The following is a 144179-nucleotide window of genomic DNA, read 5'->3' on the forward strand; positions in this document are numbered from 1 at the left end:
CAGGAAAAAGAAAACAAGAAATACACAGTTCTTGATGAAAACACTGAAAAAGTAAAGGTGCTTGAAAATAATAATAATCAACAACAGCAACCGCCGCAACAACAACAGGCACCCTAAACACCTGAAAGTGGTGTTAGAAGATCTACCAGGATAACTAGACCCCCTGAACGATACTCTCCTTCATTATATTATTTATTGTTGATTGATTCTGGTGAACCTGAATGTTATGAAGAAGCAATGCAGGTTTAAAGCAGGAAGAAGTGAGAGGTAGCCATGGAAGAAGAGATGGACTCCTTAATGCATAACCAGACTTGGGACTTAGTCAGGTTTCCTGCAGGAAAGGCTACATTGAAGAATAAATGGGTTTATAGGCTGAAGGAAGAAGATGGAGGAAAACAGAGGTACAAAGCTAGACTTGTGGTGAAGGGGTTTGCACAGAAGAAAGGTATTGATTTTGATGAAATATTTTCTCCTGTTGTTAAGATGACTTCAATTAGAACTATTTTAAGTCTAGTAGCAGCTGAAGATTTGCATCTTGAGCAATTAGATGTAAATACAGCCTTTCTCCATGGGGATTTGGAGGAAGAGATATATATGTAGCAGCCACAAGGATACGAGGTAAAATGGAAGGAGAAACTAGTGTGCAAGTTGAAGAAGAGCTTGTATGGCTTAAAACAGGCTCCAAGGTAGTGGTATCTAAAATTTAACAAGTTTATGTCTGAACAAGGTTATACTAGATGCCACTCTAATTATTGTGTTTATCTTAAAAAGAAAAATGATGGCAGTTATATTATATTGTTATTGTATGTAGATGACATGCTTATTGCAGGGTCTAACATGCAGGAAATAAATTTTCTCAAAAGAAAATTGGAAAATTCATTTGCAATGAAGGATTTGGGAGTTGCAAAACAAATCCTTGGTATGAGAATCACTAGAGACAGGAAAAATCGCAAATTAACATTGTCTCAGAATGAGTACATACAAAAGGTGTTGAAAAGATTTAACATGCACAATGCAAAACCAGTTAGTACACCTTTTGCTAGCCATTTCAAACTTAATAAGGAAATTTGCCCGAAGACCCAAGAAGACATGGATTATTTGTCTAAAGTTCCATATGCATCAATAGTTGGAAGCTTAATGTATGCAATGGTCTGCACAAGGCCTGATATTGCACATGCAGTGGGAGTTGTAAGTAGGTACATGAACAATCCAAGAAAGGAACATTGGATGGCAGTGAAATGGATTCTCAAATATTTGAAAGGTACCACAAATCAAGCATTATGCTTTGGTGGTGAAAATATTTCTCTACAGGGATATGTTGATGCAGATATGGTAGGTGACAAAGATAACAGGAGGAGCACTACAGGATATGTATTTACTGTTGGTGGAATAGCTGTCAGTTGGGTTTCAAAAATTCAAAGTGTTGTTGCACTTTCAACAATAGAAGCGGAGTATGTTGCTGCTACAGAGGCTAGTAAAGAAATAATTTGGTTACAAAGATTTATGGGTGAATTGGGTAAGGAGCATAATATGGGCACATTATACAGTGATAGCCAAAGTGCCATTCATCTTGCAAAGAACTCAGCATTTCATTCTAGGGCTAAACACATACAGCTCAAGTACCATTTCATACGATCAGTGTTGGAAGATGGAGAGTTGAAGCTGGAAAAGATACACACTACCTAGAATCTTGTAGATATGCTAACAAAAGTTGTAACCAGGGAGAAACTGAGAGTATGTTCAGTTTCAATTGGTCTTCAAGGATTACGATGAAGATGAGAAACAGCCAGGTCCAAAGAGGAGTCATTGTCCAGCAAATGAAGTAGTGGTGGAGTTGCTACAATCATTCTCCAAGTGAGAGATTGTTGTGTGTGGAGCATGATTGTTTAGATGTCTTTGTTTCAGCCGGATGTATACCCCAGGAATTTTATACACCCGTCCTGGGGGCCAATGGGAGCTCAGGGGCAGCACCCTCGAAGCTAAAAATAGATGTAAAATTGCCTTGTAAAAGTATAGTAATTTCTAGTCAATCTGGGCCGTTCATTAGGCGGATGATCTGACAGTAGAACTTATGTTTAGTTTAGGGTTTTTTTCCCTAGAAGGCAACCCTCTCTTTGTATGAGGGCATTGTATTTGAGGCTATGTAATAGATGTGTATTCTGTGAGCAAGAAACAGAGAGGTGAGACTGTGAGAGAAAACAGAGGATATTACAACGGATCTGTTGTAGTTGTGTCTCTTCATTTTGCTGGATAATAGAAAGGAAGTACTGGCTGTTCAGGGTGGACGTAGCCCAAACTGGGTGAACCACGTATATCTGTGTCTCTCTTGTTTTATGCATTTTTTTCTGTGTTTATATTTCTGCAATATTTTATGTGTTCCATTGCTCCGTAATATATAATTTTATAACAATTTTTGGGATACTTATCAAAATATAAGAGATACAAGTGTTATAATAAATGACTGCACAAGATTGTGGACTATATAGATGTAAATTTTGATGAAGAACATCCTGACAAGAGAAAAAAAACAAGTTTTATCAATCCTTCAGATCATCACCATGATAGTGAAGAAAATGAAGTACATGAGGAAGAATCAGAAAGGAAAAAAATCATTGAAAGGGACCCTCAAGGAATGTACAAAATAATCGTATTGATAGTCAGATTATAGGAGATAAAAGTGGAGTTCAAATAAGGAGGCAACCTGTAAAAAAAATAGATTAGTCTCAAATTGTCATGTTGTCAAACATTGAATCAAGAAATTTTGATGGAGTAAAAAAATAAAAACACTAGAGAGATGTTATGAATGAGGAGCTAAATCAAATTGAAAAAGAACAATGCCTAGGAACTGACACCAAGACTAGCAAGCAAGAATATCATAGGTAGAAAATGGGTATTCAAAAATAAGGTGAATGAAAAAGCACATATTGTAAGAAATAAAGCAAGACTGGTACGTAAAAGTTACTTACAAGTAGAAGGTCTTGACAATGAAGAAAATTTTGCACCATTGGCACGATTAGAGGTAATCATAATGCTTCTTGCATTTATGTGTTATAAATATTTAAAAGTGTACCAAATGGATGTTAAGTATGTTTTTCTAAATGGAGAACATGAGGAGGAAGTATATAGAACAACATAATGGCTTCTTACTATCATGTAACCCTAATGATGTATACAAATTAAAGAAGGCATTATATGGACTTAAACGAGCACCACAGGCTTGATACTCTAGATTGGACAAGTACCTTCAAAAGCATGGTTTTAAGAGAGTTGTAGTTGATAGTAACATATACATAAAGGCCAATAAATATGAAATCCTAATTGTGGTTGTGTATGTGGATAATATTATGTTTGGAAGCAACAAATATTATCTAATAAAATGGTTTGCTAAAGAGATGAAGTTTGAGCTCTAGATGTCAATGATTGGAGAACTCACTTTTTACTTAGGGTTGTAAATCCTACAAACGTGAGGCATATTCATTGCTCGAGATAAATACCTAAAATATGAAATCCTACAAAAGTAAGTAGGCATATTCATTGCTCGAGATAAATACCTAAAATATGCTGAAAAAGTTCCAAATGGAAGACTGTAAACTTGTCTCAATCCCCATGCTCATTGGATGCAAGTTATGTGCAGATGATGAAACACATGAATCTTGATTAGAATATTTACAAATCTATGATAAGAAATTTGTTATATCTAACACCCTCTAGACCAGATATAATGTTGGAAGTTAAATTAGCGGCAATATATTAATCAACGCCTAAATAAATTCATCTACTAGAAACACAAAGGATATTCATATACTTGAAAGGAGCTACACTATAGACTATGGTACCCGAAAGGGAAGAAATTTACATTGACAACATACACAGATGCAGACTGGACAATTTGTGTGGATGACAATAAACGTATGAGTGGTGGTGCATTCTACTTAGGAGAATCACTAGTTTCATGGTTAAGAAAAAAGAAATCCATAATATGTTTGTCTTCAGCAAAAGTTGAATACATAGTAGTTGTTTCTCATTGCACACGAGTGTTGTGGATGAAACACACTCTACAATATATGAAGGTAACTTTTAGTGACACTATATCTATTACATGTGATCATTCAAGTGAAATAAGAATTCCAAAAAATCTAGTGCTTCATTCAAAGACTGGACATGTCCCTATAAAGTACCACTTCCTTAAAGAACAAGTGGCTGAGTAGATAGTGAAGTTGGAATACATACCAACAAAAGAACAGATAGTAGATATATTTACTAAGCTACTTATTAAAGAACCATTTGAATATTTTGAGGAACAAATTATGGATAGTCCATACACACTCTTCTCACTAGTTTAACTTCAGAAGAAGAGCCTCAAATACTATAGATAATATGAAAAGGAATGCACTGTCTAAGGGGAAGACCATATAGGAGAAGCAAGGAGTAAAGAAGAGCAGCAATAATCATGTATCAAGGTTCTAAGGAAGTTAAGAAGCATCGGGAACAAAGGACTAGTCTATAATTGTAGTATTAAGTCATCTTCTTTATGAAAAGACAACATCAATCAAGTTTATCATTAAAATATTCATTCTTTGGTACAACAATTTTATGCAACAATGTGCATACATACAGATATGTGTGCGTGTAAATAAGAATTCTCAAATGTACATAATCTAGTTTAAAAAGTGTGTATCTAGTCTAAACATGTTGAAGATGAGCTTAGCTTAATGTATATTTGCATCATTAAAGTTTCTCAAAATTCTTTAGCCCCTAACAAATTTGAATATGTATGTCATATGAATCAAAGTATATTATGTTAATTCATGCATTCAGTTGATATTGTCTAATCTGTGAAGAAAGTAAATCTAAATATATTTCAAATATGCATAGTGAAATCAAATGTGTTGACACCAAGCCAAGATGAACATATTGTATACATCAAGAAGTGTCATCTATAATTTTTTTAGTCCTTCTAATGCAGAACCAATTTTTGAGCTTGCTTAACCCATAGTGACCAAAGAATCTTCAGTAGGCAAACTTCCTTCATCCTATTTTAATCCTCTTACAGGATATAAACCCCTTTATAAACAAAGTGGGAGGAGACAAAATGGTTATACATATAACCCTTTCTAAAATCATCTATAGGCCCTTCTATATATATCTTCAGACATTTTTTCTTTAGTTTAACCCTTCCTCAATGTTCTAGTGCCAAAATTCCCCTTTTACTCTCCCTTGGATATATCCTCGACCTTTATTGAGCATATAAACCCCAACTCCTTTATACGTGCCACAACTACTCTTAATCTCTTATGCCCTTTCACCTTTCTCATCTCCCATGCCTTGAGACCATGCATAAAACCTTAGACTCAAACGCCAAACATTTTTTATAAGAAATACTCTAAAGCCTCTAGGACAACTCACTTCCTTCATGGCCTCATTAACCAATGTTCTAGTCCCTTGTCCTTATCCTTTGTATTTTATTTTTCCGCCACACTCTCCCACTCATAATATCTTGGCAGGACATAAAGGAGGGTTAATAAAACCTTCAGAATGGCCCACTTTTACTCTATTTTGTTGTGCCACCGATTCCACAGAAGCCAACTTTTCAATTAAAATAGGTATTGGCCTTAACCTTTCAAGTAGGGTCCACACTTGCCATGTGATCTCATTCCTTATTGTCAACCTTTATTCGTCTATCACTTAATGGAAAGCCCAAATCACAAAGCCTCTAGCCCACTTTTTAGAACCCAACCTAATGGAAGAGGCATTTCCAAAAACCCACCAAGATAGAACCCCTGGGCAGGACCCAGTTAACATTACGTCTTTTTGAGGCCACGTAAGCCCAACCAAAATAGCTTGGCTCTTTGGAATGTTAACATTTTAAAACTTTCGGGATGATATCTTTGGCCCATCATTGTTATTTGATGCCTCAATCTCGATGATTTTGTCCCCTAGCACTATTAATTAATGGTTTTTATCAGAACTTTAAAAGATTAAGTATTTGTTCCCTCACCTGTGTATTTGGGCTTCGTTAATGTTTAGCACTCCTCTTCATTTTCATCACCTTTGACTTGCTTAAATGACTTCTAACTCCATTGTGTATTCATAATCATTGATCATATAGTTTATCAATGATAGACAACCCCATTCATTCCATTATAAAAATGAGTTCTCGATTCAACCATAACGAGACATTCAACCCTCTCTGCAATTTACATGCTTCCTCTGTGCTACTCTAACCCTGCAAAAGATATATATATAAAGGAATGAATCCTTCCTGGGCTTAATACATGAAATATCAAATAATCATGCATACATATATATCATACTATCAATTAAATAATTTTAACTCACATTCTAGGTCCATACACTCAAACAGAGTTTCAATATATATAATACTTTATAAGAGTTTGTCAACCTGAAAATACATCATTTGTCCCTCTCGACCTTTGGCCCTACTTGGCCCTTAATTCCTCTTTACTTCTCTCGAATCCCCTCTATGTAGTGGCCACTATTTCATGAAATTGATTACCTAATTATACAAATGGGATTCTAAACTAATTTAGGTTCAGATCCACTATTTTCTCACCTAAACTAGATCCTTTAGATCCACACTTCTCTCAAGAGATCTAACTAATCCCCAAATCTCTCTAGCTCTCTCAATATTCCTGAGACTTCTCCCAAAGAATAGATTTGATTACAATTTTATTTCTAAATACATATTTTTTCTATAACTCTCTTAAACATAGGAAATACAATAATTAAATAATTGCATTCAATTAGGGAACCAACTCCCTTAGTAAATGAAAACACATAGGTCTAACCAAAATATAATTTTACTTGGACATTTGAATGCTCATACATCAAACTCCCAAGGTGAAAAAAATTCATTTTCTCTTAACCATGTGTTAATGAAATTATGCTTTCCTGGGCCCCAAAAGTTGTTTTGCAACTGACCCTTTTCTTTGTTATGTTTTTTCTCTAGTATTTTCTTCTCCATTCCTCCAGGCTTCCAAAATTTGTGTTATAGTTATCCTCCTTCCTTGCTAAAGTATACTCTTTCAACCTTCTGCAATATGTTGTCATTTATTCCCTTTTTTCATACATACCTCTTCTACTGGGGCTTCTTAAATATCATCTTCCTCATTTCCTCTATTTCAAGATCCATATTGTCCTCTAGCTAGAATAAATCATTGGTTCCTTGCTGAAATTTTGTGTTTCCTTGTTGAAATTTGTTGTTATCCTCCATTGACATATCAAGATACCAATTGCTTGGAAATGTTATCACCAATATCTGCATTCTATATTGGAATTCACTATCATTGATGTCCATTTGTTGTTGCATTTCATTCATGTAAAACTTGACCTCATCCTCAATTGGACGATTGCAATCCACTGTCCTCAGATTCTCCAACTAGTCTTCTAAAAATCTCAATTTAGTTGAAATGTTTTCCATGCTGACTCCTCTGTAATCCTACAGTTCCTCTCCCAACAGTTCTTGCAATTAATCAATTGAAGTGTTTTCAATCCATCTCACTAGTTCCTTCACATCTTCATTACCTGCAAATACAAATTAATTATAAGTTTTAAAAATATGAGACCCTAAAGTCTCCTTTGTTGCTTCCAACATATTTCCCTCATGCGGCACTAAAACTTCAAGTTTCGCATCAAATCTACCTTTTCCATAGAAATCATACTTTCTCTTCATCATCCTCAATGTCTACACACATGTTCTCCTCAGTCTCAGGTTGTTCCTCCATATCTTCATTTTGACTAAATTCCAAAGACAATTATGTCTTCTTCTCAACCTGTTCAATAGTATCTAGTGACTATTCTTCTTCTCCAAAAAGAAAAAAAGCAATTTTCTTCCCTCCATCTGCAATAACCCCTACATTCACACACCAATGGTTAAAATTAAAATCAATATGGCCTTTATCTTCTATCAACATTCCATCCATCACCTACTGACTGTCCAAAAATTTTGTGAGATTCTCAAAAGGTTTCATATGAGCATCCTCATTAGTGTCATCTTCTCTTAGGAATGATCCCATTTCCAATGAAAAATTACATTGTGCCTCCTCCTCAAATTTAGATTCTCTGAGCATCCTCAACCATTTTCTGATCAGATGCTTCCTTTGATTCCTTGCGTGCAATTTGTTGGCTGGTCATTGGACCAGTTTTCCAACATAAATTCCATATCTCAATCCCTTCTACAACTGATTCATCTATTTTTGTAGTTTCTTCTTTAGTTGGTTTAGTTCCTCCTTCATCTCCTCTATCTCCTACTCTCTGTCTTTGTCACTCATTCTCCTTTTTCCAGTTGTTTCTACATCCTTCTTTCTCTAATCGTGACCTATCTCTAAACCCACCACATGACTATCTGTAGCCATTTTAACTCCTCCTTATTCTCTTTTGTGAATGCTCATTGTTCACATGTGAGATGAAAAAATCCTAATATTTCTCTCTTTTTTGTTTCTATCTCTGGTAAATTCTACCTACTATCATTGTGGAACTACCCATAGCAACTTCTACCCAACTCTTCCCTTTGGAAGTTGTCATTCTCCTGGTTCTCTGCAATAGAACCTTTACTCCTTCCTCTAGAGCACACATGGTCTTCAAATTCAAAATTTGTTTGGTTATTGAAATTTCACCTCCTCACTCTCTGTTTAGAGAACTTCTTTCATGCTCTCTCTTTCTTCAAAAATCCATCTTTCTATTGGGTTCTGTCACAATCCTCCTTTCTTCTAAGATTCTACTTGCTTTCTTTTCTTTTTCATAGCATTTTTGGTTGTCTGACTAATTTCATCTTCTTCCTACTAGTGTCTTCTCTACCCTGCAAACACATTCTCATTTGGGGTTTTTCCTATCACAAATTCATTTTTTGTATGGTTGTTACATGCAACACAACACTTTATGGCCAGTGTCAATAAAAACATCAATACTTGTCAAGACATTTCCCCAATATCGCATCCTTTCAACAATTTTGTGCACCTTATCTCTTCTTTTGCACGCAATCTACCTTTCAACTAAGGGCACTTCATCATTTTCTACAAACTCTATTGCAATCTCCTAAGACAGATGTCTTCAAGAAAAATCTATCCACAATTAAAGAACATCAGGGTCCTTTCAATAAAACAATTTCAAAACTAATTTTTTGCTTCTTCTATCAAAATATCCAATGCTTTCCCTATGATAAAAAATATTTAATATTGCAAAACAAATAAATTTTACCTTTTCATACTACCTATAAGTATAGCATTTGTATAGCTCGAATTCCTCTTGTCATCCACTCTTATTCTGGGTTCAAAGCTTTGAACGATCTGATACCACTTTATGCAGACCCAAATTTTGAGCCTATTTAACCTAAAGTTCCCTGCTTATCTTCAATAGGCACACTTCCTTCATCATGTTTCAATCCTATTACAGGATATAAATCCATTTATAAACAAAGTGGTAGGATTAAACAAACAGTCGAAGGAGCCGAAAGGGTTATACATACAACCCTTTCCCAAATCATATGTAGGCCCTTTTAAATGTATTTCAACTCCTTTTTTCTTTACCTTAACCCTTCCTCAATGTTTTAGTGCCAAAGTTTGCTTTTTACTCTCCCTCTGGATATATGTCCCGCCTTTGTTGAGCATATAAGCCCCAACTCCTTTATACATGCCACAACTACTCTTAAGCTCTTCTTCCTTTGCACATTTCTCATCTCCCATACCTTGTGACAATGGAATATAACCTTAAACTTGAACCCTAACCATTTTTATATGAGTGATACTTTAAAGCCTCCAAGATAGCTCACTTCTTGCATGGCCTCATTAACCAATGTGTCAGTCCTACATCCTTATCCTTTGTAATTTGGTCAATCGCCATGTCCATCTATTCACAATAGCCTACGGTAACATAAAGGAGGGTGAATAAAACCTTTAGGCTTGCCCACTTTTCCTCACTTCCACTGCACCACCAATTCCACATAAGCCTTCTCATCCATTAAAATAAGTCCCAGCCTTAACCTTCCAGGTAGGGTCCACACTTGCCATGTTAACCTAATCCTTTTTGTCAACTTTTCTTCATCTATGAGTTAATGGAAAGCCTTCAGACCACTTATTAAATCCTGATGAAAAGGAAGAGGCATTCACAAAAACCCTCAGGAAGGACCCATTTAACCTTATGTCTTTTTTAGGCCACACAAGCCTAGATACAATAGCTCAGCTCTTTGCAATGTGACCACTTTAAAACTTCCGGGATGATATCTCCATCTCAGCATTGTTATTTGACACCTCCCTCTTGAAAATTATGTTTCCCATCACTGTTAATTAATGGTTTCCATCACACCTTTAAAAGACTAAGTATATGTTCCCTCGCCCATGTATTTGGGCTTTGCTAGTGTTTAGCACTCATCTACATTCACTCCACCTTTGAATTGATTAGATGGCTTCCAACTCCTTTGCATATCCACAATCATTGATCATATAGTTGATAAATGATTTACAACCCCATTCCTTCCATTATAAAAGGAGTTCTCACTTCAATTGTAACTAGATATTTCACCCTCTTTGCAATATCCATGCTTCCTCTATGCTACTCTGATTATGAAAACATACATATATATATATATATATATATATAGATATATATATATATATATATATATATATATATATATATATATATAATCATGCATACATATATATCAAGCTAGCAATTAAATAACAATAACTTGCATTATGGGTCCATATGCTCCAACAAAGTCTTAATATATATAAAATAATTTACAAAAGTCCATTGGCCTGAAAATACATCATTTTTCCCTCTCGTACTTTTAGCCCTACATGGCCCTTAATACCTATCTACTTCTCTTGAATCTCGTCTATGTCCTGGCCATTATTTCATGAAATTTACTATCTAATTATAAAAATGGGATTCTTAACTAGTTCAAGTTCAGATCCATTATTTTCTCACCTAAATTATATTCTTTAGATCCACACTTCTCTCAAGAGATATAACTACTCCCCAAATCTCTCTAGCTCTCTCAATATTCCCGAGACTTATACCAAAGAATAGATCTCATTACAATTATATTTCCAAATAAATATTTTTTCTAGAACTCTCTAAAACATAGGAAATAAAATAATTGAATAATTGCATTCAATTAGGGAACAAACTCCCATGATAAATGAAAACCCCTAGGTCTAAGAAAAATACAATTTTGAATTGGAAGTTTGAATGCTCTTGCATCACCTTCATTATGAAGTACCATGTGATCAGAAATTGAACCATATTTGCAAAGTCCAAATGAAGACACATATATGCAGGATTTGTATTCATATGAACACATCTATTTCATGTCTATCATCTAAACTATCACATATAAATCAATAAAAATTATAGATAAATCGAAAGCTCAATGTTGAATCAACTTCTATCATGAATAAAACCATCAAATTTTTTCTATGAGTAGTAGTCTATCATTTGATCAAACTATAGTGTTCCGTTGAAAACAAAATCAATGAAAGAAATATGTATTTGATTCATCAACAAAAAGGAGTAAGTGTGTGATTATATATATATTTAAATCATTTCAATGCATAACTATTATTCCTCTAAATCCTTCATATATGCCATTATGATTACAAAGAATCGAATGTTATATCTCTTAATGTTATATTCCTGACTATACTCATATATACGAATGATGAATGTAAAAAGTGTTGAAGTGAATTTTCTATCAAATGAAGAAGACCCTTGAAGATCTTCAACAATATGCTTGGAAAGAATCAAATTTTATTCAAATAAAAGGCCACTGCCTTATAAACTAACAAGCATAACCTCAAAAATTACCTTATGTAAATTACTAAGACAAAGAAAAGAAATTCTTTAGTCAAATCTAAGCACATAGGTAGAAGCATACACATAAATAAAATGCAAGAAATGCAATATCAAATAAGTTGGCATGGAAGATAATTTGCATAGAAATAATTTGTAGATAATTTGTTTCACACCATATCACAACAAAAGAGAATACACACACTGGATGAATGGCTTCAACAACAAATTTGAACGTACACAAGCAGAGACCAATAGATATTGAATAGAATTGATAGAGATATTTCATCACAAGCTTCTAAGACTATGATAAAAGCCTTAGAATGAAGCATTCACATGCATATGGACATACAATAGATAGAGAAAAGAGAAAGTTTGACATCCTAAAGAGAACTAAGGAACCATGAGAAGGCACATATAATATACAAGAAGTATTCACAAGGATGGAATGCAAATAATGAGTTCTAGGTATGAGATTACAAAAGATAGAAGCAACAAAGGTGGGTGCCATGGATTTGAGGTAGAATGAGCAGAGGCAGAGGCATACCAAGTAGAGGGGATAGTGATAGATAGGATAGAGGTAGAGGTAGCAGGTAAAGCCTAAATATCAAATAGAGATTCCTAATGAAATGTAACATTTATATTGTGGTAGGCACTCAGTGATAGAAAGGACGGATAGTAATGTAAGTTCCATATAGACAATAATGTAAGTGCCAGACAGATAGAGAGTGGTAACACATTGTTTGTTATGGTAATAAATCATTGGTTATGGTAATGCTTTTTTGGTTATACATTGGTTATACATTATATGTTGGAGAGAAAGTGGTTTTCAAACTCTCGAACCTAGATTTTGAACCCATATTTCACTTTATTAAATCCCACATCTTTATGGAGCTCACACCAAAACTCATCATATATATAGTAGTAGTATTTAAAGATTTGAATAATTAGCAGTGAATTTGGCTTATGAAATGCATACAATTAGTAGTGAATTGGCATGTGAATAATGACACAATGAATAAATTTGAATATTCAGTCTCTTGTACTTGGTCACAATGTTGTATGAATATAACTTCTTTTGTAGCAAACCTTGTAATCTCCTTACACCCTTGAAGATATATCAGAAGAACAATCATTGTGGTGTGGTTGTTGAGATTCGATTCCACTGATCTGAGGATGAATAATTAACCCTATGAGGATGAACAATGAATATCAAAAACTTTTCTGGTTCAAATGGTATGGGTATGGTTTCAATGCTCTTTTTTAATCCTTTTCGAGAATATTCCATATCAATCTAGAAAATAAATATGGTTGCATTGATATTTCAAGGATATGGTCATTCTCTTTCAAATTGATCCATAGTTTGGTAGAAAAACCTCTTCAAAGATAGTTGGAAAGGTTTCTTTGATGATTCCTACAAGAGGCTTCAATGGTAGTGCAATTTTCACCAAACAAACCCCATTTCCATTTGATGTGATTTGCAATGCATTAAAGTCTGCTTTAAAATGCATTGAAGATAATATCTACAGTGAGTTGATTTGCAGTGCATTGAGGATTGGTTCATAATGTGTTGATTTGCAGTGAATTGAGGACTTATTTATAGAGCATTCAAGACAATATGAGTAGTGTCATTCAATATTATTTTCAGTGTGTTGAGGACAAATTTACATTTGAAGTGATTTCAAATGTGTTGAGGACTTGAGGTATTTTCCTTGCAATACTCGTAGCACATTGATGTTATAACACTTTGTGTTATATGTTGGTGTTACCCAACATTAATACAGTGCATTGTATTATGGAGGATGTTGGTAGGATCATTATATGGTATTTGTTTCTCATGTTGGTTGATATTATCACATGGTTTATATTATTGCATGATGCAACCCCACGGGTTTGAACCTGTGTGGCTTGGCCATCAAATTTTTGTCATAAAATGGTATTTCATTGCACTAAGAAGAATCTGTTGAATATTTCATAAAGCCATAATGTTTATGTAGTGCCAAGAGTTAAATAACTAAATTTTGAAAGTTTTTTCCAAGATTTATACTCAGTCTCTATCAGTACCAACTTCTATTGTGAATTCTTGAGTTTGAGAAGAAAAATGTGAAAAAACCAAAAAAAATATTAAGTCTTAAATCCCCTTTCCATTGATGTCAAAGCGGGTGGTAAGTAGAGGCAGATGGAGGATAATCATTTTATTTTCAAGACAAATAGGAAGAAATACTATGTTGACAATATTGGAATTGATGTCCAATGATCATGTCATTAATGATGATTCATAATTAATGTTAAGGATACTTGATGTCAATAATTTGATTGTGTTGACTAATTATGATGATTTCCAAACCATTATAAGTAATGTGAAGTGAAAAGGTTGATAAGTGATGTGAAGTGAAAAGTTTGATCACCATTGAATTCAAGTGGTTTACTATGTTGTTGGTTATCATGATGTATGGCTTATAATTAAAAATAAAAATGCAACATGAGAATTTGAGACATAAGCTAGAAAATGGATGTTTTTATTAAACATAATCACTTTTGTAGTATAGTATATTACAAGTCATGAGAATATTAAACTCATGAATCATTTTGTTTATGCTATAAACATTATAAAAGAATCCTCAAAGGAATTAACATGTGGCTTATAGAAATATGAAATAGAACTAAAAATGTAGCTAATGCAAATCTAAAAAAAAAAATTCAAGATTTGACTTTTGCAATCATTTTTGTTAGCCTATATTATTTCATCTCTTATTTATATTACTAAAATTCTTGAAGTGGATTTAATATTTGGAAATGAAGAGAAAAATTGTGAACAACTTTAGAACACCAAGAGCAAAATTGTTGAATGAAAATTAAGTTTTTGGAGAGTTGTAAAACTTGCATGAGAGTAATTATGAGTAGCATCCTGGTGAGGAGAAAAAGAGGAAAGTAGTAGAAGAGGAAAAAAATGAAGAAGAGAAGAAGGGAAGATGAGTAGTGGCCATGAGTATAGAAATTAATATCAGGTAACTAGCAAACTTGATCTTATATTGTGATTGGGATATTACAGTCTCCTTTCAAGTTTTACCTTGATAAAGAACAGGATGTAGCCTATTGAGGTAGGGGCCTCCTATGGGTTGTAGCCTACAGATAATTTATCGGAGTTGGAAATTCGTTGAGGTAGGATCCTCTTATAGGTTGGAGCCTACAAAAAATTTGATATAATAGGGGAGTAGGAGATTTCCTTCACATCGCTTTCAACAAAAAAATTGTGGTTTTCTTCGTTTATGGGTTTCCACTTATATCTGGTGTCCTCATGTGTTTCTTTTTGAATGCCCCACCCGTGTGAATTCTCTTAAATTTTTAATATTTACATATTCAATTGTCTCTCTCTGGTAATTGCAAAGTAAACAATCAACAACTGAACATATGCAGAATTCATTACTTGCATAAGAAGATATTTGAAAAAGGAAATTTATAATTTGAGCTAAATAATTTGAAACTTACAATCACTTATTCACTCCCCCTCTTAGTTTTTTTAAAGCATTTATCATGAGATACATACTCCAATACTCTCCCTTAACTAGTTTTTTTAATATCAATCAATTGAGTCCTTCACCAATATGTTCTCCTCTACAACACATGATCCATTATGAATAAAAGCACCACTTGATTAAAAATGTCTATGTTTTCTCCAACCTCGTATTTACATATATTATCAAAATGTTTAAATTTGTGTAAAGGAACAACAATCCACTAGAATGCATTCTTAATCAATCATTACAATTGTTGGTCTGCCAGAATGTGCTTTGCATGGAAAATTTTAAGAAGCTCCCTAAATTTATATGTATAATAAATGGGTGAACCCCATGATACATAGGAAAAATGGAAGGTGGTTTTATTAATAATATAATATGTATATATAATTTTTTTGGTGAATCTCTCACTAGATTATATTATGTTGTAAAATCATGGTGAATCACTAAGAAATCCAATGGTTAGTGCATTCGCTTGGCACCAAGAGGGTATTCAAGAAGAAACTATAAAATAATTTGACTACAATGTTGGCTAATCACAAGAGCTTGACTAGTTACCATTAAACATGTCATTTTAGTGACTAAATCATGCAAATCTGGAACCAATAGTTTTCTCCTAACAATTTTTTTCAAAAGTGATAGTGCAATGATAGTTGAGATACTCTCTAAATTTATAAAGAGTGGACGTTGGAGAAGCATATTTAATGGGTCATTTGAGATGGTTGTATTTTCATGTCTCAAAAGCATAACAAGTCAATCAATAGAATATTGCATTAAGGGGTTGTCACTCTTTCTGGATGTGAGGACCATATTATAAACTAAGGAGGTAACATTGCTACTGTGAATATCAATAGATGGAAGGGGAAGTCTCAATAGTCAATCCAAACATTTCACGGAATGTGATATAACTCCTTCATACTTAGATTTCAGAAAATGCCCTAATAGTTGTATAAAAGTGTCTAACATCACTATTAAATATTAATCACTCTTATCTACTTTTAGTTTTTTCATATCGTTCTCAAGAAGTCTTAGTGAAAACACTGAAATTAGATACCTATTGGGTGTATCTAGCTTATCATCAGTAGGTCCCTTCATTGAATTCTTATATGAGTCCATTGATATTGAAGATGCTAGGCTAGGTTTAATAAATGAAGTAGTCTTCCTATCCATTTTTCTTCCTCCATACCATCCTCAATCAATCCATATACAAAAAAAAATAAAAAATGTATGACTTAATGATGCATTAGCCTGAAGATTGGTTGCTAAATAGTGTAACATGGACTCAATCTTAACTTTTTATTTTGGTGTAATTGTTCTATGAAGATTGCATCTAACAGGTACCAACAATTTACTAGAATGCATAAAGAAAGTAATACTCTAAGAAATTAACTGCAAACTTTCAAAAGATTTGGTACTCCTTGTCTACTTAATTTTGAAGGAAATTTTTTCAACTTTTCTTTTCTTCAGTGACTTCCCCCATGTAGCAGCCTTGGTTAAAAACTCATGTAAATATATAAGGCCACGGTCGATGGGACACGTATTCCAGGATGAATGGTGGGGGGAACATCCTAATGGGTGTTGATTTGGTTTATTATAGCTAAGGAAATTGGTAAAGGAAATGGTTAAGGCTTTAGAAAGGCATGAAGCATTTATTGGCATTTTATTTATGGAAAAAATGGAAATTAGGAGAAAAGGAAGGTGAAAGGTCATAGGTTGCATGTGAGGAGGAAAATGAATGAAAATAATGGCATATTAAGAAAATAGAGGCCTCATTAATAAAAAGGCTTATGAGGATTAGTGGGCAAGACTTGGTTGGTTTAGTATTGGAGCTCTCTCATTATTCTCTCTCTTTCTCATACTCTTGGATACTTAGAGTTTTCTTGGAGAAATCTTGGAGAGTGTGGAATACTTGGATTCTTGGAGCAAGAAGGCAAAGGAAGAGAAGGAAAGTGCAAGAAGGCATCGATATTAGTAGCTACATCAGATTTGCTTGCAGGTATTGAGTTGCATGTATGTTTCCTTCACTAGTTTTGGAATGCATGGCACATGCATGTGGTTTCTTAGTTATGGCATGTCATTGGCATGGTGGAGTGTCTGGATTGATAGTGGATTTTCCTAGCCTTTCCAGTTCCTGAATAGCCATGGTGATTGTGGATTTATTTTCATTGTTGTGTTTTTGGTTGGTTCTCAAGTTTCCTTAGTTTGGGTTGAGTTACTAGTCCTGGAGCCTTGGTTGGACAAATTCTCTGGAGCCCTAGAATAACTTGGGTTGAGTTACTAGTCCTAGAATCTTGGTTGGACAAATGCTCTAGATCCCTTGGTGGGTTCAGTTGCTAGTCCTAGAGCCTTGGTTGGCCAAATACCTTGGAGCCTTGTAAAATCTATGGGTTGAGTTACTAGTCCTGGAGCCTTGGTTGGACAAATGCTCTAGAGCCCTCAAAGGCTTGGATAAAGACTGATATGATGATGGTTTTGTGATGTCTGACCACAAGGTGGAATCACTATTTGATGGGTTGAGATGGATGGCCTTTGGAAGTCCTAGATGGCTTTTTATTGACATGTTCTATGAGATCCCACATTCATGATGGGAATATGGCATGGGGGTGAATGGCTGAAGAGAGATTTGGCTCAACCATTCTACTATCGGGTGGAATTTGGGAGTCCCATCCTGGGTTTGGATTTTGAATCATTAATGAAATTTTATTTCTCAATATATCTCTATGATCATTATAATGGATTATATTTGTTTATATGCATGTGAATTCATTGGTATTTGCGTCCCTATTATGGTGGTTATTTACATGTTTTATGACAGCATCCATGAGTGGCTCTCATCATGTTCTTACTTGTTATTGAATGATAAATGTATCTATGACCTAATGGATGAAATGGAAACTAATGTGATAAGGAAACAATGCTTCATAGTGAATCTCAACTAAGTATGAGGCCCCTATGCTCAGAATTGTTAATTACATATGTAGATTACACATTTGCAATATGTTTGATGAAATTCCTGTCATGGCTAGTAAGGGTCCAATTAATGTCTTCAATAGGTATTTGCTTTGGTACTATCATTTCCATGTTATTTTACTGATCTAAAGAGATGGTTCAATTCTGGGTAGTGACCTGGGCTCTCGGCCTAAAAAACTGGCTAAAATCCTAGAGTTTATGGCATAGCACTGACAAATTGGGTCTCTAGTCATTGGCAGGCAAGCCTGTGAGAGCAACTATAGGGTTACAGTCACATGCATGCCTTGCTATGGGAGCGAATTTGGGTTTAATTCATCTAAATGCTAGGTTAATTGAGGGGTTGGGCACCTGGAGTGGTGGATTAACTCCTGGGGGTCCTAAAACACCTGAGTGAGGTTTGTATGTTGTGTTCCCATCGATTCCATTTCCTTAAGGTTACCTAGGAGGTTGAATCATATCATAGTATCCTCTTGTTGCATGTTTACCCCAATTGGCTGATTGCTTGGGTAGATGTGGGAGGAGGGTGTTACACCCCATGATATCATTTTCTGCAACTTCTAGGAGTTGTTGCATGCAATAATCAATATATCCAACGTCCAGGGAAAATGAAAGTTTTGATAGGACAAGGGGAAAAAATTAATATGTATATATACATATTAATTATATATAATATATACCTTAGCCAATGTCAAATTCATGTTCACCAGGTTTTTTGCTGCCAATATCAATCCAAGGAAAAAATAATTTGTCATTAATTTAAAATTGAAAAACTATGCTCACAAGGCTTTAGATTGATGGTGAGTGGATGCATTGTTAAGAAACTCAGTCACCAATTCAAATCCCCCATAGATGTTTACCTCAAAAACTATATAATAATAAAGAAACATAACTGCCCTAGATAACTAGATTGGTTAAGAGAAGCATCCTCCAAAACAAAAACAAAAAAGGGTCAAATGTGTAAAGCAGAAACAAATTAATCTGCCTATCTATTTGGTTGCAACGGTTCCCTCATACTTAAGGTGAAAACCACACGTAGTGACAAAGTCCTTTAAGACAAAACACATTAAGGTCTGTGCCTTGAGTTTTTTACTTCCTCTCAACACTAAATAGATCCAAAGCTTAAGATGAATCCATGATAAGAAAGAATCTTCCCTTTTTTGTCATTTGGAACATTATGCATACACTCATGCATGGACACACAAATTATTAGACATCTCCTCCATCTAGGTTGTAGAATATAGCTCTTACATCCATTAGGACTAAAACAAATCAAAAAAATTACCTGACATAAATTGAGCAACCCCCAACAGGTTGGGCAGCAGCATGGTATTCATCCATTGGATGAAGACTTTGTATTATAAATATATAATAATCATCTATTGTTCATAGACCTGAAACACAATAAATAAACTTGGAAGTACAGATAATAGATATCTTGTAAGTGACGTTACGTGAAACATATCCCAATCAGGTTGTATAAAATCTCCCAAGAAAATGTTATTGTAGGCTATAGAAGCAATATGAATGGTATGTGATGTAGGATCCTGATGAACTTGTGTGCACTAGGTTTAAGTGAGATTTTATTCCTTTTTTTCTACTCTTTTGAATTGTCTTTTTCCATGAGTGAGTATAGCAGTTACATCTAAGGAATGCTTAGGAAAACTCAGAAATGAAGAATATATATTCCCATCGAGTGCATCTATGTAGCTATGCAACTTGACAACATACATTTCAGGCTTTTGAAACTTGTTCCAGCAAAATACGAGTCCTCTTCTTGGCAGTTGCAGGATTGTCGAACATTTCTTGCAAGGTGTTTATTACCCTATTCCATTTTATGATTAAATTTTACCTAGTATATTGGATCTCTTATTTGGATAGTGTGATATCTTAGTGAATACCTCGCTACAGGAAATTGCAGAAGATATTTTCAGTATTAAATTAAATGATAGCATGATTTTTTATTTCAACTAACATGTTTCTATCATAAGATGTTGATATTTCTTAGCTAAACATTGGAGTTATAAAAGTGATCCATTATAGAGTTTAGCACTTTCTATCCTTGACATAATGAATTTATAGCGAGATGAGTAAATAAAGTTGGTTTTGCAAACGAAACATATAATTATGGATTATCATATACATCTATAATTGTGGATCAACATATACGTACATAATTGTGGATCGGCATATACATAGGGAAATTTTGAGCAATAGAAGCCTCCATTGCTTGATGATACTGGCTGGCCAATTTAACATGACCACCATGTCCTACACCTAATGTATCGATAATATTATGGATGTCCACTTTGACACCATTAATGCCAACACTTGCTAGATATGAGTGGATATCATCATAAAATTGAAAAACAGTTTTGGGATGGACTAAGCCGAGTCCATTTAATTTTATGGATTCTAATGCCTCGTCTGGTTGGTGATGAAGAATCCCATGAGGCTTAATAGGGAACGACAATTTTGAATTATAATTCTCCATTCCAAAAACATCAGGCTTCACTCTGTAATGTCCCCTAATAATAATAAAAATAATATAATATAAGAAAATACATGCTAAACAATAAAGAAAAGATAACAATGGTAAATAAATAATAAAAAATTAAAGAAAAGATAATAATAGTAAATAAATAATAAATAATAAAGAGAATATAATAATAATAATAAATAGAATAGAATAGCAAATAATAATATTAGAGTTCTAAATAAATATATATAAAGGTAAACTATAAAAATAGTAAAAATAAGTAAAGTTAACAAAAAGTAAAAAAGAATAAAAATAAGAAAGAATTAAAGTAAGAGAAATATTAAATTAAGTAAAACTTAAAATAAAGAAATAAAATTTGCATGTTAACGCATGGAATGTGTGCATGCAGACCCCTTTCCATTGTTTGGTCTATTTAATAGATGATAAGGAAGATGAGATTCCCTGACAGTAGTACGTTGATTGAGGGCTCGAGGGTAGCCAGTTGTAGAAATATTATGTGCAACTGAGCCTACGGTTGGGTGGAGAGTCATCCCCAAAATTTTGTTGCGATTAACGAAATTAAAATAATGTTCAACTCTGAAAGCACAAGTAAGGAATATCGTCACTACAAGTAAGTCATATTTGCTCATGTTTTCGAAATTCTATGCTAATTAGTTGAATAATTGTATGTTGATTCTTAATTGCATAAATTAATGTAATTAGTTGTATATCTTAAATCAGGGTTGTTACACACTCCTCCCCAGTAACTGGTGATAGCATATCAAACATAAAAGTACCTAGAATAATACAAATTTAATATAAATTTAGAACAAAGTAGCATGCCGAACAAACTATGGTGGTAAGTAGTCTACATATACAAATGATAGTTTAAATATGTCGACTAGTCACTAAACAAAGAATGTAGCTTATGAATTCATGAAGCAAGTGCTAGAATGTAGGCTTTGGAGCATATAGATAAATAAGGAGTATAATTGATTAATTCGTAATGGACAGTTAAGGTAGATTAATTTAAATTGTGTGTCTTCTCTGCTTCTGTAACAATGCGTCTGAGGTCCAAAGCAAGATCATCTTGTCTCTAACCAATCTTTCCATCTTTTTGAAACTTATAATTATCTTTTATATGTGTCAGCCGATTTGCGAAATTGAATTATGAGCCCATATAATGTTTAGAGCTCCACTAGAAAATTGAGAATCAAAATTAAATTATCTTCAAATTATAAGAACTTTGAGAATAAAAAGGAAAATATATTCATATTGCAAGAAGATTGAGAATCAAAAGGAAATTATCTTCAGATTTCAAAGAGATATGAATTATTGTCTTCAAATGTCATATTTGAAGAAAAAAAGGTCAAACCTACTTTGTTGTATTGCGAACTGGAGGAGGCTTTGCATTAGGGTCCATTTTAGTAGATTGTCAGCCATCATCAAGAAGCCAAAACTTTGGAGGGGTGCCCCCTTTCTCTATATTGTTAAAGAAATACAAAAAAATCACAAACATTTGGAATTGGACCGTTAGGATAAGGTCACTGTGTAACTACACCTCGATAAGAGTTGATATACGATTACAGAACATAAAATGGAGGTGGGAAAATAATGTACCTTTCTAAACCTTATTTTACACCCTCAGTTATGACATCTGTGTAAAATGCGTCCCATGTATACCACCAAAACCAATTCAGTATATCAGGTAACTGCAAGAGACATATTCAAATCATAAGACTACAGAGAACTAGAGAGAACTTATAATGACTTAGTAAAACAATACATGGATGTGTCATTCTCAATTAAAAGTCAAGGTGAGCTAAACTTTTTAGCACATAGAAAAAATTCAGACACCATTGGAAAGAACCAAGATTCAATTCCATGAGAAATTGGTGTCTTTCTTTCACGATGGGAAAAGGTTTTATAATGCCTCTCAACAGCCCTGTGCTATCAATAATTGATATTAATCATATAACATTGATTCTGAAAGCTGAGAAGTTCCAAAAGAGAGGCAATTAAATAAGAAAGGTTTTAGAATGCCTCTCAACATCCCTACGCTATCAATAATTAATGTTAATCATGCAACATTGATACTAAAATCTGAAATTTAGAAAGATATGAAATTAAATAAGAAAGTTGAAACATGAAGGTTCTCACTTTGTTGCACTAGTAATCACTTCATACGGATATGTTCCAGCAAAAAAAAAAAAAAAAAAAAAAAAAAAAAAACCAAAAAACTAAAAAACTAAAAAACTAAAAAACTAAGAACTAAAAACTAAAAACTAAAAACTAAAAACAAAAAACAAAAAACAAAAAACAAAAACAAAAACAAAAACAAAAAAGGAAAACTCCTTGAGTTGTCTCAACTACAAGATCTCTCGGAATTCCAAATACGAAGTAAATTCAAGAGAAAAGAAAAATGCCTATTTTACTCTATGGAATTGAAAAATTAAGTCATATTAAGAATTTTAAACCATTCATAATTCATGCAATTCTTATCGCTTTCCAGACAGATTTTTAGCTCATTGTTTTCATTTCCTTGCAAAGCTACTTTGAAAGATCCTTCCAACAGTGGCAAGAAAATGACATAGATTGTCGGGTCTCCAATTCCATCACCCATGCTAGTGCTTAGAGGTGAACCTTCACTACTCTCAACCAGGAAAAATTAAGTCTCAAATGGGACATCTCTCCCATAGGAGCCGATCCTCCATGTCATCCACCAGAGCTTGAAGTAGAACAAAGACATAAAATGAAGGCCTCTACAAAAATACATATAAAATCATCCATCATAACTCATAGAAAAGAATTGTGATCTTAAAAACCAAAAAATTCCCCAAAAAGTGCACTTCTTGCAGCTATCAAAATGCATTGTAAATTTCCTTCATATTGAAGTTGACATTTTCTAAATACAAGGCGTTCGTAATAAGGATTTCATACACTTAAGAATTCACTTTCATTAAATTAACGAAACCCATTCTTGACAATAAAGAAAACATCCAAATTGAAGACAAAAAAATCTAATATAGTAGTCTCCTACATGAGATTTTATTGCAATATTAAGCATGCAATCTTCAGTATGTCCTTAAAAATTCTCATAAATTATTAAAACTGAGTCCTCATCAAAACATATCAAAATTTAAAAACCAGAAAAGAAGAGATCGAAATATCATTCTGGTGTTTATTATCAGAGATAAACATGTAGTTTCTTCATAAAATAGTGGAACTCATTCTTAACCAAATCATGTTGCAACTAAAAAAATATAAAATAATAGAATCCAATACCCAACATTCTACTACTTCAGGTTTTACATAAGTAGATCATGTAAACTATCAGACTACTAAAAAAAAAATAACAGTCAAAATGACCTTGAAATTAGGATTCTGAATACAAGATCAAGTTACCCCCAAAAAAGTGTAAAACACAAAAGAAAATGTAGCTAGGCTTCTGAATACAAGATCAAATTCTTCCAAAACAAAGTTGTAAAACACAAAAGAAAATGCAATTATTCTTCTTCATACAAGATCAAGTTCCCCGAAAAAGGTGTAAAAAACAAAAGCAAATGAAAAATTATGTTTCTTAAGGTCGTACAGAACCTAAATACATTTTGTTGTCATAGAAAAACTATTAAAATGAATCATATCATTACCCCGAAGAAAGCCACATCAAAAGAGTTAACATCACAAACAATTTTCAAATTAAGCTTGATTTCGAACCCCTAATCTTCACAAACAACAATTTTCCAGGAAAAATTTCATTACAGGCTGTTATGAAACCAGCTCACAAAAAGATAGAAAAGATAGATCAATGCCTTAGAATTTAGCCTCTTCAAGGGGGCAACCTCCTTTACATTACATAAATGAATAATTCTTGGATGATTCAAATAACAAAACCTCCTTTCTATATATAGGAATCTAAGGGGTCACAATATAACCAAGCCGACCTAACAATAATAATATAAGGGCAGAAAAATAATAATAGATGGATTCTATGGGGCACAGTGATAACAATATGGGGACAATATGGGCACAACAATATTAATAATGGATACAACTACAATATTAATGGGGGCATCACTAGTATTATAGGGACCTAACATGCGCCTCTCCTTCAAAAAAGTGTTGTCCTCAACGCTTGGGTAGTTTTGGATGCTTCTGTATAAAATTCTCATCCTCCCATGTGGAATATTCATTGGATAAGTTCTTCCACTTGATGAGATACTCTGAAATGGATCGATTTCGTAGTTGTCAAGTTCTTGTTTCTATGACTGCTTCCATTTCCAATATAATTTTTCCTTCCTCGTCAAGTTCTGGCAATATTGTTTGAACTAGGAGCTTATCGCCTATAACCTTCTTTAAACATGAAACATGGAAAATTGGGTGCACTCGAATACAGGAAGCTCTGATTTGTAAGCCATAGTACCAATCTTTTGCAACACCTTGTATGGACCATATTACTTTGGTGACAATTTGTTATCCTTCTTAGCTTGCTTGAGGGACATTTGTTTATAAGGTTGTAGCCGTAGGAATACCCAATCACCTACATCAAAACTTCTTTCACTGCGATGTTGATCTGCCTATTGTTTCATTCTATTATGCGCCAACATCCTTTAAGAGTTGGAGAACTTGTTGTTGGTGCTCGATGTGATGTTCCACTACTTGAACCTTAGAATTTTCTCTTAAATATGATGTGATGAATGGTGGTTGATATCCGTAAAGTGCCATAAATGGGGTCATTTTTGTTGTAGTATGGAAGGAAGTGTTATACCACCATTCAACCAGAGGAAACCATTTGACCCATTGTGTCTGTTTATCAGATACAAAGCAACGAATATATCCTTCCAAACATTTGCTTACTATCTTCATTTGCCCATCAAATTGAGGATGATAAGATGAGATATGAGCTAACTGAGTACCAAGACAAGAAAATATTTTTTTTCAAAAATTTCCTATAAAAATGGGATCTCTGTCACTTACAATAATTTTTGGGTTTCCATGTAGCTTTTGAATTGTTTCCATAAATGCCGTAGAAATTGTAATGGCTTTAAATTGATGTGATAATGCACAAAAGTGTGCATACCTGGTAAGTCTATCAACTACCACCATGATGACAATATTTCCCTCAGACTTGGGTAAACCTATGATAAAATCCATTGAAACCTCCTCCCAATGTTGGCTTGGAATGGATAAAGGTTGTAATAGACCTAGTGTCTTAATTCTTTCAGCTTTATTTTGTTGGCATACCAAACATTCCGCCACAAACTTTTAAATATCCAATTTAAAGCCATCCCAAAAAAAATTCCTTCTTAACCCTGTGGTAAGTTTTTAAAAATCTTGAGTGCCCTCCTAAGGGAGAAGCGTGCAATTTCAAAACAATCTTTTGTTTGAGTTGGGAATTCTTACAGAGGTATAAGCAATCTTTGTACCATGACAAATCATTTTTCCAGCTAAATGTATCAGATGTACCGGAATCTTATTGTAACTTTTGAATAAGTTCCCACACTTCTTCATAATTCTTCCATTCCTTCTTTGCTTTGTTTATCCAATCTGGTTGGATAATAGAAATGGCACACAACAATGCTTCCACATCCTCATCCTTTCTTGAGAGTGCATCTGCCACAACATTTTGCTTCCCTTTTTTGTATATGATTTCAAAGTCATAACCCAACATCTTTGTGACCCATTTTTGTTGTTCTTCAGAGGATAATCTTTGTTCTAAAAAGTATTTAAGGCTATCATGATCTGTTTTTACCTTGAAGTGTCTTCCCATTAGGTAGGGTCGCCATTTCTTAAGTGCATGTAGTATTGCCAACATTTCCTTCTCATAAATAGCTTTGTGTAAATACTTTCCCTTGATTGGATGACTTTCAAAAGCAATGGGTCTTTCATCTTGCATTAAAACAACACCAATTCCATTTCCAGAAGCATCACATTCCACAATAAAGGTTTTTGTGAAGTCTGGTGTAGCTAAGACCAGTGCCTGGCACATTGCCTCTTTAAGCTCTTCGAAGGCCTTTGTTGCTTTTGGATTCCATGAACATGCATCTTTCTTCAACAATGTTGTTAGAGGTGCTCCTATTTTTCCATAATTATTAACAAACTTGCGATAATACCCTGTCAACCCGAGAAATCCTCGCAAATGCTTTATGGATGTGGGGATTTCCCATTCCTTAATGGCTTTAATTTTGCTAGGGTCTACCTTAACTCCTTCATGAGATACAATATGACACAGATATTCCACCTCTTGTACTCCAAAGAAACATTTGGATCTTTTTGCATATAATTGTTTCTCCTCCAATATTTGTAGCACCCTGTCAACGTGTTCAACATGATCCTTCCACGACTTGCTGTAAATTAGAATAACATCAAAAAATACTAACACAAATTTTCTAAGGACGGGTTTGAAAATGGAATTCATCAAACCTTGAAATGTTGAAGGTGCATTGGTAAGGCCAAAAGGCATGACCAAAAACTCATAGTGACCCTCATGAGTTCTAAATGTTGTTTTCAGAATGTCTTGAGTATTCATTTTGATTTGATGATATCCTGAATGAAGATCTAACTTGGTGAAGTAAATTGATCCATACAATTCATCCAATAATTCATCAATGACAAGAATGGGAAACTTATCTTTAATAGTGAGCTTGTTGAGCTCCCAATAATCCAGACACATGCACCATAATCCATCCTTCTTGTGCACCAATACTACTGGAGCAAAGAAAGAACTTTGGCTAGGTTGAATTATACCAACCTCAAGCATTTATTCAACCATACATTCAATTTCACTCTTTTGGGCATAAGGATATCTGTATGGCCTGATGTTTGGAGGAACACTTCCTGGAATCAAATGAATAGCATGATCATGATCATGAATAGGTGGGAGACCTTTGGGAGTCTCAAATACCTTGGAATGATTGTCCAAGACTTTTTGGAGATCTAGAGTAATAGATGAATTCGATGTGGAAACATCTAGCGAACATAATTGTGCAATTACACCTCGTTGTTACTTTTTTAGAAGATTTTTCATACCGTTAGAGCTTATTATCTTTCCCAATTTCCCTGCAGTACCCCTTAATTCAACTTCCTTTCCTTCCGCATAGAATTTTATGAAATGTTCTTGAAAGTTAAAAGCTATTGTACCCAAGGATTGTAGCCATTGGACTCCTAGTACAACATCAGCACCTCCCATTGGAATTGAAAGCATTGGGCTTTTCAATACATATTCTCCCATGGATAGCTTGAGATTATGGCACTTTCCAGAGCAATTTATCGTTCCTCCGTTTGCAACCATCACTTGACACTCTAGTGCTGGATATAGGAAGAAATTCAATTCTTTTGCTATCTTACAATGAATAAAATTGTGGGTACTTCCTGAATCAATCAACACTATTACCTTTTTCTTCTTGATTTGTCCTTCTATCTTGATGGTTTGAGGAGTGGTAATTCCAGCCAATGCATTACAAGATATGGTCGGATTCATTTCTTCTTTATCTAGGCTTTGTTCCTGGAGTATATCCTCTTCTTTTGACCTTTCTTGCTCCTTTTCTTCTTCCTCTTCATAATCTATGTAGAGTAATTTCTTCTCAGCACACTTATGACCTTTAGTGTATTTGCTATCGCAACTGTAACACAACCCTTTTTCTCTTTTTTCTTCCAATTGTTGTGGTGTCAACCTTATAGGTTGTGGAAGGCTAGGGGCAACAACACTTCCATATTTATATTTGTGAGTGGTATGCTTCCTGGTTTCCATAATTTTGCTTTCCATTTTCCTTGCTAACCTGAATGCCTTCTCTAATGAATCAGGCTCCCAAAGGTGAACATCATGTTGGATATTATCCTTTAAAGTCCCTATGAACACATCAATCCTTTGCTCCTCTAGAATATTTTTTTACCCTTATGTTCAATTTTTGGAACTCCTCAATGTGCTCCATTATTGAACCCCTTTGTTTGAGACTTATCAATTGGCTAAAAAAAGTGTTTCTTTTTGTATCCTCATAATGTGCTGTCAATTCTTCCATAAAAATTGCCTAAGTGATAATTTGTTTATGAGAACAAAGCCATTGATACCATACAAACTGATTTGGTTCCAAATATAAAGTTGCAATATGTACCTTTTGTGTGTTTTTCACATTATTGAGATCAAAAAATTGCTCCATCTGTAATATCCATGTTGCGGGATCCTTGCCATCAAACTTCCTCATATCGATTTTTGGAATATGGTGGGTCTTCGATCCAACATTAGAGTCTATGGAATCATGATTAACATTTCTTTTGTTTTCATCATGAGTTTCCTTTACTACCCTTTCACCATTATTGACCATTTCTTGTAGCAACTTATTCATATTTATCTTCAATTCTTCCATTTTATCATCCATGCCATCTATTTTAGCATCCATGCCATTCATCTTAGCTTCCATGCCATCCATCTTAACTTCTATGCCTTTCTTTAAACAATTCATCTTAGCTTCTACACATTTATTTAAACCATCCATCTTAGCTTCTACATCTTTCTTTAAACCATCCATCTTAGATTCTGTTACTTTTTGTGCAAGTGACACTTGTTGCACTTGGTCTCGTAATTTGGATATATCATGTTGCATTTCTTCCTCTTCTTCATGAGTCATGCTAGAGCTTTCAGGTTTCTTACTAGGTGTTTGCATTTTCTTTCCTCGGGGCATCAATTACTGATAATAATTCTTTACTATGCCCTTTGAATTCCTTCAAACTAATTTTTCAAACCAAGCTTACGCAAAAATTTTAAAAAAACTACACACCTTTTTTTCACTTTGTAGGATCTTGATATTCAATCTAATGTATCTCTGTAATTTCAGATCATCCAGTTCAGAAATTGTGACCTATAGGAGCCCTCTGTGTCCTCTTTCCAATGCCACCAATCTGATCCAAATTGGATTCTCCAAGGAAGAGTTATGCACAATCTCCCAAGATGACCTGATTATAGAACTTTCCAAAAGAACGAACTTGTATGATGTGTCATGTGTCACTATTTTGACCTTTGGCTCTAAAAAATATATACAAGAAACTACAATCTGTCCTCTTTTTGTACCTTCTTACAAAATTTCAATCCGATGCTCAGAGAGAAAGCTATGATGATTTTCACCAGGTCACCTATTTGGAATGTAATTCAAGAGTATGCAAAAAGACCAACTTCCCCAGATCATATCTCCGCAAATATAGAGCAAAAAGCTCTGAAATTTGGATTTGAGGTTCAGTGTCATTTTGTCTCAAATGGGTTTTTTTTTTCGCTTTTGAAACATCACAGCAAAAAGTTATAGTGAAAATTCCACGATGACCTATTTGGAGCAGCGAAACCCTAGAATCCAAAGCTCCGATACCAAATGTTATGAAACCAGATCACAAAAAGATAGAAAAGATAGATCAACGCCTTAGAATTCAGCCTCTTCGAGGGGGAAACCTCCTTTACATTACATAAATGGACAATTCTTGGATGATTCAAATGACAAAACTTCCTTTCTATATATAGGAGTCTAAGGGATCACAGTATAACCAAGCCGACCTAACAATAATAATATAAGGGCACAAAATAACAATAGAGGGATTCTATGGGGCACAGTAATAACAATATGGGGACAATAGGGGCACAACAATATTAATAAGGGATACAACTACAATATTAATGGGGGCATCAGTAGTATTATAGGGACCTAACACAGGGAATAACCATTCTACGAATTGGAGAATCTTGAATTTTCTAGTCCCAATAAAAGACCAAATATAGCCTACAAAACTACAAATTACACTATTGAAAAGAAGGTAAAGCTCCCACCCCCCAAAAAAACCACAAAAACTACAAAACAATATATTTCAATAGACTGAATGGTAAAAAGGCATTAAAAACATCCTGCAAAATAGGTTACTGAAAAGGGAATCAAGCTTCCTTGAAAACTAAATGAAAAGTTGTATGCATCATTAAGACATTTATGGGTACAAACAACCAATCAAAAACTTGCAATAACAATTATAAACAAATTGTAAGGAGAAACTCAATCAAAATTAGTACCCCTGATAAAATCAATAAACCTCAAACAGAAAAGTAAAACAACTTGATGACTATATCACTCAATAGATAATCAAACCTTCAACATTTATGCACACAAACAACCAATAACCCTGATAAAATCAATAACCCTGATAAAATCAATAAACAGGAAACCTCAAACTAAAATGTAAAGCAACTTGATAACTATCACATTCAAAAAATAATAAATCAAACCTTCACCCACCTCCCACAATAAAAACAAAGCAAAAAAAAAATGGAACAAGAAAATAGAACCAAGAAAAGCATTAGAATTTAGAATGGACATGAGATAAACAATATCTGTTTTATTGTTGAGGATTTCCCATTCTCATTAGTCGCAACAAAAAATTGTTGCATGTAGAGGCAAACATTACCAACAATGTTGGATCATTGTAGATTCCTTATGAGGACGTAAGAGCAACCCAACCAACACAAAGTGAAAATATGAGTGCTCATTTCACATATACCTGTTATAATTTTAATTTTTGCCTAACCAATTCTCACAACTGCCAAGAATTACCAATACTCAACTTTCGAAAAGTTATAAATAATATTAAACCACAAGAATGACAATAAAAACAAGCACAAATTGTATTGAAAACCTTGTGAATAAGGTTGTACCAAAATGAAAACTGAGAAACTAAAATCAACGAGTTAAAAGAAACAAAAGTTAATCTGCACTCTATTCACGGTAGACAAAGGTAGCACTAGACCTGCTTGAACAACTTCTAAAATCCTATTGATCAAGAAGATTAAAATATTGGTTCACCTCCACCATTCAAGCTATAATCATGAAAAATTCATAAGTGATCAATATGAACTGTTTTCAAGGGTGATAATGTGGATCCTAATAAACATTGTCTTGTAACATATTTATATCATGTACATTTTAACTTTTGTAACAAAAGAAAAACAAATAAACAAATATGTATATATATAGATGTATAAAGAAAAAGAAATATAGAAAAAATAAATGGATATAAAAAGAGAAAAAGAGAAATAAAATCCCATGGAAATGGCGCGCTAGTCTAAATATCGTCGTGGACATTCTTAATTGTTAAATCATTATTTAAACATTGATTTGCGATTAATTAATCATTCATAAATAATTATTTGATGTCTTTTTTGTATATCATATGTATCACATGGTTATCAACCATCGGGATGTTCCCCGCATGGATCAACAGCTGGGGAAACATTTCATACCCACCTGTGCTTCTGACATTTGACAAAGGTGGGGGGGTCCGAAAAGTTCATTCATGAAACACGCCTATGCCAACGTGTCTCCCTCACGTTCATTTTGGACCCCTCCCCTCTAAAACCATAAACCGCCTAACCCCCCCCCCCCGAAAAATCATCTCTTGTTCACTACCGCTCCCACCAATGACCAATCACCATTCAACTCCCATCATTTGTCAACATCTCATTCGCTCCAAATTGATTAACTATTATTCCACCATGACCGTTGTGATTAAAATCCTCGCTCCCATTAATGACTATCACATACGTAATCTAGCCTCAAACGGTTAAATCCCCACATAATAAAATAAACACAGACTGTTTTTCTCATTCTTTTCACTCCTTCCTCTTGTACCCGCATAGGTCCATTACAAGCAGCATTAGCGTACAACATCTGCCACTGCACCAACCAGTCGATTTCCCGATAAAAAACATTTTTACATCAAATTTCCTCTTTCATCATATCATCATATAAAGGAAAGACAAAGGTAGTTGTAGAAAACCCATTATTGCCCCTATTATAGATTTGGATAAATTTCCCTTAGTTTACGAGCAATATAAGATTTCAAAAACCCAATGTGAGTTTTACCTCTATGAACTTCACAGTTGGGAAAAACAGAAATTATTAGATGCTAGTGATGAATTGAGTATATGGGACTCCTTCCTTCCTCAATTGATTTTCCCTCAGACTTATTTCTTTCCTGAATTTGTAACCTAGTGTGACTTTAGGTATATCCCAAGTCAGAGAGCCTCATTCCCCACAATAACGATATGTTTTTTTACTGTTTCCCCTTAGTCAATATGATAACTTCTTCAAATCAAACCCTCAACCCCTCTACCATGGAACATTTTAGGGGATAATGTTCACCCAGTGGGCTAATTTTCCATGATTTTTCCACAAAAAAGATTCACCAATTTCCAATTTTTATAAAATATGATTCGCCAAAATTTTAGAATATAAAATTATTTTACCTTAAAAATCGCCAACATTATATAGAGACTATATATAAATTCATTATAAATTTCAATAATTTAACAAATATATCAATAAATTAGTGAGATTTTCCAATGTTTTTAAACTTCAAGAAAATCTTCCTTGCCCTCTGCATCCTTTTTTTGTAGATTCTCTCTTGGAAATCTATCAGAAACTTACTTTTCCTCAAAGAGCCAAAATCTTTGAAATATTTTTACCTGAAAATGCAGAATTTCCAAAAACAATTCCACCATACCCTTCCTCAATGTTTCCAGAGATGACTAGATAGGTTATTTCAATGGTTTCATGTCTGTTAGGTTATTTAATCAATCAATGGGTCAATGAAGTCATTTTAGGATTTTTATCAATGTTTTGAATAGGTGATAAACCATCAATTGTGATCAATTACAGTCAATATTTGGCAAAATATATTCATGATTAGTTTCTAAAGTTTTCTACTGAAGGAGCCTCAAAATAAAAATTAGTTATTATGTACTTGTTCCTGTTTTATCAAATAGGTAAATTTTAGTTTCCATTAAAAAAGTGAAATGAATGGGGAAATCCTCAGACTATAATTCATTGGACTTCCTTGGTGAGGAAGAATACTAATGAATATTATTTCAGTGATTATGTAAATTAGTTTCTACATATGGCTTCATGCATGCTTGGTAATGATATTGTTCCTAGGATTTCACCTGAAATCAAAATAATTCTTCACTTTAGTGAGAAGACAAGAACTGGAGATTGGTATCTATATCAAAATTACACAGAAAATTGAATATATGGATGTGAGTTTCCTCCATACAAACTTCCAAACTTTGTGCCAATCATAATATTTGCATTAGAATATATCAAACAAATGATGAACATGGATGAGCTGCATTTTTTGTCAAGTAAAAATAAATCTCAATTCAAGTTGAAAGCGCAAATTGGACCATTCATTTGTAACACCAAGGCAGTAGCAAAGGAGGCAGACCTTCTCTTGAAATAGATGAAGTTAAAATTAAGCTTTACCTAGTCTTATGAACCCTTGAGTATTATTTCTAAGTTAAGGGTAGAACAAAAAAAGACACCTTATGCACACACACCCAGACAAGAAATAGAACAATAAATGAATCAAGTAGAATGGTAGGAAAATACATTACATGAAGTAGAAGAACAAGTTTTCATTTCAACAACATCACAAACTCTAGTTCCAAAAGAGAGGCAGGCTAATAGAATAAGGGAAAGTATTTCCCCTTCTATTTCATAAGTTCAAGAGAAATATTTGATATTTTTTAAGAAAAGAAAGAAAATTATTCCACTTGAAGAACATTTTCAGGAAGAAAGTTCACAGGAACAAATAACATTGGTATTGACAAGTCCTCATGCTACAACTTTTCTAATAATTGAGGAGATTTTCTCAAGTTCTCCTGTATCCTCAGTGTCTCAAAGTGCATTAGAAACATCTCAGACATAAGATCCAACTCAGAGTGCAACAGAACCAAGTAATTTCTCTAGATATATGGATATTAAAAGAAAAAATAAGCATTAAAGGCCACTACCTATTCTAAATTTTGGAAGCAAACTTCAGCTTCTCAGCACAAACTTCTTTCTGCACTTGATACTAAGAAAGGACAGTTTCAGATGGCCCTCCTAGAACCTAAAGTTCCATTCCCTAGGACTGCAGAATATTATAAGAAATCTATTTTTTCTTTTGATACTAAACAAATTCATGTTATTGACCAGATTGATTTACACAAGCAAGATGGAGAAATGATTTATTCCACTCTGACTAGCTCAGCTATGGCAGCATCCAAGCTGCAAGTTTCATTAAATAATATTCAGTCATAGTTAAAGTTGGAAAAAATATCATCTCTGGCTAAGGATACTAAGATTAAATCTTTAGAATATTTGGTGATTAAGCTAGGATATGATCCTAGTGATGTGAAAGCAGTTGAAGAAATGATCAAGAGAAAAGATGTTGCTATCTTATCATTACGGGAGCAACTTAAACTTCCTACTATAGAGGATCCACAAACTAAAGAGGTTGGTGAATTGGAAAAGGAGAAATAAAACATGTTCAAGATCATAGTTGAATAGAATTTGCAAATACAGAAGATGGAGACTGAGTTGGAGACTTTATTAAAAGAAAAATAACAACAAGCTAATGTATCAGCAGTTATTCCCATAGAAACAACTTCCATTGTAGGTACTTCAATAGAAGGTACTTCAAGAGAAGGAAATTCCATTGCAAGTAATTCAACAGTAGGAACTTCCACTACAATAACTATTACAGTAGAAACATAGTCCACTGATTCAACACCTGATTTAGATAAAGTAATGGAAAATTTGTTACTAAGGACCAAGAGATTAAAAAGTTCAAAGCTGAACTTAGCTATCTTTAGGAGCATAAAATCAAAACATGACAATGCTCACTTTTCAAAACTACAGAAGAGTCATAGGTTGACTCAGAGAATAGTGGCCCTTGAAAATGAATCTGTTATTGCTCAAACTATTGCACAATCCAAAGAAAATATATGGTTGGATATCAATGAATCTATAACTCACTTGTGGCCTTTAATAGAAATAATGTTTTACCAAGAAAATTACTCGAGAAATCAAAAGAAGTAATAGAAAAAGTGAATAATGACCTATGTCATAAAATAGGAGATGCAACACATTAATCAGTATTTTAAATTCAAAAAAAAGGAAGAACTTGAAGATTATGAGATTGAAGACAAGAATGAATCATTCGGGAAGTTAGGAGGATACTTACCAAGAGAAATTTGATGTTTCAATTAGAAAACAAGTGTCATAATCTAGAAGCTAACACCAATAAGTTTCATAAAAAAAAAAAAAAAAATCAATGTGCTACATCAAAAAGGACTTTCAGGTCTATTAGGGATAGGAGATAGATTGGTTCCTCTTGAAGAATACCATCGTAGATTGCATTCTATCGTTGTAGACAAATCCAAATTTGCTAAGATCAAGGCAACCATTACAAGAAAGGATTTTATTGAATGATTGATTTTTGATTTACTAATCCAGCATGAGATTAAGAACTTGTTCATAGTCAAGCCCACCTTTCATAAATGCACTGAAGCGGATGAGACTTACAGGAAATTGATAAATATTTCCATTACTTATGAAGACAGATGGGAGAAAATATGTCAGCTCATTGATTGATAAAACAATAGGTTTCAAGTAGAATGCAACAAAATTTCAGCAACACGATGCAATTTTTTAAGAGCAAAAGGACAGATGGCTAGGAAAGGCAACCGAATAACAGCTTTACAGCCTCAGTCGTCAGCATAAGCCTTAAATTTTGTATAAGATGTCCAAGCAATTCAAAATTCCTATTTTCTATTTCTATTTTTGTAATTAGCTTCAAAAGATATTTTGTAAATAAATCTTGATTTTGAAATCAATATATTTTGAAGACAAGTCTATAAATACTTTGTAGCTTGAAGTATGAAGGGTTGCACCCTTACAATAAACTAGTAAGGATAATTGTAATTCTCTGAGTTCTTCTAAGATTAATAGAAGGATTCTGGATTCATTTTGAAGTAGCTTGTGTTCATGTGAGTCTTATGCTTCTTGTTATGTAATCATTTTTTTTATCTCAGCATATGTTTGAAATTAATGGGAAATCTGGGTAAGATAAGATTGAATATAAATCTATCTGAATACCCTAGTGAAGTTATGATCAATTATAGATATTAGTTAATTGGAACTTTTCGTTTTAATTAATTCCTCTACATCTTTTAATTGTCTCTTCCCTTTAAGTTTTAAATATATTTTGTTTGGCTGTAAAAGGATTTTACACACACCATCTGTATATGATTAGTTAAATACTTTGTTTGACTTTTTAATGAAACAAATATTTTCTTAAGTTCAACCTTACATATCATTTCAAAGCTAAATTATGTTAAAGTTGAAGAGTAAACCCTTTTAATATATCATAGATAATTAAGAGTTTGCACCTATTTAACAATTTAAATCATTGGTAATCCAAAAAAATCCAAATTAGAACAAATCATTTTAGATGCTCTGGCACAATTCCTTAACCTAGAATTGTCTATAGAGTTACAACATTAGATTGGCGTCGTTGTCATGGAACAAAAAAATTTGAATTATCTTTCCCAAGGACAATGATTAGGATTTCCTTTTAAAGGTAAATAAAAGGACAGTGGGTTACAATCTTTCACCTGAAGTTTCCACAAAACAAATTTGGCTTCACACAAGCACACCATATCTCACTCAGATCCTCATCTCTATTCTCCATTGTCAGATCTAGAGAGGTTGGTGAGAGTTTCCTCTTTAAGACAAAGATTGGAAGCTTCTACTTCTGCTTCTATTTCACTTCCATCTGAAATTTTTTCAGAAACTGATCCTTTTAGAATTGTTTTAATGCCCCCTGTACTGTCAGTTTTGCCACCAAAAGTGTTAGAGATTTATCCAAAGGGGTTTATCTTCAGTCAGCTCTTCTTTTTCATTAGTTAGAATCTTATCAAGTTCCTGAAACTATTTGAGAATTGTTAATCAGTGGTTTTCATTGATGTCAACCCAAGCAGCACCAGGGGCTACCCCAATCTTTCATGGGAATTTTAACTTGAAAACTCATGTTATTCTGACCCAATGATATTCTAGATGGATTCTACGCACTGAGATGTTTCTGTTAATATATGGTATGTCATGTAGTTCTTCACGGTTTGAGAGTTATTCGTGTTTGAAGTTAGTAACCCCATTTACTGGGCTAAAACCACATGGGGTTGTGGCATGGCACTCATAATTGGTTGTGGTAATTGAATAGCCAATAATTAATAATGTTTTATGCTCCTAAAATCCCTCCAATGTTCACCTGTTGAGGACCCTCTCAACCCAAGACATTTCTATAAATAGTGACCCCCATATCCTCCTCTAGCAAGCACTTTTCAATGAACTATCTTGTGAGAAGACCTCTATAAATTTTTAGCCCTCATGAGCTTCTAACACAGGATATTTTGTAGGTACTTTAAGGTTTCATTGAGGTTTGGTTAGGGCACAAAATTATGATCAAGTTTGAAGGTATGTTTTGAAGCAAGTTTAGAGCCTTGGATTATAGGATTTCGCTGCTTCATACAGGTCATCGTGGAAGTTTCATTATAACTTTATTTATACAAAGCTTCAGAAGCTGAAACTAAAATCCATTTGAGCAAAAACCTTGATCAATGTTTTGACCGAATTTCACATCTTGGTTCACTACATTGTCGGAGATATGATCTGAGGAAGTTAGGATTTTCTTAGGCTCCCGAATTCCATGTCAAATAGGTGACCTCGGGAAAATCATCATAACTTTCTCTGTGAGCATTGGGTTTAAATTTTGTAAACAATGATAGAAATCAAATGGATTGCTTTTTTTTGGGTATCATTTTTAGGTTCGAAGGTCGAAATAGTGACATGTGGCACTTCATACAAGTTCGCTCTACTGAGCCAGCCTATACTCAGGTCATCATGGGATATTGGGTATAACTCTTTCTTGCAGAATAAAATCTTGATCAGATCTATGAGGTTGGAAATAGGACTCAGAGGGCTACTGCAGAATGAAATTTTAGACCTTGGATCTGAAAATTCCATAGATACACCAAATTCAATATCAAGCTCCTAGAAGGCAAGAAAAAGTATGCATTCAAGGATCACTATAGTAAGGAGCACACATCAACAGTCAAGGGTAAGTCTACTACAACAAGGTATGTATCATTAGTTTTTGCATTTCAATTTTCAGTATCATCTCTAACATATGTTTTCTCAGGACAATGTAAGTATGTATTTTTGTATTTGCTTCAGTCTTGCTTGTTAATGCATGTGTAAGAAGGATGACACTTTAGAACAACTCAGGCACATACTAGAAGGACATGCAATGCCAAAGTACCATTACTTGAAGCAAGCACAATAGCACCTCAATAGTTACAAGTGATCCAAGAAGAAATTTCTATTCAAGTGCCAAGTCTTGTCAAAACTCCAATGTTGTAAAAGCCAGTGTTGTAAAAGAGTCATCATTGTAAATTTTTAAAAGAGTCATCATTGTAGATTTGTAAAAGAGTCATGATTGTAAATTTGTAAAAGATTCATCATTGTAGATTTGTAAAAGACTCATCATTGAAAGAGTCATTATTGTAAAATAGTCATCATTGAAAGAGTCATTATCGTAAAATATTCAATCTACCTAGAGTCAAAGAGGCATTGTTGGGAGTTACTGTTGGGATGATGTCATGGTTGGGTTACAGGTCATAGTGTGATTGGGTGTTCAGTCAATTACAAGAAAATAATTGTAAATCATATTGTATCATGGATCATTTTCCCTAGTATGGGAGTCCACACTCTTGTCTCACTTTTGAACATTATATGGTGGCAGGGAGGTGCTAGGAAGGTGCATGATAAACATTGATAATAATTGAATATTAACTATTGCTCTGAAAATATTTAAAAGTGCTAATTGCTAAGGAATATTGATTCACCCCCCCACCCCCTAGTGTTTCCAAAAATTAGTTTTAGAGCTTGGTTCCTTCAATAGCAGTATAACAACTGGAAGGAGATCATGGAATATACTAATAACAAATTTCCTTTGTTCAATGGAAATAACTATGCACTTTGGAGTGGAAGAATGCAAGCTTATTTGTTGGCACAAGGATACGAAGTATGGGAAATCGTTGACAAGGGCCTCACACTCAGATGAACAAGGTAAGAAAAATATGGTATATGATGCAAAGGCTAAATATCTTATTATCATTGGGCTTATCGAATATGTCTATATTAAGATATTGAATTGCAGAACTGCTAAAGAGGTATGGGGCAAGTATATGCAGGTGACTAAAAGGTGAAAGAAGAAAAGCTTTAAATTTACAGGGAAAAATTTGAGCAACTCAAAAGGAAGGAAGATTAAAATATTGTTGCATTCTTTCAGCTTGTTGATGAAACAACAAACACATTGGCAAGTTTGGGAGAGACTATCAACACAAAAATTGTTGTCCAAAATATCTTGAGAACCTTGCCAGCAAGATTCAACCCAAAGGTATCTGTCTTGGAAGATAGATCAGATCTAACCAATCTCAGCATAAATGAATTGCATGGAATTCTCACAGAATATGAAATGAGGATTGAATAATAGGATGGTACATCTCACTTAGAAACATCATTTTCCACATCCAAGAATACTAGTAAGGACAAGTAGACTCCGAAAGTGAAAACTTGCAGTTGTAAAGATGAAGAAAAGGAAGAAGATGAAGAAGAATTTTCAAATAAAGAATTTTCCTACTTCACATGAAAGATGAGAACAAGTACAAGAAAATTCAAAGATAAACTTCCATTGATATGTTTTGATTGTGGTGAGGTTGGGCATTTTGTAGCCAAGTATCCTAAAAAAATGAGGTTGTTATAAGAGGAAAGAAAGGTCCTAGGATGTTAACCAATAAAGGCAAGAAGAAATGCTTTAATAATATTTTCTTCTCCAAAGAAGATAGCTCCTCATTTGATGAAGACAATGATGAAGAAGAATAAATCAATGGAAGAGTATTGCTTATGGCCAAGCATAATAAGAAAGAGGCATCTGATGAAGAAGGAAATGAAGAAGAACAAATGACTATGTTTGAATTTCAAATTTAAGTAATTAGGGTTATCAAAGAGCTCAAGGCCAAGAAGAAGCACGTCAACACTCTAGAAGACGAATTAAAGATAGAAATGGAATAGGTTCTAAATCATAAAATCAAGGTTGAAGAATACAAACAAATTGGAGAATCACTCAGGAAAGAATTAAATGAAAGCAACAAGGAAAGAGAAGCATTGGAAGCTAAAATAGTCTCTCTACGAAAAGAAGTAACAAATGGAAAAACTCTTCAAAACTAGACCAGAAACTCAAAGGCATTGGAAGAACTCATCAATAATCAGCGATCATGTAGTGACAAGATTGGTCTTGGTTACAAAGAAAAATCTAAAAAGGATTCAAGTCCTTCTATGACAACAAAATATGATGGATATGAAAAATATACTAAGCAGGCTCACCTCCAAGCTAAGTCAAGAGATCAAGACTCATAGGAAGAACCTTGGAAGACAATTCCTCAAATAATATTTTCTTCTGGGTATCAACCTATCTTTTTTGGTCATTATTATTCATGTGGAGGGTTTGGACATAGAGCTGCAGAATGTCGCACATATGTTTGGAATGAATATAGTTATGAGAGATATTTCAGAAACAGATATTCCAGAACTCAGAAAAATATCAACAGATTTGATCATTTGAGAGATGACATCAAATGATACAAATATCACAATTTTTGACACCTAGCTAAAGGTTGCAGACTTGGAAGTTCTCTAAAGGAATTCTCAAAAAATAAGAATGAACAAGTATGGAAAAAGAATACTGAAAGTGTGCTCTCACTCTTAAGGCTCAAAGCAACAGAAATGTTTGGTATATTGACAGTGGTTGCTAAACACATATGACTGGAGATAGAAATAAGTTCATACCATTGAAGGAAAAGAAGTACGGAACAGTGTCTTTTGGAAATGACGAGTCTTCAAACGTCATAGGAGCAGGTACAATCACACTTGGAAGCAAGGATGCATTAGCAAAGGATGTGTTGTTGCTTGAAAATATGAATCAAAATCTACTCAGTGTTGGACAGATGTGTGATCAAGGACACACGATGTTATTCAAATCTAAGAAATGGGAAACGAGAAAAGGCAATTTAGGTAAAATTATGGCTACAGAAAGCAGAGATCCGAATGACATATATATTTTGGATGAGGCACCTAAAGGGTGATTTTTGGTGAAAGAAGATGAAATTTGGTTATGGCACAAACGAATGGGACATATAAATTTCAAAAATTTGGTCAAGATCAGCAAAAAGAAAGTAGTAAGAGATATTCTAAAAATTTCAAAACCTACCAATACAATATGTGAAGCTTGTAGGCAAGTAAAATAGACAAAAGTTGAGTTCAAGACAAAAGAACACTTTAAATCATGTCCATTGGAGTTAATACATACTGATCTATGTGGTCCTATGAGAACAAAAGGTTTAGACGGAGAATTATATTTTATGCTAATGATAGATGATTACACCAGAATGATAGCCATCAACTTTCTTAATGAAAAATTCAGAGGCATTTGAGTGTTTTAAAATATACAATGAATTGGTCGAAAATGAAACCGATTTGAAGATCAAGTGTTTGATATTAGATAATGGTAGAGAATTCACTTCCAAGGTATTTTAGTAGTATTGTGACAAAAATGGAATAAAAAGGCAACTCTCAACAGCCAGAACACCACAGCAAAATGGAGTTGCTGAAAGAAAAAACAAAACCATATAAGAAATGGCCAAAACAATGTTAAATGACTCAAAATTAGATGATAAATTATAGGTTCAAGCAATCGATACAGTGGTATTCATTATAAATAGAGTTTTTCTCAGGAACAATTGTAACATGACTCCATATGATCTATGGAAAGGAAGAATGGCTAACATCAAATACTTAAAAATATTTGGAAGCAAATTCTACATCAAAAGAGAAGACAAAAAATTTGGAAAGTTTGATTCCCATGTTGATGAAAGTATTTTCATTGGTTATTCACACAAAAGAGAGGCTTATAGATGCTACAATCTGAGGCGAAAACAATGAGATCGTCTCTGAGGGGCTTGAGGTCGAATATGTGAAGGATGAAGAAGAAGCTCCAGAACATGACCAATCAAATAAGGAAACAATAGTCAACCAAGAGGAAATAAGAAATTATCACCAAGATGTACAAGAAACTTCTCCAAAAGTTTTAAAATAATGGTGTCAAAAGCATCATCTGTCAAATCAAACTATCGACAACATAAATGAAGGAATTAGAACTAGAATAAGTCGACATCTTTGTTCATCACAACAAGCCCACCTTGCCCTTTTAGTTACTTTTGAGCCTAGCAATTTTGAGGAAGCTAGTCAAGATGAACACTGGGTAGAAACTATGAATGAAGAACTGGATCAAACTGAGAAGAATGACACTTGGGAATTGGTTCCACGAACAAAGGATAAAAAATTTATTGGAACTAAATGGGTCTTCAGAAACAAATTGAATGAGGATGGACAGGTTACCAGAAATAAGGTAAGATTAGTCTACAAAGGATATGCACAAGTAGAAGGAATTGATTTTGAAGAAACATTTTCTCTCATTGCCAGAATGGAAGCTATCAGGATGTTTCTCGCTTATGCATGCTCGAGAAAAATCAAGGTGTACCAAATGGATGTTAAGTCAGCCTTTATAAATGGTGAATTGGAAGAATAAGTTTACATTGAACAACCTAAAGGTTTTCTGCTCTCTGACAAGGAAGACTACATCTGCATATTAAAGAAGGCAATATATGGTCTCAAAGAAGCTCCTAGATCTTGGTATGCTCGTCTTGATGGATATCCACATCAAAAAGGATTCAAGAAAGAAAGCATTAGTAGCAATCTCTGTGTGAAAGTGCCTCAAGATAACCTAACAATTATCAAGGTAGATGTGGATGATATAATCTTTGGAAGCAATGATGACATATTAAGTAAAACCTTTGCCACAAAGATGCAAAGTGAGTTTGAAATGTCTCTACTTGGTGAGCTAACATACTTTCTAGGGCTTTAGATATCTCAGCAAGATAAAGGAATTTCTATATATCAAGCCAAGTACATCAAGGAAATGCATAAGAAATTTAGGATGGAATATTGCAAGCCTGTCCTTACCCTAATGGTAACAAGTTGCAATTTAAGTTTATAATATTCTTCAAAGTATGTGGACGAGAGATTGTATAGATCTATGATTGGTAATCTTCTATATGTGATAGATTCTCAGCTAAAAGTAATGTAGGCATTTTAACAAGTAGCAAGATTCCAAGCAGCACCAAAAGAATCTCATATTATTGTCATCAAAATAATTCTTTAATATCTTAAGGGCATAACAAAATATGGTTTATGGTATCCCAAAGGAAACGATACAGTTATCCATGCTTATACAGATGCATATTAGGTAGGAAGTGTTGATGATTGAAAGAGTACCAATGGAGTAGCATTATATCTATGTGGTTGCCTTGTTTCATGGTTAAGTAAAAAGGAGTCCTCAATCTCGGTATCCACAGCGGAAGTAGAATATATCGTGACAACATCTTGTTGTACTCAAGTTCTTTGGATGAAGAAAACTTTGCAAGATGTTCAAGTCAAGTTTGATGAGCCTATTCCCATCTTCTGTGATGACACCAGTGCCATCAGTATCTCCAAGAATCCTGTGATGCATTCCATAATAAAGCACATTCCAATCAAATATCAATTTTTTAGAGAGAAGGTCGCTGAAAAGAATATCAAGCTTGAATATGTTGGCACAAAGGAACAAATTACTGACATATTTACCAAACCATTGCCTCGTGAATAATTTTAGTATCTTCGCCAAAAGCTTGGGATTCTCACAAGTTCTCATTAGACTCTTTCTCTTATTGAACTAAGCAGAAAAGGGGAGTGGTGGCATGTACAGTTTGTCAGGGGGAGTTACCCTTTTCCATTGACAACAAAGGGGGAGAGAAGGCAATAGGAAGAGGTGTCATAATCACATGGGGAGTACTTGTGTTTCCATCAATTCCAAAAGGGGAGATTGTTGATCCGTGGTTGTCACTGATGTCAACCCAAGTAGCACCAATGGCTACCATGATCTTGCATGGGAATTTTTACTTGACAACTCATCCTATTCTAAGTCAAGTATATTCTAGATTGATTCTACTCATCAAGATGTTTCTGTTGATATATGGCATGCCATGTAGTTCTTCGTGTTTTGAGAGTTATTCATGTGTGAAGTTAGTAACCTCAGTTAGTAGGCTAAAAACCCATGGGGTTGTCACATGGAACTCATCATTGGTTGTGGTAATTGAATAATAAATAAATAATAATATTTTATGCTCCTAAATCCTCTCCAATGTTCACTTGTTGAGGACCCTCTCAACTCAAGACATTTCTATAAATAGTGACCCTCATATCCTCCTCTAGCAAGCACTTTTCAACGAACTATCTTGTGAGAAGACCTATGTAATTTTTTGGCCCTCACTAGCCTCTAATGCAGGATTTTTTGCAGGGAGTTTAAGGTTATGTTGATGTCTGGTTAGGGCACAAAATTATGATCAAGTTTGAAGGTTTGTTTTGAAGCAAGTTTAGAGCCTTGGATTCTAGGATTTCACTGCTTCAAATAGGTCATCGTGGAATTTTTGATATAACTTTTTTCTACGAAGCTTCAGAAGCTGAAATTAAAACCCATTTGAGCCAAAATCTTGGTTTGCTATATTTTCAGAGATATGATCTGAGGAAGTTAGGGGTTTTCAAGCTCCCGAATTCCATTTCAAATAGGTGACCTCGAGAAAAGCATCATAACATTCTCTCTGGGCATTGGATTCAAATTTTGTAAATAGTGACAGAAAGAGGAAGGAGTGTGTTTTTTTGTGTATCATGTTCAGGGACAAAGGTCGAAACAGTAACACATGGCACTTCATACAATTTTTCTCTACTGAACTATTTATAATCAGGTCATTGTGGGAGATTAGACATAAATCTTTCTTGAAGAATCCAATCTTGATCAGACCTATGGGGTTAGAAAGAGGACTCAGAGGGCTACCACAGGACAAAATTGTAGATATTGGAGAGTTGAAATTACATAGATACCATAGATTCAATATCGATCTCATAAAAGGAAAGAAAAAGTATAAATTGAAAGATCATTGTAGTAAGGACAACACATCAATAGTCAAGGGTAATTCTGCTACAGTAAGGTATGTATGATTAGTGTTTTCATTTGAATTTTGAGTATCATATTTGACATGTGTTTTTGCATAAGAACGCAAGTATATTGTTCTGTATTTGTTTGGGTCTTGATTGTTAATGCATCTGCATGAAGTATGACACTTTAGAACAACTCGGACACATACTCGAAGGACATGTAATTCCAAATTACCATTACTTGAATAAAGCACAATAGTACCTCAACAAATGCAAGTGATCCAAGAAGCAATGTCAAGTCAAGTGTCAGGTCTTGTCAAAAAGCCAGTGTTGTAAGAGAATCATCATTGTAAATATGTAAAAGAGTCATCATTGTAAATTTGTAAAAGAGTCATCTTTGTAAATTTGTAAAAGAGGTATTATTTTAAAAGAGTCAATATTCCTAGAGTCAAAGAGGCACTTTTGGGATTCAATGTTGGGATGATTTCATGGTTGGGTTGTAGGTCATAGTTTGATTTGGTGTTCGGTCAAGTATAATAAAATCATTGTAAATCATATTGTATCATGGATCATTGTCCCTAGTATGGGAGTCCACATTATTGTCTCACTTATGATCATTATAGGGTGGCAGGGAAGTGCTAAGTAGGTGCATGAAGTCACCTACAAGTTGGAGCTTCAGAACACTTGAGGGTGTGTTATAGCTCCAAATCTCACTCTTATGGTTTGTGATGCTGCACTCATGGCCTAGGGCAACCCCTCCTTCCAGACCTGGTCCCAAAATTTAAAAAACAGTATTTTATCTCTTATACGTGACATTTCCCTGAGTTAAACACGTGTATACGCGGGTAGGCATATACCCAACCCACGTATATGTATTAAAACACTTAAAAAAATATAAAACTCCTTAATTTTGAGCGGAGATCGCGTGTTTTACCTGCTGATCACCTGTTAGTGCCCGTGGCCCAACTGTTCCCAACCAACTCCCAACTAAAAAACTACTTTGGGAGAGGTATAAAAAGACCTCAATGGGAAGGCCTAAAGGAGGAGAGAAGAGAGAGAAAGGTTATTATGCTGAGATTTTTCCCCTGACCAGGTCTGAAGACCCTTGTGCCTTCTGCACTTCCCCCATTTGTACAGGAAACCCTTGTTTCCTTGTGTGTTGATGTTCATCCACTACTTGTGACATCATGGAGTAAGTCATGGAAGGAGTTTGTTAAAGGCTTGAGGCTGGACGAATCCGGAAGGAAGCTTTTCTTGGAGCCTGCGAAAGGTGACTCGGGTGAAATTATTCATTTTCTGTACTTTATTTGTCTATAATAAAAGAAACACATGTCTTGGTTCCTGATATAAATCTTCTTTATGTTTATGATATTCATGTTGGAATTCATATGTGAATGGTTGTTTAAAGTTCATAACTAACTACCTTTTCTTTATAACATGAAGATGGTTTCTTTGTAAGCTTTTGTCCATATACTGTTGTGTTCTTTGGAATTGGTTTTTTTGCAGGACAAAGGAGCAAAAGGAACTTGAAGAAGGGTTTGGACCCTAAAGGACCTTCTCAAACGTAGGACCTAAGGTACGCCCCCTTATCATAGAATTTTCTTATAATAGCATAATGGCTGTGTGAATGTGTATTTCTATGTATAGACAACTTTCAGTCTGCTAGGGTTTCAACCCAAAAGCCCTAGGGGAACATTTCCCTTAACAGGGGGTAGGTTGGTCTAGGATGTTAGGGAATCCATTTAGTTAACTACTGAAGAAACCATGGCGTTGGCGCATCCTTCCAGTGGGATCTAGAGAAGAATGATTTTCTATAATTCTAGGAAGTTGTAACATTCATTTTAGTTGGGGCTAAATATTAAAGAATTTATTAGAAAAGTGTTCGGTGTTTTTGGACCTAGAGGAGGTTTTCCACCTAAAATTTTGTGCCTATTTTGTTCATTTGTTTACTATTGTTACTCGATAAAGATTAATAATAATTGAAGAATAAATAATTCTCTAAATATATTTAAAAGTGTTAATTGCTAAGGAATATAGATTCACCCCCATCTCAGTATTTCCAAAAAGAATCTCCCAAATCAGAATCAGAATTATGGTTAGAATTAATCGAATTAAAACCTAATAATTTCATTTCTTCTATCATTCATACCTTTCCATCTAATTATGCTAAACCTAAAGATAGATCTTTTGTTTATACAAATACTTTATTTGAAAGTGAAGGAAAATTTGGCCCAAAAGTGCAAAAGTTAGTTATTCAATAACCATTAATAAAAACTTCCACAAATTATACTCAATCATCTTCCTTTTCATCCCCCCAACTTTCATCTTCATATTCACCCTCTTCATGCCCCCAAATTTCATCCTCATGTTCACTCTCTTCACCTAATCAAATGGTTGGTTTTCAACCTGTCATTCAAGCTCGTTATGCAGCACCAGTCCTTTAGCTTAATAATTTTCCTAATAGATATCTAAAGAACTTACCTAGGTTTAATGGGGAAGTTGGTTTATCTATTGAGGATCATTTAGCTACTTTTTTTTATTTTGTTGATAATATGAACATAGAGCATGAAGATGTGTACATGAGGTTATTTGTTCAATCTCTTGAGGGAAATGTTATGATCTAGTTCAGACAATTGTGAATTCGTTCTATTCCTGCATGGAATGAACTAATCATTATTCTTAAAAACGAATGGGGATTTAAAAGGGATCTTTTTTATTATCTTACAGAATTTAATGATATGAAAAGAAATCATGGTGAACCTGTGGCTAATTTCATAAAAATATTCAATAAAATTTATAACAAAATGACACCAGACTGTAAACCACTAGTGGTTGCAGCTAAATTTAGATTTTCTAAATGCTTTGATGATGATTTTTTATCATGCTTAGAAAAAGGACATTTTTCACCCTAGAAAACATGCAAACCGATTCCATTGAAGTCGAAGCTAATAGATCAGCATCAACTAAACTTAAGGCAAAAGAAGAAAAAAATGAGAGAAAGATGAAAGTTAGGGAAGAAGGTACTTCTTCTTCAAAAAATAAGAATGAATATCATAAAATAGATGAAATTACTTCTCTTCTAAGAAATATTTCAAATAGAATTCAAAAATGGAAGCACAACCTAGAGTAGCTCAACCAGTGTCAAATAGACTTCAAGTTCAATATAAGAGACCTTTTCAACCTAAAATCTTGCAAAGACCTAATACTGATCAATAGATCCAACCCCCATTGATGATTGATGATCATGAACCTAAATAAACTCGTCATTTAGTTACAAATGATATCAATTATTCTGATGATCCTTCATCAAAAAACGTTATTATTCTAATTTCTCATGATCATCCTTCAGTTAAAAACCAAGAGTCTTCTCAAGTTTCAAAATATCAGTCCTTCTCTGAATTTCTTATTGCAGAATTAAAGACAATATATTATTTGAGACCAAGACAAGGACCTAATATACTAGCTATAAATGCTACTATTAATGAACCTCTGGGCAAAACAGTTGAAACACAAACAACATTGATTCAACCACTAAATAATCCAAATGAATAAAATATATCTAAAAAGCTTATTCCAACAACCTTTAATGTGGAAAAAGAATTAGAAATAGTTAAGATTCTAATTCCATTATTTGAACTATCTAAAAATCCAGGTTATAGGAATCAAGTATCAAAACGGATTCAATATTCAAGTATTGATGCTGAAGGAGGTGTGATTAGTTTACAAGATGAAAAACCTCCAGTGATTTCTGGTCCTAGTTATGATATGATCGATTAAAATGTTCCTCCTTTTTATGTTACTTTGAAGTTTCATGATTACATCTTATATAATTGTATATTAGATTATGGGGCCTCTCATAATCTAATGCCTAAAGTAATTATGGACCAGCTTCAATTGCAAATCACAAGACCCTATCATGATCTATATACCTTTGATTCAAAGAAAGTACCTTACCTTGGATTAATCAAATATTTAGTCGTAACACTTTCTCAGATTCATGTTAAGAGTGTAGTTTTCGATATTGTTGTTACAGATATCCCCCCAAAATTTGGTATGTTATTATCTAGATCTTATTGTGCCAAGTTAGGGGGATGTATGAAAATGGATATGTCTTTTGCTACAATTCATGTTTAAGGGGGAGAGCATTTCAGATTATACAAAGAGGTGAGATTTATAAATATTGTTTGCAAATATGATCAAGCAATAAACCATCCTATTTATGCAATTGATCCAGATTTTGGATGTTTTACTTTAACAACTAATAATCTCCAAAATTCTCAACTACAAATAAAACCCAATGTATAAATACGAATGTTTGGAATTTGTACTTTGATGGAGCCTTTTCCAAAGATGGAGCTAGAATTGTACTTATTTCTCGAAACAAAGAAAATATAGCTCAATATTTCAAGTTAGACTTTGATGTTATAAACAATGTAGCATCGTATGAAGCCTTACGTTTAGGACTAGAATTAGCTAAAAGTTTAAAAGTCTGAAACTTAAGTGTATTTAGTGACTCAGAGATAATTGTGAAACAAATTAAAAATCTATGCCAAGAAAAACACCCTAGCCTTAGATCTTATCAGAATGAAGTATGGGATTCTGTCGACAGTTATTTTCAAGCTTTTAGTATTACAGCAATCCCTAGAGATGAAAATATTTATGCAGATTCTTTAGCAATCTCTTCTAGCTCTTTCAAAATTCTTGATCCTATGCAATTGCAATATCAAATTCAAGTAAAGTACAAGCCTTCAATCCTTGAGAACCTTAAACATTGGCAAGTTTTCGAAGATGATGAGAAATTAAAATTTTTCTTACACACAATTGATGAATTTTCAGCTCTACAAATTGAAGAAGAAAAAATCAATGAAAGTAAATTAAATGATGAAATTGAAACTTCACAGTTAAATCATAAAATAGTTTATCATAATATCATTCAGTTGCCTAATAATTACTTTCCAAAAGGATTAATTGATCTTGAAAAACTCTTTGATAATAATGATGTCTCAAAAACTTCATTATCAAGTTCACAACAAGAAGATGTGGAGGATTGTAATATTGGAACCAATGAAGAAATCAAAAATGTAAAAATTTCAACATCATTACCTCAGGAAACAAAAGACAAATATGTTAATATTCTTAAAAATTATAAAGATTTCTTTGCATGGTCATATGAAGAACTTAAAACCTATGAGACAACTCTTATTGAACATAAAATTCCTCTCAATCCAGAAGCTAAACCTTTCAAACAGAAATTGAGGAGAATAAATCCAATTTTTCTTCCAACTATTGAAAAAGAGCTTAAGAAATTATTGGATGCAAAAATTATTGTTCCCCTAAGATACTCTAATTGGATATAAAATATAGTTCCAGTCAGGAAGAAAAATGGTGAAATTTGTGTGTAAACTTTAGAAACCTAAACAAACTATCTTTCAAGTATAATTATCCATTGCCTAAGATGGATCAATTGCTCCAAAACATCTCAGGCTGAAACAAAATTTCAATGTTCGATGGCTTTTATGGATATAATTAGACCTTGGTAAGTCCAGAAGATAGGGAAAAAAACAACAGTGATAACTCCTTGGGGCACATTTATCTATGTTAGAATGCCATTTCTCCTAACTAATACAACAGCTACCTTTCAAAGAGAAATGGATCTATAATTTGTTGGTAAGGTTAACAAATTTGTTGTTGTTTGCCTTGATGATTTGACTGTATTTCAAGTTCTAATGAGAAACATTTAAAACACTTGAGAAAGGATTTTGACAGATGCAGGAAATATGGAATTTCCCTTAATCCAAAGAAATATATGTTTTCTATGAAAGAAGGAAAATTACTCAGACACATTATTTCAAAGGAAGGAGTAGTGATTGACCCACAAAGAGTCTCGACCATTGAGGGAATTATCTTACCTATAAATAAAAAGGAAATTCAAACTTTTCTAGGAATAATTAATATTTTGAGAGGATTCATACCAAATTATGTTGAGATAGTCAATGATATTACTTGTATGCTGAAGGAAGATCATGAAGTCAAATGGACAGTGCAAGCAAGGTATGTTTTTACACAAATCAAGAAATCTATTTCTGAAGCCCTAATACTAGCCAGTCTTGACTATTCAAAACCTTTTAGCATTTTCTATTTTACCTCTAATACTACCTTAGCTGATGTCTTATCACAAAAGAATGACAATGGAGATGACTAGCCTATTTCCTTTTTCAGCAAAGTAATGAGAGATGTTGAGTTGAAATATGATATCATTGAGAAGTAAGCTTATGCTCTTGTACAAGCCTTAAAAGCCTTCAAAACCTATGTCCTTCATTCTCCCATTATTGCCTTTGTTAAAAATAATGTGGTAAATATTGTCTTAACACAACTTGATACAGATGGTAGGAGAGGAAGATGGATTGTAAAAATATTATAATTTGACTTAGATATCAAATCTACCAAATTGGTGAAAGGTCAAGGTTTAGCCAAACTATTGGTTGAATCAAATTTTAAAGTTCTGGGTATCAACACTATCATGCAAGTTTCAGCAGAGAAGAATACACAAGAACCTTCTAAGAGTTTAGTAGAGAAGAATACACAAGAACCTTCTCAGAGTTTAGCAGAGAAGAACACACAAGAACCTTCTTCTATTGTAGATTTAATTCCTCTCCCGCTTCATATTGATGAAAAGTTCCTATTATCTAAATGGTATGCTGATATTATACATTTTCTTCATGATTTTGAGTATCCTCATGGATTCACAAGGAATCAATGTAGAACTCTTAGATTAAAGGCTATGAAATATTGCATCATCAATGTCAATTTGTACTAGAAAGATCCATTGAATATCCTTCTTTAATATCTAACTGAAAATGAAGCAGAAGATGTCATATAATAATTTCATGAAGGTATGTGTGGATGACACTATGCTTGGAGAGCAACAACATATAAAATTCTGAGAGCAGGATTTTATTGGTCGAAGTTGTTTTCACAAGTGGGAGAAAAGGTTAGAAGTTGTATTCCATGTCAGATATTTGTTGGGAAGCAAAGGTTATAAGAACTTCCACTTATTCCAGTATTGATTGAAGCACCCTTTTTTAGTGGGGATTATATTTCATAGGATAAATATTTCCACCATCCAGTAATCAATACAAATGGATCTTGACTGCTACAAACTACTTCATAAAATGGGTAGAAGTCATCCCTTTCAAGAATGCAATAGACAATGTCGTCATCAAATTCATTGAATAAAACATATTATCCATATTTGTTTTTCCACAAAAAATAGTAACTGATAATGCACAAGTGTTCAGTAGTATCAAAACAATAGATTTTTGCCAAAAGTATCATATTTTATTGCATCATTCTACCCCATATTACCCTCAAGGAAATGGATTGGCAGTATCATCAAAAAAGAGTTTGGTCAAAGTTACCACGAAGGTACTAACAGATAATAAAAGTAGTTAGGATAGTCATCTCAAATATGAATTTTGGGCCAAGAGAGTATCACCTACGAGATATACTCGTAAATCTCCTTTCCAACTTATTTATGGAACTGAGGCAATCTTTCCCACACAACTAGATTTTCCTGTTATGAAATTTTTACAGGAACCTGATGACTTCTCAAGAAGAATCAATCATATCATTGAGCTAAACCAAGATAGAGATGAAGTTCAATACAAGCTTCATCAATATCATAACAAAATGAAGATCTTATTTGATAGAAAAGATAGGGAAAGAGACTTCAAGCAAGGAGATTTAGTTTTAAGATGGGATGCCAGAAGAGAGGAAAGAGGAAAACATGGTAAATTTGATAATGTTTGGTTAGGACCATTCAACATTGTAGAAGCCAAGGGTAATAACACTTTTATTTTACAGAATCTGGAAGGAAGATATTCATAATTGCCTGTAAATGGGCAATATCTTAAACACTGAATTTAGTATTAAAATTGCTCACATTCATTTTTTAGTGTACATCACCAGTTTAATTAAATTTATGTTGTTAAGTGTTATTTTCACAGCAAAGATTCCATATCCCAAAGAGAAGGCACATGGATCTACATGTTCTCTGCTTCCCGTATGGGGAAGTAGTCCCTAGATGGAGCCGATGTTGTAAGATATTTATATCATGTACATTTTTAATTTTGTAAGAAAAGAATATATATATATATATATATATATATATATATATATATATATATATATATATATATATATATATATATATATATATATATATATATATATATATATATATATATATATATATATATATATATATATATATATATATATATATATATATATATAGATAGATAGATAGATAGATAGATAGATAGATAGATAGATAGATAGATAGATAGAAAAATAAATATAGAAAAAAGAAAGGGATATAAAAATAAGGAAAAAAAAGAAAGAGAAATAAAATCTCATGGAAATGGGGCACTAGTATAAATGTCGTTGTAGACGTTCTTAATTGTTAAATCATTTTTTTAACATTTATTAGCGATTAATTAATCATTCATAAAGTATGATTTGATGTCTTTGGCATATATCATATGTATCATGTTGTTATTAACCATTAGGATGTTCCCCAACTGGATCAACAGTTGGGGAAACATTTCAGACCCCCCCCTGTGCTTTCGACATTTAACAAAGGGGTGGGGGGGTCCAAAAATTTGATTCATGAAACCCGCCTAGGCCGACATGTCGCCCTCATGTACCGTTCTTACCCCTCCCCCCGCTCTCCAAAACCATAAACCGCCTACCCCCCCTCTCCCCTGGGAAAATTGTCACTCGTTCATTACCGCTCCCGCTAAAGACCGACCATCATTCCGCTTCAACCATTTGTAAACTTCTCATTCGCTCCAAATTGATTAATGTTATTCCACCATCACCATTGCGATTGAAATCCCCACTCCCATTAATGACTATTATAGACGTACTCTTGCCTCAAATGGTTCACTCCCCACATAATAAAATAAACACGGTCGGTTTTCCTTATTCTTCTCACTCCTCTTGCAGCCGCACATATCTGTTACAAGAAACATCAACGTACAACATCTGCCACTACACCAACCAGTCAATTGCATGGCAAATGACATTTTTACATCAAATTTCTTGTTTCAACGTGTCGTCTTCTAAAGGAAAGACAAAGGTAGTTGCAGAAAACCTATTGCTTCCCCCTGTTATAAATTTAGATAAATTGCCCTTAGTTGACCAGCAATATAAGATTTCTCAAACCCAATGTGAGTTTGACCTCTATGAACTTCACAATTGGGAAAAATATAAATTCTTAGATGATGGCGATGAACTAATTATATGGGACTCCTTCCTTCCTCAATTCATTTTCCTTCAGACTCATTCCTTTCCTGAATTTGTAACCTAGTGTCACTTTAGGTATATCTCGAGTCGGAGAGCTATCATTGCCCAAAATAATGATATCCTGTTTACCATTTCCCCTAATTCAATATACTAAATTCTTCAAAGAAAACTCTCAGCCCCTCTACATCCTTTTTTTGTAGATTCTCTCATGGAAATCTATCAAAAACTTACTTTTCCTCAGAGAGCCAAAATATTTGAAATATTTTTACCTAAAAATGTATAATTTCTAAGGAAAATTCCACCATTCCCTTCCTCAATGTTTCCAGAGATGACTAGATAGGTTATTTCAACGGTTCCATGTATGTTAGGTTATCCAACTGATCATTGGGTCGATGAAGTCATTTTAGGATTTTTATCAGTATTTTCAATAGCTGATAAACCATCACTTATGTTCAATTACAATCAATTTTTAGCAAACGCTATTCATGATCAGTTTCTAAAGTTTTCTAATGAAGGAGCCTTTAAATACGAATTAGTTCTTGTGTACTTGTTCTTGTTTTATCAAGCAGATATATTTTAGTTTCCATTACCTTAGTCTATAATTCATTTTACTTCCTTGGTGAGGAAGAATACTAATTAACTTTCTTTCAGTGATTATGTAAATCAGTTTCTACATATGGCTTCATGCTTGCTCAGTAGTGATACTTTTCCTATGATTTCAAGTGAAATCAAAATAATTCTTCACCTTAATGGGCAGACAAGAACTAGAGATTGGTATCTATATAAAAATTACACAGAAATACGAGTATATGGATGTGATCTTCCTTCATAAAAGTTGCCAAACTTTGTTCCAATCAAAATTTTTGCATTAGAATATATCAAATAGATGATGAACATGGATGAGCTTAATTATGTGTCAACTAAAAAGAAGTCTCAATTCAAGTTGAAAACACAAATTGGGTCATTCATTTGTAACAACAGAGCAGCAGCAAAGGAGGCATACCTTCTCTTGAAACAGATGAGATTTAAATTAAGATTTACCTGGCCTTATGATCCGTTTGGGATTATTTCTACATTAATCATCTAAAAATGGGGCTCTTAGGCTTCTTGTCCAACTTAAAAGAACCTCTCATACTTCCAAAGCTTGAATATTCCCAAGTCTTATTGATTAACCAATGCGGAATTAAGAAATGCTTGAAAATATAGGTATATGCTTATATTTATTGTTGGCTATTTATGTGTTTTAAAATTTGCTGTGTATGCTTATATTTGTTTTAACTGATTATATGCCTTAAATTTTGTTGTTGTGCTATAATTTGATGTGCTCAAACTGATATACATAATAGTAAATAAAGCAGCAGAGATAATGAAGCAATAAAGCAAACACATGAACATCAATATTACTTTGGAGTTCACCCACAACTCTTAGGCTACATCTCTGTGAGCTCTAGTCAACTCAACTAAGCTTTGTGAGATAATGGTATTAGTCCTTTTTACAAGCTCCTGGCCCAAATCCTATTGTTTTACACAAAAAAGTGGGTTCAGACACCATTTAATCCCCTGGCTCTTGAAGCTTTGGCTCTTGGCTCTAGCTCTTGGCTCTTAGTTTTGGCTCTTGGCTCTAACTCTGGCTCTTTGGCTCTGGCTCTGGCTCTCTGGCTCTTCAGCTTTGGCCTCTTTCTGCCCTCTATCAGTTCACAGTCCTATGGGCTTTTCACTTGGCTTCCAAGTGACCCCGTAGGCTGCTCTTTTTCTCCTGCGTTGCATCTTTGGCTTCAGTGCTACCTCCTTCACCTTAGCTCCCTACTTTGGCTTTTCTCTCAGCAACAAAACACAACAACAATCGACAACTACTCAGCAGCAACTCAACCAGCCCTCTGTCTTTGACATCCATGGCTTTTAAGCCAAAACAACGTTGTTGATTCATTTCCCTCTCGGGCTCTTCGCCTTTCTATTTTGGTCTGCTCGAATCCCTTCTTTGAGCGTTAGCAATCATTTCTAAACGCCCTATGGGATGAATGCCACCTATTCCACAACAGAGGGAGCCACTGGTACTTTGACTCCTTCGGAAATAGTCACTCTGTGTTTACTCAGAGAATGTTGTAAAACACGGGAAAATCTACATAAAGCACTATTCACCGGACTTAATATTTTCATAATCGCATCCTAAACTCCCATCAGGTCCGCCCATAATCACTATCACAAGTCACCAATGCCTTGTTCCAAGGTTTCCCTTTGAATTTTAAAATTTCATTAAAACGGTGAAAATAATGCCAAAAAATGGCTTTGGAGGATCTGAAATATTATATATTTTCATTTCGGAACCCTTTTGGGTCTGGTTCTCATCTCATTGCACTTATCTCTCTCTCTCTCTCGATATATATATATATATATATATATATATATATATATATATATATATATATATATATATATATATATATATATATATATATATATATATATATATATATATATCCCACTCTTTGTAGTTCTTCGATTACGATCCGTCGATATCGGCGATTGGCACATCGCGAGTCGCGGGGTCCTATCTTTGCCTCATGGCATTACCGATTGTGATCCGCCGATATCGGTGATCGGCATATCGCTCGGTCTGATCCATTGCATGTTATGCCTCCGATTGTCCCCCAACTGCCTTCACCAATTACGACTGCTGATTGGATTTGGACCGTTGATCAGCCAGATTTGACGGCCCCTGTTCACTATTGATTTAAGCCTTTGATAGGCTCGATTTCATGGTTTTCTCCATGTTTTTTGCTTCTGATAGTGTAACCCGAATTTTCCATAACTCCTCCCTTTTTGCCTCATGCAATGCGATTTTCCCTTATAGGGGTATTTTGCCCATTTTTAAATGATTTTTGCCTCTTTTCTGAAAGAACAAAGGGGAACTTCTTTTTCACCCACTCAAGTCTGTTTTCACCCATTCAAGTTGTGTTGGATTCAGAATGAAGGGATTGTTGGCCCTCAGTTTTGGTGTATTTTTGCTTAGGGAAACCTACTTAATCCTTATATTTGCCATCCATTTTCCATCACATACATCTCATTTTGATTTATTTTATGCATATTCAGGTGTTTAATTTTAATTTTTTAATTTCTAGAAGTTTTTATGAAAATTGAGTTTCAAGTGCAATTTTGGACTGAATCAGAAATTTCCATAATAGCTATGTGGATGACATGTTTGCAGGACACTTGGGCTCGAGTTTGATGAACGGATGGACATCTTGCGAACTAGGACTAAGCTAACTCCACTTGGTTTGGCGAGAACAAGCTTTATTAGGCCCGGTCAAGGCTAGTCAAACATGCCTAGTCACCAGAAAATCCTTAGGAAATAGAGCAGTTTTGAGATTTTATGGGATTGACCATATTTCTTGGGATGAATTGGATGAGTTCGACTTAGATAGGTGGATATGAGTATATATGAGTGTTATAGATAATATAGATCAGTTTTTTTCATTAAACCTCTATTTATAGCCAAGACTTTGATGGCTTTTGAATGGAATTTGTATGTAACTTTTGTATAATTGGAGTTGGGAGCTAATTTGAAGAAATTGTTTCATTCCAATTTTTTGCTCATGCTTGGTTGATCTACTGAAGTTGTTTTAGCTGAGATTTCTTCAAGTGTGCAAGGCAAGGGTGGAGGGCCCCCACACCAAGCTAAGTACACTTCTTGGTTCAATTTTCATAGTTTTCATAGACTAGTTTTTGTTTCAAATGTATTTAGATGTGTGATGATTGCTGAATGAATATTGGTTTAATTCTAATCTACATATGAAGGGACACAAAGGAATTTAAGTTAAATTCCCCTTCTATTTGATCTTGAACTAAAACTGAATTTCATTCTCCATTTCTCATTTGAAGTTATTTCTGCATTTCTGGTTTGAAGCGATGGTGATTGTGATATAGTAGGATTGTGAAGAAGGAAAATTTGGACCTTCTTAGTTAGGAGCCTCTTCTTTTACATCTTCTGCATCATAAACCATTGTTAATTAGTGCTCTTAGATTTATCTTCATGAAAGTAGTATTGTAGGGAAGGACAACGTGGTTCTCCTAAGTTAGGAGCCTCTTCCCTCATATATTACATAAATGAATTAGAAATTGTTAAAATAGGTTTATATTTGTAATATGTACTTATTTAAATATCCAAATTTTATCTTCTAAACTTGATTATATCTGATGTCCATATATAGTGGATTTGCCTCCAAGTTTTACAAACCCGGGTTGATAATTAAATACTTGTGTTAATTTAGTCAATAAATTAGCCCAACATTTTGGCGTCGTTGCCAGGGAGGCAATTATCAGCATAGTCAAATAGAAGAAAAACTAAAAAACTAAAAATTTAGTTAAGATACATTTCTCTTAGTTATGTTTCTTTATGCCTAGAAATAGAGATCTTAAAATTAGGTTTCCAAAACAAAACCCCCCAACAAAAACATAAAATAAAAAAAATAAAATAAAATAAAAACAAAACTACAAAATCCATTTTCAATGACAAGATGATGTTAAAGAATAGGTTACAACACTACTCCATTCTTCAACATTCTTTCTCATCAAATCATTATGATCAGATAGCTTTTCATGTCCAAAATTTCATTAAAGTATATTTTTCAAATTTGGATATGAGTTTACTTATGATCTTGTTACGAAAATGGATGCACTGGAAATTCTCTTATACTTGAGGGAATGAATTATTTTTCTAAAATAGAATAGGATAGAATAGAATAAATTCACCATAAGACTTCCATAATAAATTTGTTTCAAACTATTTCCTCAAATCATTGTTCAATATTCATTTGAAAGGACTACATAGAAAAATGCAGTAAGAACAAGCCTATTTTGGGTAACCATATAGGATCATTTTGAAATCATGGTTCATTTTACATATCTCTTCAAATATAGTTTTGGAATCCATTTTGAAGTTTTCAATTTATATCACAAATAAAAATGTGATCAAAATCAAAACTAGGTCTCAAGAGAAATGTTGAGGACAGAGTTAGTACAGCCTATATTTGAAGTATCTAATGGAAACATTTTTATCTAAAATTCATAGGGAAGATATCCCTTGGAATATAGTTTTCAAATCAATTTGAATCACTTCAATCAAGTATCATATGAAAAAGTTATTCTTGAAATACTAACTGCTTGTCGAAAAATCTGCAAGGTGACAATTCTAGGTCCTGACTGTTCATTGGCATATTTGACATACCAAACCATATTCTTTTCAAAGCCTGTTTATATGGGAGATATATATTCAAGTCTATTTTAAGACACAATTTTAATCATCCCATTTGGAGGTGAAATGAAAAAGTTATGCCACATTTAGTGACTGCATGTCTTCAAAACAGTATAGTAAAACTCTGCCTCATAGGTCTGTTCATCACCAATTTTGTGATATCAAGCCTAAGAATTTTTAAAACCTGTTTCTATTGGAAATACAAAAATGAATCTACTTTAATATCTAAGTGGAATCACATTGATCTGATCTTTATCAAAGACGTTACGCTTAAAATAGTGACTGTTGGTCTAGTTAAAAATTAACAAGCAGCTCTATCAAACATGGCACTCCTTATAATTTTTACCATATCATTTTAAACAATTTTGAAAACCTGTTTATACTGGAGGTATCCATATGAATTCACTTTAACGTGGCTTTGGAATCACTCCAATTGGATATAAAACAAATATTTTGTAAACAAAATACCGCTAGGAGGTCTAGGCTGGCCACCATTCCTCAAGGGGTAAATAAATGCAATTTGTTTGTATATAATATTTGAACTTGTTTTCTAAGCAATTTTTGTAATGATTTACATATATATTGGAAGAAGAGAGACTGTACAACTCTCTTCCTCCATCATCTAATGTTGTATTGCAGGCAAGTGCTATGTTTTTGCAGGTCATAGGAAGAATGAAGGAGTGAACTCCATGGATGAAATAATTTTCCAAATCAAATTCATATTTCAGAATATGAATACAAATGTTCAAGTCAAAGAAAAGTGAAAATTCACCTGATGTTGAGATCATTCAATGAAACTCAAACTCTTGAAGCTTGCTCTTCAATGTTGACGAACAACACCAACAAACCCTACAACATGATCGAGATCAACGCCAAAAGACATGAAGATAATCATCAGAAGATGTAGTCAAGTTCAGTAACATGTTAAGTCACATCAATCTCCAAATAAGCCTTTCACATTGAATTCATATTGTTCATGATTTGATCGTCATCATTTGTTCATGATTTGAATTCATATTGTTCATCATCCATATTGTATGTTAAGCTCCACGACCAAGCATGTTGAAGTCCAACCTTACTACTACATCATGACTTCAATATAACCTATTTTCATAAGTTTTCATACTTCCCTACTCCATTACACCCCACCTCCATTCAGAAAAGAAAAAATAGAAAAAGGTCAAAAATAATAAAGGAGTTTGGTTGTGAAAATCCACGAAAGTGGCACAATACAAACTCGAATTCATATAGGAAAACCAACTTGTTTGGCCAATATGAATTCTCTATTTTGTTTTACCATTTCTTCAGTTTGAGTTTGCAGGAATCATCCTCCAAAATAAACAAGACTTGAGGACAAGTCTTCCCATCAGCAAGGGGGAAGATTCACAAAAAGAAACTTAGTTATGCAACTAAATTGACGACGGAACTCGTATTGTTGGCAGTTGGGACCTGAAATATTTTTTAAATCAATTGCAGAGGGACCTTAAATGTTAGCAAAAACATGTATATATTGCATAAAAATGTACATGACAAAAGGGACCTGAGTTATCATGAATCAATTGCAGAGGGACCTGAACGACATCAACAATGAATGGACCAGAATCAATGAAGGATGCTAGAACATGAAGCATAAATAAGCTCTATCTATCTACGATATTTGATCAAGACAACTTCATCCAATATTGTTAAAGAACAACAACATTCATCCAATACTACAGGGAAGTACAAGTATCGTAAGTGCACAATTTTGTTCTTGCAAATTTACATTTTTTTAGAAATTTCTAGACTTTGTTAAAATTGAGTTAATACCTGAATGCATATTTTATATTCATCACATTTTTAGCCTATGTCCATCCTACATTTACATTCTACATTTACCCTATACCTAATCCAATGTACATATGTACATATTTTTCATTCCATAACCCTAATATGCCATTATCCTTATTCATAACCCTAACCCTAAGTATTTTTTTCCATAAAGCAAAATGGATCAAAGTGAGGATTTAAAAAGTTGAACCTGCACAAACAAAGCAAGCATTAGTCCTATGGAAACAATTTTAAACATGACCTAAAAATGGTCATTTTAAAATTATGAGAAATATTTCAAAAAGGCAATACATGTGCAAAGGAAATAAGAAATGCAATATTTCATAAGGAAATATATGCATATAACAAATAACAAATATATGTTGCACATATGCGTTATATTAAAACATATTAAACCATTTGCATATAACAAATATATGATGCACATATGCGTGATATTGAAACATATTGAAAGGCACAACAGTTTTTGAATTCATTTAAAGCTTGCATGAAATGATATTAGGCAGGGGATATGATTCAAACGAGTTTGCAAACCGAGTACGTGATAATGTATATATGATAGTCACGGCATAATAAGTCGGTATGCAGGATGTCAAGCCATGACAGAACAGAAGGACGGCTTCAAATAAATCAAGTATGAATGCCGGATGGTGTCAACAGCACAATGAAAATAATTAAGCACAGTTCCATTCAGCAGATCGATCGATATATGCACGGCATACCAGTATAGGAAATGGGTCAAAAACGTTTTTATAAAGTATGATCAAGCAATGTGAAGTATCGTATAGGAAATGGGTCAAAACGTTTTTTAAAAAAACACAGAAAAAAGCCACGTTGCATTCCGGTCAGAGCACAACCAAACAGTAGCATGGTCAACACGTTTTGGTAAAAAAAACCCTGTGCGTTTTTAACAAGAGCTACAACTACAGTCAACAGGTAAAAACGTTTTGACATGAACCCTTTACATTCAGAGCTCTGCCATTGATGCTCAGAACCATAAATTTGTTCCCATCACAGCCATTTGAGGCTCAGGAAAGACGATAGATGCGAGAAGCAAAACGTTTTGACAGCGGAGGATAAAAATAGTTGAGACCGTGTAGGTAAATTAATGGAGATAATGCCAAGCCGTAATTTATGCAGAGAATCCCTCAGATTATGCAGTGAATTCTCAATGAAGGTAAGCATCAAAATTTAAAATCGAATCCCAGATTTTATGTTCCAGATCTAGTATGTGTAAAATCCTCTGCCACCTGTAAGAGTTAATCTCGTAAATTCATCAACAGCTAGAGGATTACGAGGATAGTTTCAGAGATTTTAAATAAAATTCTCACCATAGATATACGCTGCCACATGCTGCCACCTGTAGATTTTCAAATGTTGAGAGAAGATTTTTAATTGAAATTGTTTTGCTTGACACGGTAAGCCAACAAATTCCAGCAAATCCGTAGAATGAAGAGGAATGCAATTTAATAGCTCAGAAACATCTTCAAGTCACTGCCAGATACAGAGGAATCACGCCACTTCTTCAACAGTAGTCAGGTATTTTATAAAATCGCCAAGTTTTCATCTAAAACACAGTGTTTGCATACTGAATTTGGTTGTCTGCATGATGACATGGCTGCAGATTAATTACATAGTGAGATTTCTTGCATGCACGAGGAAGTAGCTTCAGGTTAACATGTGATTTGTTAACGTAGGATAGAAAAATCAAAACAAATCTTGGCCAGGGTGTCTTCACAAATCAGATTTTCCACAAACAGGGTGTCTTATTGAAGTTTGATTGCATGTTGAGTAATGAAACAAGAAGTTTAAGTGTAGTTTTGAATGCATAGCTAGCCAAGCTTAAAACTACACTTGTACATGTGTTTTTTAATCAGGCAGTGTGATAAAAAACCAAGTTTCAGTGCATGAAAAAATTGGTCAATAAAAACAGAGTTTGGGTTATAGGATTATATTTGCCAGCGCAAAGCCAAATTTACATTGACTGTATTGACTGTCATATGTTGATTAAATAAAACAGAGCAGGCTTTTACATTGACCAAACCATTGAACAGTGAGCAGAAGAGTTTCTTTATGGTGTTTATATAACTGAAACAACGTTGAAAACTAAAGGCTGAAGATACAGTGCTGAAGATTGGGTTTGCATGAAGATTTATACAGAGAATAGAATTTTTCGTTCTTTCTTTTTACACACAGTGGGAAAAATGTGTTTCATCCATGGTTTGTATGGGCAAATCCGTTTCATCTATGTGCACAGTGAAAAAAATTCAAAATTGCTAAGAAGCCATTATTTTTCGTTGTTTTCTGAAGCAAACTAGAATGAAATTTGAAAAACGAAAACATGGGTTTTCTTCAGAACGAGTCTAATTAGGCTCCATGTGGGCAGTTTTCTCAAATTCATTTCTATTTGGGATACTTTTATGGTTATTTCGACCCCTATTTTGCAGATTGCATGGGTAAAACAATGGCTAAATTGACAGTGAATGCCTAGACATAAAAAAATTGCTTCTTTTAGTGAGATGTAAGGGCAACTGGATATTGGATGCTTTGAGTAAAATTTTTGATTTGAGAGGGACATGAATCCTGTGTCGGAATGTATTGCCAAATTCAAGTTTTATTTGTCGTCTGAAGCTGCGCATCCAGAATGATATATTGGTAAAGAATGTCATCCACAAGAAAAGAGAAGAAGTACATGAAAGAATAGATATCCTTTTACAGGTAGCTCAAGAGAAAGATTCATATTCAAGGGACAGAGCCATTGGTAGAACAGCAAGGGAGGTTAGCATACAGAGGCAGAAGATCAATGAGACAAAGGCAAGCATGAGGACATGCTTGAAGATCAGCAAAGGGGAGATGTTGGCCCTTAGTTTTGGTCTATTTTTGCTTAGGGAAACCTACTTAATCCTTATATTTTCCATCCATTTTCCATCACATCCATCTCATTTTGATGTATTTTATGCATATTCAGGTGTTTAATTTTAATTTTGCAATTTCTAAAAGTTTTTATGAAAATTGAGTTTCAAGTGCAATTTTGGACTGAATCAGAAATTCCCGTAATAGCTATGTGGATGACATGTTTGCAGGACACTTGGGCTCGAGTTTTATGCATGGATGGAAAGCTTGGGAACTAGGAGTAAGCTAACTCCACTTGGTTCGGCTAGAACAAGCTTTATTAGGCCCGGTCAAGGATGGTCAAACATGACTAGTCACCAGAAAATCCCTAGGAAATAGGGCAGTTTTGAGATTTTATGGGATTGACCATATTTCTTGGGATGAATTGGATGAGTTCGACTTAGATAGGTGGATATGAGTAGCTATGAGTGTTAGAGATAATATAGATCAGTTTGTTTCATTAAACCTCTATTTAAAGCCAAGACTTTGATGGCTTTTGAATGAAATTTGTATGTAACTTTTGTATAATTGGAGTTGGGAGCTAATTTGAAGAACTTGTTTCATTCCAATTTGTTTTTCATGCTTGGTTGATCTACTGAAGTTGTTGTAGCTGAGATTTCTTCAAGTGTGCAAGGCAAGGGTGGAGGGCCCCCACACCAAGCTAAGTACACTTCTTGGTTCAATTTTCATAGTTTTCATAGACTAGTTTTTGTTTCAAATGTATTTAGATGTGTGATGATTGCTGAATGAATATTGGTTTAATTCTAATCTACATATGAAGGGACACAAAGGAATTTAAGTTAAATTCCCCTTCTATTTGATCTTGAACTAAAACTGAATTTCATTCTCCATTTCTCATTTGAAGTTATTTCTGCATTTCTGGTTTGAAACGATGGTGATTGTGATATAGTAGGATTGTGAAGAAGGACAATTTGGACCTTCTTAGTTAGGAGCCTCTTCTTTTACATCTTCTGCATCATAAAACATTTTTAATTAGTGCTCTTAGATTTATCTTCATGAAAGTAGTATTGTAGGGAAGGACAACGTGGTTCTCCTAAGTTAGGAGCCTCTTCCCTCATATATTACATAAATGAATTAGAAATTGTTAAAATAGGTTTATATTTGTAATATGCACTTCTTTAAATCTCCAAATTTTATCTTCTAAACTTGATTATATCTGATGTCCATATACAGTGGATTTGCCTCCAAGTTTTACAAACCCGAATTGATAATTAAATACTTGTGTTAATTTAGTCAATAAATTGGCCCAACAGGGATCTCTGCCATTCAAGTTGCGTTGGATTCATAATGAAGGATTTGTGCCATTTGGCACCTTTTTCCTCTTATATGAAGTCTTTTAGACTTAAAGGTTTATCCAAGATCCATTTTTGTATCAATTAAGGGTGGAACAAAAAATACACCTTATGCACACACACCCAAATCAGAAATAGAAAAATACATGAATCAAGAAGAATGGCGGGAAAATAGATTGTAGGAAGTAGAAGAAAAAGTTTTCATTTCAACAACATCACAAACACCAGTTCGACAAGAGAATCAGGCTAAGAGAATAAGGGAAAGTGTTTCCCCTTACATTTCAGAAGTTCAAGAGACAGATTTCATAATATTTGAGAAAACAAAGAAAACTAATCCTCTTAAAGAACATTTTCAAGAAGAAAGTTCACAGGAACAAACAACATTGGTACTGACAAGTCCTCATGCTACAATTTTTCCAAGAATTGAGGATATTTTCTCAATTCTCTTGTATCCTCAATTTCTCAAAGTGCATTAGAAACATCTCAGATAGAAGAGCCAACTAAGAGTGTGACAGAACCAAGTATTTTCGTCAGATATAAAGAGATTAAAAGTAAACATGAAGCATTAAAGGCCACTAACTATTCTAAATTTTGGAAGCAAACTTCAGCTTCTCGGCACATACTTCTTTCTGCACTTGATACTGAGAAAGGATAGTTTCATATGGCCCTCCTGGAACCTAAAGTTCCATTCCATAGGACTGCACAAGATTATAAGAAATCTATTTTTGCTTTTGATACTAAACAAATTCATGTGATTGACCAGATTGATTTACACAAGAAAGATGGAGAAATGATTTATTCCACTCTGACTATATTAACTATAGTAGCATCCAAGTTTCAAGTTTTACTAAATAATATTTAGTCACAATTAAAGTTGGAAAAAAATCATCTATTGCTATAAGGATACTAAGATTAAATCTTTAGAATATCTGGTGATTAAGCTAGGATATGATCCTAGTGACGTGAAAGCAGCTGAAGAAATGATCAAGAGAAAAAATGTTGATATCTTAGCATTAAGGAAGCAACTTGAAGTTCCTGCTATAGAGGATCCACAAACTAAAGAGGTTGGTGAATTGGAAAAGGAGAAAGAAAACATGTTCAAGATCATATTTGAACAAAATCTGCAAATACAGAGGATGGAGACTGAGTTGGAGACTTTATTAAAGGAAAAAGAACAACAAGCTAATGTATCAGCAGTGATTCCCATAGCAACAGCATCGATTTTAGGTACTTCAACAATAGGAACTTCCATTATAGGCACTTCAATAACAGGAACTTCCATTGTAGCAACTATTATAGTAGAAACACATTCTATTGATTCAATAGCTTATTTAGCTAAATTTATGGGATATTTATCGCTGAAGGACCAAGAGATTGAAAATTTAAGAGCTCAACTTAGAAATCTTCAGGAGTAGAAAATCGAAACTGACAACGCTTACTTGTCAGAACTATTGAAAATGAGTTTGTTATTACTCAAACTATAACATAAGCCAAAGAAAATATATGGTTGGATATCAATGAATCTATAGCTCAGTTGTGGCCTTCAGTAAAAATCAATTTTTTAACAAGAACAATTACTGGATAAATCAAAAGAAGTAATAGCAGAAGTGAAGAAGGACATGGGTCATTAACTAGGAGATGAAACAACATTAATCAAAATTTTAAATTCAAAAACAAAGGAAGAGCTTGAAGATTATGAGATTGAAGATTGGACTGAAACCATTCTATAATCTAATATCAATAAGTTTCATAAAAAATTCAATGTGCTACATAAGAAAGGACTTCTAGGTTTGTGAGGGATAGGATACAAATTGGTTCATCATGAAGAATACCAGCATAGATTACATTCTATAGTTGTAGATAAATCCAAATTTTCTAAGGTCAAGGGAACCATTACAAGAAAGGATTTTATTGAAGGATTCAATTTTGATTTACCAATCCACCATGAGATTAAGCACTTATTCATATTCAAGCCCACCTTCTAGAAATACACTGAAGTGGATGAGACTTACAGGAAATTGATAAAGTTTTCCATTCATGATGAAGACATATGGGATAAAATATGCCAGCTCATTGATTGACAAAACAACAAGTTTCCAATAGTAGGCAACAAAATTTTAGCAATAGGATGCAAGTTTGTAGGAGAAGAAGGATAGTTAACTAGGACAGGAAAAGGAATAGTAGCTTTGTAGCCTAAGTCATCAACATAAGCCTTGAATTTTGTGTAAGATGTCAAAGCAAGTCAAAATTCCTATTTTCTACTTCTATTTCTGTAATTAGTTTCAAAAGATATTTTGTAAATAAATCTTGATTTTTAAATCAAGATATTTTGAAGACAACTCTATAAATACTTTGTAGCTTGAATTATGAAGGGTTGAACCATTATCATAAATCTGTAGTAGAATTGTAATTCTATAAGTTTTTCTGAGATTAATAGGATTCTGGATTCATTTTGAAGCAATTTGTGTTCTTGTAAGTTTTTTGTTTTCTGTTATGTAATCATTTTGTTTATCTCTGCATATGCTTGAAATTAATTGGAAATTTGGGTAAGATAATATTGAATATCATTCTATCTGAAAACCCCTATGAAGATATGATCAATTACAGAGATTAGTTAATTGGAACTTTCTATCTTAATTAATTGTCACTTTCCTTTAATTTTTAAATATATTTTGTTTAGTTGTAAAAGGATTTTACATGCATCATCTGTATATGATTAGTTAAATACTATGTTTGAGGATTTAATGAAACACATATTTTCTTAAGTTCAATATTACATATCATTTCAAATCTAAATTATGTTAAAGGTGAAGAGTCAACCCTTTTAATATATCATAAATAATTAAGAGTCTACATCTGTTCAATAATTTAAAGCATTTGTCATCCAAAAAATCCAAATTAAAACAAAACATTTTAGATGCTCTGGCACAATTCTTTAACCTAGAATTATCTATAGAGGAACAACACATTGGATAGGATTTGAACCATGATCTGTCTGCCTACTCGAAATCAAAAACCAGTCCACAACCCCTCCCCCAATATTACCTCCCAAATCATAAAAGAAAAATAAAGAAATCATTATGCTCATTGGCATTGAAAACAAACCCAACTTCAAAAGGTTGACCACCCCACAAGAAGATAATAAACACAAAAAAACATATAGTATCAAATTCACAAAAATAGAGGGAATCCCAACCCAAAATAAAGTAAAAATATCATACCATTGCTGAGAAATGTATATCGACCCAAAAAAAAATAAAATACACATACATATTGAAATAAAAAATGCCAAATCCTAAAGGAAATATTTTCAAAACTCACTCAAGCTTCCCAATAGGAAAAATATGATGACCCTTTTTCTAATCCAACATGGCTTCCAAAAATGCACTGTTAACCATTCCCACCCCTGATGTAGGGGTCAAGGTGATATTTCCATAATTGTTGAACAAAACACATTACCCCAACACCATCAACTTCCCATCCACGATAGAAATAGCAGGAGTCACAATCATTTCCATAACTTCCAGAGTTCTCCCTACGTGTAAATTTATGTTTTTCTATGAGATATAACAATGAAATTCTCATGCGGTTATAGACACCCCTTCAATGAGGTATTGGGTGTGAATTGTAGAGAAAATATACCCCCTTCCTGTTAAAGGAATTTTATTGCTAAGAGGACCTACAGAGCATAACACAACAATGTAGATGAATTTCATTGAATATAGGGGTGAGGTTTATATGGATTTCTTGTATTGTCTCCTTGGCACTACTCTGCTCTGATATATTGTATATAAACCAAAGTCTCTTGCTTGAAAACGAGACATGACCTATTTAAAACTCACGAATGCACTACTCTACTCTGATATCTTGTCTATAAGCCAAACTCTCTTCCTTGAAAATGAGTCACGACTGGTATGAATGGAGATTGAGTCTTTTTCTTGAAAAAGAGCCAGGACCTACACAAATGGAGACTGTATAATTTATGTTGGAAATAATACTGAGAGTGGGGGTGAATCAGTATTTACAATTCAATAATATTTCATTTCCCAATAAGATTTGTATATGCTACTTCAGTGAAGTGAACTTGCGTTTGCATGCAATTGTGATTAAAGAAACCAGCGTATACCCAGAGAACTTATGATTTAGTTAATTTATCATGTGTTGGTATTTAATCATTGCATCAATACTTTATTATACAGTAACTATGTGCAGTAATAACATAGTAAACCATCACACATAAGAAAAACATATGAATAGCAAGATTTAAGGTGGAAACCCAATGCGGGAGAAAAATCGCCTGCTATTGTCATCTCTGTCTTCTTTTTAATATAAAGAAAATCTGTTTACAATCTTGTATTGGTGTAGACTCATACCAATATGTAGGAACCCACCTGTAGAAGGCTACAACCTTCTCTCGTTCTCCAGCTTCTACTATAAGGGAGCTACAACCACCTAGCTCTTATACTAGACGATATGTTTACTAGTATATAGGTGTCGGCCTACAGAAGGTTATGACCTTCTCTCTTCCTCTAGGGACCACGTTTCATATATTTTCAGACTAGATGCTACTAGTACACAAAAAAAAATATGAAGGCCTTGTTTCATCAAATTTTCACACTGGACCCATCAGAAACATTGAAGCTCAAACTCTATAATAATAACTGCATCAACCAACAATTAGTCAATCTGAACAGTCAGATCACTGTCACCAAAACACTGTGCTAAACCCAGAAACCTACATCATCATTTAGAACCAGCTGCAACCTCAAAAATCATACATCAGAATGCATACTCTACTTTAATGAACCCAACCTGTGTGTATAGGTAATTCCTTTAACCAAACCTGTGTATAACTCCAAAAATACTGAATCATAAAACTTTTGAATCAAATGTGTACCAACCAGTGATATTCTGAACATCTATTGTCAAATTACAGAGATCTAGATAGTCAGTAGTAAAGACCACCCTTTTTACTGAACCAATCAATCAATCAGACTCAATCTCCTTATGCATTCAGTTCTACTTTCAGATCTAAGAAGACATCATTGACAGATAGCAGTAAACCAACAGTATTGATCAAATAGATTAGTCATTTCTGAATAACAGGATTTTCTTTTATATACACTACTTGGAAGCTTCTAACCAACATGTATATGCACCTTCACCAAGGCAAACCAGTGTGTATATCTACAAATACTTACTTACAACTTTGCTTCTATTCCAGACTTCAGACATACCCAGATCATGACATTTAAAGAATAAAACATGTGTAAGCAATCATATCTAGCCCAATCAATATCATATCATTCAATGATAAGTCATTTCAGGTCTCATGATCCTGATCCAACATTGAATTCAAGGTGCACACAATATTTCAAATTATATCATAATCATAGCTCCTGCAACATAAAATATACTTTAGATAGAAGTATTCCTCAGAAACCCTTTCACTTGCACACTTGGCGCTTTGATCTTCTCCTCCTTATATAGTTTTTTTCCTTTCTCAATACCTCTGACCAAAACAACACTTAAAACCTATGGTATTCTTGGATGGGATCAAATAGTCATTACTCCGCTCAATATTGTGGCTAATACCATGGTATTAACCTTTGGTATTATTTAATCTTGAATTTCCTTGATTTTCCAACCCATACGCACTTTTCCTCTTGTGAAAGTGCATGCATACATATATGCTCTTTTTGTTCTGTCGACCCACGTGTAAATGCTGTGTTGACAGCGTGAATCTGTGTATATAGATTAAACTATATTACAACATCCTTTTCCTTCAACTTCTTGATTCTAATCAGTAGACCTTTTTTCCAACTTCCTCTTCTTCCGTACCAATGGCCCGTTTCCTTTGAATTGACCTGTTATAATGTGAGTTTCCCTTTATCAAATCTGAACTAACCTGTGAGTGAGTTGCCACCAGGGACAACACCTGAATCCTAATGCCAACAATCTCACCCTTTGGACTTGATGGCAACCATATTGGTGTTGATTACTTCAAGCTGTTGAACCTGTTAGAGATATCAAGCAACACCAAAATACTCTCCCCCCTTTACATCAAGGGAAAATGGAAAATCATGATATTCTCCCCCTTTGAGATATGACTTTGTAACTCAACTATGTGAGTATGACCTTCCTATCACGAATGACTCATTCATACATCAATCACCCAACCAAGTGGGGATATACCAATTATTTATACATAACTAAAATATGGTAATTATTACATCATCCTTCCCATACATAGTGCGGATATAAATTACATCATATGTCCAATAGGACTCATTCAAAAATAGACTATGACAAAAGGAGACATATTAGACCCTAGATCTTTACATGACCTATGCAACAATTGATATGAATATCTGAAACCATGGCCGAAATCAAAAACCATAATTTCAACAATGCAGAATGTTTGTGAAGGCTAATGCTCCCTCTGAACTAGTTCTACCTGTGTATTGTCAACAAATCATTCATCGAGGCATCTTCATCAGTCAAATAAAAATTAATGAAAAAGCATATCTGTAGACTATAATCATCAATATCAGACTGAGCACCCATGTCAAAGTCTGACCCACTATTTTTCTATCAGAAAAGCATATACTCTCCTGCAGCAATAGAAGCTCGCGTATATGTGTGACTATCCTTCATGAAACCTGTGTATAGAAACCTTCTTCTTAAAGCTATATTTAACAGCAAGATGATGCGAAAACTACTCCCATATTTTACCTAAGATATTCAAATGTTTCTTGGGGAAGTGGTTTGGTAAATATATCAGCAACTTGTTCTTTGGAGGGAACATACTCCAATTTAGCCTTTTGTTCAAGCACTTGTTCTCGTAGAAAATGGTACTTAATGGGTATGTTCTTGGTCTTGGAGTGCATGACTGGATTTTTCAAAATATTGGTGGCACTTGTATTATCACATAAAATGGAGATGGGTGGCGAACATGTGATTTGAATGTCCTACAATGTTTGCATCATCTAGAGTAGTTGTGTGCAGCAATATGCAATAGCCACATATTCTGCTTCAACTGTAAATAAGGAAATCGAACTTTGTTTCTTCCTGAACCAAGATACTAACCATGATCCCATATAGAATGCACCCCCACTAGTGCTTTTTCAATCATCAACATTTCATGCCCAAACTGCATTTGTATACGCATGAAGAGTAAGATCTTTATCTTTAGGATACCAATATACCAAAGTCTTGAGTTCCTTGAAGATATTTGAATATTATTTTTACAGCCTAAAGATGTGATTCCTTTGGATTTGCTTGGAACATTCCAACAATTCCTACTGCATGCATGATATCAACTCTGGTACATGTTAGATAGAGCAGATTTCCAGTCATAGATCTGTATGCTAGTTGATTCACTATAATTGATTCATCGTTAGAACTGAGACTGCATCCTGTTACCATTGGAGTACATACTTGTTATGAAACTAGCTCACAAAAAGATATAAAATATAGATAAACGCCTTCAAAATAAGCCTCTTCAAGGGGGCAACCTCCTTTACATTACACAAATGAACAATTCTTGGATGACACAAATGACAAGATCTCCTTTCTCTATATAGGAGTCTAAGGGGTCATAATATAATCAGAGCCGACATAAAAATAATAATGTAAGGGCACAATAATAACAATAGTGGGCTTCTATGGGGCACAATAATAATATGGGGACTACATGGGCACAACAATATAATAAGGGGATTGTACTAATAACAATAAGGGGTTACACTAGTAGTATAGGGACCTAACATGCCCCTCCCCTTCAAAAAGTGTTGTCCTCAACGCTTGAGTAGTTCTTGATGCTTCTATATAAAATTCTTGTCCTCCCATGTGGAATCTTCAGCAGGTAAGTTCTTCCACTTGATGAGACACTCTGCAATTGATCCATTTTGTAACTGTCAAGTTCTCGTTTCCGTGACTACTCCAAGTTCCAATATGATTTTTCCTTCCTCGTCAAGTTCTGGCAATATTGTTTGAACTGGGATCTTCTGCAACTTTTGAATGAGTGGCCACACTTCTTCATCCTTCTTCCATTCATCCCTTGCTTCGTTTTTCCAATCTAGTTGGATAATAGAAATAGCACAAAACAATACTTCCACATCCTCATCCTTTCTTGAGAGTGCATTTGCAACGACATTTTTCTTCCCTTCTTTGTAGATGATTTCAAAGTCATAACCCAACATATTTGTGACCTATTATTTTTGTTCTTCTAAAGATAATATTTCTTCTAAAAAGTATTTAAGACTATCATGATCCATTTTTACCTTGAAGTGTCTTCCCATTGGGTAAGGTCGCCATTTCTTAAGTGCATGTAGTATTGCCAACATTTCCTTCTTATAAATAGCTTTCTTGAGATGTATCCGTAAAAATACCCAATCGCCTACATCAAAACTTCTTTCACTACGATGTTGATCTTCCTATTGTTTCATTCGATTATGCACCAAAGTGGTGTTATCCTTTAAAATTTCAAGAACTTGGTGTTGATGCTCAATGTGATCTTTCACTGCTTGAATCTTTTTCTTCTTGATATGTCCTATCTTGAGAGTATGAGGAGTGGTAATTTCTTCCAATGCATTACAAGATATGGTCGGATTCATTTCTTGATGCTCAATGTGATCTTTCACTTCTTGAACATGTTTCTTCTTTATATGTCCTTCTCTCTTTATAATTTTAGTAGTGGTAATTCTGGCCAATGCGTTACAAGATATGGTTGGATTCATTTCTTCTTTCTCGATGTGATCTTACACTTCTTGAACCTTTTTCCTCTTGATATGTCCTTCTATCTTGAAAGTTTCAGGAGTGGTAATTCTTGCCAATGCTTTACAAGATATGGTTGGATTCATTTATTCTTTCTCTAGGGTTGGTTCCTGGTGTATATCCTCTTCTTTTGATGTTTCTTGATCCTTTTATTCCTCCTCTTCATAATCTATGTAAAATAGTTTCTTCTCGGCACACTTATGACCTTTAGCATATTCGCTATCACAATTGTAACAAAGCCCTTTTTCTCTATTTTCTTCCAATTTTTGAGGTGTTAACCTTATAGGTTGTGGAAGGCTAGGAGAAAAAACACTTCCATAATTATAGTCGTGAGTGGTGGGATTCCTTGTTTCCATAATTTCGCTTTCAAATTGTTTTGCCAACCTGAATGTCTTCTCCAATGAATTAGGTTACCAATGATGAACCTCATGTTGAATTTTATCCTTTAAAGTCCCTATGAAGACATCAATCCTTTGATTTTATGGAATATCATTTACCCTTATGTTCAGTTTTTGAAAGTCCTCAATTTGCTCTGCCATTGAACCCTTTTGTTTGATATTTATCAATTGGCTAAATAAGGTGTTTCTCTTTGTATCCTCATAATGTGCTATCATTTCCTCTGTGAAAATTAACCACATGAAAAGTGGTTTACGAGAACAAAGCCCTTTATACCATAAATAAATAAATAAATTAGTTCTAAATATAAATATGCCATATGTAGCTTTTGTAAGAGTTGTGCCTCATGTAGATCAAAATATTGCTCCATATATAGTATCCAATTTACTAGATCTTTGCCATCAAACTTCCTCATATCACTTTTTCTTAATTTTAGGAGCTCAATTTGAAATGACTATAACTATAGAACTTATGATCTCCAAGGTCTGAAATTGTGAGCTACAATAGCTCTCTGCGTCCTCTTTCCAATGCCACCAGTCTAATCGAAATTGGATTCTCCAAGAAAGTGTTATGCCCAATCTCCCAAGATGACCTGCTTATATACTTTTTCAGTAAAGCTAACTTGTATGGAGTTCCACGTATTACTGTTTCAACCTTTGGACCTAAAAATAATACACAAAAAATTACAGTATGTCCTCTTTCTATAGCTTCTTATGAAATTTCAATCTGATGCTCAAAGAGAGTTATGACACCTTTTCCTAGGTCACTTGTTTGGGATGTAATTCGAGAGCCTGCAGAAACCCTAAATGTCTTGGACTATATCTCTAAAAATATATCGAAACAAGATCTGAAATTCGGACCCAAGCTTCACCACCTTTTTGTCTCAAATGGGTTTTAATTTCAGAGTCTTAAACTTCGTAAAAACTAAATTATAGTGAAAATTCCACGATGACTTGTTTGAGATGGAATTCTGGGGCTTGCAAAAACCCTGACTTCCTCAGATCATATCTCTGAAAATATAGCGAGACAAGATTTGAAATTTGAACCAGAGGCTCAAAATGATGTTGGCTCAAATGTGCTTTTTTTTAGCTTTTGAAACATCATAGAAAAAAGGTTATAGTGAAAAATGCCACGATGACCTCTTTGAAGTAACGAAACCATAGAATCCAAAGCTCCGATACCAATGTTATGAAACCAGCTCACAAAAGGATAGAAAAGATAGATAAATGCCTTTAAAATAATCCTCTTCAAGGGGGAAACCTCCTTTACATTACACAAATGAACAATTCTTGGATGATACAAAGGGGTCATAATAGAATTAGAGTTGACATAACAATAATAATGTAAGGGCACAATAATAACAATAGTGAGCTTCTATGGGGCACAATAATAACAATATGGGGACTACATGGGCACAACAATATAATAAGGGGGTTGTACTAATAACAATAAGAGGTTACACTAGTAGTGTAGGGACCTAACAATATTGGTTTAGAATCTTCCATTCCATATTTCTTCAGAATCTTCTTGAGATATTTAGTTTGTGAAAGAAAAATACCTTTTTTTGTTTGTTGTACTTGTAGACCAAGAAAATAAGTAAGTTCACCAAGTAAGGACATTTTGAATTCTTGTTGCATAACCGAAGCAAAGTTCTGACTCATAGAATCTTTGTTGTTGCCAAAGATGATATCGTCAACATAAACAACAATAATTAGTAGTGTATTATTCTCAATCTTGGTGTATAAGTTGTTGTCTACAGATCCTTTTGTGAACCCTTGTTGTTGTAGATATTTTTCAAGACGATAATACCAAGCCCTTTGAGCTTGTTTCAGTCCATAAAGAGCCTTTTTGAGATTGCCTACAAGATTTGCATCATTTCCTTGAATGAATCCTTCTAGTTGTTCAATATCAACTTCTTCTTCTAACTCTCCATTAGGAAATGTAGATTTTATTTCCATTTAATACACTTTGAATTTCCAAAAGCTTGAAAGAGAAAGAAACATTCTTATGGCTTGAAGTCTGCAACAGGTGGAAATGTTTCTCCAAAGTATATACCTTCTTGTTAAGCATACCCTTTACAAACAAGTCTTGCTTTGTTTCTAATAACCTCTCCATTTTCATTCAATTTATTCTTGAATATCCATTTTGTTCCTATAACATTTCTATAAAGAGGTGTAGGAACTAGTTCCCAAGTATCATTATTTTCAATTTGGTCAAGTTCTTCATTCATTGCCTTAACCCAACATTCATCTTTGCTAGATTCATTAACATTCGGTGTTCTATGGAGGATAGTAATGCTAGATAACTGGAAGTTCCTGCAAGAGTTCTTCTTATCTGTACTCCAAACCCTTTTCTCCTAGAATTTGAGATTCTGGATGATTCTTTTGAACATACCTGGATGGAGTCTTTTCCCTGTCAGTTGTATCTTCTTTTGATGCTTCATTGTTTTCTTCCTCTATATCATTTTGATTTGATACGGGAAATCATTCACCATCTTCCTCATTGTCATCATCCTTTGTTGACTTTATCTATTCCAGATTTCTGCATGCTTCATCAATCACTACATCAATGCATTCAAAAAATTTCTGAAGTCTCTTGTTATAACATTTGTATCCTTTAATTCTAGATGAATAACCAAGAAGAATTCCTTCGTCTGGTCTGGGTTCAAACTTACCAAGTTTTTCATCAGTCTTTCTGATGAGACATTTTCTTCCAAAAACTCTAAAGTGTTTTATAGTAGCAGATTTACCATACCAAAGTTCATATGGATTCTTATCACTATTTACCCAAACAGTAGCTTTGTTGCGAATACTCACAGCAGTAAATGCAACTTCACCCCAGAAGGTGGCAGGAGTTCTAGATTCATCAAGCATAGCTCGAGCCATTTGTTGAACTTTTATGTTCATTCTTTCCACTACACCATTTTTTTTAAGAGTTTTGGAAAAAGAGAACTGCCTTTTTATTCCATGCTTTTCACAAAAATCAGAAAATTCATCTGCTATGAATTCTCCCCCTCAATCAAATATGAGACATTTGATTTTTCGATCTGATTAATTTTCAACTAAGCTTTGAAGGCTTTAAACTTTTCAAATGCTTCATCTTTATGCTTTAATAGACCTATCCAACACATTCTAGAAAAATCATCAATGAAGAATATTTCCTTGTTGGTCGACACAAATCAGTATGGATGAGTTCAAGAGGCTTACTTGATGATCCTTCTTTTTCATTGAAATGAACTCTGGTTTGCTTACCAACTTGACATGGTTTGCAAATGGTATTTTCTAGGATGCTGATATCTGGAAGATCATGAACCACCTTGAGCCTGCATGCTTTTCTTATTTGAGAAAAGCTTAGATTCCCCAATCTTTTGTGCCATAACCAGTTTTCATATGTTTTTCTTAGATAGCATTGTTTTTGTCCTCCTTTTAGTATATATAGATTGCTTGGATTTCTTGTGTCTTTGATTATGGTCTTTCATGTATCAAGCTCACGAACCACACATCCGTTTTATCGAAACACAACTTCATTTCCTTGATCACACATTTGACTGACACTCAACAAGTTATGTTTTAAGCCATCAACATACATGACATTTCCAGCTTTAACCTTTTCTTTCAAATAAACAGAGCCTTTACCTTTAATGACAACTGGTGTGTCATTTACAAAGGAGACATTCTTTTCCTTTTCTAAAGCATTATATGAATGAAGTTTCTCTTTATCACCTGTCATGTGTTTAGAGCATCTCATGTCAATGTACCACTGATTTTCTTGTCCTTCTGCAAACAAAACTATGCCACATCTTTCTTATTGAAATTCCTTGTTTCTTCATACCTTGGAATTTGATGATGTTTGCTCCTTTTGAAGTGTTGGCTGAAATTTTCTCCTCTATTCAGATTCTTCATGACCAAAGTTATTCCAAAAAAAACATTCGATTTCATCTTCAAGAGGAGAAAAGTTATTATAATAACTTTTCTTGATTCATGTTACGCTCCTTTAATTTCGTGCTTCTCTAGTCATGATAGTTTTGTAAGCAACACATTGAACAACCTTATGCCCAAATTTATGGCATGAAAACCATTGTCCAGTAAAAAAGTTTTTGTGATCATAGAATCCTTTGGTATTGTTTACCTTCTGGTTGATGCTTCTATTGATGTTCATCCTTGGAGTAAATTGAGCATGATTTACCTAATGAGTACTTTTATGCTTTTGTTTATAATTAACATATTATTCACTGGTCTTTGTTGCATCAATATAGCTTCTAGTGGAGGTTGACTACTTCTGTTATTGGGATGATTCTTCAGTATATCCAAGGCCGATATTTATAAGAGGAGAACATTGAACCTTGATGATTTCATTTAAATTTTTTGATCCTTAATCAAATCTAAGATTCAGAAATTTTGTCTTCTCAAGTTCTTTTCTTAGACCCACAACTTCTGATTCTAGTTTTTCATTGTGTTTTTCTCTTTCAGTGAGTTGATTTGTCAACATGTCTATGATCATATTCTTTTCTTCCAAACATATTTTAATTTTAGTGATTTCTTCAAGAAATTCTTCTTCTTCTAAGGCATCCAAAAAATCATCATTTTCATAAGCCATGAGTAGTTTATAATCTTGTTAAGTTTCATCTTCATCATTGTTACATAATCCATGTCTATCTTCACGAGTATAGTAACTTCATCTATTAACAACCTATTTTCTATTACCTTTTGTAGATTCCTTTCCTTTTTCATGATTATCTTTACGAGGAAATTGTGCAGCATAATGGCCAACTCTACCACAAGCAAAGCATTTGAATGGTAGCTTACCTTCGAATCTTTCGGAACCCCATTGAAGCTTCTTGATTAAATTTACCTCATATTCTTCTTCTAAAATATATCCTGGTTCATTGAGCTCTTCCTTTTCTTTTCCCTTTTCTAAAGCTTTGAAATCGGCTTCTCTCATATCTGATGATCCCCCTTTCCTCATTTCAAAGGCAGTTAGAATTCCATGAAGTTGAATAACAGTAAAAGATTGAAGATCCTGCTTTTCTTCTATGGAAGATACTTTTGACTCAAATTTAGAAGACAAAGATCTCAAAATTTTCTCTACTAAAGTAACCTCCCTTATCTCTTCACCTAGATCCTTCATACAATTAACAATCTCATTTACACGTAAAAAGTAACTAGCAATACTTTCATCACTATGCATCTTGAGAGTTTCATATGAATTCTAAGAGTTTGGATCTTAACAAGTTTTACCTGGGAGTCTCCTTCATAGCTCTAAATGATTTTGTCCCATATATCTTTGGTTGTCTTGAGCTGCATGACTTTGATGAATTTTGATTCTGGCAGACTTCCCAATAAAGTATTGACTTCTTTGGCATTGATTTCATATAACTTCTTACATGTTGTATTTGTAGGTATTGTTGTTGAAAATTGGTATCCTCCTTCCAATATTTCCCAAACATCATCTCCAAGCGACTGAAGATAGGCTTTGTTTCTTATTTTCCAACATACTAAGTTGTTCCCATTGAAGATTGGTGGTCTGATAGATCCCATGCCTTCGTGATTATTCATCTTGAAAGATCTCCCTTCAAGCGATCGATCTTCTTCTGAAGGACCTACCTCTGATACCAATTGTTGGAAATAATATTGAGAGGGGGGGTGTATCAGTATTTACAATTCAATAGTATTTCATTTCCCAATCAGATTTATATATGCTACTTCAGTGAAGTGAATTTGCGTGTGCATGCAACCGTGATTAAAGAAACTAGTGTATACCTAGAGAACTTATGATTAGTTAATTTATCATGTGTTGACCTTTAATCAGTGCATCAGTATTTTGTTATACAATAAATATGTGTAGTAATAACATAATAAACCATCACACATAAGCAACACACATGAACACCAAGATTTAAGGTGGAAACCCAATGCGAGAGAAAAACCACTTGTTGTTCTCGTCTTTGTCTTCTTTTTAATCTAAAGAAAATATTTTTACAATCGTGTATTGGTGCATACTCATACCAAGACGTAGGCACCCACTTGTAGAAGGCTACAACCTTATCTTGTTCTCCAGCTTCTACTGGAAGGGAGCTACAACCCCCTAGCACTTGTACTAGCCGATATGTTTACTAGTATGTAGGCATCGGCCTACAGAAGGCTACGAGCTTCTCTCTTCCTCCAGGGACCGCGTTTCATAAATTTTTAGACTAGATTCTCCTCATACACAAAAACACAATATGAAGGCCTCGTTTCATCAAATTTTCACACTAGACCCATCAAAAACTTTGAAACTCAAACTCTATAATAATAATTGCATCAACCAACAATCATTCAATCTGAATAGTTAGATCACTGTCACTAGAACACTGTTCTGAACCCATAAACCTACATCATCATTCAGAACCAGCTGCAACCTCAAAACCATACGTCATAATGCATATGATACTTTAATGCACCCAACATGCGTGTATACACTACTTCATTTAACCAAACCCGCGTATACCTCCAAAACTACTGAATCATAAAAACTTCTGAATCTAATCTGTACCAACCAATAATATTCTGAACATCTACTATCAAATTACATAGATCTAGATAGTCAACAATAAATATCATCCTTCTTACTTAATCAATCAATCAATCAGACTCAATCTTTATGCATTCGGTTCTACTTTCATATCTAAGAAGACATCATTGAAAGACAACAATAAACTAGTAGCACTGATCAGATGGATCAATCATTTCTGAATAATAGGCTTGTATTTGTACATGCTACTGGGAAGCTTCAAACCAATGTGTATACGCACCTTCACCAAGGTGAACCAGCGTGTAGATCTACAAATACTAACTTACGACCGCTGCTATTCCAGACTTCAGAGATACATAGATCATGACATTTAAGGAATAAAACATGTGTAAGAAATCATATCTAGCCCAATCAATATCAAATCATTCAATGATAAGTCATTTCAGGTCTCATGATCCTGATCCAACATTGAATTCAAGGTGAACACAATATTTCAAATTATATCATAATCATAGCTCTTGCAACATAAAATATACTTTAGATAGGAGTATTCCTCATAAACCCTTTCACTTGCACACTTGGCCCTTTGATCTTCTCCTCCTTATATAGTTTTTGGCCTTGCTCAATACCTCGGACCAAAACAACACTTAGAACCTGTGGTATTCTCTGACGGGAGAAAATAGTCATTACTCCACTCAATTTTGTGGGCTAATACCATGGTATTGACCCTTTGTATTCTTTCATCTTGAATTTCCTTGATTTTCCAACCCATACACGCTTTTACTCTTGTGAAAGTGCATGCATATGTATACGCTCTTTTTGTTCTATTAACCCACGTGTAAACGCTGTGTTGACAAGGTGAACCTACGTATACAGATTAAAATACCTTACAACATCCTTTTCCTTCAACTTCTTTATTCTGATCAGTAGACCTTTATTCCAACTTCTTGTTCTTTTGTACCAATGCCATGTTGCCTCTGAATTGACCTGTTACACTGTGAGTTTCCCTTTATCAAATCTGAGCTGACCTATGAGTGAGTTTCCATCAAGGACAACCCCTGAATCATAATGCCAAGAATTTATACTGGCGAATCCCCTGAATTCAACCTTTCCTTCGATTTCTAAATCAGGAGATTAGGATGATTGCAACCAAATCCAAACTCCAACCCAAGAAATTAGGTGATTGCAAGCAAATCCAACCTCCTAAACCAGGCGAATCCGTCTTTGCGTTGTTTATCCGCCTTGCTTTTTTTCCTTGTTTGTCCACCTTGTTTTTTTTTTTGGGGCTAAAATGTAATAACTACTTTTTAATTAAATCTTGGGCTAAATATAGAAAATGGGTGTAATATAAAAAAAATTCGCCCCTCCAAAATATAAAACCCCTTAAATTTCTCCCTTGGGCTAAGATTCACCCCTAAAATTTCCTATGGTGCTTTATGTACATGGTTCATGTTATCACCTAAAAAGTGATCACCTAGCCATATTTCACTAGGTTGATCAAAAAACACCATGTAGTATGGTTTTTAGACATGAAAACCCACTTTCACCAAAGGAAATAATTTAGTTCAACACTTTTTCTAATTTATTTTGGTTTAATTATTTTACCCACACAAAAATAACCTAGAAATTGATTTAATTTCATGTTATTTTCATATTTACCTGTTTATGTTAAAACTAATGAGATAAATTTCTCTAATAAGCTTAATTTTCATATTTACCCATTTTCTCTAATAAGCTCATTTTTATCCCTTTGGGAACACATAACATGTTTAGCCCATAGAGTAACCCATTTTCATGATGATATTCAATTGTTCTATCACCATCATCCACAAAACTCTGGCCCTATATTTTTTGATACACCTCCGTGAATTATTCAGCCACTGTATATGCTTCTCTATATGCATCATGGGTTAAATACTCTACGTGCGTCAATGTTCTCAAAGATGTGATATCTAATATGAGTAGGCTTGAAAGCATGTTGACCAAATTTCGTGTGCTTCCATTAATGCACATAATCAATAGATGGAACTGTTAGAGCCTAGACTTACCTCATGCTGAAAAGGTAAGATCCAAGGCCAACATCAAACCACGCTCAGCCTGGTAGCTAGCCCTACCAGGTTAGAAGAGGGCTCTCTCTGGGTCAATCTCAACAAATTATGATTGATGAGGGCTTGAGATGACTGATAGAAATGCTGATCTTAGGCTAGGTATAAGTGCAAGAGAGTTTGATTTGATAAAATGGAGTTTTGTTGGCTCAGATGGAAAGGTAGATTTTGGGTGCGGGGATTGAGGCTCAGTCCTGTAGAGATCTCAATGCGGCAAGGTAGGAAATTGTTTTTGGCACTTAAAATTGAATGAGATGGAAGGAATAGACATGTGAGGTGTTGAAGAGGGTAAGAGAAATCATGGATCCTCCCCCAAACAGTTGAAAACATAAAGAAACTAAAGCAAACCTCAAGTAGAGCACTGCAATTTCAATGGATTGTACTTACACTCTTGTTTGATTTAGTTAGGAAGAAAAAAGATAGATAATGTCATACATAACACATAAAAAAATACAGAAGAAGGCACTGTACCAAAACAAAATGCCACAAGGATCCCAAAGAGTGCTGCAAATCCTGGTCTCAATTCCTTAGCCAAAATGCTGATATGAGTGTACAATGAAGCTCAAGGCTTTCTCAAGAGTCCAACCCTGAAAATGACTGAGAAATTACTTGATATACACAAGCCTAACTCTTTCCCATGCCTCTAGGGGTCGAGCTCATCATTCTAGGAGCTTTTTCAACCATATCTAAACAAGGAATTGAAAAATAGGCAATGAAACAACTTGCCTCTATATAAAAGGAAACTGATTCATTCACTATCTTTTCACTTTTTAGTGAATGAATCTACATGGATGAGTAAAAATGTGCCAAAATTACATCAAATTCATTAATTTACATCAAGATAAATCAAAAATTACATAAAAAAAGTGAAAGTAGTCAAAACTAGGCGAAATTCTGAGTTGCTGAGTGAAAAATAGGCCAAATTTCCTTATGCATCGTGCCTGAAACCTGTATGCGTAGCACAACTTTTAGCCTAATTTTGAGGACCTTCCTAAAGTCCAAATTGAGCTCATGATAGCTCGTTGGAAATTCCTACTTGTCTAATTTCCAACCCAAGTGGAATTTCTAGATTTGGTGTCCATTTGCCCCTCCAAAAATCCAATATCCCAACATCGCTTCCTATGGGTGCAAAAGGTGGCAGAAAGGTCATTTTTTGTGTGTTTTTGATCCTTTAGGCAACCTAGAACTTGATGAAATCCTTAGCTAATTCATGAGCATGCATAAATTTTTATAATAAATTCAGAAATACAAAGTTTTCCTCTAGAGGATCTCCCAATTATAACCGCGCGCCTAGTGGTGCTACGCGTTGGGCAGGAAAATCTGTTTTGAAGCCAAAAAATTCAAAATTGACAAAATTTTCTCCAAATTTGCTGAAATTTGGCTTGAAGGTCCATCATCAAGTATCATTCTCAACCAAAGAAGCTTCAGCCAATATTTGGAGCCTATCATGCCTTTTGTGTCGTTTTAGTGCCCTCCTTAGTCTTGCCTTCAGGATTTTGATCCTCACTTTGCAAACATGAGTTTGTGCCCAACAATGGTTTTTCATGTGCCTGAGCATGTCCTTGTCCTTTTTTTCCTTTTCCAATAGCTTATCAAGATGAATGTTGACCCTCTCAAGCCAAATCTCTCGATCAGCCTCTATCTCCTGCTGAATGGGTGTCATCCCATTTAGGCTTCTTTGGGCAGCCTGCCAATCTTCACAGATGTTTTGCAACTCCATGACCGTATGCTGATCCTCTAATTGTTTGTTTCGCTGCTCCAAATAGTTTATGACTCATTTAGATCTCTGCAATTTGTCGGTCAATGCATCTATCTCGGCCTTCTGCTCCTGAATAATCTCCCTCAACTTTGAGCTAGGAGAGCTCACATCATCATCGATGAGTATGAAATCAGTGTCTTGGCCACCTGAAGGGCCCTCATCCTGCATAGGCTTCTTTCCTTTTCCTGTACCTATACTTTTGCTGCTGATGACGGCAACGAGACCCCTTCCACCCCAGGTGGAGATAGTCCTCGTCGGGCTGCTGCAAACAAACCTCTCATGCTTCTCTGATAGGTGACATATTTCAGCACACTAGTAGTCTCTGCCTCTTGACCTCCATACCGATGTGAAGGTTCACCCGCATCATGGACAACTTCCTGATGAGCTACTGAAGCTGTGAAGAACTCACAGGAAATGAAGTCTCCCCATGTGATACCCTACAAGCCAACCTGATGTACAATAATGATCTTGATGAGCGCATAGTGGTAAATGTTGTTGTACTGCTATTCAAGAGTCTTCTTCTGTGCAAGAGTAGTCATCCTCTCGATGTTTGGGCACATGAAATATGGAATGTTCATCATCTTCACTCTCATAAAATGCATCAATAATCTGATATGGTATGCATAGAGGCGTGAGAAGCGGCCCTCGCCACTCAAGTATTTGATAATGAGTCTCATCAATGGCACATAGGATTCTTTCAAAAACTGGAATGGGAACACCCTGCTGAGCTGTCTCACATAGCTAGGCCTGATGTAAGGTTCATAATGTACTCTTTCTACCTATTGTCTTTTGTTCCACTACTCACCTACATTCGGTATTCATGTTGCTTGAGAAATGATCTCTCGTGTCAAGGTGAAATTTACACCAACAAGAGTTACCTGACCATCATGCAAATGTAAAACAAACAACCGAGCCAACTCCTAATGATGCTAAATCTGAGCAATCATCTTGCAATACTGAAAGCATGACTGTTGTTGGAAACACACCATGGCAAGTGGGCAGGCCTACAATTGAGTCAATGAGGTGGGCCCTTCTCTAACATGTTTTCCACCCTTACAAGGCCTCCTCGGTGCATGAAGCTCTATGGTAGAACCATTGTCTTGTTCATATGATGACTCAGTGTCTGTCATGGTTTTACAAGTATATTCCAAATGAATGTTTGACTTGTTGAAAATAAGAATTTGGTGCTTTGTTTCCAATTGCCAAATGTGTGCCAAATAGGAAAGGACTGTGGGAAATATGGACAGTGGGTGTAGTGGAGCTTTGTCAAGTGAGATTTAAAATGTAATTACAGTCAAATGTAATAACAGACACTTTACTATATTTAGGGATCTGGGGTTTGGGGATTTTTCGCAAACGATATGGAAAAGTGATAGTGATGGGAAATTGTAGGGTTTAGGGATAGGGATAAATGGGAATGAGTGGCTTGGGATTATGAGGGAATAGGGGATTGAAAATGATGATATGGTTACAGTGATGGGAAAGGGAAATAGGAGTTGGATTATTTTGGCACCAAAGTCAACTTTTAATACTCAAATTCAAACCCTAAGAGTATTTTTCATAAGAGGATAGGGTTTAAATTTCAACATTCAAATTCTCCAAATCAAACTTTGAAACCACACCAAACACTATTCAATAACAATTGCAAGATCAGTCGGACTTACTCGGGGCAAATGGGAGTGAAAGATTTGAAATTTCTTTGAAGGCAATGACAAAACTACTTGTTGGCTCTGTGTGTCGCGCACACAACCCAGTGCACCATGACCAGTATGTGTGTTGCACACGTTGTAATTTACACAATGATGTGCGGCTCTATGTGTCGCGACTTGCCAATGCGCCGTGACCTTCTTCCTGTGCGCTGCGACTAAATTTCACCCGCAGTCGGTTCTTCAAAACCCTGTTTTCGTTCCTCCATAGTTTGACTCGGCTTAATGATGTCTTTGGCATACCAATGGATTGTTCAAACACCAAAAATATCTTACATGCCCAATGACTTTGATTTTTAATTTCAAATAACCCACTTTGTAATGTTTGCAGAACTTTGGCACTTTCACTTTTAATACAAACTCTGATTTTGTTTCCACTTGATTTTTTGCACTGAATGACGAAATTATTGTCTATTTTTTGCAAGGATAGCTGACATGGAATTTGGGAAAGGTGACCAGGGCTGCGCCTGAAGAATTTGACAACTGAAAAATTTTTGAAAATACATGGCATTTATTACAAAAGACAAAATTGACAATCTTTCTTCAAAACAGAGTTTTGAAGAAAAGTCATGATTGAGCATTATTACGATGAAACTTTTACAAAGAAATATTATTTGAAACTCCCTCATGTGCCTGATGGCATCATTAGACATTTTGCAGACTGAATTAAGGGAAACCCTAGACCTAATGAACCCCAAAACCTTAAAATGACTCTTTGGAAAACAGAAAACTAAGCATGACTGCAACTGACTTGAAAATGATTTTGATGAATTAAATTAGACCAGCAGGTACAAGCCATGAGGAACATGAGTGAAAAGCCTCCTCCATCAGATGATTGATGCCCCTAGCGGAATGCAGCTAACAATACTGAATGAGACACCTAAGATGAAATACAATAAATGAGATTTTGATCTCTAATGGAGGGATGAAAAGACCAACTCTAACATTGGCTCCAATGGGGATGGTAGCTCCTTGGAGGTGCCAAGAATTACAGATCTCTGGGAGAGATAGACAGTGCCTTCGTCCATTGGGCTATGGAGTCAACAACTTCAAAAAACCAAAACCAAACTCTTGACTCAAGACTCATAGTTGATTTGACTTAATTCAAAACTGAAACAAGACTCTCAAAAGCTGAAACTGGACACTGAGCTGAAACTATCTTTATACTGAATGAAACAAAAAATGACTCAAGACTAACTTAACTGAAACAAGTACTTACAAATCTTTTAAATGGTAGCAGACCATCGAGATTTTAGGGCTTCAAATCATGATGACAACTACCTGCTTACTGATGAAATATGTACAATCATGTGTAGTGAGCCTTCCAATGTAACCAATCCAATAGATGGCTACATACTGAAATTCTGCTCTCACTTTCCCCGAGCAGGAAAAACGATGTACATGTAGGCAACTCACAATAACCACTGAAACCAAGGCTTATGATAATGAACCAGGCAACATTTATCTTCTCTAATGCTTGCAAAAGAATGCCAAAGAGATCTTGATAATCCTGAAGCACTATCTTGGCTTGAGATCTAGCAGCAAAAATACAAGTACTCACTTCATTCTGATCTAAAAGAACAACTGGTTGCCGAGTGATAGGAAGGCACAGAGAGGTATAAGCTTCTGCCATCTGAATGTTATCTGAAAATTCCTTGACCATGAGAAATTTTGGCATATTGTCTCTCTCAAGCTCATATTCCTCAACTTCATGGTCTAGGTCATTCTTAAACAGAAAACATTCTTCAAGATTATCAAACATGACAGCCTTATCATCTTCATGAAAGAAAATATTATCTATTTTCTGATCTATAAAGATAATTACAAGATTGTCATCATTTTCAAAAGCGGAAGAAGTTCCACCATCACCTTCTTGAACATGTGCACACTACAGATCTGCGTTAACTTGAGCTGTAACATGACCTTTCAGGAGTTGATCTATCTCATCTTCAGACAGAGGAGATAAGATTTTCTGCTTCCTTTTTCTCAAGCAAGTATTGTCTTCTTGAAATAACATTTCTAAACATGAAAAACCTGAATGACAGTCCTTAATTCCCTGATCTTCTGAAATTTGAAAACATTGTTGATTATCTTCATATGACATTGCGACCAAATTATCATTTACCACTGAGTTATTGAAAGAAGATTTTTCACTTACTTGAACAAAGATCCCATCTTGTTTTCCATGAAATGACTGGATTACCTCCTCATGGAGGCTTTGTTCAATAACTCTATCTTCGTCATTCCAGATGATCTCAATAGCAGAGTTCTCCTTCATGGAATTCAAACCAAGGTACTTTTGATCATCACAATCTGAATCTAGATCTAAAATAGCCGACTTGACTTTATCACATTCTAAGATTGAAACTTGACTTTCCTGCATGTTGTCTTCTTCTGTGGACAGATCTGAAATAAAACCTTCTCTTTCATAATTTTCCACTGTAGTAAGATCTTGATCCAGCTGCAAATTTTCCTGCGCATCTTGATGAGTATCCTCTAAGTTCTCTTTATGTTGCTGAAAGGGTTTTCGTACAGAGCATCCATGATCTCATCATCCATGAAATCATCATCTTCATACACTTTCTCAAGACTTTCTATAAAACTATAAACATGTTTGCAATAGTCCTGAACTAAGGTTAAGGATGGATAAGATTCTTTATACCTCTCAAAGAACATGGTATGAAAATCCTTCAAACAGTAAATACAAGCAGGCGGCAAACTTTCATACCAAGATCGGGCTTCACCTTCCAGAGTGGCCATGAATATCTTCATCAAGCAATCTTCAGGAAAATCAACCTTCAACTTGCGAATATGTATGTGAAATCTAACCAGATGTAAAGCAGCATCATTCCTATTATCATCTTTAAACATAGGCAAATTCCTTTGCCAATTTACCTTTGGAATTTTATTTGGAAAACCTAGAATGTGATCTCAGCTCATGGGAGCATACCGTCGAGCAAGAAAATCCATTTTGATAACAATGAATTGACCAAGAAATTCTTCAAGCTATTGGTTCTTGAAGAGTAGAGTCGCCATAAAAATTCGGAACCTTGGGATTCTTCGACATTGGAGTCGCCAGGTGAATGATTTCAGCCTTCATATTTGTCTGACTGTTGTCCACCATCAACAATCAGATCTAACTTGATTCATGTACTGGAGCAATTTTCAAGTCAGAGGTTTCGTTTATAAGACGAGACCGGAGATTGACTGAAGTAGCGTTTATCTACTTTCGTTGATGCAAAGCAAAAGCGTTTCGAAGGCTACCTGGCATAACTTCAGGCTACGTCTGTAGTTTATAAAATGAAGAATACCAACAAAAAAATAATTTAGTTCCCTAGTATGGTTGCCACTATGTTAGAGCCTAGATTTACCTCAGGCTGAAAAAGTAGGATCCAGGGCCAGCATCAAACCACGCTCAGCCTAATAGCTAGCCCTACCAGGTCAGGAGAGGGCTCTCTCTGGGTCAATCTCAGTAAATTATGATTGATGAGGGCTTGATATGACTGATAGAAATTCTGATCTTAGGCTAGGTATAAGTGAAAGAGAATTTTATTTGATAAAATGGAGTTTTGTTAGCTCAGATGGAAAGGTATATTTTGGGTGCGGGGATTGAGGCTCAGTCCTGTAGAGATCTCAATGGGGCAAGGTAGGCAATTATTTTTAGCACTTAAAATTGAATGAGATGGAAGGAATAGATAGGTGAGGTGTTGAAGAGGGCAAGAGAAATCATGGATCCTCCCCAAACAGCTGAAAACATCAAGAAACTAAAGCAAACCTCAAGTAGAGCACTACAATTTCAATGGATTCTACTTACACTCTTGTTTGATTTAGTTAGGAAGAAACAAGATAGATAATGTCATACATAATACATAAACAAATACAGAAGAAGGCACTGTACCAAAACAAAATTCCACAGGGATCCCAAAGAGTGTTGCAAATCCTGGTCTCAATTCCTTAGCCAAAATGTTGATATGAGTGTACAATGAAGCTCAAGGCTTTCTCAAGAGTCCAACCCTGAAAATGAATGAGAAATTACATGATATAGACAAGCCTAACTCCTTCCCATGCCTCTAGGGGTCGAGCTCATCATTCTAGGAGTTGTTTCAACCATATCTAAACAAGGAACTAAAAAATAGGCAATGAAACAACTTGCCTCTATATAAAAGGAAACTGATTCATTCACTATCTTTTCAATTTTTAGTGAATGAATCTACATGGATGAGTAACAATGTACCAAAATTACATCAAAGTCATGAATTTACATCAAGATAAATCAAGAGTTACATGAAAAAGTGAAATTAGTCAAAACTAGGCGAAATTCTGAGCTGCTGAGTGAAAAATAGGCCAAATTTCCCCATGTGTCGCACCTGAAACCTGTATGCGTAGCACAACTTTGAGGCTAATTTTGAGGGCCTTTCTGAAGTCCAAATTGAGCTCATGATAGCTCGTTGGAAAGCCCTACCTGTCTACTTTCCAACCCATGTGGAATTTCTAGATTTGGTGTCCATTTGCCCCTCCAAAAATCCAATCTCCCAACGATGCTTCCTGTGGATGCAAAAGGTGGCAGAAAGGTCATTTTTTGTGTGTTTTTGACCCTTTAGGCAACCCAGAACTTGATGAAATCCATAGGTAATTCATGAGCATGCATAAATTTTTATAACAAATCCAGAAATACAAAGTTTTCCTCCAGAGGATCTCCCAATTATAAGCGCGTGCTAAGTGGTGCTACGCGTTGGGTAGGAAAATCTGTTTTGAAGCCAAAAAATTCAAAATTGACAATATTTTCTCCAAATTTGTTGAAATTTGGCCTGAAGGTCCATCATCAAGTATCATTCTCGACGAAAGAATATTCGGCCAAGATTTGGAGCCTATCATGCCTTTTGCGTCATTTTAGTGCCCTCTTTAGTCTTGCCTTCAGGATTTTGATCCTCGTTTTGCAAACATGAGTTCGTGCCCAACAATGGTTTTTCATGTGCCTAAGCATGTCCTTGTCCTTTTTTTCCTTCGCCAACAACTTCTCAAGATGAATGTTGACCCTCTCAAGCCGAATCTCTCGATTAGCCTCTATCTCCTGCTGAATGGGTGTCATCTCATTTAGGCTTCTTTGGGCAGCCTGCCGGTCTTCACGGATGTTTTGCAACTCCGTGATTGTATGTTGATCCTCCAATTGTTTGTTTCACTACTCCAAATAGTTTATGACCCATTGATCTCTCTGCAACTTTTCGGTCAATGCATCTATCTCAGCCTTCTGCTCCTGAATAATCTCCCTCAACTTTGAGCTAGGAGAGCTCACATCATCATCGATGAGTATGAAATTAGTTTCTTGGCCTCCTGAAGGGCCCTCATCCTACATAGGCTTCTTGCCTTTGTCCTATACCTGTACCTGTGTTGCTGATGACGGCAACGAGACCCCTTCCACCCCAGGTGGAGATAGTACTCGTCGGGCTGCTGCAAAGAATCCTCTCATGCCTCTCTGATAGGTGACATATGTCGGCACACTAGCAGTCTCCGCCTCCTAACCTCCATACCGATGTGAAGGTTCACCCACATCATGGACAACCTCCTGATGAACTGCTAAAGCTATGAAGAACTCACGGGAAATGAAGTCTCCCCATGTGATACCATGCAAGCCAAGCTGATGTACAACAATGATCTTGATGAGTGCATAGTGGTAAATGTTATTGTATTACTGTTCAAGAGTCTTATTCTGTACAAGAGTAGTCATCCTCTCGATGTTTCGGCACATGAAATATGGAATGTTCATCATCTTCACTCTCGTAAAATGCATCAATAATTTGAGATGGTATGCGTAGGGGCGTGAGAAGCGGCCCTCACAACTGAAGTATCTGATAATGAGTCTCATCAATGGCACATAGGATTATTTCAAAAACCAGAATGGGAACACCCTGTTGAGTTGTCTCACATAGCTGGGCCTGATGTAAGGTTCATAATGTACTCTTTCTACCAGATGTCTTTTGTTCCAATCCTCACCTACATTCAGTATTCTTGTTGCTTGAGAAATGGTCTCTGGTGTCAAGGTGAAATTTATACCAGCAAGAGTTACCTGACCATCATGCAAATGTAAAACAAACAACCAAGCCAACTCCTGATGATGCTGAATCTGAGCAATCATCTCACAATACTGAAAGCATGACTGTTGTTGGAAACACACCATGGCAAGTGGGCAGGCCTGCAATTGAGTCAATGAGGCGAGCTCTTCTCTGACATGTTTGCCACCCTTACGAGGCCTCCTTGGTGCATGAAGCTCTGTGGTAGAATCACTGTCTTGTTCATATGATGACTTAGTGTCTATCATGGTGTTACAAGTCTATGCCAAGTGAATGTTTGACTTGTTGAAAATGAGAATTTGGTGCTTTGTTTCCAATTGCCAAATGTGTGCCAAATAGGAAAGGACTGTGGGAAATATGGACAGTGGGTGTAGTGGAGCTTTGTCAAGTGAGATTTAAAATGTAATTACAGTCAAATATAATAACAGTCACTTGACTGTATTTAGGAATTTGGGGTTTGGGGATTTTTTGCAAACGATATGGAAAAGTGATAGTGATGGGAAATTGTAGGGTTTAGGGATGGGGATAAATGGGAATGAGTGGCTTGGGATTATGAGGGAATAGGGGATTGAAAATGATGATATGATTAGAGTGATGGGAAAGGGAAAGAGGAGTTGGATTATTTTGGCACCAAAGTCAAATTTTAATACTCAAATTCAAACCCTAAGAGCAATTTTCATAAGAGGATAGGGTTTAAATTTCAACATTCAAATTCTCCAAATCAAACTTCGAAACTACACCAAACACTATTCAATAACAATTGCAAGATCAATTGGACTTATTCGGGGCAAATGCGAGTGAAAGATTTGAAATTTCTTTGAAGGCAATGACACAACTGCTTGTTGGCTCTGTGCGCCGCGCGCACAACCTAGTGCGCCGCGACCAGTATGTGCACTGTGCATGTTGTAATTTACACAGTGATGTGTGTCTCTATACACCATGACTTGCCAATGCACCGCGACCTTCTTCCTGTGTGCCGCGACTGAATTTCACCCACAGTCGGTTCTTCAAAACCCTGTTTTCATTCCTCCACAATTTGACTCAACTTAATGATGTCTTTGGCATACCAATGGATTTTTCAAACACCAAAAATATCTTATATGCCCAATGAATTTGATTTTTAATTTCAAATAACCCACTTTGTAATGTTTGCAGAACTTTGGCACTTTCACTTTTAATACAAACTCTGGTTTTGTTTCCACTTGATTTTTTGAGCTGAATGACGAAATTCTTGTCTATTTTTTGCAAGGATAGCTGACATGGAATTTGGCAAAGGCGACCAGGGCTGCGCCTGAAGAATTTTGACAAATGAAAATTTTTTGAAATTACATGGCATTTATTACAAAAGACGAAATTGACGATTTTTCATGATCGAGCATTATTACGATGAAATTTTTATAAAGAAATATTATTTGAAACTCCCTCATGTGCCTGCTGGCATTATTAGACATTTTGCAGACTGAATTAAGGGAAATCCTAGACCTAATGAACCCCAAAACCTTAAAATGACTCTTTTGCAAACAGAAAACTAAGCATGACTGAAACTGACTTGAAAATGATTTTGATGAACTAAATTCAGGGAAAATTTTAAGAACCCCCCTAAATTTACATGTATAATAAATGGGTGAATCTCCATGGTATATAGGAAAGATGGAAGGCGATTTTATCAATAATATGATATGTATATATAAATTTTTTGGCGAATCTCTCACTAGGCATGGCGAATATTTTACTCAATTATAAAATCTTGTGTTTATTGAATACACAAATGAAATCATTGAATTTCTTTAAAATATCTTTTGAAATCAAAATTACCGAAATTACATATCGATAACCTAGTGGGTGTAGGATAAAATGCACCTGTGTCATTCACAGAAATCATGAGAAAAAAGCTAATACTATATATAAAACCAAGAAAAATTCAAATTCATCACTTCTAGGGACCTCGTAACCACCCTGCCAATACACAAGTATGTTCCTGTTTGCAATTAGAAAAATTACCCAAATTACAATCTGTTTACTCCACTTCTAGGGACCTCGTAACCACCCTGCCAATACACAAGTATGTTCCCGTTTGCAATTAGAAAAATTACCCAAATTACAATCTGTTTACTCTAGCATATGTTGGAAAGTTATAGAAAGATGACTAGTGCAATCAATCCATTCCTTTTAGCCCTGGATTTGTTTCAGTTTAAAACAGAAGTATACAAATATACTTGTCCAATGTCTATGCTTTAACCATTCACCTTAAGATGTTTTTACAATATAATTTCCTAAGTCTATTTAATATCTTCATTATCATAAAAACCAACCTATATCCATCTTAACTCCACATCTACCACTCTTAGGGGCATGAAATCTATTTATCCCTCTGAGCACTTGGTAGACCCAGAATTAAGATGGATCTAAGATAGAATTTCCCCTTTAAATAGTCTATGCTCACATGAATACCATGGGTCAATACCATGGGTTATCATAAACCTGGAGCTTAAAAATTAGTATTAGTAATTTATAAAAATTAATAAAATTAATAGTTGATTTTTATTTTAACCAAGCTAAAATGTTTAACATACATTAAATTACAACATCCATTTTTACTCTTCATTGGATCAAATATTTTTTCACTCTATGCTAGTTTGCATATCACGATATTTGATACCTCTCGGGGGTTAGTAGATCCAGAGTAAAGATGGATCTATGCTGGTTTAATTCCCCCATTTAAATAGGTTACATTCCAAGTGAATACCATGGGTCAATACCATGTGCCATTTTGGTGAATACCATGGGTCAATACCATGTGCCATTTTTATTTTTATTAATACTAATATTAGGGTTAATGATGTTTTTTTTGCATGGTATTAATAACAATCTAGTCCATGGTATTTGTCCCATAGTATAAATATAAGGTGACTTATGGAGTAAATATAAAAAAATGTTTTATTTGTTTACCATACCTCTCGTTTATTTATATTTTTATTAATTTACCATACCATTCATAAATACAAGGTAACTTATGGAGTAAATATAAAAAAATGTTTTATTTGTTTACCATACCTCTCGCTTATTTATATTTTTATTAATTTACCATACCTCTTTTACAAATATGGTATTTGGCCCATAGGATTCACTTAAATAAAACCTCTTTCTTGAGCCTTCATAAATAGAACGAGGGTTATGGACTAAATATTAAAAGAGGTTTTATTTATTTACCATACCTTTTGAGTAAGTATAAAAAGACGTTTTATTTATTTACCATACATCCACTTTACTTATATTTTTATTTGTTTACACCCTTGCATGTATATAAGGTGACTTATGGAGTAAATATAAAAAATGCTTTATTTATTTACCATACCTCTCATTTATTTATATTTTTATTAATTTACCATACCTCTTTTATAAATATGGTATTTGGGCCTTTGGCCCATAGGATTCACTTAAATAAAACTATTCTTGAAAATGGGCGAATGGATTCACTTAAATAAAACCTATTTTTGAAAATGGGCAAACAAAAGGTTGTAACTCCTAATTTCAAGGGCTAAATTTACCTTTTTTACCCTCTCCCTTAAAATAAGGTGGACTATTTGAGGTGATTTGTAAAAATGTACTATGATACAAAATATTCGCCCACTAAAAATTTAAAACCCCTTAATTTCGCCAAAGGGCGAACATTCGCCCCTAAAATCACCCCTAACTAAATTAGACCAGCAGGTACAATACATGAGGAATGTCAGGCCAGGTTAGCTCAGAAATTAATGAGCGCAAGAAACAACTCGATGATTTTATTCATTAAGACTATTATTATTTATACATTTACAAAACGGATCAGTTCATCTTCTAGATGACTGTCCGGCTTCACCTCATCCGTTTCGGATTAGGTGTCAACATTCCCCCCCTTAATCTGAAGGGATGTTGGTGAGTCCAAGCATCATTCTGAATTTTTCAAGCTTTTCTCTTCCAAGCGCTTTGGTGAAGATGTCTGCAATTTGCTCGTTTGTGGAACAATGACGGAGATGGATTGTTTTGGCCTCAACATGATGTCGGATCAGATGATATTTAGTATTGATGTGCTTAGTACGATCATGGAACTTTGGGTTCTTGGCCAACTTTATTGCAGAGGTGTTATCAATCATGAGTGGAGTAGATTGTATTTGTTTTACTTGCAAATCTTCAAGAATTTTCCTGAGACACACAATTTCTTTCGTTGCTTCAGCTGCTGCCACGTATTCTGCTTCTGTTGTGGAATCTGCTGGTACTGATTGTTTGCGTGATCTCCAGGAGACAGCTCCCGATCCAAGACTCATAGCATATCCTGAAGTAGATACCCCAGTTTCTTTGTCTCCATCGAAGTCTGAATCAGAGTATCCAATCAAGTTGAAGTCGTCCACCTGTGTATACTTGATTCCAAGGTCTTGAGTTCCCTTCAAGTACCTTAGAACTCTTTTTGCAGCAGACCAATGTCCCTCACAAGGCTTTTGCATAAACCTGGAGAGGATTCCAACAGCAAATGAAATGTCTGGTCTGGTAGTAGTGAGGTAGATGAGACTTCTTACAAGCTGTCTATACTTTGTTGCATCCTCAAATTCCTTTCCTTCAATAGATGTGAGCTTCAAGTTTTGTTCCATTGGAGTAGAAAGGGGATTGCACTCTGTCATGCCAAATCTGTTTAACAAATCTCCAATGTATTTCTTTTGAGAAAGAAATATGGACTTTGGATGTTGGGTTACTTCAATGCCAAGATAGTAATGAACATAGCCCAAATCAGTCATTTCAAAAAAATTTCCTAATTCTTTCTTTATGGATGCAATATAGCTTTCATTGTTCCCTGTCATTAAAAGATCATCTACATATACCACAAGATATACAATTGTTTTGCCAACTTTCTTGACAAATAAAGTTGCATCATCAAGATCAAAATGTTTGAAGTTGAGTTTCAAAAGATGCTCAGTTAGTTTTTCATACCAGGCTCGTGGTGCTTGTTTGAGGCCATACAAGGACTTCACAAGTTTGCATAGTTTGTGTTCATGTCCTTTCACAGCAAATCCTTCAGGTTGGGACATAAAAACATTCTCTTTTAGATCTCCATTCAAGAATGCAGTTTTTACATCCATTTGATGGACTTTCCAACCGTTCTGAGCAGCTAGTGCAAAGAGTGTCCGGATGGTGGCCCATTTTGCTGTGGGAGCAAAAGTTTCCTCATAATCGACCCCTTCCTTCTGTGCAAAACCTTTTGCCACAAGCCTTGTTTTGTGCTTGTCAAGTGAGCCATCAGCTTTGTACTTGTTCTTGTAGACCCACTTGCAGCCAATTGGTTTGGTTCCAAATGGAGGATCAACCAGCTTCCAAGTGCCATTCTTTATGAGGGCATCATACTCCTTCTGCATCGCTTCTTTCCATTCATCATGAGAAGCAGCTTCTTTGAAGGAAGTTGGTTCAAAATCTGTAGACAAGTTCAATTCACAATCATAAGTAACATCCATAGCAACAGGTGAATTAGAGTTATCTACATCACCTCCATCTTGTCGGTTTGAATTTCTGGTTCCTGTTTTTCCAATTTCATCAGGATGAACACTTTCAAGTGTCTTTGTCAGCCACTTTGGGGGACCTTTCTGAGATGGTCCAGGCTGTTCTGTTGATTGAGTTGGGACTGAATCAAGATTAAGTCTCTCAATTCTATCAATTACATCACTTAAAGCATCATCCGTTGTTGAAGTGTCATGCAGGGGAGATTGTTCTTCAGAAGAAGATTCCACATGTTGATCTAGTATAGGAATCCCCCCTTCAAGATGTGGAATCTGATTATCAAACTCTTGGAATGATTTCGTTTTTGTGAATCTATCCAAGCGATCAAGTTGCCGCTCAACAACACTGTCTGATTTGGATGATTCAAGAAAAATGACATCTCTAGATAAAACAAACTTTTTTATTTTCTTCATCATAGAGGCGGTATGCTTTAGATGTGTTTGAATACCCCAGGAAGATACACTTACGACTTCTAGCACCAAGTTTGTTTCTATGTACCTTTGGTATTAAAGCATAACAGGTGGAACCAAATATCCTGAGATGTTTTACCGAAGGAACATTTCCATACCACAATTCATAAGGAGTCTTGTTTCTTATAGCACTAGATGGACATCTATTCTTTATATATGCAGCACATAGAATAGCATCAGCCCAAAACATTGTCTTTACATTTTTTAAGAAAAGCATGGATCGTACCATATTCAAAATTGTTCTGTTCATTCTTTCAGCTACACCATTCTGTTGAGGATTATAAGGCACAGTTGTTTGATGTTTAATCCCATGTTGGCGAAGATAGTGTTCAAAATCATTTGATGTATATTCTTTTCCATTATCAGTGCGAATAGACCCAATATGAGATTGTGCATCATTTTCAATCCATTTATGAAAATTCTTGAATGTTTGAAAAGCATCAGATTTGTTCTTCAAAAAATAAACCCAACACATTCTGGTGTAATCATCAATAAATGTCATGATATATTTATTTCCATTTGCAGAAGGAACAGGCATTGGACCACATAAATCTGAATGAATAAGTTCAAGCTTCCTATGTGCTCTTGAATGTGAATCATGAAAAGACTGTTTGCTATGCTTTCCTAGAATGCAAGCATCACATTGTTTATGTTTTCTAGGAATTGTAGGCAAACCAGCAACACCATTTTTCTTCAACAAGCGGAGACTATCATAGTTTAAATGTCCAAATCTAGCATGCCATAATAAACTTGATGGAAGTGCACCTTCTTCATGATGAGAAATATATGAGAAATGTTGTGCATGAGCAGAGGTTCCTTGCAGTTTAAGGAGTCTTTCTTCTTCTATACCCCTCATGACAAGTGAGCGGTCAGATGCCTTTCTTACCTCAAGCTTGCCATCAAACATGTGAATGGAGTGACCTTGCTGGCAGATGTGGACCAGGGACAACAAGTTTCTCTTCAGCTGTGGGAGATATAGAACATGATCCAGAAGAAAGTCTAGAAGACCAGGCAGTTTAAGCCTGATTGTGCCAAGCCCTAATGGCTTGATTTTTGACTGATCTGCAAAGTATACTGCTCCATCAACATTGTCAGTGAAATCTTCAAAGAAATCTCTCCTATAAGTCATATGACAGGTTGCTCCTGAATCAAGCAACCAGTCATTTTTCGAAGAAGCAAGTGAAGCATTAAACAAATCTTCATTTACTCCAATGTTACATTGTGCCTCAATATAGTGAGCGGATTCAGGTGCTTTACCTTTGTCTGAGTCATCAGTTTTACCTTTCTGCTGGTTTCTTCTCTGCTCAACCTTGTCCCATGGTAGCTTGCATGTAGAAGCATCATGTGATCCATTTCGTTTGCAGCGAATGCAATGCAGATCTGGCTTTTCTGCTTGGGAATGTCTGCCCCCCCTGCCTCTAAAGTATCTTCCTCTTCCTCTTCGTCCACCTCTTCCTCTTGTAGAATCTTGAGCAGGATGCTTTTCTTTATGAGCAAGGCAAACAGTCTCTTCAGAAGATTCAGGGACTGTTTTCTTTCCAAAGGCTTTCTCTCTTTCAGAAAAAATTTTCACAAGAGTGTCAAAGGTTATATCTTTAAGATTTCCATTTGCTTGTAAAGACTCAAGATAGTTAGAGTAGGTAGGATAGAGTGCTTTGAGAAACACAATAAGAGAGATATCCAGCTCAACCTTAGTGGATTTAATATCATTCACTATAGACTTTATTTCAGATGCAAGAGTAAGAGGATCATTATTTTTCAGTTCAAGAGTGAAGAGTTTAATCATGAGCTGAACAACTTCAAGTGAAGAATGTGTATCATAGAGTTCTTTCAGCTTTTGTAAAGCTTCAAAGGGCAGTGGAATAGGATGAAATATGACGACTTACTTCCTCACTTACGGATGCTGCGATCAATGCAAAGGCTTTGCTGTTCTTGTTTTCCCAAATGGCGAGTTCTTTGTCTGATGTGGGCTGCACAGGGTCTCTGTCTTCTTCTCCGACACACACACCTTTCCATAGCTCATTGTAGATGAGGGTGTGTTTTACCATCCGAGACCATTCAGAATAGTTCTCCTTGCCAGTGAGAACTATTCCGACCATTGAAATGATTGAATGCATTCTGTAAAAAAAATATCTCTGCCAAAACCACTTCTGTTGAGAGAGAAAAAAAAATCCTTATATGATAGCCTTATGCATTTTATTTTTCTTCTAACATTCCATCAGCATATATATATCACTGCTCACATATATATCATTGTTCAACAAAACGAGGGTGCTCAATTATATATCACTTCTCACATATATATCAATGTATATCACTGTTTAAAAAAAAAAAGGGCGCTCATATACATATCACTTCTCACATATATATCAATGTATATCACTGTTTAAAAAAAGGGCGCTCATATACATATCACTTCTCACATATATATCAATGTATATCACTGTTCAACAAAAAAGGGCGCTCATATGAAAACGTTGTGGTATCCTGGGGGTTTCACGCCATGGTAGCCGCTGCCCAGAGGTGGAACACATATCGATTTCTCGTTAGCTATACTATACCCCATCTGAAATGGCTCCTCCAGTACTCGGCCTTGTCTTTGCCCGTTGACATATGCAGTAGAGATGTGCATCAAAAGTTGGGTTTTCTTGCAGCATTTTGCCGAATTCTAGAAGTCAAATAATTGCCTTTGTGTTGGTGTCCAAAGCGACATCGTATATGACAGTCCCGAGAACAGTCTTTAAAAAACGCAGCGATACCAATTAGAACAGTCTTTTAAAAAAAATGCAGGGGTTCAATGCACCAGGTTACCATGTCTTCAACGCAGTCACCATCAGTCACGCAATAACATGGAGACACCGCGGTCACTCACCATATCACCGCATCAGGTCGAGAGATCGCCTTTCTCACACCACCACAGTCTCGGCTGCAGCAGAAGACAGAAGGTCTCATGGTCGCCTTTTGCAAGATGGTATTCGCAGTGATGGTCGCCAGTTACTCGAATGCAGACTTGCCTTTATGAAGACCGGGGCGGTGAATGCAGCGGCAGGGTTTGCTTATGCTGAATTCGGTAATACAAAGGTCATTGTATCACGCTGTAATTGGCAGCAGATACTCGAATGTCCACTGGCTACAGTATTCTCACTCGCGATTACTCCAAAATTTGCAATCTATCAGATAAGGCTCAAGAACCAGAACTGAAGGAAGAGTTGAATAACGCAGAAGGGGAGATGAATAACGCGGAAGGGAATGAGAGCGAGTGCAGGTCGTAGGGCAATCAGTGATAGAAACGCTCAGGTGTTCAATATAAAAAAAAACGCTCACATTCAGCAGCGCATTCCACGCTCATCAACGCATAGAGCTGGACAGTCAAGTCAGTCCAGGGGCGCTCAGATCACCGCCAGAAGCACGCAGTCTCAGGACAGAGGTAGGTTTCATGAGGCAGTAGAAACCTGGAAGAGGCAGGAGCTATTTCTGGGACCTGTGCTCTGATACCATGTCAGGCCAGGTTAGCTCAGAAATTAATGAGCGCAAGAAACAACTGGATGATTTTATTCATTAAGACTATTATTATTTATACATTTACAAAACAGATCAGTTCATCTTCTAGATGACTGTCCGGCTTCACCTCATCCGTTTCGGATTAGGTGTCAACAAGGAACATGAGTGAAAAGCCTCCTCCGTCAGATGATTTATGCTCCTAGCAGAATGCAGCTGACATGACTGAATGAGACACCTAAGATGAAATTCAATAAATGAGATTTTGATCTCTGACGGAGGGATGAAAAGACCGACTCTAACAGGAACTACTATAAAATCCCCACCCACTCACAAATTCTATTCTATGGTAGGTTATTATGTGGCTACATATATTGTGTTAGCTAATGATCTTTGTGGATGATTGTCTCCTTTCCCACCAAACAATGTTTCCACTTGATAGCTTGTACTAGCAGGTATAGCTCCTTGTTGTAAGTAAGGTGGTTGATAACCTCCCCATGAAACACTTCAGAATGGTAGCATACATTTGTTCCTTTTCACATCAACATTGATACCATAGGATATTCACTTGCATCCATCTCCATTTTGAAGGAATGCTACAATTTTGGCAATGCAAGAGATAGTGCTTGACCTATTTTCTTCTTCAACTCTTTAAAGGATTTCTACTAACCATTCCCCAATTCAAAACTCTTGTAACTCACTATTATAGTGCAAAGTGGTGCAACTACTACTAAAAATGGGGCTATTAATTTCCTTAGGTATTTTGTTTTCCCAACAAAACTGTTGATTTCATAAACATTTGTAGGCATCGACTACTTCAAGATGGACTATGTCTTGAGTTTCCTCCCCCATCGAAATAGCCTAAATATAGAAAAATATTTCTATGGAAGCTAATATTTTTTTAGATTTGACAAGAAATGCTACTTTTTGAAAGTCACTAACACTTATATCAAGTGTGAGATGTGTTGGTCCTAGGTAGCACTATAAACCAATATACCATCCAAATAAAAAATAACAAATGAATTTATATAACAGTGTAGTACATAATTCATTAATATAATGAATGTATATGGCACATTAAATATACCAAATGCCATGATTATACATTCATACAAATATTGCCTAGTTTTGAATGCATTATTCTTTGCATCTTCTTCCTTGAATCTCATCTAGTGATACCCTGATTTTAAATACATCTTAATGAAGTATATTGTTTACTACAATTGACACAATATATCATCTATTCTGGGTAGGTGATACCTATTCTTGATACTTTTTTTAACACCCTATAATAAATGCAAATTCATAAAGTCCCATCCTTTTTTGGTAGAATTCGATGTGTGACCCACATGGTGAGATAGTTGGTCGAATAACACCCTATTCTAGTAGTTGTTGCAATTTCTTCTTCACCCTTTTTTCTTCTATAATACCACTTATATATCCCAATGTTATCCATTGGATAATCTGGAAAAAATTGTTCTTAGGCTCCACACCCCTCTTGGGTGGTATCTCTTTAGGCTCCTACAACACTCATTTGTATGCCTATAAAAACTCTTCTAGTTGCTATCTTTTTTCCTTAGTGCACCTCTAAGGGATTCCTTTTCTTTCATTGAATCTTCACTAGACTTATTTTCTCTTAAAAATAGTAAAACATACTTCTTATTAGAAATAATCTATTTCTTTGCTTAGTTGTCACTTCGAAGAAAAAATTTAGACTCGTATTTATGTGTGTTTATGATGAATGATTTATCATCATTGAGGTGGTACTATATGGATCTATGTATGAATATTGCACCCCACATTTACATATAGGGACTCTGCAACAAATTTTGACATACATTAAGTGGATCCACATATATTTATAGTTCATCAACAAAATCAACACCAGTAGACAATTATATTCTAGATTGTTTTGTTACCTTGATATATACATCCTTAGTTACCCATCCTAATGGATATGTGCTAGGACGATATTAAACATGCAATTCAAGTTTATTTTCCAAGTCTACTACAATGATATTTTCATATGAATCTAATTTGATTATACCATTGATATTGGTCTTATTAACCTCTATCTTAATTTGGAATACATTGATTATCTCCTTTTCTTCTTTATGATGAAGGTTATTTATCTGCAACTACTTTTGTATTGAGGTGGAGATCATTTTCACATCCATGTTAGAGATGATTTCCACCTTATTTCTCATATCCATAGTGTTGATATTTTTATTCTTTGTATCCTTCTTACATTTCTTTAGGTTAAGCTTTGGGTGCAATTTCTAGCACTTCTCCTCTATGTGATTTTCAATGTTGTAATGGTTGTAGTGGTTTCTAGGATCCCTGCACTAGTGTGATGAACCTATTGACTTCTTTCCCTTCCCCACTTACCACTTCTTCTCCTCCTCCTTTGAAACTTCCTCTTTTACCTACTACTTTGAACCACTTAACTAACATTTCTTTTCTCCTATGTTTCCAGGTATCATGCCTATAGACAACCTCCATCAATTTTTCTTAGTTCTAACATCATCACTTTATCTCACTAATGTTCATGTATACACCCCTAGATACTTGAGGAGTACATTTGGGTTCTTAGGAGAGATACTTAACATTATTTCCATCTTCTTTAATTTTTTGGTGTACTCTGGTAAACTCTGCCTATATTTTTACCTAAAGTAATGTCATTGGATCAATTGTTTCTCTACATGCCTAATATAACTAGGAATTTATGATAATTTTAAAATCCTCCCACCTAGTTATTGGAGGATATCCATCCAACTTAATTGTTTATGTTTGGATTTCCTACCATGTCAATGCATTTCCCACTAATTTCAAACTAAAAAAAGATGTTTTTCTCCTCGTTTATGTGGTGAATATTAAAGTAAATCTTTCAATACTACAACCAATGATTTAATTTCAAAGCATCAATATCACCTTGATACAACTTGATGTCTACCTTTTCTCCCATACTAGAGAGGATTTTGAATGATTCATGGCACTCAAAATTACCTGCTCTTTTTAGGTTCTTTATTGGACTCTTATGGTTCTTCATGATCCCTTTATTTACCTTCTAATATGACCTTTGAATTGGAACCTACATACTTAATGATTCCAAACTTATTTTCTAGACCTTTCATAACAAGTTTCATATCATGGTTGATATCTGCTACTTGTGCTTCTAGCCTTGAGAATTTATCCTCAAGGGTTATTATAAATAAAAAAATTTCCCATTGTTTGGGTTTTATGACTTCTTCTTGAACCATTTCTTGGATACCATACCCAAGGAAACCTGTTATAATACCAATATTATTTGTAAACTATTATATATATTCCACTATATATTTCATTACAACAATTCTATTAAAATAAATCATAATATATTCCATGAGGGGTTAACTCCTTTAGATTCTAGATTCTTTTTTAATGGGTTTATTTTTAAGCATAAAATATATAATATCCAAAAAAAGAGAACTTTAAAATTTAAAAAAAAAATGTCTATTACAATGAACACCAACATATGCTCTAGGAAACCTCTCAAGGAGAAAACATTGTTGGAAGGTGAGTTTTCTCTGTGGAATTTTTATGGAACAGAAATATTGCAAGTACAAAGGAGGAGACAATATTCATGGGGATACCTGAGACTTGTGGCCTATGGGATGCTATAGAATACAAACCCCCTCTTTTATTCTCTCTCACTCCCATTCCAAAATTTTGATTCTCTATTTTAGAACAAGATATATAATAATAATTAATTGAACCCATTTTCCTCCTAGTGGTTTGATTATAACACAACTTGTTAAAAAATTAGAGCTCAGGTTTGAATCCTTCAACTCTCCACTATAGTTGGAAAGTTGACCCTTATAAAGTCCTCTTCATATTATTCATGTGGTTGTCCCATTTTCCATAAGTAGCAAGGGCCAATGTGGTATCCTCTCAAATTATGGTAGTCAAACATAATAGGTCAACTTCATAGACGAATAATCTTTTCAGTAAAACTCCGATTGACATTTTTTTGAACCGTATGAAGGTTCTTTGAGTAAATAGTAACATAACATTTTCTGATTCTTAAAAAGGAAAATACCCCCACCCCCCCACCCACCCAAACCAAAAGAAGAATTATTTTAAGGCCTCAAAGCTACCTTGAAAGGTTTCAGACCCTGATTCAAACTAGTTCCCACTAATATAATTGTTCTTCTAAGTTGATTCCTTAAATGTTTCCACTCTAAAAACGTCAATATGGATGAAAAATTATATAATAGTCCAATCCAATTAAATTCCAACGCAAATCTAAATGAACTAAGAAATAATTCATCGTCATTTACATTCTTTATTTTTTATCCTTTTATGAAAACATTTCATTCCCTCACTATTAATCCCTATACAAGATTAAAAAATATTAAATCAATTGTTTAAAGCATGTTAGTAATTAATGTTAAGAAAAACTACTTTTTTTTTGTTTTTTCATATTGATTACATTTTGAACGACCTATTTCCTCTCCTTGCAATAATTCTAACAACTTTTTATGTTATTTTTCACCCATATTGCAAACAATATTATCAAGTTTCCTATAACTTTTTATTTTATGCATGACATCCATTAACCAATAGACATCATTAATCTAAACCTTATATAGATAATTCAAGTATATTATTTTTTTTTATAAATCTTAAATAAAATGCCTTATCTACATGTTGGAATGAGCTTCCATCCCACTTGCCACAATAGATTATTTTCTTTGAATTTCTACATATTGTATTGAAAAACCCATAATAAGAATCATCATATATAAGCATTATCTTTTTTTTTTTTTTGGTAGGTAAGCACCCACGGGGGATTTGAACCAGTGACCTATCACAAGGAGTGCCTTAACAGTGCACCCATTCACCATCAATCCAAAGCCCCGTGGGCTATCATATATAAGCATTATCATTATTTATTCCAAAATCAAATAAAATTGAAGACGATAACGTAATATGCATTGATACTACTATATATATATAAGATGGCAACTTCTATTTTCCAATTAAATTTTTATGGTGTTTGATTTCCTATACACACTAATACATGGTTATTGTACCATGTGCACTAGTGATTGTGAAAACATTCTATTAAAAAAATTGATAACAACATGATCATTTTGGATCTAATGGAATCGGTGATCCAATTGAAGCGGATACTAAATGCCCCATATACAACTAAATATTCTTCTAAAAACCTATAAAAAAAAACTATAAAAAACTCAACATTGAAGGTAATTATGAAACCCTTCTGTTCTTTTAAGAATAAACTAAAAAATATTTGAACCAATTAGCAAAAGGATTGAGATAATTAATGGAATGAAGACACATACCTAAAATTTTTGTACATGAATTTATATCTAACTCAAGATGATCACTCACAAATTGGATTCTTTAAAAGCATCTAAACACTTTGAATTCATTTACTAGTAGATTCATTTTGTAGCACAACTCTTCTTTCTAAATTTTGGAAAAAGGATGAAATAAGGATTAAAGTTTATTTTAAAAACAAATATTTAAAAATAATGCTATTACATTTTATTTATTTGAGAATACCCATAAAATTATTTGAATCAAATATAATTAAGATTGATATAATCAATAGAATGAAATCACATACCTAAAAATATTCCTATTGATGATTCATATGTGACCTACAATGATTCCTTACAAATTCATATTTTCAAAAGATATACCCACTCTAAAGTATTTTCTGGTATTTTTTTTCTTCTACACATCTCCCTCCCCAAAACCAAAAAGTAGAAAAAAAATGAAGGGTTACACTTTCAAATTATAAACATAAATTTCTAAAATACTAAATTTTCACTCATTTTTTTGTACCACAATTCATAAATATGTGTAATGGTTTTTCTTAAGTTACTTTAATGTTTTGTCTTTTTTGTTTTAAGTGCACCATCGCTGACTTAACACTAAAAATCACTATGAAATTTAAATGACAAAATCCAAATATAGACCTTCACAAAAAATTTATTGAAAAGGTTTTGCTTAGTGGAGGTTCAAATAAAAAAAATTGCAGAGGTTTTTCTTAGTGGAAGTAAAAACAAAAGCCAAACTACGGTAGTTTTTTTTCTCTAGAACATTCATGCATTTGCTATATAAATTAGCAGTAGTGTGTTATTAATGAATAACACCAATATTATTTACAAATACTTGGATATTTATTTTGAATTTAGATTTTTTTATGCTTCCCAAACTTTTGTTTAAGAATAAATTCATGTAATGATGATGGTTTTGGCTCAAATATAGATTAAAAAAATATAATGTAAAATGGTAAATTTGTAGGTTTTAATCCCATACAGAAATCACCTGCATATGAATTCTAAAACACAGAAAATAAACAATGCGAGAGCATAACACATAAAACACATATACACAAAGATTTTCCCCTAGATCCCAAAACTGGGACTACCATATTGATTTTTCATTATATTCCTTTCAATGTTATAATACATATTTATACATGCTAAAGCATCCAATACCATGGACAAAAAACCATCGTGTCCAAAAAACCATGTGCGAAAATCATGCACAAAACCATAGGTGGGTCTGCCCATCCTAACATAGAGTCCAAAACCAAATTTTTCTAGGGCGCTAGCCTGGACCCCATAAAGTGGGGTTAAGAGTACACCTCAAACACCCTGTGACCCCCCCCCCCCCCCCCCCCACTACACAATCGACGCAATGAAGGGGGGCCTCTACCCCCCCTCTTGCACCTTGGTTAACTACGTGGGCTAGTCGTGGAAAGAATATAACACAACCCAACATTCTCCCACTTGTTGTTTTCTTTCCATAGGGGGCCACAAGAGAGTTTAGTCATTTTTTCAGCCCTGAAACACCCATTGTCTCTCTACACCAAGAGAACTTCTCAGAGCTCACAGATTTTGTCAATGCATCTGCAATATTCTTCAAAGTGTCCACCTTTACCAACAACACCTTTCTGTATTCTATCATATCCATCACAAAGTGATACTGAAAATCAATGTTCTTTGTCTTTGAATGATATGCAGGGTTCTCTGCCAAGAAAATTGCACTTTGGCTGTCACAGTCTATCCTTATAGCTCCCTGTACTAACCCCATACTTGAACACAATCTATGCAACCAAACTGCTTCCTTTCTTGCACGAGTGACTGCCATGTATTTTTCCTCTGTAGTTGATAGTGCCACCATAGATTGTTTCTTAATCATCCAACTAACTACACCTCCAAATAGGTTAAACACATACCCACTTGTAGATCTTCTATGATCTAGATCTCCAGCCCAGTCTGCATCAACAAAGCCATGAATATCCAACACTCTGCCCAATCCTGGCCTTCCTTGGTAGCACAAACCATAATCACTAGTGCCACGCAAATACTTGAAAACCCACTTCACTGATGTCTAGTGCTCCTTCCCTGGTTTTGACATAAACCTGCTCAATACTCCCACTGCATGTGCAATGTCTCGTCCAGTATAGACCATTACATACATCAAGATATCAACTGCACTTGCATATGGAACATGGGACATGTCCTCTTCCTCTTCTTGTGTCTTGGGACACTGTTCAGCAGATAACCTCACACCTACAGGAATAGGAACCTTCACCGGTTTATTATCCTGCATATTAAACCTTTGTAGTATTGTCTCGGCATACTTCCTCTAGTTTAACTAGAGCTTCCTCTTTTCCTATTCTCTTTTAATTTCCATGCCCAAAATATAGTTTGCAGCACCAAGATCTTTCATGTCGAATTTGGAGGAAAATTGGGTCTTCAAATCCTGGATAATTTCTTTGTCATTTCCAACCAGCAACATATCATCCACATATAAGACTAGATAAATAACACGGTCACCAATTAATTTAAAATACACACAGTGATCTACTTTGCTTCTGGTGAAGCCAAGTCCTTGTATAAATGTATCAAATTTCTGATACCACATCCTTGGTGACTGTTTTAACCCATATAGAGACATCTTTAACTTGCATACCAGTTCTTTCTTACCCTTCACCGCAAAGTCTTCAGGTTGCTTCATGTAGATTTCCTCTTCCAGATCCCCATGGAGAAATGTTGTCTTCACATCCATTTGTTTTACCTCAAAATCAAAAGAAGTAGCAACAAATAAAAGTAATCTAATAGAAGTTACCTTGGAAACAGGAGAAAAAATATCACCAAAATCAATTCCTGGCACTTGGAAATAACCTTTTGCTACCAACTGAGATTTGTATTTCTCCACCTTTCCTTCTGCATTTGTCTTCTTCTTGAACACCCCTTTGCTACCAATGGGTTTCCTTCCAGCCAGTAACTCCACCAAATCCCAAGCCTCATGTTTGTGTAAAGATGCCATTTCATCAACCATGGCCTCTTTCCAGAGTTTTCCATCCTCTGAATCTACTGCTTCTTTCACAGTTCTGGGATCATCATCAGTAATAGATAAAGAAAAATTGGAACAGAAAGCAGACGGATTATACCTTTCTGGTTGTGTTCTTTCTCGAACTTATCTTCTCACACCCAGAGTTTGAGGTTCTTCATCTTCTGATTCCTCCTCTGCTATAGAGTCTGATACTTCCTGCTTTAGCTTGAACTCTATCTTCTCAGGTTCCTTTGGTTGAACTCATATTTAATAACATCTTTCACCTCTCTAAACACCACATCTTGGCTATACACAACCTTCCGTGTGACTGGGTTCCAAAGCTTATAACCCTTTAAACCATCCTTATACCCAATAAAGATGCACTTTTCAGATTTACTATCCAACTTGGTTCGTTTTTCCTTTGGAACATGTACATATGTATCACATCCAAATACCCTCAGATGTGAAAGAGAGAGTTTCTTACTAGTCCATACCTCTTGTGGAGTCTTATCCTCCAATGCTGATGAAGGTGACCTATTGATCATGTAACATGCAGTATCCACTACCTCTGCCAAGAATTCCTGTCCTAACTTGGCACCACTTAGCATGCTTCTTGCCCTTTCCATCAATATCTTGTTCATTCTTTCTACAACTCCATTTTGCTGAGGTGTATATGGTTCAGTCTTCTGCCATGCTATACCACACTTCTTATAGAATTCTTCAAATTCCTTACTGCAAAACTCTTTACCATTATCTGTCCTCAACACCTTTATCTTCTTCTCTATCTGATTTTCCACGAGAGCCTTAAATTCTTTAAACTTGCCAAAGACTTCAGATTTCTTCTTAAGGAAATATATCCATGTATTCCTTGAGAATTCATCTATAAATGATACATAGTACACAGACTTACCTAGTGATGGAACCTTCACAGGTCCAAACATATCACTGTGCACAAGTTCTAATATATGTTTTTCCCTCTTACTACCAGAGGGGAAACTCACCCGATTCTGCCTCCCATATACACAATTTTCACAAAAATCAAAATCCAGAGAGCTATTACTCATACCTTCTACCATACCTTCATCATGAAGTATTGGAAGGCCTTTCTCTCCAATATGTCCAAGCTTTTGATGCCACAACATGGTCTTCTCTCCAGAGACCACTAAATTTTCTGCTCCACTTTCAGGAACCATAGAACTGTTGCACCCATCAATAAGAGTGCTACCTTGCAGCTTGTATAGAGTTCCAATTCAAACTCCCTGCATCAATACCAATGCTCCCTGAACCATCTCGAACACTGTTTTTACACCTACATCATCTAGCTTGCTTACAGAAATCAAATTTCTAGCTAATGCAGGAATATGCAGAACAACTGGAAGTGTTCTAACACTTTCACCTTGCAACTTCAACTTTACTTTTCTGCGACTAATGATTCTAGCCTTCCTATCATCCCCTAAGAAGACATCACCACCATCATATTTCTCATACTCGTAGAACCACTCTCTATGGGGAGTGAAGTGAAAGGATGCACCTGAGTCATTCAACCATGCCTCATGATCTACATGTTTACTTGAAGAAGCCAAGTACACATCCCCACCTTCATCTGAGGTGGTTTTTGCATCTATAGAAGGAACATCATCAGATCCCTTCCCTTTATCAGGAGCTTTAGATTTACAGCCCCTTTTGAAGTGCCCTTCCTTTTTGCATTTCCAGCACACTGCCTTTACAGGTTTTCCAAGAGATTTAGATCTCCCTCTAGATTTAGGTCTCCCACTCGATGACTTATTTTTGTTTCTGTTCTGGGACCATCCTCACACAGACAATGCATCACCATTCTGGCTCTCCATATTTTTCCATCTCATCTCCTCCATCAGCAAGGCTGAGACTATTTTATCAAACTACAAGGTAGTTGCATTGCTACCTATTGCAATAACCAGACTATCCCACAAATTTGGTAGAGAACACAACAAAATGATGCACTTATCTTCATCTAAAATTTTAATATCAGATGCAAACTGACTTACCACGGTACTAAATGCATTTAGATGCTCTGTCACCAAGTCTCCATCTTTCATCCTCAGGTTGTACAGCTTTTTCCGCAAGAACAATTTATTCACCAGAGACTTAGATTGGTACAAAGTCCCTAACTTGTCCCACAAAGCCTTCGTCATAGCTTCCCCTGATACATTCAACAATACTGAATCTGAGACACACAATTGTATTATGCTTTTTGCCTTCCAATCCAACTTCTTCCATTCTTCCTAAGACACTCCCATTGGTTTAGTACCCGGATCTACCATGATCCACTGATCTTTATCCACCAATAGATCCTCCAGCTTGAGTTTCCATAACTGAAAACTCTGACCATTAAATTTCTCTATCTCTATCTTTCCACTGCTCGCCATCTTCTTTCACCACCAGAATCGATCTCGTAGATCTCCCATTGAACAGGGTCTACCACAGGCCCGAGCAAAACCCCTCAGCAACAAAGGTGTCCCCTTGAAGCCAAAACAACTCTTATACCAAATTTAGGTTTTAACCCCATATAGAAATTACCTACATACAAATTCTAAAACACAGAAAATAAACAATGTGAGAGCATAACACATATACACAAAGATTTTCCCCTGGATCCCAAAACCAGAACTACCAGCTTGATTTTTCATTATATTCCTTTCAATGTTATAATACATAGTTATACATGCCGAAGCATCCAATACCATGGACCGAAAACCATCGTGTCCAAAAAACCATGTGTGAAAATCATGTACAAAACCATAGGTGGGTCTGCCCATCCTAACATAGAATCCAAAACCAAAATTTTTCGGGGCGCTGCCCCGGACCCCATAAAGTGGGGTTAGGGGTACACCTCAAATCCCCTGTGACACCCCCCCCGCCAAACACTCAACGCAACAAAGGGGGGGGGTCTGCCCCCCCCTCTAACCCCCCAGTTAACTACGTGGGCTAGTCATGGAAATAATATAACACAACCCAACAAAATTATTCAAAGTCAATATCATTTCATATCATTATAATTTCTTCAATTCCCACCCCTCACTCCATCCTTTATAATAATTCTATATTTTCTATTATTCATTCATATGATTGAATTTATATTATTTATGCATACTCATTTAAATAATTTTTCATTGAATTTTGTAGGATCATGATTCAAAAATGGATTTTGAATGCATAAGATATTCCACTAGTATAAAACTACCATAAGATCTTATCTAGAGAAACATATTGCATGTGGATGCATGACAAAAATGTACAACTGCTTTACCCTACCAATTGTAACATGGCATATTCCAATAACCATACTAAATCAATCATAGTACAATGTGAATTAAATCTCTTTGATGGTACCCCATTCATGCATTGATTTTTCAATGGAACTTTGTATATTTAATACATAATTCAACATTTGTTTTATAGTTTGGTTGGTTTCTTGCTTATTATTATGAAAAAAAAATATCCATGATTCTAATAAATGTTTATTATAATGTTTGAACATACTAAATGAATTTTGTTACTATTATTATCAATGCAATGTTGAATATATTTACAATTAGAATTTGGACAAGTAGTGACTTATCTACCATCTACCATTACACTCCAACACAATTTCAAATCTAGATATTGTTATTATACAAGCATAGCTAGGAGAGGAAGCATATCAAGCGAGGTTGAATCAACCGCCTATTCAATTGCCACTATCTATTGAGTAACCAATTGAAAACCTCTACAATAAAACTAGTTTTCACATGTTGGCTAGAACGATAGAAATGATATAGAGGTTCATATGGTTTATTTCTTATGGGATACCCATTCCATGGAGAAAATGTTAGATGAATTCCAGAGAAATATACTAGTGGATGACACTGATATCATGAACACATTCTTGAAAATCCAGAAGTCTAATTTCACCACCCCTCTCCTTGAAAATGGGATGTCAAATTCTACACAACTAAGCAAAACAATGATACTATACAACTTGAAAGAAATGTATATTATGTTAGATGTGTGTTTCTTGGCACTTTTGAGGTAATTGAACATTAAGTCCCTCAGTTTTTTAATTAATCTTGTCACACATTAAACATTGAAAGTGGTTTAATTTATGCATGCTTAATGATGGTGTACACTTATATTTCCAACTAGCGTTACTTTACTTAAATATAACATACTTCCTAGTGATAATGTCTTACCTAACATCTATGTAGAGGAAAATAAAATTATGAATAGGTTGAGTGTTGATTACTTATCATAACGTGCATGTCCTATTGATTGTATTTTATATATACAAATATGCAGACAAAGAGATGTGTCTAAAATGTGGGTATGAAAAGTACCAAAAATAAAACAAAAATGGTAAGAAACATTGTCCTCCTCATAATATATTGAGGAACATCCCTATTATTCCAATAATTCAAATATTTTTCATTGCAAAAGAACAACCATGTTTTAGCACTGGCATGCCTCACATAGAAGTGATCTAGTCATTATGTGAATCTTGGCAAGTTCAATAGCCATGAACCATATAGAGGATACATGACCCAATAAATCCAAGGATCAAATATGGATAATTTGACTGAGCATAGCAAAAAATGGAGTTAACTCATATGCCCTCCAACACACCAACTATTATGTTTTCCGAATTGTAGTGATTAATAACAATATCCACCTATGGTTTTCTAAGAAGAATGAATGTCTTATGTTGACTCTTATAGTCCAATGTAGAGAATAAGTGAAGAGAATGGATGTCTACCTCCAACTATTAGTTGATGAATTTAAGTAATAGTGGGAAGGGAATAAGTGTATTATATGTATCAAGGCCAATCCCAATGGAGAGGTCCTTTATGCTTTATGACATATATGGATGCACCACAAATTATTATCCATGATTCAGAGTTTTCTCTCATAACAATGTTGATTCATTTTATTATATTTTCAATGCCATTTATCATACTTAATCCTATGTAACTATCATATCTTATACTAACATGTTCCATGTACAATAGAATTACAGATCTTATAGCAAAAGGGTATCAAGGATGTAAATCTTTTGGGCCTCATACTTATGATAGGTGGTCCAACAACCTATGAAATCCCATGTACAATTACTCTAGGGTATTCCTCCTAGATGGATACCTTTATATAAGACCTACATGTACTTTATATGGAAAACTAGAGAGAACTCAAAGACCTAAAATAATGACACCAACAAATTATATTAGAGGATATCGCACAAAGAAGGAGAAGTAAATTGCAAAACTATTTTATTCAAATGTGGATGTATGATTGAGGATATAGAATTTTTCAATACTTACATTGAGAAAATGGCCATTTTGATGAAAAAATAAGATCTTTATTTTATGATCTTCCATATTGGAGTATCTTAAGATTGCTTGATTTATATATTACATGCATATGTCCAAAAATGTTTCACCTTCTTTGTTGAGACACATCATCAAATTATTTGGATTTTCTTAGCTACCGAAATTAACCGAGATCTTTTACTTCTGTGATGTTAGAAGAATTAGATGTGAAAGAGTATGAAAACCCAAAAGTGCATACTTTAAAGAAGCGGAAACATAAATTCAACCATCAAATTAAATAACACACACAACTTGATAATGAAGTTCACTCAGTGTATGTTACGTCTCTTGGCCCTGTGTCAAGAGTGGGGAGGTCGCTTAATTAATCATTGCAAGATTATGATGAGTACATGATGAATTATTTATCAAAACAAGGAAGAAATCCCTTGACTAGAGTGGCATGTCTCTCCACGAGATGCTCTTCTATAAGAACTCTCATTCATATAAGCTCTCATTCAGTATAAAAAAATTGCAATATCTCACATAAAGTGGCAGACAAAGATCCTCTCACAAAGTGGCATACATGGATCTCAACATCAAGTCATCATCTTAGAAAAAATCAAAAAAAGACATGGAAATAATTCATTTTATACCTCCAAGTCTGGGGATGGCCTGAAAATCAGCTACTTTGACCAAGAAATGGCATGCACCATCACATTTCCTGCAAAAAACCGTGAAATATGAGTATAAAATTGACCCCCTTCTATCTTAATCAAATATGGACCCTCGAAAATCTAAAATATTCCCCAAATATTCTTTCCCAATGGTTGACTAGAATTCAGCTTCCCAGATGAAAATTTTGATCAAAATATTGTGTTCCTTGTGAAAAAATGAGAAAAATGAATATAAAGTCAACCTGGTTCTGAAACTAACATTTTCAGGCCTCCAAGGAATCTTTCAGATTCTATGTAGATTCCTACGTCAAGGTTCCAACTTCATGGTTTCGACCTTAGCATTTTTCTCCTAAAAAATTGTTGCTTAGATCAAAAATACAATGACATCACCATACTCCTAGTGAAATTTTGGTTAATTTTAGTATAAACTCAACATAATTTTGTCACTATGAAAATTTGGCTCCAAGGGAATCTAAAAGATTCCTCCAAGATTCCTTCAATTCATGGTTCCACCTCCTTGATCTACATGTTATTCATGGTTCCACTACCAAGGCCTTTATACCTGCTAATTACTAGGTTTTGCACATGCTCGTTGTTTCGTCTTTTTCCCCGATCGCACAATTGTCTAAAATTAAATCACTTGTGGTGGGAAGACATCACAAAGTAGGCTCGTTGGGCCATTGGTAGAGGCACCTATTATGTGGGGGAAGGTTGGGGTTCCAACCCTTCAACCTATCTATATTTGGAATCCGATTATTTTATTTGGCGCATTGTTTGAATTGACATTGGTGTTTTTATTGGACCAACGTTTGATTTGGTTGGTGGTTAACATTTTGGGGTTGCCAGTAGACTAGCCGAGGCAGGTTTGACTCCTATCAGCATCATTAAAATAGTGTAATTTGAATGGTTCAACAACCATATGTTATATATGGTAACAACATTTTTAATCTCGCCACCATTTAAATTATATGTTATGTATGCTCCACATTGAAAAATTCATCCATACCTTATATTATTGTTACAATAAAAAATGTCACCATGGCTATTTACAGTTAGTATGGCTCTATCAACAGTCATGCTATCCTCCTGGGCAAGTCTTATGCCTTTGCTCTCCATGTCAAACTCCAAAAAGAGAGAAAGTCTTTGTAAATGTGTTTATCTCTAGGTACGCAGATTCTCTCGGCCTTACCTGCGTATACGCACCTAATGTTCACAAAAACTGCGTACTTGTACGCTCTGTATGTAAAGGGGTAGGTGTGTACCCCTGTAAAGGTCAAAAGGTGCAAGTTTCACTCCAAAAAAGTTACTTGTGGTCATTTCTAGAGGCTTCTAGAAGTATGTTTGACGTGTATGAAGCGCCTCCAGATGGTTCATGTATCCCTACCAAAGAAGAACTTATCCCATCAATAAGGGAGCTATCCCATCCAAAGAGGGGATTATCCCATTGATGGTGGACCTGATTAACTTCCTCTTGAGCACTATAAATACAGGCATTGGGCCAGAAGGAGGGGAGGTTGAAAGCTAAACATTTCTAAGGGTAGATGCTGCTGGAATTAGGACTCCCATTTAGAAGCTTGTGAGGAGAGATTGCCATCTTTGCTTGTTCTATTTGGAAGTGGGTGAGCTTTGTCAAAGTAAAGGAGAACTCTTGATGGACCCTGGGAGGGACTTGCACAACACCAAGGCTCAGGTTGTAATTGTTCCTTTTGTTTCCTATTAATGCAAATGAGTCCATTCTTCTCAATAACTTGTTATTTATGAGTTGTTTCATGTACTCCTTGGTCTATGTGTTAAATGTGTTTTATTTTATGAGATTATCAAGTGCTATTTAATCGTTTGATTGTTAGTGAATGTAGGTTTCGAAGTGAAGGAGGAGCTCATCCGGATCAGCGAGGCTGGACTGCTACAACAGCGTTGGACTACAGGTAGGATCTAAACACTTGATTTCTCGTATAGTAAATGCATGTTTAGAGAAGGATTGCTCTTGTTTGTCTTGTTTGTCACTAGAGAGTCTTAGGCTCCTAGGGAGGTTGGTTGTGTCCGCACTATCGACTCTTTCCGCCTGACAAAATGGCGACTCCGCTGGGGAATCCATTGATGTGAAAGTTTTTTCCTTTGTATGCAACTTTGATCTGAGAAAAGTCATTTATTTTCTGGTTTTTGGCTCTGTGACTTTGTATTTGGGTGGGTTAGCTTAGGGTTAGATTGAATTTATTTTTTCTTGTTTTTTTCAGTAGTACGCACCCTCTGAGTATTTCACAGTGCGTACCTGTACGCACTGTTGCTGTGTGCACAGAGCGGGCCCGCACCTGTCTTAACAGGTTGCCTGCGTACCCTGCTAAAAATTAAGAAATTTCCATTTTTTACATTTTTCCTCTTAGATTTTGCTTTTTCTTAGTTTTTACTACCCAGATCCATTAGTCTCTTGTCAAAGATCTTCACCTGAACTTGCTTCGATAGCATTGAGTGTTTTAGTGGATTTCATAGAAGTTTAAGCCCTAGGGTTTTATTTTGAGTAGGTCATGTAGTGACTTTGGCGGTAGAAGTTGTCAAGCCTTAGATCTCTCTGGTTTTGTCAGCCTTCTTAGGAGTCGGACCTGTCATAAAGTCTACCTGTGAGAGCAACTTACCTTTGAGTTGTCTCTTTGGCGAATTTCGAAGTGCTTGTTGATTGAGTATTGAATTCCATTTTACAAAAAGAACAAAAAGATTTGAGTTTTGTTTTGACTGGTCTTTTGATTCTGCATTAGCTGGTCCTTGGCTTGATTGTGGTCAAGTAAAACAACCTAGAATCATCCTTGTAGGCTTTTGCCTCGTTAGGTTTGCTTTAGAGTAAATTTCCTTTTGATTTGCTTGTAAGTCAATTTTTCATAGCTTTTATAGATTTTGAGATTGATTTTCGTTAAAATAGATTTATATGCTTTATTAAATAAGAAAAATACAAAAACATCTCCTTTGAAAAGTTTTGTTTCAAGTAGCTTTGGAGTATTTTGAAAGAAAAAGAATTTTTCGTGCACGTAAGGAGTGGTCATGTTTGTATGCTTGGAAAGATAAAGAGAATTGTTTCTTTGATTGTCTTTACTAAGAAAGTTGTTTTCTATAAAATTTGCATTTTCCAACTCTCTTAGTTAGGAGTTTCATTGAAAGAGAAAAGTAGCGTAAATCATCTTAGGTGCATCTTTGTAGTGGTTTGAGTCGAGTCTACACACCATTGGTTTCATTTCCACTACCTTTTGTCTTTAAGAAAAACCATAAAATTAATGCTTAAAGTAAAATCAACATAGTAACTTTTATTTACTAGGGCTCTAAAACACCAATTTAGATCAGGCTAGTGTCTTGGAGTAGGAGAGTAATTAACTCTCCGAGACAACAAAACCAAACAAGTAGCTTATCTTGTGATAGAATAAATCCAATTGTCTCATTTGTACTCTGGGAAAGCTCCTCTTAAACGAGAAGCACGAGCTCGTGTCCGAACCAGTGAGGGGATCAATCCTCCCTCGTTGGGAACGATGCCAGACGCACGTATTACAAACGGTAAACCTCAGATTAACCATTGTCGAGGAGCCAGGGGTCACTTGTCGGTAAACCTTGGATTATTGTCAAGGAGCCGGCAAGGGGATTGAGCTTGGTACTCTGCCCTTGCATGCTGTCGGAGTGTAGACTGTTCCCCCAGGTACATTTGTTGTGGTTGGTAACCTTAGTGACCAATATCTTTAGGATTCTATCGAGGTGACGGTGGAGGGAAGATCCCACTGTACCTGGAGCAGACATCGGCTAGACTCACTTGGATTTTCCGGGGGGTTCACTTCACTCGAGACAGTTAAAGTGGAGGAACTTGTGCCGGTCTATTCATTAAGCAGGTTGTCGGGGTAACTGTTCCACCCGCCACTTCTGTACTGAATCCGGCAATGTTGGGTTTCATCTCCAACTAGCATTTTCGGTCTGGAAGGCTACTGTTTGTGCTTGGTTTGACGCCCTAGATTCTTTAGGCGTGTGATTCAAATTTGTTTGGTTCTTTAGCGACTTTAGGTGGTTTGATTTGAGATTTTACTTTGTTTTCGTGTGTAGTAGTTAAAAGTTTTTAGCTATGGCGGAATTACCGAGACAGTCCCGTAGACTTCGGGGCAAGTCTTCTGAGATTGTGACCAGAACAGATTTGTTGAGGAAACTCCGTAGATCGCGGGGTGGATCTCCTGAAGACGTCTCGGGTCAGTACGAAGGATTGAAGGTCCTTGTAACTCCTCCTAGTGGCAGTAGAGTAGGTTCACCTGAAGAAGGAGAATCTTCCTTGGTAGTCCATCCAGATTACCAAAGTCTAGAGACAGGTTATAATCCCGAAGCTGTTACAGTTTCCGAGCTTGCTGGTAGTTTTTCATCTACTAGTGATATAGGCGAAGAACCTGAAATATCTGAACCTGTTACTCCAACTTCTAGTGTTCCAGATTCACCAAGAGTAGAACGAGTCATCACCGAAAATCTTCCTACTGGTTTGATTGCTATTGAAGAACTTGCTCCAGAGGAAGAAATAGGCGTCTCTAACCTTGAAGATCAACTTACTATTGAGCTCAGGGAGCGTGAATCTATCTTTTACAGTCCTCCTAGAAGTACTACTTGGTACCTTTCGTTAACCAATTATTTAGACAACTCAGGGATAGGTTTTTCTACACCTCGTACTCCTTTTCCACCTGGAGGTATTTATACTCCTGTAAATATGTCTGGTCAGTCGTCCGTGTTCACTCAATCTCCTGAATCTTTCTTTCACGGCGGTCCTTCTGTTCCCACTGGGTATCAGTCACTTTCTAGTATCTTTGCGGGGGCATCTCCTCAACCCGTCGATCATGGGTTATTAGCTGGAAACAATGGTAATAAACCGTTGGGTGTGGGAGACATTTACATGATGTCAGGTTTAGTTCCCTTTTCTCAACCTCAAGGTGGCCAATTACCACCTGGGGGGCAGCCTCAATTAACGCCTGGGGGGCAACCTCAAGGTACACAAATTTTGTCTGGGGGGCAGCCTCAAGGTCAGTATGTACCTATGGTGCAATACATGCCTCAAGGTCAACCCCAGCCTCAATATGTACCCCAGGGTCAACCTCAGTATCAATATCAACCCCAAGGGTATCAACCTCAAGGGTATCAACCTCAAGGTCAAGGTCAACCCCAGTATCAGTATTTACCCCAAGGTTATCAATCTCAAGGTCAATACTCGAGTCAAGGTTATCAACCACCTCAAGGTCAGTCATTTGTTCAAGGTATGGGAACTGTGCCTTTCAGTTATCAATCCTATCCTCAATCCGGTTATGGATCCCAGTATCCTCAACCTGTTACGGGTCAATACCCTGGAATGATAGTGTGGGATCCATCACAGGGTCAACAGGTGTTGCAACCAAGTATACAGTTGGTACCTCAAACTGGACAACCCGTAGTTTCTGGTCCACCCCAGCAACCGCAACCTGTCCAGTCAAATGTTCAAACTTCTGTAACTTCGGTAGTTACTCAGCCGCCAATTGCTCCTAGTACTCCATCTCAAACGGCTGCTCCAACAACCGCAACATCTGCCGCACTTACTTCTGGAGTATCGACAGCTCCAGTTTCTACTGTCTCTGCAACCACTCCTCAGACATCTTTACCGTTGTCTGGATCTACGATTCAAACCACGGTCTAGATGCCTATAGGTCAGCCTGGTATAAGTACGGTTGTTACTACTCAACCTCAATTTGTTCATCAACCGTACCAGGGACAGTACCAATATGGGCAAGTTGTCCAGCAGCCGGTTTACCAGTATCAACCGTATCCTGGGTACACTTATCAACAACCTCAACAACCCCAGTACGGTCCGGTTAATCCTAGTTTTCCAAGAGGATATAATATCCCTAATGCGATTCCTGTTCCTAGTTATCCTGGATATCCTCCTCCTGGGACTGGTCTTGTGACTCAGAGTTTTAGAGATCCTAACCGACAATTACCGTTTATCGCAACTTTGGATTTACCAGACTTGACGCGCCTAACGAACGATCCAATTCAATATCTTTCGTTCTGGCCGCCAATGCCAAATAAGTTGCCCAGTGATATACCCAAGTTCGAAGGTAAGTCTGGAGAGGATCCGTCCAATCATGTGATGACTTACCACCTCTGGTGTGCTTCAAATTCTATCTCGGATGATTCGATCCGCTTACGTCTTTTCCAGCGTACACTCATTGGTCTCGCGGCCAAGTGGTACATTGAGTTACCACGAGCCTCTTTTTACAATTTTAGCCAGTTAGCTACCTCGTTCTTAACTCACTTTCAGTTGCCGGTCAGATACGATAACGGCACGGAGTTATTAACTTCACTAAAACAATTGACGTCCATGTATATTTCTGATCACATTCATGAGTGGAGACGTCGAAGAAGGTTAGTGAAAGTTTTTATTCCGGACCAAATCTTAGCTGAATGGTTTGTTAAATCATTATTACCGAAGATTACTGAAGATGTAGCTAAGGCCGGAGTAGTTACTGAGGAGCAAGTCATTGCTCAGGCGCAGTACCTTGACTTAGTTTATACTCAGTCAGGTACGTTACACGAGAAGATCCCAGATCTTCCGAAATCGAATCAAATCGCTGCTGCTCCTTCGGGATCTCATGCTGCTGATGGTATGATTGGTACGATGGACACAAAGAGCAAGAAGAAATCTTCCAAGAATTCTACTACTCCTATAATCACCTTGCCTGATTCCCCGACAGGAGAGTCTTCTCCTGAACTTTCCGCCGATATTCATGCTGTAGAGTCATCTACGGCCAAATCAAAAAACGGTGGAAAGAAGAAAGGAAAGAAGAAGGCTAAAGCAGACAAGGCTCCGAAGGAGAAAACAGAAAAGTCGGAAACCAATGACGAAAAGCGCAAACCTCGATATCCTTGTCTTATTTGTGAAGAGGATCATTTTACAAGAGATTGCCCTCATCGGGCCGAGGTTGTGAAAATAGTCAAAGGTTCTCCCACTCCTGCTGTGTTGAAAGATCCATTTCCAAAGCAGGAGAGTAAGATGATAGGTTCTTCCTCGACTGCCAGTGAAGAACCCATTTTGATGATGTCTCATGTGAGGATTGCGACTCGATCGCAAGATTATGGTAGTAAGAATCCTGTTGATGGTAAGGAAGCAGAATCTTCTCATTCTAATCCATCAACCTCAGCTCCTGGTTCCGATCCACTACAGATCGAAAAACCTAACCCAGACTTAGTAATCAAACCGCCCGCTAAGGGTGTACTTCGAAGGTCTGCTTTCAATCCACATGCGAGAGCGGCCCAGAATTACAACATTGTTGAGGACTTAGCTGTTTCACCCTCAGCAATGTCGGCTTTAGAAGTGCTGCAATCATGCCCAGCACAACGAAAATTACTTTTGTCGGCTATCAGAGCTGTTGATGTTCAGGACCCGAATCTGATAATCTTCGATCTAGAAAATAGTACACCACGCCTTCCCCATCAAATGGCTTTCCAGATTCCAGTGATAGTCAAAAACAGGCCTATTCATCGGACTGTAATTGATGAGGGAGCTTCCACGTGTATTATGTCGATTCAGTGTTGGAGATCACTTGGTTCTCCTTCGCTGAACCAATCCCCGACCATCCTTAAGGCCTTTGATGGTCGTGGGTTCCGTCCGTTTGGTATTCTACAGGAATTGCCTATAGGGGTAGAAGGGAAAACCGTTAGTCTGGATGTGGAGGTGGTTGATGCCCCTCTAGACTACAACCTTCTTTTGGGTCGAAGTTGGTCATATGCTATGACAGCGGTTGTTTCATCGGTCTTCAGAGTAATAAAGTTTCCACATAACAGCAAGATCGTGACAATTGATCAGCTGACATACTTTTCATCCGACCCAGCCTCTTCAGAGAGTATCCAGCATGTCGGTAAGACGACAATCCCTTATAGGGACGTTGGTGTAGGTTTAGTTAAAGATTCCGGTTTACTGGGAACTTTTCCTTTCCCTCCAATCAACGCAGACCCTTCATTTGCATCAATTCATATGATTACATCAGACACCATTATTTACGACGATCCTTGGATTGTCCCATCTGAATCTGAGATAGACTCATTCGGTGATGCTATGCCTTTGAGTCCATATGAAATTGCTTATGAAGCCGTCATGTCTTTTACCGACTCGCGTTCAACCCAAATCGACCAAATGAATGTGGTCAGTGAGGAATCACTTTTCACATCAACCTCAGAACGGATAGCGTTTCCCGAAGTCGTGTCATCTGACGAGCAACTTCGCGAAATCCTAAGTGTAGACGATCTACCATGGGAAGATCTCCATCATAGATCTTCGTTTTTACCTGAGGATGATGCTTTTGAAAACGATTTTTCATCTATTTTTACCGCTGAATATGTCAAAGACGCTCAGAATCCAACGAAACATTCTGATTCAGAGTTGAATTTAGGGAATATTTCTCGCACTATTCCCATTGACATTTCAGTGAAGCCCGGAATTGAGGAAAACATTCATATAGGTGCCTCATGTACAGAAGATGAAATTCAAACTTACAAGGCCCTATTCCAAGAATTCCGCGATGTGTTTGCCTGGTCTTACGAGGAAATGCCAGGAATCGATCCTGCCATTGTTGTTCATGAAATAAAAACCTACCCGGACGCTAAACCCGTCCGGCAACGGTTGCGTCAGATTCACCCTCGAAAAGCGGCTGCGATTAAAGCAGAAGTCGAGAAGCTGTTGAAAGCAGGTTTCATTTATCCAATCCCGTTAACGGATTGGGTATCGAATATTGTTCCGGTTAACAAGAAACAAGGAACAATAAGAATCTGTATCGACTATAGGGATATAAATCGAGCTTGTCCAAAAGACAACTATCCTACGCCTTATATCGATCAAATCATTGATGATTGTGCTTGAAGTGAAATGTTTTCCTTTATGGATGTTTTTTCGGGCTATAATCAAATCAATATTCTACCTGCCGATCAACCAAAAACGGCATTCATTTGTCCATGGGGGACATTTGCTTACTGCAAATTACCTTTTGGGCTTAAGAATGCCGGAGCCACTTTTCAACGAGCGATGTCTTACGCATTTCATGACATCAAGCACATTGTGCAACCGTACCTCGATGATTTTCCTGCTCATTCTTTACATCGAGCTGATCACCTTGTCCACTTACGAGCAATCTTTATGAGGTGTAGGCATTATCGTATTCGGTTGAATCCCCACAAGTGTGTCTTCTGTATAGAAATGGGTCGATTGCTGGGATTTGTTGTTTCAAAAGCCGGCATTCGCGTCGATCCCTCGAAGGTCGAAGCTATCATCAAATTGCCTCCTCCTTCGAGTTTGCGCCAACTCCAAAGTTTGCAAGGGAAAGCAAACTTTTTACGCCGATTCATTCCAAACTACGCCGAGGTCACTAAAGGTTTTACACGGTTGTTGAAACAGAACGCTCAATTCTTTTGGGACGAGATTGCCCAACAATCTTTTGATGCACTTAAGCACGCGTTGACCCATGCACCGTTGTTGCATCCTCCCAACTACAACCAGGACTACTTCTTATACCTCGCAGCTTCGCATTCCACTATTGGAATGGTGTTAGTCCAAGAAGATGAATTCGGAACGGAACATGTGATATATTATCTTAGTAGGACATTAAACCCCACTGAGCTAAAATATTCGCATGTGGAGAAATTGGCCCTGGCAGCCGTTCAAGCTGTCCAGCGTTTTCGTCACTACATTCTTCTCCGTAAAACTACAGTTATTTCGGATTGCAACCCTATGATTTATATTTTGACTAAACAACTGCTAGGGGGCAAGTACTCTAAATGGATCGTTATCCTGCAAGAGTTCGACTTGGAGTTCGAGAAGTCCAAGTCTAAGAAATCCTTAGTTTTTGCGGAATTGATGTGTGATTTCCCGCATGCTGACACAGAAACTGTGGCAGAGGAGTCCATTGCGGATGAATCTTTGTTTCTTATCAGTACTTTAGATCCGTGGTACGAGGATATAATCATCTATCTCCAAACCCAAACCTTTCGGCCTGAAGCTTCAAAGTCGGAACGTCGAAAAATTCGGTTTCAATCCCAGCAATAAAGAATTATTGGAGATACACTTTATCGCCAGGGGGCAGACTTAGTTTTTCGACGTTGTTTAACTCACGAAGAGGCTGAGAGGGTTTTGAATGATTGTCACTCTGGAGCATGTGGCGGTCATATGTCTGGGTATGCCACAGCTCAGAAGGTGTTGCGCGCTGGCTATTTCTGGCCGTCCATGTTTAAAGATTGTATCATTGCGGTCCGAAAGTGCCACAACTGTCAAGTGTTTGATCGCAAGATGTGCGCACCACCTGCTCCTCTCCATCCTATAATTTACGTTGGTCCTTTCGCCAAATGGGGTATCGATTTTATTACTTGTAACCCTCACTCGGCCGGGGGGCATGCGTATATCATCCTCGCAGTTGATTATTTTACTAAATGGGCCGAGGCGATGCCTACATTCGACGCAAGCGAAAAAAACAGCTGCAGTTTTCATATTCAATCACATTATAACTAGGTTTGGTGTCCCGCAAGCAATCATCACTGACCATGGGAGCCATTTTCGAAACATCATGATGACTGAGCTTACAAGCCAGCTTGGTTTGTGCCACGATAGCTCTACTCCTTATTATCCGCAAGCCAACGGTTTGGTTGAGTCTATCAACAAAGTTCTGGTTATCATGATCCGACGAATAATTGGTATTCATCGGTCAAATTGGCACAACATGTTATTTTCAGCGCTATGGGCATACCGAACTTCAGTGAAAACTTCAACAGGGTTCACTCCTTTCCAGCTAGTTTATGGCTTGGAAGTTGTGTTACCCATTGAATGCGAAATCCCATCACTTCAAATGGCTGTCGAATTACTCCCAGCTACTTCCGAAGAGGAGAAACGTTTATTAGACTTAGCTCAATTAGATGAGACTCGACGTGACGCTGCATTGGCAATCGAGACTCACGCGAAGCGAATGAAAGCTCAGTATGATAGAAATGTGACCCCTCGGAGTTTTTCGGAGGGAGACCTAGTGCTATTATATGATCAAGCTAACGATAAGCTAGGTGCTGGAAAATTCGCTCCTATGTGGCATGACCCTACATTGTAAAGGGAAAGCTAGCAAAAGGGGCCTATGAGCTGGTAGATTTTGATGGGGACTCTTTGGGTAAACCCAGAAATGGACTTTACCTAAAGAGGTATTATGCTTAAATGGTGGGTATGGAGAATTTTAGTTAGGTTAGGTTTTCTTTCTAGCTAGTATGTTTGTTAGTTTAGATAGTGTGCTTAGCTTAGAAAGTGTGTTTTTCGTCGTTATTCTGGCTTATCTTGGTTTTACTCTTGATATTGCAGATGTCGACGCCTCTCCAAACATACATTGGATTTGCCGATGGTGCTTGTCGTAGTACACGGAATATCTCTTCCGCAGCTTGGGTTATCTATTCGCCCTCTGACGAGTTAGTTTCTATGCATGGGGTGAGCCTCGGTCAAACGACGAACAACATTGCAGAATACAGTGCAGTGGTTGAATTATTGTCTGAATCTATTTCATTTGGAATTCGACGTTTGATAGTGAGGTTAGATTCTGAACTCGTTGTATTACAGCTTAATAGAGTATATGCCATTAGAAATCCTGTGTTATTAAGGTTGTTTTTGAGAGTGCGTCTCTTGGAACGTGAATTTGATTACATTGAATATCAGCATATTCCAAGGTCTTTAAATACATTAGCAGATGCAATTGCTTCTCGAATGTTGGACAGACATTTACGATAATCATGCAAGTAAATTTAAAAACATTTCATCACATATGTTAAACAAGATAAGCCGGTAATAATGATCTATATATAGATAGGAGTGTGTCAAAAATATACATCGTCTTCGATCATAGGTTGAAAAACACCTTATGATCGGCAAAAATGATAAGTACAAAAAACCAAAAATGTCATATGTGTCTACAAAAGTGACTAGCCAATCACTGGTGGTGCTCTCTATACGAGACCACTGCCCGCGCTACCATACACAGGAACCTCCTAAAAGGTCCTGGGACTGCGACCACATAGCGCTGAAGTCGAATGGGAATGTCATCTATGGTGGTCTCTGGTATACCCGCCGTCAGACGCTCTAGATCCTGTTCCAGCTCGGCTAAGGTCTCTGCAGCCGCATCCTGTGGGGCTGGTGCTGGTACAGCTGGTACTCTCCTCTCAAAAGCCCGGAGGTTGGCCGGACGTCGTGGACCTACATCTGCATTTTGAAAATTTGTGCTGTCAGTTTTGAGGCGATATATAAAAACAAAAAAATACATAATTTAAAAGCTTGTGAAAAATGAAATACCTCTGTCATCCCACTGTTCTCCCTGTGGAAGAACCATGTCCGGATCATTCCGAAAATCCATTCCGGCATAAGGAAAGTCCTAAATAGCAAAGCCCTGGCTCTCTAGCCAGCGAAAGTAACCATCAGGAAATAGAACAACTACTGCTCCCTCGTCAGGATGACGGGCCATTACCGCAACCCATCTCGTCAACTTAGGCTCCCGAGGAGCCCCAACTGGAACAGTAAGATGTTGGGGGATCAGCATTGGAACTCTCTCTAGGGAAAAGCTCACGACTAAAGGCCCATATCCAAAGGTCTTCAGTTGTCCTCTCTTTGCCCTGGTTAGTTGGCCCTTCATATTGGCCAACACAGCATCGCACCAGTTGAAAATGGTGCCTTGGAAGCAATCTATAGCCATCTGCATTTGGGACCCGGTAGCATGGTGCAAAGCGGCCGCGCCGCAAAGTCTGGTAATAGTAAAGGCTATCACCATAAGTTCAGGTCGGGATATGTACTTGATTTCTATCCCCTTCTCCTGGTTTTGATTGTTGCACCACTCTAGCCGGAGACTAGCAAGGGATTGGCCACCCGGCCTAGTCCCGAATAGAGAGAGTTGCTCGCCCCTGTTAGGCAAGCCAGTGAGAAAATATATGTCGGAGGGCTCTATCTCAAGCTGGTGCTCTCCAATGTAGAAACATTGCTCCTGAATGTTCCACCTTTCAACCAGCCACTCAAGGAATGGCACCTGGCCCCTCATGCCAGGTATGGCCCAGTACTTATAGAGTCTGCATGCCTTTAACGCATCAATAGAATGTTGATGACCTATTGCGGCCAAATCAACATCCTCGTGTTCTCTTTCACGCAAATCAAGCATGGTGTGCACCCTGCACATCATAAAGCATCTGTTAGAATCCATAAAATTTCAAAATTTTGGTTCATTTTGGAGAAATGAAGGTTTCAAAATGCGTTTTGCGGGGTACGCACCCCGGCTTTTAGGAACAGAGCGTCTGGACGCAGCTTCCCTTAAGGCCGGGTGCGTACACCTGGTATTTTCCCCATTGAGAAAATATTGGGGTACGCAGGTCAGCAGTGCATGACCTGCGTACCCCGAAGGGCGCATCTTGAAACCCCAAGACCTCCAAAAAATCAAATAAAAACCTAAAAATGAATTTTAAACGGATAGAAAGCAAGAGAAGGATGTTTTAGAATACCTGATGAGACGGCGTTCGGTTCTGACGGTCGGATTCTCTGCAATGACCACAGGAAGTTTCTTGTCAAAAGCCCTTTTCTCAACCTCAACAGTAAAATGGTAAAATGACATGGTAAAAAGTCTTTTTATAGGTTTTTTGGATGAATGAATGCTAAGTTTGTTTATTTTTCACCATGAAAGGACATTTTTCAATGTATTTTTACCCATCTTAAACAGGTATGAGTAATGTGTCGTTTTTGTGCAGGACAAAAGGACTTTAGAGTAAAATCATCATTTTTCACGAACCAAAACATCAGAGTCATCTTTTAAGCTCTTTTCTGACTCCTAAAACATGAAAAGATTGTCGAGCGTTTCTTTTACACTCGTTAAAACGGAATTAAAAGACGGTCCCCTTATAGCTCTTTTATGACCGTAAAAACAGGAAAATATTGCCGGGTTTTTGTCGTTTCAAACTCGATATGGAAATAAAACAACGTGTCCTTGATCGCTTTTTACTTTTCAGGTCAGAGACACTAATCATGAAAGTACTCCTTGGTCGCAAGATCAAGCGGTTCTCCCAGGTATTATTTTATACTTTTTCGGGCTTGGGGGACACAAATTTACGAAAAAGTTCAACCTGGAGTCTTCTTAAGTTTTTCAGACTCTCTAAAATTGAAAAACGCCGAGTTTCTCCTATACTGGGCTCGTTAAAATTTCACAGTAAAGGACCTGTTCAATTACAAACAGGAACGAACCACTCCTTCCTAGGGTTCGAATCAAAACTAGGTTGGACTCATCCGAAGGATGAGCTTATAATCAAGCATATGTTATCCTCCTCAAACTTGTTAAAAATAAAGAGGTACTTGCCAGAAATGGTGGGGGAAAAGAGAGAAGAATGAACCTATTTGTTATCCTTTGTTACAGAAGAACCTTATCACCGCTCTTGAACACGACACTTTCCGTTCACCTGGGTTGGGAAATCCTTTGCCTTAAAAGTTGATCAAACCACTTAGAAAGTCTTCAACCGTTTCTGGGTATTAACTTTGGGTCAATCGTAACCAAACCATCTGTTGTGTCGTTACGTGTTCAAGAAGTCTCTACAAATAAACTTTCATCTGCAAAATACTTGTCATCCATTTGACCATCCCTGAGTCAGTCCTTACAGCAACATTTCTTCAACTTGAACAATGATTTCGTGTTGTGGGCTTGCCTGCAACGGGTCGCTTTCTATTGACATCAGCACATTATCTAGAGAGATGACTTAGAAATCGTCAGTACCTTGAAGTCTGCATGCATCAATGGCAGGTTTCTCGCCTTTGACGTCAGTTTACATCATTGACTTTTGATTGAAGGATTCCGTGAAATGTTCGACATCAACTCATTTATTCACATCTCATGGATTGTACTGGGTACTTTGAGAACCATTGACATTAGTGGTAGTCTCTCTCACACTTGTTAACGGTTTACATCATCGACTGGTAATCAAGTGGTTTCTACCATGTTCGACATCAACTCATTTATTCGCATGGCTAGAATCGTACCAATTCGGGGAGTAGAGATGAAGACCCTGGATCTAGTTTCCACCATCCAGGTTGCGAGGAGTTTTGTATTCATTATATAGTAGACCAATTATAAACAGATGGCTGCGTCCATACTGTGTCTACGCAAGTCTATGATTATGATGTACTGCAAGATCATTCCTGTATCAGAGTAGTTAGTCTGTTAGTTAAAGTTTTGATCTAAGTATGGGAATGCGTACCTCAGCGATGATATAATCTTATACATGTATTTTGTGTTGAAAATTGCAGGTTCTGACCAGGCTCTCCATGAAATAATCCTTGAAATGATAAAGCGCTTCACCCTTCCTAGATAATACAAAACCCTAATCTACTACAAGCTTCGCACTTTAGGGGGCAATCTGTTAGACTAAAAAATGTCACCATGGCTATTTACAGTTAGTATGGCTCTATCAACAGTCATGCTATCCTCCTGGGCAAGTCTTATGTGTCTGCTCTCCATGTCAAACTCCAAAAAGAGAGAAAGTCTTTGTAAATGTGTTTATCTCTGGGTACGCAGATTCTCTCGGCCTTACCTGCGTATATGCACCTAATGTTCACAAAAACTGCGTACTTGTACGCTCTGTATGTAAAGGGGCAGGTGCGTACCCCTGTAAAGGTCAAAAGGCGCAAGTTTCACTCCAAAAAAGTTACTTGTGGTCATTTCTAGAGGCTTCTAGAAGTATGTTTGACGTGTATGAAGCGCCTCCAGATGGTTCATGTTTCCCTACCAAAGAGGAACTTATCCCATCAATAAGGGAGCTATCCCATCCAAAGAGGGGATTATCCCATTGATGGTGGACCTGATTAACTTCCTCTTGAGCACTATAAATACAGGCATTGGGCCAGAAGGAGGGGAGGTTGAAAGCTAAACATTTCTAAGGGTAGATGTTGCTGGAATTAGGACTCCCATTTAGAAGCTTGTGAGGAGAGATTACCATATATGCTTGTTCTATTTGGAAGTGGGTATCGATTTTATTACTTGTAACCCTCACTCGGTTGGGGGGCATGCGTATATCATCCTCGCGGTTGATTATTTTACTAAATGGGCCGAGGCGATGCCTACATTCGACGCAAGCGGCAAAACAGCTGCAGTTTTCGTATTCAATCACATTATAACTAGGTTTGGTGTCCCGCAAGCAATCATCACTGATCATGGGAGCCATTTTCGAAACATCATGATGACTGAGCTTACAAGCCAACTTGGTTTGCGCCACGATAGCTCTACTCCTTATTATCCGCAAGCCAACGGTTTGGTTGAGTCTATCAACAAAGTTCTAGTTATCATGATCCGACGAATCATTGGTATTCATCGGTCAAATTGGCACAACATGTTATTTTCAGCGCTATGGGCATACCGAACTTCAGTGAAAACTTCAACAGGGTTCACTCCTTTCCAGCTAGTTTATGGCTTGGAAGCTGTGTTACCCATTGAATGCGAAATCCCATCACTTCAAATGGCTGTCGAATTACTCCCAGCTACTTCCGAATAGGAGAAACGTTTATTATACTTAGCTCAATTAGATGAGACTCGACGTGACGCTGCATTGGCAATCGAGACTCACACGAAGCGAATGAAAGCTCAGTATGATAGAAATGTGACCCCTCGGAGTTTTTCGGAGGGAGACCTAGTGCTATTATATGATCAAGCTAACGATAAGCTAGGTGCTGGAAAATTCGCTCCTATGTGGCATGGACCCTACATTGTAAAGCGAAAGCTAGCAAAAGGGGCCTATGAGCTGGTAGATTTTGATGGGGACTCTTTGGGTAAACCCAGAAATGGACTTTACCTAAAGAGGTATTATGCTTAAATGGTGGGTATGGAGAATTTTATTTAGGTTAGGTTTTCTTTCTAGCTAGTATGTTTGTTAGTTTAGATAGTGTGCTTAGCTTAGAAAGTGTGTTTTTCAGCGTTATTCTGGCTTATCTTGGTTTTACTCTTGATATTGCAGATGTCGACGCCTCTCCAAACATACATTGGATTTGCCGATGGTGCTTGTCGTAGTACAAGGAATATCTCTTCTGCAGCTTGGGATATCTATTCGCCCTCTGACGAGTTAGTTTCTATGCATGGGGTGAGCCTCGGTCAAACGACGAACAACATTGCAGAATACAGTGCAGTGGTTGAATTATTGTCTGAATCCATTTCATTTGGAATTCGATGTTTGATAGTGAGGTTAGATTCTGAACTCGTTGTATTACAGCTTAATAGAGTATATGCCATTAGAAATCTTGTGTTATTAAGGTTGTTTTTGAGAGTGCGTCTCTTGGAACGTGAATTTGATTACATTGAATATCAGCATATTCCAAGGTCTTTAAATACATTAGCAGATGCAATTGCTTCTCGAATGTTGGAGAGACATTTACGATAATCATGCAAGTAAATTTAAAAACATTTCATCACATATGTTAAACAAGATAAGCCGGTAATAATGATATATATATATAGATAGGAGTGTGTCAAAAATATACATCGTCTTCGATCATAGGTTGAAAAACACCTTATGATCGGCAAAAATGATAAGTACAAAAAACCAAAAATGTCATATGTGTCTACAAAAGTGACTAGCCAATCACTGGTGGTGCTCTCTATATGAGACCACTGCCCGCGCTACCCTACACAGGAACCTCCTAAAAGGTCCTGGGACTGCGACCACATAGCGCTGAAGTTGAATGGGAATGTCATCTATGGTGGTCTCTGGTATACCCGCCGTCAGACGCTCTAGATCCTGTTCCAGCTCGGCTAAGGTCTCTGCAGCCGCATCCTGTGGGGCTGGTGCTGGTACAGCTGGTACTCTCCTCTCAAAAGCCCGGAGGTTGGCCGGACGCCGTGGACCTACATCTACATTTTGAAAATTTGTGCTGTCAGTTTTGAGGCGATATATAAAAACAAAAAAATACATAATTTAAAAGCTTGTGAAAAATGAAATACCTTTGTCGTCCCACTGTTCTCCCTGTGGAAGAACCATGTCGGGATCATTCCGAAAATCCATTCCGGCATAAGGAAAGTCCTGAATAGCAAAGACCTGGCTCTCTAGCCAGCGAAAGTAACCATCAGGAAATCGAACAATTGCTGCTCCCTCGTCAGGATGACGGGCCATTACCGCAACCCATCTCGTCAACTTAGGCTCCTGAGGAGCCCCAACTGGAACTGTAAGATGCTGGGGGATCAGCATTGGAACTCTCTCTAGGGCAAAGCTCACGACTAAAGGCCCATATCCAAAGGTCTTCAGTTGTCCTCTCTTTGCCCTGGTTAGTTGGCCCTTCATATTGGCCAACACAGCATCGCACCAGTTGAAAATGGTGCCTTGGAAGCAATCTATAGCCATCCGCATTTGGGACCCGGTGGCATGGTGCAAAGCAGCCGCGCCGCAAAGTCTGGTAACAGTAAAGGCTATCACCATAAGTTCAGGTCGGGATATGTACTTGATTTCTATCCCCTTCTCCTGGTTTTGATTGTTGCACCACTCTAGCCGGAGACTAGCAAGGGATTGGCCACCCGGCCTAGTCCCGAATAGAGAGAGTTGCTCACCCCTGTTAGGCAAGCCAGTGAGAAAATATATGTCGGAGGGCTCTATCTCGAGCTGGTGCTTTCCAATGTAGAAACATTGCTCCTGAATGTTCCACCTTTCAACCAGCCACTCAAGGAATGGCACCTGGCCCCTCATGCCAGGTATGGCCCAGTACTTATAGAGTCTGCATGCCTTTAACGCATCAATAGAAGGTTGATGACCTATTGCAGCCAAATCAACATCCTCGTGTTCTCTTTCACGCCAATCAAGCATGGTGTGCACCCTGCACATCATAAAACATCTGTTAGAATCCATAAAATTTCAAAATTTTGGTTCATTTTGGAGAAATGAAGGTTTCAAAATGCGTTTTGCGGGGTACGCACCCGGGTTTTAGGAACAGAGCGTCTGGATGCAGCTTCCCTTAAGGCCGGGTGCGTACACTTGGTATTTTCCCCATTGAGAAAATATCGGGGTACGCAGGTCTGCAGTGCATGACCTGCGTACCCCGAAGGGCGCATCTTGAAACCCCAAGACCTCCAAAAAATCAAATAAAAACCTAAAAATGAATTTTAAACGGATGGAAAGCAAGAGAAGGATGTTGTAGAATACCTGATGAGACGGCGTTCGGTTCTGACGGTCGGATTCTCCGCAATGACCACAGGAAGTTTTCTTGTCAAAAGCCCTTTTCTCAACCTCAACAGTAAAATGGTAAAATGACATGGTAAAAAGTCTTTTTATAGGTTTTTTGGATGAATGAATGCTAATTTTGTTTATTTTTCACCATGAAAGGACATTTTTCAATGTATTTTTACCCATCTTAAACAGGTATGAGTAATGTGTCGTTTTTGTGCAGGACAAAAGGACTTTAGAGTAAAATCATCATTTTTCACGAACCAAAACATCAGAGTCATCTTTTAAGCTCTTTTCTGACTCCTAAAACATGAAAAGATTGCCGACCGTTTCTTTTACACTCGTTAAAACGGAATTAAAAGACGGTCCCCTTATAGCTCTTTTCTGACCGTAAAAACAGGAAAATATTGCCGGGTTTTTGTCATTTCAAACTCGATATGGAAATAAAACGACGTGTCCTTGATCGCTTTTTACTTTTCAGGTTAGAGACACTAATCATGAAAGTACTCCTTGGTCGCAAGATCAAGCGGTTCTCCCAGGTATTATTTTATACTTTTTCGGGCTTGGGGGACACAAATTTATGAAAAAGTTCAACCTGGAGCCTTCTTAAGTTTTTCAGACTCTCTAAAATTGAAAAACGCTGAGTTTCTCCTATACTGGGCTCGTTAAAATTTCACAGTAAAGGACCTGTTCAATTACAAATAGGAACGAACCAGTCCTTCCTAGGGTTCGAATCAAAACTAGGTTGGACTCATCCGAAGGATGAGCTTATAATCAAGCATATGTTATCCTCGTCAAGCTTGTTAAAAATAAAGAGGTACTTGCCAGAAATGGTGGGGGAAAAGAGAGAAGAATGAACCTATTTGTTATCCTTTGTTACAGAAGAACCTTATCACCGCTCTTGAACACGACACTTTCCGTTCACCTGGGTTGGGAAATCCTTTGCCTTAAAAGTTGATCAAACCACTTTGAAAGTCTTCAACCGTTTCCGAGTATTAACTTTGGGTCAATCGTAACCAAACCATCTGTTGTGTCGTTACGTGTTCAAGAAGTCTCTGCAAATAAACTTTCATCTGCAAAATACTTGTCATCCATTTGACCATCCCTGAGTCAATCCTTACAGCAACATTTCTTCAACTTGAACAATGATTTTGTGTTGTGGGCTTGCCTGCAACGGGTCGCTTTCTATCGACATCAGCACATTATCTAGAGAGATGACTTAGAAATCGTCAGTACCTTGAAGTCTGCATGCATCAATGGCAGGTTTCTCGCCTTTGACGTCAGTTTACATCATTGACTTTCGATCGAAGGATTCCGTGAAATGTTCGACATCAACTCATTTATTCACATCTCATGGATTGTACTGGGTACTTTGAGAACCATTGACATTACTGGTGGTCTCTCTCACACTTGTTAACGGTTTACATCATCGACTGGTAATCAAGTGGTTTCTACCATGTTCGACATCAACTCATTTATTCGCATGGCTAGAATCGTACCAATTCGGGGAGTAGAGATGAAGACCCTGGATCTAGTTTCCACCATCCAGGCTACGAGGAGTTTTGTATTCATTATATAGTAGACCAATTATAAACAGATGGCTGCGTCCATACTGTGTCTACGCAAGTCTATGATTATGATGTACTGCAAGATCATTCCTGTATCAAAGTAGTTAGTCTGTTAGTTAAAGTTTTGATCTGAGTATGGGAATGCCTACCTCAGCAATGATATAATCTTATACATGTATTTTGTGTTGAAAATTGCAGGTTCTGACCAGGCTCTCCACGAGATAATCCTTGAAATGATAAAGCGCTTCACCCTTCCTAGATAATACAAAACCCTAATCTACTACAGGCTTCGCACTTTAGGGGGGAATTTGTTACACTAAAAAATGTCACCATGGCTATTTACAGTTAGTATGGCTCTATCAACAGTCATGCTATCCTCTTGGGCAAGTCTTATGCCTCTACTCTCCATGTCAAACTCCAAAAAGAGAGAAAGTCTTTGTAAATGTGTTTATCTCTGGGTACGCAGATTCTCTCGGCCTTACCTGCGTATACGCACCTAATGTTCACAAAAACTGCGTACTTGTACGCTCTGTATGTAAAGGGGCAGGTGCGTACCCCTGTAAAGGTCAAAAGGCGCAAGTTTCACTCCAAAAAAGTTACTTGTGGTCATTTCTAGAGGCTTCTAGAAGTATGTTTGACGTGTATGAAGTGCCTCCAGATGGTTCATGTATCCCTACCAAAGAAGAACTTATCCCATCAATAAGGGAGCTATCCCATCCAAAGAGGGGATTATCCCATTGATGGTGGACCTGATTAACTTCCTCTTGAGCACTATAAATACAGGCATTGGGCCAGAAGGAGGGGAGGTTGAAAGCTAAACATTTCTAAGGGTAGATGCTGCTGGAATTAGGACTCCCATTTAGAAGCTTGTGAGGAGAGATTGCCATCTTTGCTTGTTCTATTTGGAAGTGGGTGAGCTTTGTCAAAGTAAAGGAGAACTCTTGATGGACCCTGGGAGGGACTTGCACAACACCAAGGCTCAGGTTGTAATTGTTCCTTTTGTTTCCTATTAATGCAAATGAGTCCATTCTTCTCAATAACTTGTTATTTATGAGTTGTTTCATGTACTCCTTGGTCTATGTGTTAAATGTGTTTTATTTTATGATATTATCAAGTGCTATTTAATCGTTTGATTGTTAGTGAATGCAGGTTTCGAAGTGAAGGAGGAGCTCATCCGGATCAGCGAGGCTGGACTGCTACAACAACGTTGGACTACAGGTAGGATCTAAACACTTGATTTCTCGTATAGTAAATGCATGTTTAGAGAAGGATTGCTCTTGTTTGTCTTGTTTGTCACTAGAGAGTCTTAGGCTCCTAGGGAGGTTGGTTGTGTCCGCACTATCGACTCTTTCCGCCTGACAATTATGTAACAACCAGTCATATGACCAGCCACTCTGCCATTTAATATGGCTCAAATCTTAGTTGCTTGGTCCATTAGATATATTCATTGATTTTAAATTATCTCAAAATGTATTCTTATTAATAATAACCATTTTATTTATGGTTATTAATATTTTGTTTATAATAACATTTTTTGTCATTATTTAATTTTTGGTTATTTTAATAATTTTTGTTTGTCTTTTTGTGTAGGGCTAGGAACCAATGCTAAAGTTCCACATGTCAGTCATTTATTGTCCATTCAGTTGCCACATAAGCAAAGCATGTCCCTCATCCCCTTACGACTTGCAAACTTCTAATGGTCATAAAATAGTCATACAGACTCTAATTGAGGTGTCATTCACGTTGTTGGGTTCACGATGACGAGATCTACAACTTGATGCCAATGTTGTTGAGATTCAGGAAATTTGAAACTTGATCCTTTCTTGGAGCCACTTGGGTCATTACTCCCCACTGAGGAACTTTTGGTCTTCTAAAATCATAAACATGATTGTAATTTGTTGTACTCCCGCATCTACACAAAAATTTCTCTGACAAGCCACACTTCCTTCTCCTTCACCTTTGTAGTTCAGATCCATAAGTGATGAACCGACACCTGTATTGTATGAAAACTTCTAGTACAACTTGCAAAATACATGTTCCCTTACACGACCAAATATGACCCTAGAAAACCCCATACTTTCCAAGAGTTTATAACACACTCTTTGGTCAAGTTTACACCATAATCATAACATAAACCAATACCCCAACTATCAACAAAAAATTCCAAAAATATTACCATGTTTCTTTCATAAGTCACGGAAAACACTTCATCACTTTTACAATCATTTCACAACATGTGATTTACAAAATGTGGCCTTGACAAGTTACTATTTCTATTACTATTTCTAATAAAACTATCTCTCACTCAACAAAGTGAATGGGTCATTATTCTGGAGCCAATTCGCTTGTTGAAAAACTTCACCGACTGGTTCTTGTACAAGCACCTTTTCCTTCTTGAGATGCTTCTTTAGATGGAGCCTCCAACATGTGGCTCTCTGATGCCCACCTTTGTTTCAATGACTACAAAAAATCTTCTTCCTCCAGACTTGCTTAACCTTCTTCCTTCCCTAATGTGGAGAAGGCCTTTCACATCTTGTCCTCTTTCTTTTTGTCATGTTTTTCCATCACTCGAAAACAACATGGTTATACAAGCCACAAAAACTACATAATTTCCTATGCCATGATTTATGCTCATCATTAACAATTTGCTTGTAACAAAAATGAAAATTAGCATCTTAGACTTTTCATACCTTGTTTGGTTGTCTCTGTTGCAATCCTGGTGATCGAAGCTTGCCTTATTTCTTCCTATCCAATGTGCAATACCATGGGAAGATTGTGATGTGTTCACATCATTCTCTTTCCTTTATGATTTTGAAAATGGCTTGGAATATTTGGGCAAAGAACCCCTTGCTTTTGTTGCCTTTGAACACTCTCCTTAAGTGTACCCCAATCCTAAAATGGGCTTCCCACAGATAAAACATCATGTGAAAATGAAACTAGAGAACTATCAGCATTGTTTACCTCTATAGAAGATGTTGATGGCTTTGCTAAGCCCTCCTTTCACTTCAACCTTTCCAAGGCCTCTTCCATGGCTTGTAGTTGAATTTGCAATCTCTACTTCTCCCCTTTTGCTTCTTGTATAGTTCTCCTCAATTCAGCATTCTTTTCTTGAAGGGACTGATTGATCTCCTTATTTGAATGATCAGATGAATATGAAGAAGAAGAATATTCACTCGAATATGGAGATGGAGCATCTTCCTCTTCTCTCTCTTTCTCTATTTCCTCTTTTTCCATTTTCTCCTCATAATTTGCATACATTGTATCTACCATTTTCAATATCCTGTAGAAAGCCTCATAGAGATCTTTGTTCTTATTGTTAGAGAATCTAGGGCAAAGTAGTGTTGTGATGATTCTCTGAGACTTAATAACAATTTGTGAAGTATTTTTACTTTTTCTAGTTAGCTTATGCTTCTTCTTCTTCTTACTAGTGCATGTGTGTGTGCTTCATCAAACTACTACCAAAACAAAATAACAACAAAAAATTTTGGCTCTCTGCCAGGGACAAACCCTCTCCACTCTTGAGAGGAAAACCCTTTGTAATATTTCTCTTATTGAATCTTCTTATTTGAACAATTTCCAAAGCCTAGACCATTGACTAGGATATCCTCCAAGCATAAGTCAAATCCTTCCTCTTTCTGCACTGTCACTTCTGGCACATCTTCTGGTACTTTGTCTTCCAACACTCTATCTTCCAATTACAACATTTTTCACCTTAGAAAGATGGGCTCCTTCACTAGGTTTGTGAGCCTTTGGATGCTTGATCTCTTACCCAAAAAAAAGGGTTGTCTATTTTCATACCCTTGTTGCACCTCGCACGTGTGACTATTAGCCCTAGAAACATTCCTTCATACATCAATTTTTTGTTTCCTTACTTCGCTTGAGAGTCCTTCTACTTTGTTGGAGTAGGAGGCCTTTGTAGGCCTAATTACTAGCCTAAACCATGAGGAATATACCCCTGCCACTTCACTACTGATATGGTGCAGACTGTCTCTTATCTCTTAGCATGTGTGGCTGCACAAACCCTATGAAACAACCCCGCACCTTCGTTGTCCTTCCTTCTTTCTTCACTTCCCTAATAGACCCTTCTTCTTGCCTTGCCTTCGTCTTACTTGTCGCCTTATTTCTTTCAGATTTCAGATCTTGTTCCATGTTGAATGAGGAGTGAACAGCCTCTATAAATAGAGGTTTGTCCCTCCTCTTTAAGCCAACTTGATTGTCTTTAAGGCCGACTTACAATTTGCACTATAATTCATTTTTTACCCATTTTTTTGCTGCTTGGAGACCACGTTGATGATAGGAGAGGATTTGACCTTTCTTGGAGTTGTTCCCTTAACTTTGTACATTGACATACATGATGTAACATGCCCTCAAAGAGTCTTATCATAATTACATTTTGACTTTGACTCTCTAGAAGCACTTCAAAATGTGCTTGACCTATTTTCAATGAGCAAGAAACTCATTAACAAATAATATCAAATTAAATTCTCTTTTATTGAATAAGTACAAATATCAAAATTACATTTATGAAGACCGAACCTAGTTGCATTTTCTCCAGAACTTATCCATTTTCTTTTCTTATTGCATGTTCAATCTTTGGTTTTCATTTACACTCACATTCGCATCAACAAGAAGATCTCTCTGATACCAAACTTGATATGGATTCTCTCAACTACCAGAATTAACCAAGATCTTTTACTTTTGTGATGTTAGTAGAATTTCATGTGAAAGAGTATAAAAAAACACATGTGAATACTTTAAAGAAGATGAAACATAAATACAACAATCAAATTAAAGAACACACAAAACTTGATAATGGAGTTCACTTAGTGTGGGTTACGTCTTCAGGCCCTATGTCAAGAGGGTTGTTTCATTAATGGTTGTAAGATGATGATGAGTACATGATGAATTATTTTTTAATACAAGGATTAAATCCCTTAACTAGAGTGGCATGTCTCTCCACGATACGCTCTTCTTTAAGAACTCTCACTCATATAATCTCTCCTTCAGTATGAAAAAATAGCAATCTCTCACATAGATTGGCATACATAGATCCTCTCACAAAGTGGCATACATGGATCTCAACATAAAATCATAATCTCAACAAAAATAAAAATAAGACATGGCAACAATGCATATTATATCTCCAAGTTTGGGGTCGACCTGAAAATTGGCTATAGAGATGAAGAAACGGTATGCACCATCACATTCCCTACAAAAAAACTGTGAAATGTGAATATAAACTTGACCCCCTTCTGTCTCTGTCAAATATGGGCCCTTGGGAATCTCAAATATTCCCTAAAGATTCTTTTTCCTTAGTTGGCTGAAATTTGACTGCCCAGATGAAAAATTTGATCACACCATCGTGTTCCTTGCAAAAAAAACGAAGAAAAAAAAAAGTATAAATTTGGCCTAGTTTTGAAACTGACATTTTAGGGCCTCAAGGGAATCTTTCATATTCCATGTAGATTCCTACATCAAGGTTCCAAATTCATGGTTCCACCCTCAACATTTTTCTCCTGAAAAATATGTTGCTCAACTTAGGAATCTAATCATGCCTTCAAACTCCTAGCGAAATTCTGGTTAATTTGAGTATAAACTCGACATAATTCTGTCAGTGTGAAAATATGGCTCCATGGGAATCTATTGTATCGGCTACAAGCACCCTCCAAAATTTTGCCTTAGCATGTTTTGGAGCCTCCCTACCAACCTTACGCAGCACCTTGCCTTGCTACGGCAAGTCCTCAAGCTTCAGTGTCTTTTTTGCATAAAGGCAACCTGTCAATCATAGTTTGATATTTTCCCTTCATAGGCTGCTCCCCCAGACTCGATCCAGATACAGGCTGAGTAGCTTCCCCTTTAAAATTGCACATTTCTAGAGGACAACCAACCTTC

At 36.0% G+C, this 144179-nt stretch overlaps 1 pseudogene; it reads right to left on the reverse strand.

The window, feature by feature from the left end:
• Positions 1-20454: 20454 nt before the first annotated feature.
• On the reverse strand, positions 20455-102306 carry LOC149150727 (putative galactinol--sucrose galactosyltransferase 1; annotated as a pseudogene).
• Between the last annotated feature and the right edge of the window lie 41873 nt (positions 102307-144179).

The sequence above is a fragment of the Pinus tabuliformis genome, chromosome 9 (assembly GCF_031772625.1).
Source record: "Pinus tabuliformis cultivar Carrire ecotype Pingquan chromosome 9, CPIR1, whole genome shotgun sequence".
Taxonomy (NCBI): domain Eukaryota; kingdom Viridiplantae; phylum Streptophyta; class Pinopsida; order Pinales; family Pinaceae; genus Pinus; species Pinus tabuliformis.